The 140016-nt window shown below is 58.0% G+C and overlaps 1 protein-coding gene across 1 annotated transcript; it reads right to left on the bottom strand.

The window, feature by feature from the left end:
• Nucleotides 1–63263: 63263 nt before the first annotated feature.
• MYO18B (myosin XVIIIB) lies at nt 63264–139625 on the bottom strand. Its single transcript, XM_059827839.1, has 44 exons — nt 139589–139625; nt 138627–138784; nt 137219–137959; nt 136902–136968; nt 136574–136686; nt 136182–136379; nt 133987–134185; nt 133011–133153; nt 131768–131868; nt 131157–131220; nt 129012–129156; nt 121063–121233; nt 120163–120253; nt 117687–117879; nt 116181–116261; nt 115553–115700; nt 115262–115421; nt 113843–114026; nt 112899–113073; nt 112166–112275; nt 109372–109437; nt 107476–107604; nt 107035–107178; nt 105768–105857; nt 103845–103964; nt 103612–103720; nt 102860–102984; nt 101677–101831; nt 100412–100535; nt 99486–99686; nt 99267–99377; nt 96981–97085; nt 93808–93954; nt 90401–90514; nt 89890–90006; nt 89075–89158; nt 87787–87924; nt 86828–87013; nt 76152–76285; nt 74912–74953; nt 74007–74168; nt 66123–66296; nt 64999–66014; nt 63264–64071 (listed from the first exon to the last, which is right to left on the bottom strand). The coding sequence occupies exons 1-43, from the start codon at nt 139623–139625 to the stop codon at nt 65000–65002; spliced, it is 7071 nt and encodes a 2356-aa protein (XP_059683822.1). The 3' UTR covers nt 63264–64071; nt 64999.
• Between the last annotated feature and the right edge of the window lie 391 nt (nt 139626–140016).

Raw genomic sequence — 140016 nt, 5'->3', positions numbered from 1 at the left:
CTCCGCAGGCGTTTCAAAACTGGAAAGGCTTCTCTAAATCCACGAAAGCCTCCGCAAGCGGTCCCTGCAGCCCCTGCCCCTGGGCACGGCGCGGCACCCGCGGCACTGCACTCTGCACAGCGGCGCTGGCACGGGCGGCTGCTCCTGCAAGATGGGACAAAAACGTCGGGGACAGTTTGGAGCACGAGTGACCTTAACGCAAAACGACAGCTCATCTTCAGGTCTATTCTGGGATCTGCCTAGATACCAGCGCGTAAACACCGAGGAAGGAAGCTTGGCTGCGGGGAGGACGTCTCCAACCAGCTTTCACTCCCCCACGATTTATACTTAGCCGCTCTCGGAAGCGCTTGCTCCTCTGCAGGGCACGGGTGCCGCAGCGCACGGTGCTGCGCGTGGGAGCGTGCGGGCTGTGCGCCGGCCAGGGCTGGCAGCGGGGACACAGCCCCAGTCCCCGGGGCTGGGGTGATGGCACAGGGTGCTCAAAAGGCAGCAGGGCAGGGCAGGGGCTGCCAAAGCGGATCCCCTCGCCCAGACCCAGAACTGACCTGGGTGCTTACAGGGCACCAGCCACCCACCTGCCTGAGCAGCACTGTCAGCTGCTCACAGAGGGTCCTTGGCACCAAATGCATCCTTAAATAGACATAAATGAGTACAAATGCCTCTCTGAAACTTGTTATCGGAGCCAGAAAAATTAACGAGCTCAAAGACCAACATGTCTGGTGTCTGTGCTCTGTTACCCATGCAATCCTTCCGTCCATACGAAGAGCAACTAATTGCTCTGACAATAGTTTTTCAGGTGCAAACAGCCTATTTTTTGCTGTTTAGGATAGTTTTCTCTCGCTCTTTTGAAGAATTTTGTTTTCCCGCTACTCAGAAATAAATCTGCTTATTGCCCACGACCTGCGTGCACACAGCAACAGGTTTTGGGTTGTGGCCTGGAATCTGCTGTGACAGCCCAGGCACATTTACTGAGCGAAATGTAATGTATTAAGCAAAAGAGTGAATGAGATTGCAAAGCCAGGCGAACGAAAGAAAACTCAATAAATGTGAGCTCAAGGTCTCCCCTTTGCCACAATTTCAGCTCTTGTTCTCCATGAAAGCAAAACAGGCTTTTCAGTGTTCCCCCTCAAAAAGCAGCTTGGCTGTGTTTTGCACAGGATGGACACGGCGTGTTCAGGCAGTTTCCCACTGCCCAGTGGCCGCAGTGCCAGCGTCCCCACCTCCCCACCGAGGGGGGCCCAGCTGCGCCCCTGGGCACGGGGCACCCCCAGACTCTGCCTTTCACCCAGCGTGGCACGGCGGGGAGATGAAGGTTTCAGCTTCTGGACCTTTTCCAGACAAAACCCGCACTGAAACCCCCGGTGCCATCAGACCTTCCCCGCCGGCAGCAGCCACGGCGCACCGGTGCCTGTGCTGGCCCCCTGCAGCAGGGAGCCCCCGGCAATCGAGGGGCTTTCAACTAAGGACACAGCAAAGAGCTTGTTCCAGCCCCGAAAGCCTTTGCAGAGCAGCAGGGGATGGGAAGCGCAGTGTTCAAAGCACTGGGAGAAGCTGGCAGCAAAGCGCCTTGCCCACACCACCACGGTCCCTGCCCATGCTCGAGGTCCCGGGGTGGCCCCAGGGACCCCCAGTGTCCCCCAGGATGGGCCAGCTGGTGACTCCCCGCAGGGCTGTGCTGTGTCGGCAGGGCTGGCACCGGCACGGTGCCGCACTGGGGTCCGGGTGGGACCGTGGCTGCGGGATACCTGCAGCCCGAAGAGACGCGCTCAGCATCACGGCAGAAGCCACTGCCCATTAGTTCAGCTCTGGGGGACAGTGCCTGGGGCAGCAACCGCCGCCTCAGAAACAGCCCCAGCGACTGATGTCTGCAATGTCAGCCCCAGCATGTAGGAAAACCAGCGGCTTTCATCACAGCCACCCTGTCGGCAGAGCGGAGCGTGTCCTGGCAGCCCCTGGAGCACGCCGAGTCCCCACGTCCTTTCCCTGGGTCACGCTGCACAGCCACGTCGTTCCCATGGGAGGCTCAGTCCCAGGACCCCACGGTGCAGGGACCCACCTGCCGTGGCCTCCCCAGCCCCGAAGCTTCGTCCCCGTGAGAGAGGGTCCCCAGGACCCCCGCAGCCCCCACAGGACTGTGTCCCGTGGCCGGCGATGACAGACGCTTGTGTGTTGCTTCAGAGGTGCCGTGGCTGGAGAGAGCCGGGCAAATCTGATTCCTGCCGATATCTCAGCCAGAGGGGCTTAGAGGAATTAGGGAACTGCAAATGCTTGATAAAAGGATGCTGAAATAATCATAAAGCACTCATTTTGCTGCTGTGCTCCTGAAAGAGCTAAACCATGAGTAGCTGTATCGCCGGGTTCCCATTACTAATGCCGATGCTATCGCTGCCTCACTGCAAGCACACGTTCCCAGGCTGCTGGAGGACAGTGGCTTGACTGCTGAAGTTCAGTAGTTACCGTCCTGAAGGTTTTAGTGATCTGCTTATACCAGAAACCCTGAGAAGCTTATACGGATGCTATTAATGGCGGCGTTCAGCCCCCATGCTCTGCCTGTGTGACGGGCTTAGGCGGATTGACAGTGTGCTGGGACTGGCTAATCCTGCCCGCAGCTGCTTCTGCTGCAGACGTCTCGTCCGAGCCCTCCCTGAGAGCCGGGACTGATCCTGCACCCCCTGGTGCCCCAGCCTCTGCACGCCCCAGCCCCATGCCAGCTCGGGGGATGTCCTGCTCTGGGGGTGCCCTGCTCGGGGGGGTGCCCTGCTTTCTGGAACAAGCCCCCTTTAAGGGTCCGTGGGAGCAGCTGCCCCACCCTGCAATAAAGCCAGGCTCAGGTGGATAGGCTTGGCTTGGCTATAGGGCTTCCCAGGGGCAGGGCTGCTGGCTCAGCCTGCTCTGCAGGGAGCTGTGAGGATTTCTCTAAGTCGGGGGATGCTGCTGAGGAGATCTGCCAGTCTGTGCTGTGCCATGCCACGCCATGCCATGTCACACCGCTCTGGGGTGGGCTGCCTGCGGCACAGCATCCCTTCGCCACGCCTGGGCACTGCTGGTGGGACATGCTGGCTGTCCGGGAGCAGGGAGGTGTTGCGGAGCCTGCTGCAGGGGTGACCGTGAAGACCACGAGCCTTTTTGTGTCTGTGAGGTCAGGTGAGAGGGGTTGCTGACCGTGGCTGGGGACGGGGCTCTCTGTGGGGTGGGTGCCTGGGAATGGCACATGGCACTGCCCTGGTACGGAGAACCCATGCTCAGGGATGCTCTGTGCCGGCTCTGTACTCCCCCAAACCAGCTGGGGACATGCAATAAGCTTTCCTTTAAAAAGATGCTGCCTTGATTTATTTGCAGAGCATAGTTCAATTTTTTACTGTGTTCCCTGCCTTGAATGAGGTCCTCTGAAGTGTGAGATGGATGGCACAGTGGGGACCGAGGCGGCGAGGAGAGGGGACTGAGCAGAGCAAAGAAGCCCAGCAGATGGTTCATCTCAGCCTTGTCGCAGGCTCCATCGGCAGGTGAAATGGGGCAGTCAATATCCGTAATGAGCATAACTGCCTCTGCGCGCTGGCCGGCACTGCTCGTGCAATGTGAAGGATGTGCTCTGGAGAAGAGGCTCCCTCCGCTCCCGGGGTCGGCTGAGCAAAATGCTGAGGCCGGGTGTCTCAGGCAGGTGTCCCGGAGCCGTGCCCTCCCTTGGCACCGAGCTGGGCGAGCCCTGGGATGCTCCGGGGGGCTCTTGCCTCCCCCCTGCTCTGGGGCTCTTTGCGTTGCAGCCACCTGCCAAAGCTGCTCATGCAGCCGCGCCGATTCTGCTGTTAACAAAGGAGCCCAGCAGCCTCTGCTGCAGCCCAGGCTGTCGGGATGCTGCAGCCACTTCGATTAGGCCAAATCTGTCTTCCCAAAGATAGAGGCTCCTTCCCTTATCTCCTCGAAGCCTGTGGTGCATGCAGGCAGAGAGGTAATCTAAAGCCCATGACGGTGTGCGAGCAGAAGAACGAGCAGGCTGAACCCCCAGAATTCGCGATTACCGCCAGGACGATGAAGGAGGGTCGGCAGGCGCTGCTGTTTCCCGCGATGGGGGAAACTGGATCACACGTGCACAGGGAGATGTGAACGCTTGCACGGGGCTACTGCGCCTGCTGCAGCATGAGTGCCCGTAGGCAGCAGCGCTTGGCCAGGAGAGCCTGACTTCTGCCTGCAGGCAGAGGCAGGGGTGTGCGGGGCTGAGTCCGGCAGGAAAGGCGGTGCTGCCCGCGCTGCTGCCCTCGCTGCCCGGCTGGTGGGCATGCATGCGGAGCTCCTGCCCCGGCTCTCCCGCTGCCCTCCAGCCTGGCCCTCTGCACGCCACGGAAGATCAGGAAGGCGTGCATTATAATTAAATCCAAAACTTCCTTCTGTGGGTTCGTACAGGGCTGATCCAGATCTCAGATAAAAGAGGGGTGTCGAGGCTGGTCTCTGATGCAACCCCACGTTGACGGAGGGCTGCGTGGGTGGGAAGGGGTGGCGGGGGCCCCATGCATGTCATGCTCTCCCGGGACCTCCAGCGCACGCTGGTCTCCAGCACACGCCGGCTGGTACAGATTTCACCGTCAGGGAGAAAAAAGATAGAGGGTTTGGGTGTGAACCAAGGATCTGAAAAAAAGCGGGTTGCATTCGTCAAAACGCTCCAGTGTGATGGATTGGAAATGCTTTGGTTTGGTTTCAGATTTCAAAAGACTTTTGCCTTAAATCTTGAAGAGCAGAAAAACCTGAATCTAAATAGTCTTTCATTTTCAAAATGTCAAAACAGACCGACAGAGCCTCGATGGCCACTTGTCTCCAAACAGGAGATTTGAAACCTGCTCTTTTCTGCGGTTACAATTTCAGCAAATTAAGTTTTTCTAATGGAAAAAAAGTTTTCCTCAGGAGCATCCTGACAGTTCAACCTATAAGCAAATAAAATAGTAGCAATCTGATCATCAGTGAGTCATCCATGTGGGAGCACAGATAAAAGCAGCCAGAGCAGTATCTGCCCGTTGCATCGGGTGTTCCTGAGCCGCTCTCCTGTGTAACGGCGACTTTGTGCCACCTGCAGCCGGCGAGGCAGGAGCAGGAAGGCTGGTGGATGGTTTTCATCCAAACGTTCGTATTGCAGTCGGAGAAAATAGAAAATAATTCTCCTACGGTTTGGTGCCCAGTGTGGCACAAGGGATTGCAGGAGCAGTGCCTGGGTCCTTCTGCTCCATGGGGATGACAGCCCAGGGGTGTGGGGAGCCCCAAGACTCCAGTGCTTGGTGCCGCTCGCCGGGAAGACGTGGACTTTGCGCGTAAGCGTGTTCTGTGGCAATTCCCAGTGCTTGCACAAAGCGGGTGGCTCTTAAAAATAAGCGCTGGGGTGCAGTGGGGTGTGTGGGGCTCCACAGCTGGCTGCTGCGGATGGAGCCAGCCAGCCTGTCTTCACTGTAGCTGTCCCAAAGAGCAATTAATAGGCAGATAATTCAGAAGAAGAGCGATGCTCAGGCTTTGCTTGGGAGGAGGCTGCAGCAGAGGTCAAGGAGCTTCAGGACCCATCTGTGTCCTGGTCCTGCGAGTGTCCGGACATTGTCCCATGCAGTCCCCGAGTGCCGCATCTTCTGCAGCCCGGGTTGTAGTTAGCACCTTTCCTTGCTGATTTGATCCTGCCCTGGAGCTCGGGGCCACGCTGGGCTCTGTGCAGGCTCAGGCCAGGGACCCGGCTGGGTGCTGGATCTCCCGGGGCGGGATGGGGTCAGGGCGCTTTTCCTTCCGCTTTCGTGAATTTCCTAATGCCACAGAGACTCCCGGGGCCCTGGGGAGTTTCCGAACTGCTTTAAAATGCTGTTAAATTGGCCATGTGCAGGGGTTTATTTATGCTCATAGGACTGTGGTCTGAATATTTCATTTTAAAATTTACATCTGTGTCACTAGCAACGCTCACATAAGGTTGCCATGGAAACCTCTCATTACCAGGCAAGGATGCTGGCAGCGGTGCCCAGCCTGAGGAGCCGTGGCCAGGAAGGACCGGGCTCTCCTCCCCGCTGCCCGCCCGGCCATGGCTCCTGCGCCCAGCGGCAAACCTGCCTTTGTGGGTAAAGGCAAACAAGAGGAAAGGCGTTTCACCGGCGCCTGCTGCCCGTGGTCAGAGTGGGCCTTGGCGAGATGCTCGGGGACCTGCTGCATCGGCAGAGGACGCAGGGCTGGGACGTGGTCCTGGGTGGCGGCAGACACCCGTGCCCACGCTCGGCCCCAGCTCCGGGGCAGGCAGAAAAGCCCTGTGAACTGGCCCTGGGCAAGGGGGTTTCTGGTCATGGGTGGGAGCGGCGGGTTCGAGCTCCGCGGCAGGGAAGTCTAGCAGGCAGGGGTAATAGTCCGACAATGAAATGCTCTTTTAAAACTCGGTTCAGTGGTGAATCCATACTGCTTGTGCCTGACTTGCTTTGCTCGGGAGCAAGGACACCACCAGGAATACAGGAATTAAACTTTCAAACCTCTGCCCCCCCGTGCTCTGGAGAAGCTTGTAACTGCTCTAACGATCTGCAGCGGCCTGACAGATGCCTGGAAATTACACACTTCTCCAAGCTACCAGGAAAATGGATTTTCCTCCCCAGTGCTGCTTTGCGGAGCTGGAATCAATGAGACTTTGACTCTCAGGCATTTGTTTTGGCCACGCCAGCTTGGCGCGGGCACCTGCAGCTCCCACCTTTGGGGGCACCTGCCGATGCTCCCCCTCGCTCTGGGAGCCACTGCCTGTGGGTCCCCGCGTCCCCATGATGCCCCAGCCCCGCTGTGCCTCGAGCGCCAGCACCCTGGCACCCCTCACCCCCCAGCATCACCCCCGGCACGGAGCAGCCCTGGCAGAGCCCCCTGTCCCCAGGTCCCCGGGGACAAACCCAGCCCATGCTGGGCAATGCCCAGCTCCTTCCCAAAGGGATGCAAGCGCCCATGAGCTGGGTTGCTGCTCCGCTGCAGGAGGAGCAGCAGCTAGTGAGGAAGAGGAATTAAAGAAGAGACTTACGCAGTTACGGAGGAATCAAGAGATTTACAGTGTGGAAATGATATGACCTGTCGTGTGCTGACTTGTCCCAGCTCGGTACCGCAGCCGCTGCCTCCCCAGCTGATGGGTGTGATTAATTATCCTGATGTTTCAGCAGAGATACACGGGCTGGTGGGGACCGTGGAGCAGGGGAGCAAAACCATTAGAGACAGCGGCACTTTCATGCAGATGTTAATTTGAGTTCACTGCAGTATTTTATAATTTCAAATGTAAGAAAGAAATGGTCTCTGCCTTGTTACGGGCAGATAGGCCTGTCTGAAATGAATTAGCTGGGTGGTTTCAAGGAGTAATTCATTTTTTTTGAAAGCTGAGCCTCAGTAGGTGCAAATAGAAAGTTTTCCATAGAGTTTTCTAGTCTTCCTGGTAAATCCCTGGTGCCAAACCTCCGACCTTGGCCGGATCACCCCAGGCTGGCCCCAGCCAGCGCAAACACAGACACCCCAGGGTGGGGGAGACCTGCTGTGCCCCTGCTCCCTCCCGTCCTCTGCTGCCGCGTCCCCCCGGCTGTCCCTGCTCTGGAAGGGGCTCATCACGAGGACGGAGGAGCAAAGGCAAATGGATCCTGTGGCTCTCCTGGGCTCCGCGACCAGGATGCTCGTTTCTCAGGGCCTGCCCAGGGAGAGGAAATTGAGTATTTTGGCAGCTTTTCAGGATACAAATTGAACTGGGGGAAGAGAAGCTCCTTCTTTCTCAACCAATCATCCAGCCTAGTCGTCTATATCAGGGTGTAAAATTAAATGGGTTCCTAAAGAGAGAGTATATTTAGATACAAAAAGCCCATTCTAGTCAGCTATCTGAGACTAAAATAATTAATCTCCCATCACTGTTAAGATGCAGCAGAGCAGATCTTGAGAAGTGAGTGCTGCGATTAACTCTTTGGGAGCAGGTCAGCCCTGTGAAACGCAGCTCGTGCCCTGTGCTGTGCCCAGGGGCTCCTGCCAGCTCCTACCCCAGACGGGCTGTGCTCGGCTTCGCCCCTGCCAAGCCACGGCAGTGCCTCTCCATGCTTGTGCTGCACGAGCCAATGCGTTGGCAGGGCTGCTCTGCCCCGTCGCTGGCTCTTGGGTGATGGAGGGGACTCAGGAGCCCCGGCTGGGATGTAGCAGCCCTGGCAGGGATGCAGCAGCACCAGCAGGGATGAAGCAGCCCCGGCAGGGATGCAGCAGCCCCGGCAGGGATGTAGCAGACCCGGCAGGGATGCAGCAGCCCTGGCAGGGATGCAGCCCGGGTTTCAGCAGCTCTGCTATAGGCAGGACATTGCTCAGAGGGAGCAAGCCAGGAGCCCTCTGTGCCTGCAGCCCCAACCACAGTGCCGTGGCGATCCCTGCCACCTGGGACCCCGCTGCGCTGCCGGCAGGCTGCGGAGGTCAGTATGCCATGGCCAGAAGGGCTTTGCCCCTGAGAGCTCCTCTCCCTGATGCACCGATGTCCCCAGGCACCGGGAGCAGCCCTTGCCGCCCCAACCAGGGGCTCTGCAGGAGCTCCGAATTGCGTCCCTTGGTCCTGAGCACCTGTGCTGCTGGGCTGCAACCCCGCGGGGCACCGCGCTTGTGTCCCTGCTGTCCCTATCTTGGCCAAGACACACGCCAGGCTGTGGGGACAGCCTGGGCATCCCACTGGGCACACCAGAACCACACAAGCTGTCATCCACTGGGTTTAGCTAAAACTCACTGTGTCTGGGAATGGCTGGGAAACAATTACAGCATACACAGCCGTAAAATGTCTGGAGAGACAAAGTTTAGTCTAATTATAATAGATGACTATTTCTCTGCCTGGCTATAAATCATTCATGCTCTCACTTCCAAGCAGTCACATCCATGGACTATCTCACTATTCAAAACCTCCTTCTGTTGTTCTACCTGTCTGGAGTGTGTTCATGGCTTGGTTTGATTTGATTTCCACTCCAGAATTGGAAATATGAGATGACAATGTAATGTTAGAGATCCAGGTGACCAGAACAGCCCCGTGCTCGCACTGCAGCATCACTGCCCTGCGCTCCTGGGGCTGGACGAGCCGGAGGATTCGGTTTCTGCCCGAGCTAACGGCACAGCTTCTGCAATGACTGCAAGGCATGGGGTAGAGCTGAGCTGCCTTTTGCCAAATCTGTTTGGCAATGCTTTATATTTCTTTCACAAGATATAACTGGAATCACAGCGTGGCTCTAGTCCAAGCTCCTGAGAGAAGAACAGGCACAGGCAGCCTCGTTGGGGTCAGATCGTTGCCTCCCCCCAAGGCAGCAGGGGAGGATGCAACTGGCACCGCTGCTGCCCGTGGCTGCCGTCCTCCCGCGGGTTTCTCCAGGGGTACCCCAAAAACATGTATTTTTTTTGGAGTACCCCAAAAGATGCATTGGGGCATCTCAGGGCGGGATTCGAAGCCCACCAGCTCCTGGCCATCTCCCCGGGGCGCAGAGGTGCTTCAGAGCGATGAGAGTGGCGCAGGCGAAGCCCGGCACAGTGGTACATGATATTTTCTGCTCTCCCCACCCAATGAACTGGGCTTTTCCCACCGTGGGGATGCAGCACCCGGCGATCGCACCATGCGCTGGGGAGAGGCGGGCAGAGCCAGCAGAGCTGGAGATGCTCAGGGTGAGGGAAGGGGGACAGGGCTGGGGCTTCCTTGTACCCCAGGCTGTCCCTTCAGCCCCCGCACCGCCCGGCCCCTGTGCATGGCCCATTTCTCCCTCCCCAGGGACAAAGCGGGGTTTCAGCTCTGCCTGCTCGGTGGGTTTGTCGGGCCGGACATGGGGGTCAGTATGTCCCACAGATGGTTGCGGCCCCCATCTCCCCAGAGGAGCTGCCCTGGGGGAAGAAACTTTTTTCCAAGCAATGCTTTTCTTTGCCTTTTCTCCCCTCGTGGAGGCCGTGCAGAAACCAGCCTGCCACTGCCTGCCGCTGCGTAGTGCCCTTGAAAAGACCCCTGTGGTACTCCTCTGAAATTATGTAGCTCTGGCGTCTAATGATTCCTGACAGATTGCGAACAGTCCCGCTGCTAGCAATCAGGAAGGCAGGAAAAGCGTTGGGTTACTGATGTTTGTGGTTATTACAGTTATTGGACTCCATCGATTATGGGGACGGTCTGTGCCGCGGAGGCTGTTAGGAACTAGGGCGAAGCCCGGCGTTCCCCGTTCCTGCGCCGGCTGCCGGCCCGGCACACCCCGATGAAGCGGAGTGATCACAGCTCGAAACCGCACGTGGCCGAGGGACAGGACACACTCTGCTCCCAAACGCCGTTTAACAGCCCAGAACACCGCCGGGCAGACGTGATGCAGTTTGTCAGACAGTCACCTCCTCCATTACTTAGTATCTAATCTAAAAAAAGTAATAAACTGCACTTCAGCTGCCGGACCCTCATTATGTCAAAACAATTTGAGGTTTGGCAGCACAGCCGGCACAGCCTGCCGCTCAGCTCCGTACAGAAGCCGCAGCGCCCAGCAGGTCACTGCGCATCCTGCCTTGCCGTGCCGCGCGATGCACCGGTGCACTGGCTTATTTTTCAGAAATGAGCCTGTTTTCAGACAAGATTTGGCTGAAGAAATATAAAATTCAATTTTAAAATTTTTTTAAAATTTTTTTCTCGATAAAAAAGGAGTCGCTCTGCTGGGGGCAGAGCAGCAGCTCGGGGCTGGCACAGGCTTTGCCACCCTGCTCTGCCCTAGACCCTGGGACGGGCGCCCAGCCCACCCCGGGTCCATCATTGCAGGGCAGCTGGGCTGCTGCTGGTGCTCCTCTCAGCCCTGGCTTCCTTTTCAGCGACACTGTTTTTTCTATAATTAATTGTCAGCTGTATCAGTCATCAGTGATTTGTGTTTTAAAGATGGCCTGGCAGAACTAATTCCATTTCTGCACTATGTCGTGCTGGATGATGATAACCTATGTACAGCTTCTCCCACAGAGCCTAACGACGAGCCGCTGCACTTTATTTTAATTACTACAGATAGAAAATATATTTTCATTAGCCATCAGGATGTCAGGACAGAAGCACGGTCCTCCTGCATGGTGAGCAGCAGCGGTGCCTTCACTCCCAGGGCAGGGTGCATCCCCGGGTCCCTGCCTGGCTCCAGCCACCTCCGCACCCCTCCGCACCCCTCCGCGCCCATACAGCACCGGCTGGGCGGGCACAAGGCAGAGAGTTTCCTACCAGGCTGGTGTTGGTGGCGTGACCCATCAGACCCTGAAAAAAGCTAATTTAACTGCGCTGCTCCATGGCAGCAGCTCCCAGGGCTGGGGGGTGCAGTGCCTGTGGGGCAAGAGCTCTCTGCGGGGCCAGGCAGCGCGTGTGCTCCGAGACAAAGCCTTTCTCGGGGTCCCTCCTCCCTCCGGTGCGGGAGGACATGCAATTATAAGGCATATTCGTAATTTCCGAAATTTAGAACAATTAAGCTGGCTCCCTGGTATTTCTGACGAAAGCAGCCCCTTGTTCCCCGAGGAAGTAACAGCCTTCCTTGACCTCTCCTCTATCATTCCATTTGATTGATCTTAATTATATCAGAAAGGATAATGACAGTCTTTGTGGGGGCGCAAGTACATTGGGAACAAGGATGACAGGCTCTTTGTTGAGAGCGCACGAGGGCTGTTCGGGTGGCGATGGCGGGCACGGCCGCTGCACCCAGCTAACGAGCCTGACGAGGTGCGGGGCTCCCAGTCCTCTGCTCCCAGTGCCACTGCCCGGGCACCACCAACGTGGTCCTCGGGCTGGACCGTGGCAAGCAGCAGAGACCGTGTCTCTGCCTCTCCCGCCGTGCCTCGCAGCAGATGCTGTCGGTGACTCCTCGCTGCTCTCCTGTGCCACCCACATCAGAGTGTCCTGCCCTGCGTGGAGAGACCTTGCTTTCCCCTGCACCCACACAGGCTCTGGTCGGCTCCCACCATGCTCAGGGTGCTCCCACCTTTCCCTCCCCACGGCGGGTGAAGTATGCCATGTCCCCCCCCGGGGCTTCACTGCCCCTCTACCGGGAGCAGGTACGGGATGCTGACGAGGGGCATGGAACGCATCTCCCTTTCAAGGGACTTGGCAACATCTCCTTCTCCCTCCCCCAAGAATTCCTTAAATCAGAAAACAAATTTGTAAAGGATTGCCTGTTTTGTTCATTAATCACAGCTGGATTGAGTTAAATGAGAAAGCCCTTAAATGCCGGTCCTTGAGGCTCATCCACCACAAGCCCTATCTCAGGGTGGGTGCCTTGGGAAGCAGGGTGCTGGTGGTGCGGGGCTGGACCTGGCTGTGCTGCGGGAGCATCGGGCTCTCCTCGGGGGCAGCTCCTCAGTTTGCAGCTTTTCTGCTCCCATCACAGCAGCGTTGGCAGTGAGTGACGCCGCCATGCCTCTCCGGCTCGGGGAGGAGCGGCACTCAACAAGCCTCTCCAGAAAGCTTTGATATTTGAACCAGCGTGCGGAGAGGGGGCTTTGTCAGATGTTCCTCATATATTCTTGTAAAACACGCGTGTCATATTGCTGGCGCCTGTGCGTGTTTCCTGGTGATATTATTATTTTTGACACACCCTGCTGATCGGGAAATGCGGTGAGAAAGTACCTGACTCTGTTCTTCCCAGCAGGTAACGAATCAGCAAATTATAAAAACCAGTGTGTCGTCCGGCTTGGATAAGTTTTTTTCTATTGCTGCTATTGTTTATGTTCTTACAGGGTAATCGTAATTTTAATGTACTTTTGATAGCAGTGTAGTATGATTAAAATAGGCACATCTGAGAAATAAATCTGGTTTTAAGGATTGCCTTTTTAACATGGAATATTAAATGCTCAGGGAAGGAGCAGCTGCTGTTGAAGGGGACCTGGGCTCTCCCTGCGTGGGGACGGTCCCCTCAGGTCCCGCTGTGAGCTGGCAGGGAGGGAGGGCAGTGGCTGCAGGGCTGCCAAGGCTCAGACCCCACCGCCTACCCCTTTTGCAAACCGCCCCATGGCTCAGCATCTCCCTGGGCGTCGTTTCCCCAAAATGATGGTCGCATCCTGCGCATGTCGCTGCGGGTGCTCAGCAGGAACCCGCGAGGTGCGGCGTAGCCTGTAGCAGTGTTTCTGGAGCAGCAGCCGGGGTCAGGAGGCCGTGGGTTAGGGCTGTTTGCTCATGAGAAACACAGCAGCCGATTTCATGGGAGCAGGAAGAGCAGCAGTGGGTTCAGCATAAACTTGTAATGTGTATTTTCCATCAGAGAATGCTCTGGCCTGTAGCCGGGAATGGTGCTGGGTGGACTTAGGAGGGAGTTTTTCAGAGCTGAATGTCTTTTTCAGAGTTGACTCTTAACTCTGGGCTCGTAGTCCTGAATGGAAGCAGAATGTTGCCTTTGCTATTCATTCAGGCTTCTTGTTTTGATCAAAGAAGCAATGCTATAGAATTTAAGAAAGACTTTGCTTGTGAAGCCAGTTTGGTGGATGTGGAGTGGAAATGTGGAAAAATACAGCCCTCGCCCATGGAAGCCCGCTTGGATAATCTGAGTCACTCGAGGAGACGTTATTTGCCATGACTCAATTCAATTTGTGCGGTTGGGTGACACTGTACCAATGAGCAGTAATGAGTTGCAATCGCCCTGCGCTGCATCCCACTGGCAGAGCCAGGCTGTTTGCACCACGGAGCATCTCCCCAGCATGTTTCACCGTCAGCTGCTTCCCCGGCAGTGTCCAACTGACCGGAGCTGCCCGCAGCCCAGCATCGCCCTCTTCTCATCGGCACGCCTCTGTTTCTGCTACGTTTGTTTTTATCTCTTTGGTTCGCAAGAGCTGGCTCCACATGGCACAGATAGCCAACGTGGCAATGCTGGGGCTGCAAACAGGCAATCTTGCTGATTCCTGAGGCTGGCACATCTTTCCCAGATCCAGGCGTAATGCTGAGGCACGCACAGTGTCTGAGCCTGCAGGAAACGTGGGACCTCCGCTGGGTTGCCGGTGAGCAGAGTGAGCTGTTGGTTGTGCTGCAGCTTGGCTCCCAGACCCTCGCTGCCGCTGAGAGCAATGGAGCAGCAGCGATGCCGCTGTGGGAGCAGCCAGGGTGCCTGCACGCCTCCGCCAGCGGTGCTGAGCCTGGGCCCTGCGCCCCCCGGCCCCTCGCCAGGCTGGCAACGCCCCGAAATGGCTCTGCCCTTGCTCTGCCCGTGGTGCAGGCTGGTGGGCATGTGGAGCCTCGAAACCTCTGCTCCGTGCAGGTTTTGGGCATATACAAGAGCAGCAAAAGCCTGCAGAAGATGGGTGCAGATGCTGACATCTGGCAGAGCCGTTCAGGCTATGTCAGATGGGTCCTAGTGAGGAGACGTGGTGTCTTCTGCCTGGGGCTGCGGCTGCAGCGATGCTGGAGAGCAAGCTGCTGAAATACCAGTGGTACAGCTGGCCTTTCGCTGCAGAGACTCTCGATAAGCCCCAACTAGAGGAATGGAAAATGCTTTCGAATTTAGATGTTGCAAAAAGCGTTTTGCAGTGGAAAAGCCAAAAAGATTTGCCTCTGGGGGAGCAGGGTGATCCTCCCCTGCGTGGCTGTCAGGAGAGCGCTAGGCTGCAGCTGGAAGGGCTCTTGTTTTGCTGCACCCTTCCCTCCCTACCTTTCCTAATGAATTCCGAGAAAGCCTCCACGCATTCCTAAATGGGAACACAGCTTGTGTCCTTCACAGTCATCTACACAATAAAGACAGCCATTTCACCACTGGCAGGCATGGGCTCCTCTGTGTACTGGAAACAAAAGCTGAAAAGAAGCCTTTATATTTTTTGATTTGATAGCTTGAAAAGTTTGCTTTTAATTGAAATTGCCTCCCTGATTTCATCTGTCAGCTCTGAACCCCTTACGGGAGAGCAGCCCCAGCTCCTCACAGAGGGAAGGGCTGCACGGATCCTGCGCCGCCTCTCGCTGGAGCTGCCGATGGAAGGGCCCGGGAGAAGCCGGAACCTTTGTGCCTTTAGGATGCTGTGCTGGATTGGGAGACCAAAAGCGGTTTTCTCTCCTCCTGCAAGGAGCAGTGCCATTGCACAGCTCCCCTGAGGAGAGCCGTGCTGCTGCCGGCCTGGGACCAAGGCAGGGACCGTGGACCATGGAGCATCCCACCCAGCGCCAGGAAACCCCGACCCCTGCACGTGTCAGTGCAGGAATGGCCCCAGCCAGTGCCAGGCATTGTCCCAAAGCCACAGCCATCCAGGACACCATCCCGCCCCGGGGGCACTGACACGCTGGCTCCGGCCCCGCTCCCAGCAGCGGGTGTGTGTGCGGAGAAACTAAATATAGGGTTTTTTAAAAGAATGAATGAGGAAGAAAGATTATTGGGGAAATTGTCTTTTGGGGAAATTCTGGCACAAAGACAAATTGAAATATTTCAACGCAGGCTGGGTACTGAGTCTTGGATAAAAATAAAGCGGGAGGCGGCAGCACCTTCCCAATGACATTAGCTCCATTCATCTCCCCAACGACGCTGCAGCCGTTTCACTGGCAGCGTACAAAGGCATTAGAAGTTATATTTTCCTTCACTATTTCTCAAATATATTTATGCTGGGAAGTGTTTGTGGAGGTACATTGTGTGCCTCGGGCAGAGGATTAATTCCAAACTGTCACCTCGCTCTTTGATGGGTTTGTAAATTCTGCTCTGTTGATTTGTACTCTCAGTAAATTGATGAAATCCTCTTTCCAAAACCTAATACACCATTTAGAGCTCACCAAGGTTTTAGACCTCATTGGCTCACATATTTATGTAAATATAGTGTCCAACAGCAATTTAAAAACTGCTGCACGAATAATCTGGATGGATGATAAGGGGTGAAGGGAACCGAGTTGTCTGACAGGGGCTGTGTGCTCTGGAAAGCAGGTATTCCGCGTCTCGGGGTGCCGGGTTTTGGGGCGGCTTTGCAGGTGGGTGGCTGCTTTGGGCAGTGTTGCCCCAGGATCCGTCCCCTCTGCTCTGGAGCTGACTAACCCTGATGGTGTTGGGAACAGTCCGATGTCTCTAAGGATGCTCCCGGGGCTGGAGCGTGGCGTTTCATCCCGCCCCAGGCCAGCCCGGGTACCGGGTGGACAGAGCTGTGCACCCGCTGGCCCTGCTGATAGCGAAGCAATGCTTGGATCATGTTTTTAATGTTTTTAGCACCATCTACCTTTCTTATTTTAAATCATTCCCTCGTTTGTATCCTGTGCAACAGGGGAAATGATGGCTGATGTGTCCAGGCAGACATCTGCTAAGCTGTATTGGCAGAGCTCCTCGCTGCAGGCGGGGATGCTGCTGGTGTGCTGGGAGTGCTGGGCGAGAGTACTCCTGCAATCTGGGACTTGGTATCTTTGCAAATGGAAGTTTAGGACTGTCAGGAATAGCCTGATTTTTTACTGAAATAGGATTTAAGTCACGGTCGGAAGATGCAAGCCCAGTTCCTGCCTATCGGCATGCAGCCCCATCGGCGGCGGAAGAGCTGCGGGAAGATGGTGGAGGGGATATCAGAAGTAATGTCCTCCGTATTGTCCCCCGGACGCCGATCTACCCGAGATGAAGGATCTCATCCACAAAATGTTGACATGCTCCATTAATCCACCCTAAAAAGTCAGATGGAGACTCTCTCTTGAATTTTAAATATTTTCAGCCGTTCTGACTAGCTCTGAAATCACCCCAAATTGAATGGTTTCCAGACCGTTCCCTCACTCCCCCCGCATTATTCCTGTTTTGTTAGTGTCTGGATGCTTGGGCTAATTTAATGTCTTCATCAGTTTATTGTGTTGCTCACAGAACCGCACTGAGCCCAAAAGCAACTGCCGCAAGACCTCGCTGGAGACCCCTCCAGCCGGCTCCGCCATCCCCTCTCCTTCCCCGTCCGGAGGGGACCGGCAGCAGAACCGCTCCCACCGGCGCCTGCCCGCCCGCGCCTGCCCGCTCTGCCCCAGCTCCCCACGGCAGTGCTGGTTCCCCGCAGTAGTTCCCTTGTTGTTGGGCTGACGCGCATCACCAAAACTCCCCCGGCAGCCCCCGGGAGCACGTTCACTGGCCCTTCCCTGGGGCCGCCCCTGCAGAGCCGCCTGTCCCCAGCACAGCTCCTGGTGCCGTGGGTCCTCACTTTGGCACGTAACGCACAAGTGTGCGAGACAGTGGGAAGGACAGAGACGTGAAAATCCTTTTTGCTGAGCAGATTACACTGCTCTGGGATCAGTCCCACAGATATTCCTTCTGCCGCACTTGAATTTTTGGATGCCTTTGCATTTGGCACCAAATTTCCTTTCCAGACTAAAGCTTTGCATTTGGAATCGCACCTCCATTGCTGGGTTTAGTGGCCAGGCTGCTCCTACGTTCCCTCCCCGCTGCTGCCAGGAGCTTGGCTTTCGGTTGCATAAAGTTTCCTCGTACCTTCCTGCTGCAGCCATCTGTCCCGGGGTGCTAATGCCCTTTTCCTTTCTGCACCCCTCACCCCTGCCAGAGGGGACGCAGAGCCAAGCCCCTGGCCCTGCCCTTGGGGAGTCGCTTGGGCTCCCCAGGGGTTGAACACCTTCTACTGCAGGCGACGGGATCCTGGGGTCGGGAAAAGGGAGAAAGGCTTGGACAAATCTGTTCTTGTCCCAGCACAACGCAGACCTGGGGAATCTAGGCAGAGCCTCTTCGCTTTGCATCAGGAGAGCTCTGGGTTTGGCCAGCACTCGGGTCCCTTTTGGTCGGCTGCTTTTCTGGCCTCTCCCCAGGGAATGAAAAAGGAGGAAAAAAAGGAAAAAAAAAAAGATGGCTAAGTTGGGGCTGTGCTCTCTGCCGGCACTGTGAGCATGTCAGCCTCGGCTGCACCACAGCCATGAATTTTAGCAAGCAAAAGAAGGACCGGAGGGGAAAGCAGCTTCTCAGCACCCCGGGAACACAGTCCCTGCAGCAAGGGGAGGTCCCCCGGTCGGGGATGGCAGCACCTCTGTGTGCCCACAGCCCTGAGCCCCCAGGCAGAGCGCTGCAGCGGAGGGTCCCCCGTGCCACAGGGCTGTCACCCCCCTCTGCACCCTTGCATCTGGCCAGCCTGGGATGACGGCACACACAGGGGGACCGCGGGGCCGCATTCAGGCTCCCCGTTCGCCCCCACGCAGGCTCTGGCTGCAGACAAGGACTGGGCCGCTCAGCTGGATCCCCGCGTTTACAAATCAGTGCGACTCCAGCAGTTTAACGGCGTGATGCTAACTCACAGCAACACGCTTCAAAGGGTTTGTTATTCCACATCCATGTCATCTAAGAACGACGCTGGGCCAGAAATAGTGTCATCTCGAAAGCGCAGGAGGAGCGCTGCCTGTCTGCACCAGCTGCAGCCCCCCGGCAGTTCCTTGCCTATCACCCGCACCCCCGTTTTTCGGGGGTCCCGGGGCTGCCAGGGCACACCGAGCTGTGTCAGGACACAGGCACCAGCCACGACTGCTCAAGCATCCCCCCAACCACAGGGACCACGGCTACAGATTCAAGTTGACCATAAGCAACGCTTGCACTTGCTTATCAAGCCTAAGCCATAGGTTCTGCTAGAAACCCACAACGCTTCGCTCTCTGCTATGAAAAATGAGTCTCCCTTCCTCCAGCTGTTTCCCGGCTCTGCCTCTTCCACCCCAGGCTCCGGTCGGCTCCTCCGGCTGCCCAGCTCCGTGGATCTCCTCTGATTTCTGAAATCCTTACGGATGAAGCCTGAGAGATAACAGAGCTGAGTGACAAGGGGGTCGCTGCAAGTATCAGAAGTTCATTTATTCCTTTTCTTCATCTTCCCAGTGGGGCAGTTGCTGCAGCAATCGCTCAGGGGATGGCAGCGGGCGAGCAGCCTGTCCTGCCTGAGCCGCTCTGCTTTCTTCGGGAGAGCGGCTGAAAGGCCTGGGCTCAGGGCTGGGGTGCAGCAGCTCCCCGAGCGAGTGTCCGTCTGTCCTGGGCTCTCCTCTCCTGCCGGGGCATGGCTGCAGCAGGCAGATCGTCACGGAGCAGGATGCAGATCAGAGCAGACCGGCCCCACGGGGCTGTGCAAGAACATCCTTAACCACTTGTCCTTAACAAGCTGTGAAACGAGACAGACAGACAGGCAGCTGGCAGCCTGTCCTTTGAAACAAAGGACACCTTCCCTTAGCACCTCAGCAGAAAAGGGCTGCTGTCTGCAGAGCGCTTCTCCTTCACTTCATCCAGGCTCATGCAGACTTAGTTACCCGGACGCAGAGTTGGACTCGGGGCTGCAGCGAGAGCAGCCGAGGCACCTGTATCACGCAGATCTCCTCCGTGCATCCGATCTAGGCATGGCTCACATGCACATCAGCATGAAAAACGATCTTGTGAAGCAGGTCCTTTTGGGAAGGGCTCTGGAAAGCCATGGAAGACAATTACAAGCAGCAGCTGAACCACAGGAACATGAGTCAGTGACGCCAAAGCCTCCCTTGCCCCACTGCAGCCTCCCCAGAGCCTTCCTGACACCATGTTTCGCTCTCCATCTCGGCAGGGCAGCAGCGTGTGGCACAGACCTGTGCCCAGGGCCCCGCAGCATTGCTGCACGGCCCGGCCGGAGACGTCCCAGGCTTCGGCTGGGATCACGGAGCTCCAGCTCCGTGGGGTCCAGTGCTTTTACCTTAGGGCCTGTTGAAGATCGTTCAGTCTCTCTTTGAATCACATCATTTGCCGAGCACCTCTTCCCCGTGAGTTGGCAGAGGGAACAACGAGCCCCCGGCACGGTGGGTGCTGCTGGGGCGGGCGGGGGGGCTCCCTGCCCTTCTGCGCCTCTTCAGCAGCGGTCTGGTGGCATTTTCTTGTGGCTGTTTGGCCGTGTGCGTGTGTCCTCCCTCTGAAAGCAGCAGTGGAAAAGCAGCTTCACTGGGCTCTGCCTGCGCCCTCCCCGAGGGATGCCCAGCACGGCCAACACAAGGACTTTGAAGAGCTTTTTTGCTCTCAGCCCTGTCTGCTCTGCCGCACCTGGCAGACCCAAACCCCCCTTGGGACACACACTCCTCGCTGTCGTTGCCCCGAGGCCATGGCTGGAGGGACGGCAGGTCCTTATCCCCACAGTCATGGGTGCTGGCACCGGCTGCACCCTGGGGTTTCTGCTCCCGGGCCGCAGTCTGCTGGAAACATCGCCTTTGGCCCCGTACGCCGCTCTGCTAATGAAGGGGAAAGGGCAGGCAGCGCCCAGGACCCCCAGGCTTGCCCCGTGCGCCGTGTTCAATACCAGTGCGGCTCATCCCGGTGCTCGCTCTGCTGAAGCCCTGAAGGGGGGCAGGGGGCCAGGCGCTTGTTGGGGTGCCCAGGCGGGCAGGGTGATCCCCCCGCAGACCTGCTGGGTCCCTCAGACCGAAGCGGGGACGCGCCCGTGGCTTACCGAGCACCCTGAGTCCGGCAAGTCAAGTGGTTAAAGACAGAGAGCTATCTCAGCATTGAATTCAGCAATTTCATACCCCTGACAAGAGTGTAAATCCATCCTGATGGACTGGAAAATTGGAAAGCCAGTGCTCATGCTGTATTTTCTATAGAAATCTATCTGAACTCCCGAAAGATACATTTATTGGCAGGCTCCAGTTCCAGCCATGTAACTGCACGTTATGCTAATTAAAATATAGCCTCTGTTTTGTAACAGGATTTCCTTGGAGCGTATTTTACTGTTCAGTAACCACTTTCAAATATTTGAAAAATAAAATCGCATCAAGTAAATAACTTTTGGATTGCTCACAGAAGGTTAGTCTTCTTTTTCCCCCAAAGCCCACTGGAACTGGCTGTACTCATTGCAATGACAGAGGATGTCAAATACACGGATTTCTGAGGCTGCTTCTAGTCTAGACCAAAAGCGGCATGTTATTAATCGCACAGAGCCCATTTCATTTAAAAAACCCTGTTGGTACAAAAAGGGATAACCAAGCGCCACAGCCCTGACCCTGAATACCCGCAGGAGCCACCCTGCCCTCCGGCACAACCTGCCGCTCTCACAGCAGCCGGCTTTGACGCCCGCGTTACCCACCCAGCGCTGCCCTGCCACACCGCTGTGCCTCCTGCCCCATCTGTGACTTGCCATCTATTCATTTCTGAACCCAGCAGATGCTGACGTACAGCTACAAGGGATGGATTACACCCCGGTATGTTCTGCACTCCCCTTCTTACATGGTTTGCTATTGCAAGACCTCTGTGTGGCATTCTGTATGCCAAGTAAGCACGTTTAGCTTAATTGGTCCACGGCCTGCCTCTTCAGCCCCGAATACTTGTATCAAATTCCTCACTGACGGAGAAGTGAAAAACGTATAAAAGGAAACACTCGTGACGCTGTAACATCCACAAAACACACACTTTAAATAACATCTTTATATATTCATAACGGCAAAAATGCAGGAGAAGTAGAGGGCTAAGAGAAACTAATTTCATTTTATTGCTACTGATCCAGACTTTCCTCCTTCTTTCTGCTAAGGAAAAGAGGAGGAAGAGGAGACATTTATTATGGCCTCTGATAGCTCCCATCAGACAGATTCCATTCCCCGTTCCCTCCGGCCGCACAGCCCACTGGCAGCCTGGCTGTGGGCTGTTATCTCACTGCTGGAGGTGATGCTGCTCGGGGTGCTGCGGGCCGCGGCGAGAGCGCGAGCGCGCCGCTCACTTGTTGCAGCCCTGCCTGAGTTCACGCTCCGTTGTCCTTCCTGCTGGACACACCTGATCTGCTGGAAAAAGCCTGCTGGGGTGCTGCGCTCACCACAAAGCCAGGTGAATCTCTGTGGCTTGCTGTTCCGCTGTGGCAGCGAGCCCGGAGGGGCCCAGACGCCTCGAAGAAAAGAAGGGGGAGCGCAGATGATGGGGCTATGGAGGAGCCCCATGCTCAGCACCCCCCGGGTTGCATTTCTGCTCCCAGCACTGCAGCCTCAGGCAGGATTCGCTGGTCTCATCACAACCTCTAGCGGACACCGCTCTGCATCATCACCGCCACACCACCGGGATATATATGGAAACCCTGGACCTCCCGGGGGGGCCGGCTGCACCCCGCCACCCCCAGTGACTGGGCTTTGCCCGGCACCGGTCCCAGCCCGAGCCCACCCAGGCAGCACGGGCAGCGCCGCCCCCCTCCTCTGCCTGCAGCTGCCAGACTGGACGCGGCCTGCCTGCACGCACGCCCCGTGTTTGCACGTTGCATTCACAGGGGGCTAAATAAATATCTGTGCCGACGACCGCGCTCCTTGCACGCTGCTGCCCGGAGCCTCCTGGCACGAGTCCTTGCGAAGGGACGTGCCTCTGCTGCCCGTTCTGCTGCCGTGCTCCGTGCTGGTGGGTGGGTGTCAGCGGGTGCCGAGAGGAGAGGCTTTCACACCTCCTCTCTCTTGATCTAAACGGCTCCACAAGTGCAAAGCACCAAAAAGCCACCAGCCGAGCAAGCGATCAGCGCGAGTCATGTGAAATTAGTTGTTTCTCGAAAGAATGAACCGAAAGAGCAGGCAGATGGAGCACAACAAACGATCTCTCTGCAGGGTCTGATCCTGCTCCCCCGCACAGTTTGAGAACAGCAGGGCTTGCCAACCCAGGCCCTGGCTGTGACCTCCTGCAAACAGAGCGGCAAGCCTCCCCCGGGGCACGGCGAGAGCTGCCACGTTGCCGCCGGCTCCCGGGCTGCATGTGCAAGAGTTCGGGATTTTACAGCAATAATTCACCGAACCTTGTAAAGGGTCAACTATTTATCAGGTCCCTCTCTGCCAAGGAAAGAGGAGTTCAGTACACTGTGTTCTCCTACCCTGAGATTTATGACAGATCGTGCTTGCCACAAGGGCCAAATCCTGTTCCCGAGGAGCTGGGCTGCCTGCTGGTGCTCCCAACGGGTGCTTGGGACTGGGACAGCCCTCCTGCCTCTGGGGCACGAGGTAGCAGCGGAGCTGTGAGCCCCGTACTGGTCCCTGCACTCGCTCGGTTTGTTTGCCAGCTCCCCCAGAACCCCCGCGGCGGCACGGGGACTGGCGCTGTACGCACACATCTCCCGCAGCAGCTCACCAGCGGCCTGGGCAGGAGCGTTTGTGTAACACGATGAAGGAAAGGGTCTTTCTGTTTGTTCTGATGCTGAAACAGGATACCAGCAATTGCGGATAGAGACTTCAGATCCGATCCCTTCATATGTACGTGCACATCCGTACACAGAACACAAACCCATGCAGGTGAGAGGAAAATGCCATAATCTACACCCATTTCTGGTTTGTTGCCCAGAAAGAAGGATAGACTCGGTAACATAATCTCCATATGGAGAGCTGGGTTTAAGATCAAAAAGTCAAAGTCTTTTAATGCAATCTGAACATGAGACCAGAAACAGAAGCCGGGCAGGCAGCACTGCACGGCACTCCTGACACCAGGAGCTGTTAATCTTTGCTAAAACCACACCACCGGCCCTGGAGGTCAGCCTCCCAGGCCCTGCACAAACACTGCAGCACAGGCAGACGCTGGCCTCTCCCGTCCTCCCTCTGACCAATCCGCGCTGGTAACCACAGCCAGCAGCTCACCAGAACCCGGCTGCCGCGTCCCCGCAGCCTTCCAGCTGGAGAGGCCGGGAGCAGCACCCGTTCAGCGGCCGTTGAGCACCACGCTAGTTGGCAGTGACTTTGTGAAGTCACCCGCAACCGGGACCCGAAGCCCGTTCTTCGGTCTGTCATCACGGCAGTGGGAAGGGGAGAGGGAGCGCATTCTCGTGGAAAGGTGGAGCACGTGGAACAGACATGCAGCCCCCGGGAAAACACTCGCCACCCCACGGGCATCCCCTGCCTGCCCAAGCCGGTGGGACGGGAACGCCGGCGGGGACCTGGCACCGGGGTTGGGGACACCGGGGGCTGGGGACACCGCGGGCTGGGGACACCGGGCAGCTCTCCCTGCGGGAGGGAGGCGGAGGGTCCGGCACGGCTCCCCGGGAAGACGCGGCCCCGTTCGCACACGGTTCCCCGTTAGGAGGCGGCTCCGCGGGGCGGCCCCGGCGGGCCCCGGCCCCGGCGGCGGGAGCTGTCCGCGCCGCGGTGCTGAGCCGCCGCTGTCCCGCCGGGCCCCGCTGCCGCTGCCGCTGCCGCTGCCGGTGCCGGTGCCGGTGCCGCTGCCGGTGCCGGTGCCGGTGCCGGTGCCGGTGCCGCTGCCGGCGCGGTGCGCTCCCAGCAATGCCTGAAGTTTCAGCCGGCCCGGGGAGCAGCAGAAGCGGGGGGGTCCACGGACGGGGGTGGCACGGCCGGTTCCAGCAGCCCCTCCCGCGCCGGCTGCCCCCTCCGCGGGCCGACTCCCCCCTCCCCGGTCACGGCTGCACCCCCCCCGCCCCCGGCCCCGGCCGGTGCCCGCTCCCCGGCAGCGCCTGCACCCCCGGCCGGGAGGCGCCGGGCCCCGGTGGCGGCGGCGGCGGCCGTGCCCGGGGAGCCCCGCTCCGCTCCGCTCCGCGCCGCAGCCCCGGCCCGCTCCGCCCCGCTCCGCCCCGCTTACCTGGGCGCGGGGCCGCGGGGCTGCCCAGCAGCAGGGCGAGCAGGCAGAGCCCGCGGGGCCCCGGCATGGTGCGGCGGCGGCGGGCGCGGCGGAGCCTCCGCGCTGCTGCGAGCCGAGCCGAGCCGAGCCGAGCCGAGCCGAGCCGAGCGGGGCCGGGCCGGGGGCGGGGGCTGCCGCCGGAGCCGGAGCCGGCGCGGGGGAGCGGGCGCGGCGGAGGGCGGAGAGGCGCGGAGAGGCGCGGCGCGGCGCGGAGAGGAGAGGAGAGGAGAGGAGCGGCGGGGGAGGGCGCCGGCGGCCGCCCCGGCCCCCGCGCAGCGCCCTGCGCTCCCGCCCCGCCCGCGGCTCCCCCGGCCCCCCCGGCGGCTCCCCCGGCCCCTCCGGCTCGCCCCAGCCCCACCGACCCGCTGCTCTTCCCCGGCCCGGGGCTGCCCCGGCTCCCCGCAGCCCGCTACGGCCTCCCTCAGCCTCCCCGGTCCCACCGTTCCCGGAGGCTTCCTCCCTTCCCCCGGCTCCCCCGCCGCTCCCCCCGGCTCCAGGAGCCCCAGTGCCCCCCAGCCTGGGCAGTGCTCCCCACTGCAGGCCCCCGCCCAGCCTGTGCCCAGGCTTGTATCATCTCACTGCCCCTTGTAACCAAGCCCCCCGGAACACCCCAAGCCCCTCTCAGCACCCTAAGACCCCCTCAGCACCCCAAGCCCCTCTCAGCACCCTAAGCCCCCCTCAGCACCTCAAGCCCCTCTCAGCACCTCAAGCCCCCTCAGCACCTCAAGCCCCTCTCAGCACCCTAAGCCCCCCTCAGCACCCCAAGCCCCTCTCAGCACCCCAAGCCCCTCTCAGCACCTCAAGCCCCTCTCAGCACCCCAAGCCCCTCTCGCCTCCCCGCTCAAGCCCAGACTTACTCCCCTTCCCTCCCCTTGGGCTTCCCAAAAGCAGGCTGTGAATAGGGCAGCGGTGCTGGGGGGGCTGATACAGGCCCCATGCCCCCCTTGGGATCATGGGTGCACCAGGGTCTGGTCCTGCTGCTGGAGCCAGCGAAGCCAGGCTGGGAGGGAGCTGCACACTGCGACCTGACCAGCCACGGTGGGGTGACGGGCTCCGGGCACTTGAGAGCTCATAGTTTGTGGAAGCTGTGCAGGGGCCCCCCCATAATGTGGGGCTGACACCTTGGCCATGGGGCAGCACTGGAGTCTCCGCAGCCCTGCAGCAAAAAAAGCAACGCACAGGCAGGCCCCGCTCAGCACCCCAGCCCCGGGCTCCACAGCCTTCTTGCCTACGGGCAGGACCGTGGGTCTGACGGCTCCCAGGAACTCCCTGCCCAGTCTGGTGCTGGCTGTCCCCGCTGCCGGGGCCACCGGCAGCTGCAGCAAGCCGAGAGCTTCCAGCAGGCCTCTCCTGAGCCCGTCAGAGCACATGGTGTAATTACACTGACTTTGATAAAAACGGGAACGGAGGCTTCGTTCTCTTGAAATCCCAAATCCTACCCTGAGATGTTTACTGTAAATCAGCTCCCAGTGAGAGCTGCCTGGTCCTCCCGGCCTGTCAAGTCAAATAGCCAGAACAATGTCACAAAGCATGACACGAGTGTCAAACACAACAAGGTCGAAGCCAGCCTTTCCCCCAAATAGCCAGTTTGTTGACGCTGCCATCTGAGAAGTCCCTGCTACCTTTGAGAGAGCAATCACACTGATTTGGTTACCTCAGCAACAATAATCACATACTGGTATCACTACAAATGCCACCAGGCGGAACACATCGAGTCAAGAAACTGTCCAAACACAGGGACTGATCCTGCTGCCTTTTCCCTGCCGGGCTCTGCAGAGTTCCTCCACCCGACGCCGGTGCAAGCGGGAGAAGCAGCAGCCGGGGGATTTTGAGGAGCGTGAAGCAGGCTGTGCAGGCGGCAGGGTCATTTGCATTCCCTGTGTCACTCCTAGCTGCTGCCAGCTGGGAGCAGTTGGGCAGCAGGCGAGAGAAGGACAAAATAAGAAAGGGAGAGAAATCACCGAGAGGTGCAGTATATTATTTAACACTGTCATTTTCATATACAAAGTGGGATTCGCTTGCTCAGAGGTTTAATTTGGTCTAACAAAGCTATCTGCAGCAGAGCAAGCGCAGCCTGCTCTGGTCCCCCCTCTGCTCCATCCCCGGCTTCCCTCCCGACTTGCCGTTATTAAAGATAAAAGTTGTCTCTCATTTAGCAGTTTTCCTTGAGTGATTTTTGTTGTGTTCATCTGCATTGTAGTAAAATCCTAAGATAGCCAGATAATAACACCAGTGCCATGGTAACAGGCAGGAAAAAAAAAGAACAAATGCTGTATTTGTAATGCAGAAATGCCCGGTAAGTGGCAAAAGTTGTTAGTGGTGGAGAGGGAACGGTTAAGCTCAAGCTTCGGCTCATCAGCCGGGATTAGGGGGTGCGGTGGGCCCAGGTCCCCACCGGTGCAGCACCCCACGAGCCCAGGGCATCGCGCCTGGCACCAGCCGGGGTTTGCTGCTGCTCTGCCGAGGGCCGGTGGGACTCTTGGGGTGCTTTTCCTGACTCCCCGCAGAGCCCTGTCTGGGGGGTCAGCGGCTGCTGGGGCTGGTGCGGCTCAGCGAGCCCGGGGGTCTCGCAGCAGTGCTGGGGTCCCCCTGCCCCTCCAGCGGCTTCGCTGGGGACTCGGGCGAGCTGGGAGGCAGTGGAGAGGAGAGAGCGCAGGCGGGGGGACGGGGTGGGAAGTGCGTCGGGACGCGCTCCCCATAGCTGGTGTGTAACAGGGTGATTCAAATAATTTTCCTCCCGCAGCCTCCCCGCGCAGCCAGCGTTGAGGCCTAATGGCCTGTGAAATTTCAGCCTGAGAAACAAGGGCGATGCGCATGGCAGGAGGGCCAGCGGCCTCAGCGCTCCCCGGGTCACCGCAGTCCTGCTGCCGCCGCCGAAACACCGGGACCCTCCTGCCTGCGGCTGGGACCCGCCGCCCCGAAGCCTCCTCCAGCCGGACCGGCTCCCTCAGTACCGTGCATCACCACGCATCGTCATGCATCGCCGTGCCATCACCGTGCATCGCTGTGCATCACCGTGTGCGCAGCCCGCTGTGTCCAGGGCGCACTGCCGACAGGAGCGGGCGAGACGGTGGCTCCGGGAGCAGGCAGGGCAGGCAGCCGCAGGGGTGTGCGTAAGACAAGGAGAAATTGTTATTGCTCCTTCAGCTGCGCTTGGGGCTGGAGATGTTTGCGTGGTCAGAAAGCCGTGGTATTCGAAAGGAAATAAAGAGAAGCATCTCCTGAGGCCACTTTAGTGGGCATTGCTCTAATTAGCCCCGTGTTCATCGGCAGTTACCTCAGACCTTTGATTAACAGTGAAGAAAATCAATAAGCACACTAAAAATTCAGATAAGTTTCACAGCTAATTTTAATTTCACATTTTAATCTTGTATTAATGTCAATCTTAATTACCATAATTAAGTCAGATGTGACTTAGCAAGAGGAGCTTGAAGATAAGACGTTACAAGAAAGACGGTGCCTTTCTGGTGAGCAGATGAGTGCCGCTCACCATGGTTTGGGATGCGGCTGATGCCGGTGAGCTGGGGGCTCCCGCGGGGGGGGACGGGGCGCCGCGCTTCCCCATCCCTCCTGTTGTCCCCAGCCTTGCCTGGCTCCCTGCCTGGGGTCTGTCCCCTGCAATGCCAGCGAGAGCCTGAAGCCCCTCAGACCTGCTTCGCCCCCCTTTCAGGGTGCCCGAGGCTCCAGCCGCCTCACAGCTGCCTCTCCTTGGTGCCCAGGAGCGCAGGGAGGTGTCAGCCCCGCCGTACTGGCCATGCCTGCGCTCCGCTCGTCACAGCTGGTGAGATCCATGAGATCCACGCCGCCCGGAAAATCAATCTCTCATTTATTTTGATGGTGGTGATGCAGCAGCCCAGTGCTGCAGCATTTGCTCTGCGGTTACACCTATCGATCGCCGTCCGCTCTCAGCTCCCTGCATCTTGCGGGGCAGCAGCAGTGCTAGCCAGGGGCTGCGTGGAGCCTGTGCATCGCCTAAGGAGCCCTCGAACACATCCACCTTGCAGGAAGCATCCCACAGCCCGGCAGCATCTGCCCCGCAGCGGGGTGGGACCAACCCTGCGGCCATCGGAGCACCCCAGCCCCTCCCAGGTGGCTGCTGCCACGTCGGTGGGCAGAGACCGGGCTGGCCCGTGGCACAGCACGGGCACACGCGCCAAGCGCGTTGTCTGCTGGGCTGCAACCTGCAAGTGCAGGAGCAGGGAGGACGCAGAGACATGGTCTGTGTGTCTGCGCGCCCTGGGGCTGGCCATCCCGGTCCGGGCAGGGGGGCTGCAGGGGTGTCACCCGTGGTGCTTGCTGTGCTGACAGCAAGGGAGCCAGCACCCTTGCAGGCTTTGCTCTTCCCCAACCACGACATGGACCTCGCCGAGTGCCCAGCCTGCAGAAGCACTAACAAGCTGACTCCCTGGGTTTGGAGCTCTCTAGCTCAGCTGAGAGGCTGGGAACCCTTGGCCGCCCCTGGTGATTTTATGGATGGTGACACATCCCTGGGCCCTCGTTCCCAGCCCTGAGGGTGTCCTCTGCAAGGACAGCCAGGGCCTCCCCGAGCTCAGGCCAGAGCATCACTGCTGGCTGCCGGTCAGCGGTGCTGGGCGGGCGGGGATGCACCAGCTGCAGTCAAGCGGGGATGCAGAGCAAACCCGCATCAGCTGCGCTCCAGCAGCACGTGCCAGGAGCAGGCGGCCAGGGTGGCAGCTCCTGTGCTGCGGGAAGGAGCTTTCCCAGTCTGGGCACAGCGGTTTCTCCTGATGAGCTGCGACCTCCACGCTGAGCTACCAGAAACCTCCTTGAAGAGCATCTCATGGCTTAAATGCGAGTCGGGCGCAGGTCCCTTTCCCCAGTGCCATTGTAGAGAGGGCAGGGGCTCAGAGCAGAGATGCTGGCGGTCAGCAGCAAGGTGGGTTTTCCCTGGTGCTTGTGGGGCACTGAGGCCCCAGTGCTGTGGGGTGCAGGGCAGCCCCAGGTGGGAGAGGGGGACGGAGGTGCTGGGAGGACAGACCCCAACCAGGGTACATCTGGGGCTCCAGCCCCATGCTGAGGTGCCCCAAAGCTCTCCGGGGAGCCTGTTTAGGACCCCAGGCTGGTACAGCTGCTCTGTGGCGAGAAGGGGGGCTCCTGCCAGGGCACACAGGGGCAGGCACGGGGTGCCAGGCTCCTGCCCCCCCAAGCCCTTGGTGCACATACGGGGCCAGCCTCCTCCCTGCAGCTTTCTTGGGAAGCTTTCATTCCCGCCTCCGCAGTGCCTGGAGGGGCTTCAGTGGCGGGAGGAAGCGGAAAAACAACCTCGGCTTCAGACTTGGAAGCTGAGGTCTCCCGTAGCGAAGCTGAATGGCGGCTCTGAGGAGCGGTCTCCAGGCTCCGCCGGTTGGGGGGCATCGCTGGTGAGTGGCAATATTGTCCCAGGGCAGAAAAGGCCTTTGTCCCTCCGAGATGGCAGAGCCACTCCAGCCTTTGGCTTTCGGAGCGGGCTGCGTCCCTGCTCTGCCTTACAAACGCCAGCACTGAATGAAGGGTTTGAGTCCGAGGCCAGGCTTGGTTCCAGCCCCTTTGAGCGAGTGCCTGCGGGCGCAGCTGGGCGCCCTTTCAGGAGGGAAGTCCTTGTTCCTTGTCAACAGAAGAAGACTTTGCACAGCTCAAAAATAGGCTTTCTATTGCCCATCGGGGTTTGGAGGGGGCTGAGAGAAACAAACCCGCTGCGGGGATGGCGGGCAGCAGCGTCCCTGCAGAGCGGGAGGGAAGGGACCCCGCAGGCAGCCTGCCCAGGGTGCTGGGTGGCCCGGCCCCGGGGCGGCTCCACAGCTGAGCACCCGGCCAGGGCTGGGGTGCCGTGACCCACAGCATCACCTGTGCACCCCACCTCGGCATCCCTCAGCGATGCAATGCCCTTGCGTGGGCAGTCGGTCACAGCACGGCTTTGCAGAGCCGGAGTCCCCGTGGCACATCCCAGGGAGCCGTCCCATCGTCGGAGCAAAGGTTTTCATCGTGCAGCAGGGATGACGCCTGGGAACACTTGCCTGAGCCCGTGGCACCTTAACTCCCCAGCCATAAAACAGGACACTGTTTTATCTTCTATGCATAATTCATAGCTTAATGACCTAAAGCTCCTCGTGGCAGCACTCAGAGAGGCTCCCACCAGCTTCAGGCACTGCAGCTCTTCCAACCCTCTCCGATCCATGGTTAACAGGCTCTTTATCAAGGCAATAGTGCTCTTCTAGTTGCCATATCCATAACTCACTGCTGCACTGTGCTGTCCAACAGTTTTTAAAGACTTTTTAGCTGTGATTTTCAGTTTTTTGTTCTGGCAGGATGTGCATGGAGCAAAGCCAGCAGGAGCAGTCGGCATCTGAACTCCATATCTGAGCTCTTCGCTGCCCATCTTCAAAGATCGCTCTATGCTTTTGCACCAATATTGTGCATTCATTTTAGAGGCAGCTTTCTCCAAGTCCCCCACCCCTTCCCTCTCCAGCAAGACAAACCTCTCACCACCCAGCAAGGCTTCCAGGTGCTTTACTCGAGGAGTCGCAGGGCTGGACCTTTGCAGGGACAGGCAGCGTTGCTGTATTTCTCTCCCTGGCGAAGCCTTGCCAGCCCAAGCGCATGGATAAAAATGCCTTCTACATATTGCCAGCTGCCAAAAAATACCTGCTCTGTTGAGGCTTTCCTGCCTGGGCCTCCATTTTCTGTATTCATTTCAAAATTGGTATTCATGCCAGGACACTGCTGGTATTTACTCATCGCATCCCATATAAATTGCAAGATAAGTTACTCTGTACCAGATACTGCTACTGACACGGAAAACTGAATTTGTAAATTCACGAGTGCACAGAATTATGTTGTCCTATCTAGCAATTTTTCCTTGAAGAATAAAAAGAAGTTTTGTTAGAAGTTTTAAAGGGAGGCGAAGTGCAGCACGTCTTTGGCACGACCCTCCCAGCCTCTAGAAGTGGTGATTTCTTTGCCTCTGCATGATTGTACACTTACTGTACTCTATTAATTGTCTCCAGGAAGATGTCCTGGCTTTCTCACTCACACCAGCATCCCCCCATGCTTCTCGGGGTCCCCTGCCCCCGGGCAGCAGGGCACAGCATCAGTGCTCAGCACCTCGAGGCGGGCAGGAACGCCCCGGGGAGGGCTCGAGGTGTCTGCGGGACGGGCTGGGTGCAGCCTGCAGACTTTGGCCCTGAGCACTGACCACAGGTAAATAAATACTTTTAATCCAGCTGGCCCAAATAATATCCCCACAGGAATCTTTAAAAGCACTCTCTGAGGGGCTGATGCAATCAGCGTCTCTCGGTGATGCTGATTGTGAATAACCCCTGAGATGCTGGAGAGACTGGGGAGAGCCGGCGAGCGCTGCCTGCACCGATGCCCGGGCAGGCGAGCCCAGCCGCTGGGCAGCACAGGCGGGCGGTGGGTAAACGAAAAGAAACAGCGGAATAAGGGAAGTGGGAAAAAGAAGCAAAGAACAGATTACAATTAGATCAGTAAGCGTGGCATTATGGAAACCAGATTTTGTCAGACAGCTGATTGTAATCTTTGAAGAGATTATACGTTTGATGGAGGAAGGTATCCGAATCGCTGTTATGGGTTGTTGTAATGTATTTGATGTGGTATCAAGCGGTATTCTCATGAAAAGCAGCATGATGCAGTATCAGTGCGGTGCATCTTAAGTGGGTTAAGAACCAGCTCATTGACAGATCTCAGAGAACAGCAATGAGGAATCATCTTCAAATGGAGGAATTATTAATGAGCCCGTTAAGAACTGGTGCTCAGCTCTGTCGCTGCTTCACATTCTCACTTATGATCTGCAGGTAAATATAAAAGCACTAGTGATTAGATTTACAAGCAGGAGATTAGCAGGCTGGTTAAGTTGCGTGGAGACATGCAGTCATACGGTGCAACCTGGCTCACAGCGCAGGATGAATTATTAAACTAGATATAGTCTAGCCAGTCAAATGCTAATTTCCGTGTCCTGAAACAGAGAGCTGGGACGGGAGAGCTGTGCTCTGGGCAGCAGTGGAAGGGACTCGGAGGTCCGACAGACTGGAGGGTGCCTCTGCATTGGCAAAAGCAGTCGGCATCACCCAGGTCAGAGAAGATCCCATACTGGCGGCAGCTCCTGCAGCTGGAGTGAGGAGCGGTGCTTTACTTAACCGTGGCATCGCGGAGAGGCAGTGGCAGCCCTCACGCACAGCAAATTCCTGACGGGTTCTGTGCCCCAGGAGCAGCAAAGCCGTGGGCTAGCAGGGACATACCTGCATCTCCCATGCTCTGGGCATCACCCGGGGAGCCAGCACCTGTGACACAGGGAGCAGGACAGTGGCACTAATGGGCAGTGGGTGGCCGTGCCTCGCCGGGGAGGCAGCAGTCCCCTCCCAGCCCACCCGTGGGCACTCCCCGGTGCCCTGGGGCTGGTTTCCTTTGCAGGGGCTGGTTGCTCTCTTTGTGGGGGAAAAGGGGATTTGTTCTAAAGCTCTTTTCATGAAAAAAAAAATAATCCTTACTGTGCTGCTTTGCTCTGACCCGTCTTCCAAGCTGTGATGCTTTAATTGATTAGCTTGTAAGAACTTGGCAGCAGAGCCTGTGCTTTGTTGGTAGCGTTTCCGCAGCTCCCGCAGGTGGAAAGCCATTAACTGCCTCCAGCCTCGTCCCTCCGCCTGCAAGGAGCCTTTGGGCGGATACTTTTCAGTTGTTTTCAGCGAAAAGCCCCTAAAACACGCATTCCCTGCAACAGTGGCTGGGTCAGCCCTCCCGCTCTGCCTCAAGCGCAGAGGTGTGGGTGCATCCCGTGCACATCGCCATGCCACCCGCCGTGCAGATACGCTGCCTGTCCTGCAGCACTGTGAGGTTACATGGGTACAGGCCTATTTATTGCCAGAGATCTTAGCGAAATAATAACATTTCGCTTGTGCAGAGCTATTATCAAGGCTTGCTCTAACTTCACGCTGTTGAGTGTGTCAGTATGACAAGGGGTTGGTAATAAACCTACCAGCAGTCAGTAAGTGCTGCCATATAAATGCCTCCTCTGAAACAGCAGTACTTTGGCTCCCAGCACCTGCTCAGAGTCCTGTGAACAGGGATTTGTCGAGGCTGGAAGGTCCAGTGTTGGTTCCCGGTATTTCGTGCAGCTGGTTATGGGCTCCAGCAGCCCTTCCCGGAGGGGCTTGTCCCTTGGTGCCAGCCCCGTGGCTCTGTGCTTGAGGCAGGATCTGGGCACAGCTCCACGCAGGGGTTTTGCTCTGAGCAATTCGGAAGGGTGGGTGCCAAGCCCGGCTTGGCCACCGCGGTGGCTCCGGCACCCTGCATGGGGGCCCCAGCCCCGTGGTTCTTCCCTGTTTGCGGAGGCATCAGTGCCTGGGGGACTCCGTGGGGATGCAGGCGCGACTCGGAAAGGCAGGCGGGAGGTTGGGGAGGAGGGAGGAGCAGGCAGACTGGAAACAACATGTGTGGGGCCCTGGCAGGGCTTCAGCATCGCAGTGTGTGTGCGTGTGCATTCGCACGGTGGGAGATGTAGCGCAAGCTGAAATGAGATTAGCTAATGTACTGCAAACACAAACCATCTAGTAAGGAAGTCTCTCTCGCCAACAAATGCAAATCTTTCTGCCTAGTTTACTGGGTAACGTTGCCCATTAACCCCTGCGCCCTGCCTGCTGGCGGGAGGGGGGGCAGGCAGGGGCGTCTTCGTAAGTGTTTGTGCCGGGAACGGTCCCTCGGCTGAAAGCACCCAGCCTTGTTTCCTGCAGCTCTGGCACGTTGCAAGCAGCGCCTGCGCCCGTGCGAAAGGACCTGCCTCTCGCTGCCTCCTCATGGCACGCGCTTCACAGGTTCAAAGAGCTGCCAGCCGTGGCCCTGCCCGCGTCCTGCCTGCAGCAGGCACCCACGGGCAGGAGCTCGTGCTTGCAGCCTGCGCCTGTGGACAGGAGCACGCACCGTGTCTGCAGGCACGTCTCAGGTGCAGCAAGGCTGCAGTGCCTCGCAGGACGGCAGCCGGCCGCCTGGCACGCAGAGCCGAAGGACCCCCGGGCCGGTGTGCAGCCGCTGATAACCAGTTGCGTCCCCCGGTTCCTCCATTACAATTAGCGCGAAGCCACGTGTTTTCAGATGACGTTCCTGGCCAGGCTCTGAGACGTTTGGCAGAGAGAAGCAGTTGTCATGGAAGGGGCTTTCGTGGGCTGCAGGCTTGCTTTTAACCCTCGGTACGTACAAGCCCCAGAGCAGAAAGGTCTCTTCAGACACGTAGCTGCACTTGTAACGTTGATGATGGTGACAACTGCAGCAGCAGAGATTATTTTTCCTTCTCTCCCTTATATGCACGTGTCCCACAAGAGGCCAAGCTCTTTGTAGAGAGCAAGGGCTCCCTGCCAATGTTAAGCTCCTCTGTGCCTACATCGCTCCGCGTGGGAAGAGAGCAGTCGTTGCCCTGAGGCTGCATACGTGTGGGAGCAATTGGATTCACCCTGGTTTAACTTCAGGGCTCCCTGCTTGGCCCACCCTGTGGCCAAGCCTCTCCAGCCAGCCCAGAGAAACCATGTGCAGGGTTTCTGTGCACACCCTTGCTGCTGACAGCCCGCTCCCGGGCCCGCCACTGCTGCCTGGGGCACCCGGCGATCGATACTGCTTCCACTGCCCGTCATGCTCAGACCTCCTAAAACCTCATTTAGCTGCAGGAGGAAACCGCTCCCACCCTCGGAAGCAGTGCCGGCTGAGGGCTGCCCGAAACCCGGCGCTGCCCTCGCCGGCTGCTGCATCACACCTGGCAAGGGCTTGGGGGTCTCCAGGCGGGTCTGCAGCAGCACCGCTAATAAAACCCTGCAGCTCTACCCATGTGCGGCTTTATTATAGACATATTTCAAGGCAAGGGGTGGAGGATTGTTGCAGAAGAAGGATGCTAGCTGGTGTTGGCATGGGCACACGTCCACTGCCCACTCGCTGTGAGTCACCTGGTCCCATCAGGCATGGACCGAGGCACTTCCCCGGGGTGGCTCCGGCCGGAGTTTCCAATCAGGCGACGCCAGCCCTGGTACCGCAGCCTGCTGCAAGGGCTGGGAATCCCAAAGCCCCCAAGTGAGCGAGAGGTTGGAGCAGTTGGGGGTACGGGCAGGCCCTGCAAAGGGACAGTCCCCAGCTGTGGCATCCCTCCACGCTGAGGAAGACAAGCACAGTGATGCAGCAGGGATCACAGCTCCGGCCGCTTGCCAGCCCAGCGGGTTTTGTTGCCCGTCAGGGAAACACAACTGCATTAAGGGACATTTGCAATTTGTTCTGTGGTGCTTTGCCCAAAGAGCTCGGCACCTCCACGCCGCTCCTACCCGACCGCCAGCGCTGCGGAAGCAGTTTCCAGTTGCAGCTAATTACTGTGCAAAGCAACGAGCTGCTGCAATTGTCAGCTGAATGACACGAGTGTGCTCAATGTCAGCTCAGCTCTTTTTGGCCCCTGGGGAGTCCCTTGCCCTGAGATTGCACCAAAGCACGGAGCTGCTCGGGCTGCGGCTCAGGCAGGGCTGGGAGATGGGCTCTGCGCTGGTGAGTGGCTGGGAGAGCAGGGAAGGAGCGGTGTCTGCGGGTTAAAGGGAGGTCATGTTATTGCAGACATGACTGCTGAGCTCCCTGGAGCAGCCACAGGGTTAATAGAATAAACCAGTGAAATTTGTAAAACTTTCCCGAGCACCCAGGAGATCAGTTTTTGCTTTGTGTTTGGCAGTAGAAGCAAAAACTGTTCCGCTTTCCCTTGACCTGGCCATTAGGATGACTTAGTGAGGACTATTTTTGACTCCCAAGAGGTCGGGGCAAAGCTCTGTGGGGTAAGGCACGCTGCACGTAGCCCGGGCTCCCCATGTGCTTGCTGGGTCCCGAGCCCTGTGTGTCCTGGTGTTGACAATGTCCCTTCATACAAAATACCCATGGGGTTTGTTCTGCACTTTTATATCGTTGCCAGCTGGGACTGAAGAGGTGAAGCGGTGGGGATACATCTCTGGAAACCTTAATGTCATCCTACATGGACCCGTCTTTTGCCAGATCCTCACACAGGAACTGGGTGAAGTGGAGTTAGGGGGGAACAACTGGCTGCAGCACCTTCAGCTGCAAAGAGATCATCCCCGGGCTGCATCTGACCTCGGGCTTCAGCCGCTCTTGGGGCAGATGCCCTTGAAGTGGGGAATGGTGATGCTCTTACCGGTGCTGCTGCTTGGTGCGTGGCATTCTCCCCGGCACTGGGGTGTCCCCAGCTGCTCTTCTTCCCTGTGATTTGGGGAGCAATGCCCACTGACCATGCAGAATCAGCTCTGCGCTGGGGCAGCTCAGCAGTGGATGTCCAGCTCAAATACCTCCAGGAATAACGGCGTCCTGCTGATACCCATGCGGCACCACCACCTCTCCTCCCAAGCACAGCCCTCGTTTTCAGGAAATCACACCTGAGCTTTCCCTCTCCCTGCAGGTCTGTTTATCCACCCGTAAGCCCAGCGTGGTGGCAAGGGGACAAGGCTCCAGGCCCTCATGCCTCGTGGAGGGCAGAGCACAGGGGCACGGCGGCCTGTCTCGCCCGCGGGCTGGAGGGACGTGGTCCCCGCAGCCCGGCTGAGTGCAATGAGTTAACAACATTGGAGGGGATTTAAAATGTAAGAAGCCTCCTGACAGCCCACATGTAGGTCTAATAATTTACTATAACTGCTTTTATGGCAGACCGTAAAAATCTAAAATAAGGCTGGGAATTGTCAGAGAAACCCACATGGAGCTGAATTTCTGCATAACCACAGTTTTTTTAGGCTCCAGTGCCTTCCTTTGGAAAGCCTCGGTCCCCGGGTCCCTGGGCGTGCTGGGGACCAGCCCTGCCGAGGGCTTCCCCGTGGGAGAGTCCGTTTGCTTGCACAAGCACAGTTTCGCATCAGCGCTGCTGCCCAAACCCCGAGATGTTCAACGGGCTTCCGCGGAACTGGTGATGGGTGGTTGATTGATGGGGTTGCTGGTGGGGCTGGACCAGGAGATCTCAAGTGGTCCAGTCCAACCTGAACGATTCTGTGATTCGAAAGGTCCCTGCTCCAAGTCGGGAGGCTGAAGAGTAGCTCCTCAACTTGCCCCCTCCGGGCCACCCTCCCGCTGTCCCCAGCCTCCCCCCGAGGACCAGCATCCCAGGGGATGCAGAAAGGGATTTTGTTTCCCAGGCCCAAGCTCTCCAGTCCCTTCTCCATGGCACAGGGAGAATGTCGTCTGTCCCCAGAGGGTGACATTAAACACCAAGGTAATTCTGCCTCTGAGAGCTAACCCCAAGCAGTAGTTACTGCAATTACTCTGAGTGCCACCGGATGATACTTGGTAATTACGTGGCTCTTTCATCTGGGGATCTCTGAGCACTCACTGATCAATTAATTAAACTTTGCAGCAGGCTTTCGCCACAGTGCAGGATGCCGGCGGATCAATAATCCCTCTCCTGAGATGCGGCCGGCTCCGAACGGCGCGGCCATGCCAGCGCAAGGCTCGACCCTAGAGCCGGAGGGCAGGAGAGGGATGGGGGTCCGGGGGGCTGGGGTGCCTGGGCTCCCTGGGGAAGGTGGAGGATGAGGTCATGAAAAGCTCATGGGTGACAAGTACCAGAGAGCAGTTTGAGTCCCTGGCTTTTCTCCCAGGAAGGAAGGGAAAAGTTGGGAATTTTGTTGGCTCTTTTGTTTGTTTGCTTGGGCTGCGGCTGCAAACATCCCCCTGAGCCTGAGCCTGATCTCAGTCCCGATCCCACAGCTCCGAGCAGCTCCGCCACCACCGATTCCTTTCTGAACACCTTGCTGCCTGCAGTCAGCGGGTGCAGTCCCTGCAGCTCGGGAGGGTCCCCTGAGCCGCTGCCAGCTCCTCCCCACCCTTCAAAGGCTTCGGTCACCTGCTGCCGGGGACGGCTAGGAGAGGGGAAGCGCCGACCGACTCCTCATCATCCTCGCAGCCCCAAGATGAGCTGTTTACTTTGAAAGCTTTGGGCACAGCATGAATTGCCGCCGTTCGAAGGAGTCCTGGCAGGAGCCTCGCTATTAGCACAGATTGTAAATCTCCTCCTAATGAGGAGCCTGGTTGGGCCCAAATCTGGATTTATAAAAACGAGTAAGATGAAAAGCAGCAATTCCCCTTGGGGCACACAGGAATGGAAACTGCATGTTCTCCTGCCCGAAAACGCACCTTTGCACCGTGCAGGGGCTGAGCCCAGGTGGATGCAGGGGTTTCTGGGGTGTTGGGAGCCAGCAAAGGGCCAGCCATGCTAACGAGTCTTTTCCTCCCAGAGTTGTCCTGTGTTAAGCTAAATGACAGGACTAGGGAGTTATCGCTCTTTAAAAAGATTTTCCATTGCATTGCTGCAATACAAACTCTTCAGAAACGCAAGAGTGAAAACCAAGGTGAAACGGGTGCGGGGGCTGTCCTCCATCAGGTCATCAAAGCTATTTGACAACTTGGAACTAAATTCAAGCATTTGCAGCCTGATCCTGCTGGAAGAGCTGCAGGTGGGACCATCCCTATCCCAACTCATTGCTGAAAATCGCCAGTTGCAGACAGAGAAACGTGCTCCCCCCAGGAGCCCCCATGGCTCAGCCGAGCTGCTCTTCTTCCCCTCCTGCTATGGCCAAAGGAGATGCATCACTTCTCAGGTTGTCATCCTTTTCCTGGCTGCCCTCAGCGGACGCGTCCTCTCCCCTGCGATACCTGGCTAGCAGAGCCATGGTGCCTTCCCGCTGAGCCCGTGGCTCCCAGCCCCTCTTCCCAGCACCGGTGGGGGACGGTGGCACACGATGCGGAGGGATGGGAAGCAGAGACGTGTCGGGGGGGCCGGGCTGGAAGCGGGACAGGTTTCGCTCGCCCTGGTACAGTGCCCTGCGCACTTGGCTGTCCTTCCTTCCAGGCAACCTTTCAGCCCAGATGGAGAGCACCATAAGGAGTTTTGTTTCCTTCCCAAAACACACGACACATTCTCTGCCTGTCTAACAAGGTGTCTGCGCAGGGCTGCGCTACGTGGTGCGAGGCACAATTGGCTCTGCAGGAATCATTCATGCTCCTTCCCTCAGACTCTGCAGTGGGGAGCGATGCGGAGCTCTCTGCCCCCGCACGCCTCGTGTTCAGCTGGAGCAAAGCCGCACGCCACGTCTTGCGCTCAGGACATTTTGTGGGTGCATGGCATGCTGTGCCTAGAAGGCACCGTGCATCTGCCCCGCAGCAGACGCAGTGCCGTCCTGTGCAGAGCATGCAGGGGTAACTCAGCTACACCAGCGTTAGCCCCAGTGCTGATGCGGACGTGCACGGCGAAGGGCTGTGGGGAAACGGCAGCGGGGCCGGGCTGTGACTGCCTGAGCTCCCCTGCGGGGTAGCCGCCTCTTGACCCCCCTCTCCTTGGCACCCAGCAGCAGGGAGGAGATTTTGGAGCTGAGGGGCAGGTCCGGGATGCAGCCCAGCTGGGGAAGCTCCCCTCCACCTGGGGCTCCTTAGCGGGAGCCATGAAAAAGGGCCGGGGCTGCCCCTCCCGGGAGGCTGCTGGTGTGGAGGGGGCTGTGTCTGGGGGGGCGGCTGGGCTGACACTGCGCAAACGGTGCGTAGCTCTGTGCTTGCGAGAGGGTTTCTCGACAGCCCAGCGCAGGGGTTGGTGTCCTGCACGTGTCCTGGTGTTGGGTGCCACAGCCCAGCTCTCTGCAGCCGGCTGGGGGTGAAGGAGAGCTTTGTCAGCAGGGCCGGGCTTCTCACCCCGCTTTGCAGCAATACCCTCGTGTGCTCGTTGGAGTCTCTGCTCCCTCGGCGGGTGGGTGAGGGAGGGAGTGCGGCACGCCGGGCTCCCCAGGGACAGCGTGGCAGGGTGGGAGCCCTGGCTGCCTCCCCCTTGTGCTGTCCGTGAGGGGGCTGAGCAAAGAGCCCTGGAGCAAAGTCAGGGTGCCCCGGGGCTGGCTGCTCTCCGGCAGCACCCGGGGCAGTGCGGGACCATCCCCAGCAAGTGCTTGGCTTCCCACGGGGTCACGGTGGGCTTATGCCAGGCTGGGATCTGTGCAGGGTGCTCTCCTGCCCAGCCCTGAGAAGTGGGGTTTCAGCTTGGCATTGTCTCCCTGGGGCGATCCCTCCACATAGGCAAGTCTACAAATGGCTTGTTATAAAACACAGCTGCAAATGTCTTAAACCTCGGTTTTATTTCTAAAAATAGCCCTGCTTGGCCCTTGGGAGGTTCAGCATTCATGGCTCCCTTCTTTTCCCTGCAGTGAATGCGACAGGAGCTGGAGGATCACTCGCCGCCTGCCCGTGTCCCAGCTGGTCCCCACTGCTCTCACCAGCCCAGGGAAGACAAAGCAGCATCTTTACCAGGTCAGATTCATCCCAAGGGAGAAGTGCTTTTTTTGAGGGGAGGGTGGTTTCTGATCCTAATGACCTGCCCATTGCATCCTGTGCAAAAGGACTGATGTGAGACACAGTAAAAGGCTAGTGAAGGCTCAGGAGAGAAGCAGCACTGGGCTGTTTCAGCCCCCTGCCATAAAAGCAAAGTTTTGCACTGACATCTTCAATACATTTGTTCCTCTTGCTGTGCCAGAGCCCATGTGCTGCCCTGGGCTTGGTCGGGGCTCAGCGATGATCGCACATGTTGTCTGTGGTGAATGCAAAGCACGTGAGTGTGTGTGTGGCTCCGGCACTGCCCGGAGTCATTTGTCTTTTCTGCTGTGTGCTAAGGCCGCCCCTGAGCACATCTCTGCATGCCCTGGTGGCTGCAAGCTGCTGTCTCGGCCAAAGCCTGAGGGATTGGGACAAGGAAGAGGGTCTGAGCGCAGCGGGAGCAGGCGTGGGGAGGGGGTGGCTGCGGGGATGCCCGGGCACCGAGGTGAGCTGGTGCCGGCGGAGGGACAGAGGAAGGAGCTGCCAGCTGGGATTTCTCCGGTGCTTAAAAGCCGACTTCACATCCTCTGCTATGAAACACGGCCATGATATTTGCTTTACAAGTGTGATTGCTTATAACAGCATGAAATTACAGCCAGAACTGATCAGCCTGGCAGCAGATAAGGGAAGCTGTCAAGTGTGGCAGTGTGTTATTACACAGGGGGATCGGAAGGAGGGAGACTGGCAGCCCCCAGACCAGCCGGCTCCAGGACCAGCCGCCTCTCCAGGCTATCTCGGAGGGATGGTGGTGGCGCTCCCAGGAGCGATGGCTCTGCTTGCTGCTGCAGGATTAGACCTGGCAGTGATGGAGATGGAGGGGTGGGCAGAGAGGATTAGGCAAGCTGTGCATTCAGAGAGGCTCCAATTTGGAATAAACGTGTTGCCTGCCCAGTTCAAAGCATGCTTGGTGTCTCGTTTGGGGGACTCCAGCTCTGCTTGCTGTAGCTGTAATGATTTTGTGCTAATTACATTGTCCCCTCGGCAGTGCTGGTGCATGCCCTTGTCCCAGGTTGAAAGATGCTTCCATGCAAGCTCCTCTCAGGCTCTTATTTTAAGCAAGTAATGAATTACCGCTCAGCAACTCAGGCCCTCAGATGAGCCATACCGCTGCTGCGGGCTTTGCATGGGGGTGTGAGGGGGACAGTCAGAGAAGCCGCTGCTAGCCCCACGGTGTGGGACCCTCCCCTCTGACTCTGGCTATGGCCCATAGCCAGGGAGAGGCACAAATTGATCTGGCTTCTGCTGACATCAACCAGGAAAACTGTGGGTCTGGGGATGAAGTCATTGCTGTTTCAAGAGAAGTGCTAATTTTGCAAGAGTTAGATATAGTCACCATTTCCATAATTACCTGGGGAGGGGGAGCTGTAAGCCTGCACCATAAAGCTATGCATAGAGGCACGATCAGATGCACGCGAACCCAGAAGAACAGAGCTTGAACACGCGCGTGTATGGATGTATGTATACTGTGTGTGAGAGCACAGACACCCGCAAGTGTCCCCATCACGTATGAACTTCCGTGATGTGTCCTGCCTGCTCGCAGGGCCTGGCCCTGGCAGGTCGCATGTTGGGCTGCGTGCACATGAGTGTGATGGGGCCATCACCGGGCATGATGACACACAGCCCTGAGTCATGGGGACCTTCCCCAGCCGCATGCGTGGCTTCCTGGGTCTGAGGAAGATGAGGGGATGAGCTGTATAAGCCTTCATGTCTGGAGCCAAGGGCTTGAGCGTGTAACACCAATAATGTAACATCTATAACTACGGGCAGGGATTTTTCTCTTACGGTCCTCCAAAAATTCAGACTTTTTGTAAAGCCTTTGTATTTGCTTCCTTTTCTGTACATGTGGTGGCAGATTTGTGCAGTGTTCATGCCCCCACTTAGTGCCGTCTCTGTTCCGTGCCTGCGAAGCCCTCCATGATCCTCGGAAGCTTCCCTGTGCGTGAGAGCCCATGTACGATGCTCTCCAACATCCTTGAAGAGCCTTTCTGCCCAAGGCAGGGACTTCCTCTCAGATTAGCTCCAGGGTCCTGTTCCACTTCTTCCCGGAGCTGATAAAAACCCTGATGGCAGGAGAGGGCTGAAGGGGAGGGCAGTGCGCGGGGGGTCACTGCCCTGAACACCTTCAGCTCTGGGCAGGCACGGAGAGGGCTGCACACCTCTGCCTCCGCTGCCAGCTCCTGGTGGGCTCCTCTCATGCAAAGGCTGCCGCGTGCCCCAGCGCCTTGAGAAACATCTCGGTGGCCGTTGCAAAGCCTGACTGTCGGCAAAAGGGGCTGCACAGGACCCCTGAACCTCGAGGAATGTGCTGGCTCGATGTGGTCCATCGCTCTGCCCTGCAGCTGGTGGGGACGGGCGTTTCGCTGCAGCAGGGCTGTTCGGGCTAGCCCTGCCATCGCCTGTTGGACTGGGACGTGCCCAGGGCTTGTGCTCCAGCCCTGCCGCGCCAGTGCGAGTGCTGGTGAGCTGAGCCAGGATCTGCTCCCTGTGGGCTGGGGCCCGAGGAGGTCAGGACTGCGGTTCCTCGTGCAATGCCAGCCATGCTGCACAACTGCTTAATGGGCTTTTACGAGCAAAGGCTGGCACCGGGGTGGGCAGGAGCTCCCTGTGCCCTAGCCAAGGCTGTTCCTGCACTCTGCAAAACGCAGCGCTCCTTGAACAAATCTCTTTAGGGATTGCTGAGCCTGTACTTCAGGGATGTTATGGAGCGATGCTTGTGTGCTGTCACAAATTGCTGTTTACACATGAACTTGCAATGGTGTGTGGTCTCTGTGGCTGTTGTCTTCACGGTGCAGTGCCAGGCTCCACACCGGAGAACCGTGTTGCTACCAATGCTGCTCTGTGCAAGCTTCCTCCTGGCGCACAGACGTGTCCCACACCTCCTTAAAAACCAGTCATTCCTGGCATTTTCTCACTTCCATAAGCTCTTTTCCACTCCGTAAAAAAGGTCTCAATTTACTCATCACTGCTCTAATTCCATTTTCAAACTGTGGGTGTTGATCCGAGGTGGGTTAGCGAGACCCAGGAAGGATTCCTGCTGGAACGAACGCTGGTTCCCAGCAGAAATGCCTGTGTGAGCTGGGTGGGATTGATTTCATGGTGCAGAAGCCACCTGTCAGGCAGGCCCTGCCTGTCCTCCTGTGGCGCGCAGCACTGTGGAAAATGCACTTATTCACATATTAGACCGATTCTCTTCAGTTCAAGCCTTCCAGGTATTTCTGGTCCCTCCCCATCTCGCCATCTGCTTTCATCCCTTTCATCCCACTGCCCTTGCGCCTTCCCATTTCCGAGCTGCTCTGCTTCCCTTCCCACGGTGTTTTTCAAGAGAGAAAATAAACAAGCCAAGGGATGGCACGGGGCTGGTACCACTGCGGGGCTGGGGGATCATCTACCGAGAGGCTGCACTGTGTCAGCCTGACCTTTTCAGTATGCAGCCTTGAACGGCCCTGGCAGAAGCAGCTCTTTGCTGCACACAGCTTTCCCCGCGCCGCAGCGCTGGCACTGCCGGAAAGGTGGCACAGCCGGAACAGGGGCTCATCCCGGGGTCTGGATTAATGGTGTCTGCTCAGAAAGCCTTGAGCACCGTGGCAGAGCAGCAGGAGCCTTTCTGGCACCGGCCATGCTGTTGGTGGGACGAGGCACCGTGCTGCGCCCCAGATCGCAGAGGTGAGGGGCGTGGGGGGCTCAGTGCAGCGCTGCTCTGGGCCCTGGGAAGCAGTCGGTGCCTCTGCCTTTGCCTTCAGACACTGATGGATCCCCGTGACTGATGGCTGAGTCTTTCACCCTGAACCATGCTGATAGCTTAAAAAAGCCCCAGTGATGGATAGTCTCATTAAACAGGGGTGCACTGCAAGGGAGAGGAGCAGATGACTTACTGCCTTTGCTATAGGCTTTGCTGGCTGCGCGAGGCACGGTTCGTTCCTTCTTCCCCAAAGCCAGGGGAAACAGCAGGCGCGTTCCACGCCTGCAACACGGCTTGCCGGCACCGCTGGCCTCGGCACACGTGGGGTGACCGGGGCACCGGGAGGAGATGCCAGGCAGGGGCTGGGGTGCAGCGCAGGGCTCGGAGGTGCCTGTTGCAGGCAGGTCGCTGTCTCGCTGCAGCTGAGAGCAGGGCTTCATTTCCAGCTCCGATGCCCAGCGGGAACTGGTGAGATGATCCAAAGCAGGACGGTCCCAGCTGATCCATGACCGTGCTCACAAGGCAAGTGAAAGGACTTGACTAGAGCAGTGGCAAGTCAGAAACACAAGCCGGTGCTGTCCTCCCAGCCTCCTGCGATGCAAAACGGCTTGGGTGCACACCGGTGGCATCGGCGCTGGGCTTGGTGGCTGTATATCCACTCCCCAGCTGGCCATGCAACGCATGCTGGACACGGCTGCTGCTGCAGACCCACCCGCCGCAGGGGTCTGGGCTGCACGGGGGCTGTCGTGGGGCTGAAATCGTGCCTGCAGTCAGGGATGTCACGGGCTTGGTAGCGTGCCTGCAGCCAGGGATGACACCTCGTGCTGGAGAGCCATCTCCACACTCAAACACTCATGGTTATTTCATACCCATGTGCTCACAGCATGGGTGTCTGACAAGGTGATGATCCAATACATGAGTGGGAGGTATTTTGATTTTTCTTTCTGGGATCATGTTTATTTTCTTGGCACGCTTCAAGAATTTCCTCTTGTAGGGTTGTAGAGGATGAGCAGGCTGTCCCCAGGGGTGCCTGGATGCAGGTTTCGGTGGGGGGTCAGGGCTACAGAGGCTCGGTGTGAGCAGCCCCTGAGCGGACTCTGCCCTTCGTCACTGCTGGGCTTCTGCCAGCCTGTCTGGGATGCTCTGGGGCTCGTGGTCTTGGTGGACCAGAGACACCATTTTGATTTACTCCTGTCTGCTTGGTATCGAAACAAAAACTTACAGGGAAAGCGAGAGCTTGAGCAGGGAAATGTTCTCGGCTGTATTGGAAGGAAGATTTTCAGTCTCCAGCTGGCTGTGGGGTCGAGGACTGCATTAGTATTGACCTCAGGTATGGTGAGCAGCAGAAATTTCCTAACTCAGCACAAGGCCATGCTCGACTCTAAACCTTGCCTAACACTGTGTGCATCGATAGCACCTGCCGTGCAAGAGTGTTTAGGGGCTTGATTAATCAGTGTCTGCAAAAATGCATTCGTACCCAGAGATGAACGATGCTCCATCGGTATGAAGCGCTATTACGGCTGTTAATTGTGCATCATGCACAAACGTGGCAACTGTAATCATCTTATGCAAAACAGATGTTCTGCCGCGCAGGATCCCAGCTCCTCAGCTCTGGTCTCGGGGAGGGAGCGAGAGGGTCTGCCTCTGAGCTGGGCTGGGGAAAATAAAGCTCCCCTGGCCCCTCTGCCCGGGCAGCGGGCTTTGTGCAGGGGGGAAAGCGGCAGCGAGGGAGCACCAGTGCTTCCCTGGGAGGGGTTATTGCAGCAGCGTGGCAGGAGCGCTGTGCAGGGCAGGAGAAGGGCTGGCGTGCACCGGCCGCGGTGCGGAGCAGCCCTGACCGGCTCATCGCTGCGTTTCCCCGTTCTCCGCAGCTGCGAGGTCCTTATGCTGCAGCTCTGCCCCAGCACAGCATCTCGGCCCTGTGTTGGCCTTACGTCAGAAAGAACAGGAGCCGGTTGCAAAGTCTTGTGCTACTTGCAGGAATGAATTATCCAGGAGAAATGCAGGCTCTTCCCCTCCCTGGGCTCCCGAACTGCTTCGGCTTTGATATGCCTTTTCCGCAAGTGAGCAGAGCCAAAGTGAACATGAAATCAGCACCATCTTCCCCCAGTTCTTTCTCTTTAGGCTTCGCTTGGTGTTATAATGATCCAATCAATCTCAGGAGGCTCCAAATACTTATTAATTAATGCAATGATTGGGTTATTTGGCCATCATTGCAGCTGTCTTTCACAGGGAGAAAGAAAAGCGTATTCCTTTCTTATTTTTTCTAATGCCTGGCTTTCTGTTGGCGTGCTGCCCCTCCACCGCAGAACACAATGTAAAAGCAGGGTGACTCACAGTCAAGGATTTGTATTCAATATCAGTTCAGATTACATTAGCTTTGCCTAATGCCTTAGTGATAAAGTGTCGCTTCATTGTATAGCTGCAATTTATTTCAGCTCCTGGGTTGGTACGGAACAAACATCCGTCAGGCTGCAACACGCGTGCCCTGCGACGGGAGCAAGCGGTGGATGTTTGCTGGTCTCGGAGGCGGTGGAGGACGCACCCTGCGCGCTGGCTGCCGCGCTGCCTCGCCTCCCGCTCCCAGCAGGAGCTCTGCCCGGCAGCTGCTGCTGCCCAGCGCACGCTGATGGCAGATGGGCTCTTTAACAAGGGCAGTTTTTAAAGCCGTCGCTTGGAAGCCAGGACAGAGATGTCTGTGGAGGAGACTGGCCAGGCAGAGGCACGCTGGGGATGCGCTGGTGGCAGGACCCCGTTATCCATTTGTACAGCCGTAAAACCTGCCCGGGGCTGCAGGCTGGCCTGCTGTTTCAAAGAGGAGCCCAGCTGGAAGCGGTGGCCCGTTCCGCAGGCAGGATGTGTTACTCCAGCTCAGCCCCGGCGCTGGGTGCTTCACTCCAGGAGCAGTTTCTTTAATCCCCTTGTAACAGGCTGCAGGTCCTGGAGCAGGATTTCAGCCCCTCGCTTCCCCGGGGCCATGCTCCCTGCAGCGCACAGGCTGCGAGCGCTGCCTCGCAGCAGTGAACAAGGGCTTTTGCTGGGGTTTGAAGCCATCTGAGTCCCCAGAGCCCTGTTCTCCCGCCAGCCCGGCTCAGCTGCGTGCGCTGTGCAGGAGAGCGGCAGGTCCCCGAGCCGAAGGCATTCAGGTCACTTCCCGGCTGAAAACACTCTTCTCCCCTCGGGCCAGCCTCAGCTCGGCGTGCCTTTCCCGCTAGTGCCTCTCCCCCGTGTGCAAGTGCTTTTGCAGAATAAAAGACAGGCAGAAAAAAGCAGCAAAGACTGCTGAAAGCACAGTTAATTCTGTGTTTCTGCACTGGCTGCAGATGCTTGGCGAAGATTTCTTGTGCTGGGGTTTTGGCAGCTCAGCACCGCTGGCAGAGCCAAGAGCAAGGGCGAGGGGACAGACAGGATTTCTTTTTTTAGTGGGGATGCAAAGGTCTAGGAAAATGGAGCGTTTTCCTTTAATGCCCTTGTGGGACCCAACGATGATTCACACGGGCAGCAGTGAGTAAGAGTCTTATCTTTATTTACCTGATGACTTCTTGATGACGCTGTGGAATACCTCCGAGGAGAAGGAGCAGGTCCACAAAGACCCTCCTGGAGCACTTCCACAAGGACCTGGCTCTGGTGAGAGGAGGGCTGAGCAAGTCATCGACAATTTATGAACCTGCCCTGTGCAAGGCAGAGGTCCCCAGCCTGCTTCATGCAGAGGCACCGGTCTCGTCGAAGGAGGAAACGGGCCTCTGTCTCGCTCAAAGAAACTGCCAGAGATCTTCCTTATTGCTGAAGAAACAGCCCTCCATGTCCTCCTGTGTTGTGGTAGGTGTTGCGTGGTCTCGTCTTGTTTGTTTGTCACCCAGCCAGGAAGCAGGAGTGCTGCCGCGTCTGTACACAGCCATTTGCACAAGGCAAGTAGCAAGCCATGAACAATCCCAGCCGAACCCTCTGCGGGCGTCCCCTGACCTGGAAATCACCCACGGAGGCCGTCTGGTGAACACCCCCACATGTCAAAGCCGCCCACCCGAACGGGGAGTCGAATCTGAGCGGTTCAGCAGGTGGTGACACAAAATCCCACACAATATGGGGAGAGCATGACTCCAGGGCTGGCCTGGGACGGCCGGCCCTGGGATGGGGTCGTTAAGGCCAGCACTAGACGAGTGACACTGTCTCTATTAATTAGCCTATGCAGTACTAACAGCGCGGTGCTCCTGCTAACCGTGTGCCTGGGGGCTGGGTCCCCGGACAGACCGCTGGTGTCAGCAGGCAGGGAACAGAGCTGTCCTGCTCGCACACCGCGCTGAGCTGGGGATGATGCTGCAGTTGGCTGGAGACATCATTAGGGGTGACGTATAATTGCTGAGAACACCTCAGGCTTGCAACCCTGTCATTGCAAGCAAGGCTGGATTAGTGCCAGCGCCAGGCGCTGCAGCGGCAGCCGGCCCATGCCCGGCCCGGGATAGGGGTGCTCCTCACCGGTCTGCTCTGCTTGCCCAGGCAGAGCCCTGCGGGATGCGCTCTCGCCCTCCACGCATCTCTGCCCTCCCTCGGAGGGTGTCTCGGCCACCCCTCACATGCCGGTGTGTGCCGGTGGGGCAGCCATGCCAGCAGCCGCGGGGAGAGCCGCAAGGACCAAGCAGGGCAGGGAGTTTCCCCGGTGCTTCCCGGGCTGCCTTTGCTGACGGGGCCGGAGCGGGGATCCCTGAGCAGGAGTGCTGCCCTGATCTCCCTGCAAACGCAGCATTACTCCCGCTAAGGAGCTTAAGCCGTGGTGCCCGATGCTAACCCTATTAGCGCTGGCAGCAGCGCCCGGGAGCCGAGCGGCTTGCTGCCGAAGGTGCCGGTGCCGAGGGCGCTTCTGCGGGATTAAGAAATGGCTCAAGCTCTCGGACACGGTTGCCTTTGTGCAAGGTTTGGGTACTGCTGGAGAACAGCTCAAGAGCCGCGTTTGCTGGGACTGCTGGTGAGCCAGTGTCCCGCGGGAGCAGGGGGATCTGGGTTACTTGGCAAATGAACTGCCATCCAAGAAAAATTTTAATACAATTCAAGGCGATGTTGCAATCTAGAGACAGAAAATATAGGCCATGCTCACAAACTGGGAGGCTGTGTCCCAGAAAACATCAAATGTGAAAATAATTTAGAGGCTGGAGGAAAAAAGCAACTCAACAGGCACTCTTAGGGCTGCACTTAGTGATACACTTCTAATGCTCGCTCGGTGCTGGAGCAAACAGCCCCGGCGCGGCGGCGGCGTGCGGCCAGGGGTGGGTTTGCCACGGTCCTGCTGAGCTTGCAGAACCAAGGGGAATATCCCAGGCAGGTCTGGGAGCTGTGGTTAATAAAAGAGGGGTTTGGGCAAACAGGAGACGGTGAATAAAAGAGGTAGGGAAATTCTTTGAGGTCTGGAGAAACGCCTCTGAGAGGTGAGGGGGGAGCGCAGTCCGTGTGGTTTAGCAAAAAGAGGGTCCAGAGGCGCCTTGAATCCGCTGTGCAAAACCCTTCCCCGGGATAAAGCGGGCTCTGAAAGGGCCCTTTAATCTAACAGGGAAAGCATAACAAGAACTAATGACTGGAAGCCGGAGCCAGACACATTTAAATTAGAACAAAGGACACATTTCTAATAGTGAAGGTAATTAACCACTGGAACAAATTATCAAGGGGAAGTGGTGCTTTCTCCATCTCTTGAAGTTTTCAAATTAAGATAGGATGTTTTTTCCGAGGAGAAGCTTTGCTCCAACACAAATGACGGGGCTCTGTCCAGCAGCCACTGGAGGAATTGAATTGCCGGTGCTCAAAGGTCAGCCCAGACCCTGCAGAATCCCTCTGGCCTTAAAATCAGCGTAACCACGTTTGGATGAGACTGGTGGAAGCCTTAAGGCAAAACAAGGTTCAAGTCACCGCCGTGGGCTGGGGGAGAGGAGGCATTTCGCAGCGCTGTCCCCGTCCCCAGCAAAGCCGGGGCTGCTGGTCCTCCTGGGGTCCCTGTTTTTACTTGCCACCCAGGGGCATTTCCTTTGCCTTTTCTAAAATGGTGCCCTGCACAAAATTTGAAATTAGAGAGCGGTCTGGATGCGGCTGCAGGGTATCTGCTCTGTGCGATGGGGCTGCAGCTCTCTGGTGTAAAACCATGCTGGAAGTGGAGCCCTGTCCAAGCTGGGGCTCTCCTTGCAGGACTCCGTACATATGCATACGTATATATGTGCAACCTGATGCGGGGCGGCTCCTCGGCCACGCTGACAGTCCTCCAGCGGTGCTGGCAGCTGGGGGGGTGCAGGAGGGGCTGGCAGTGTGTGGCAGCCTGGGTGGGTTGTGGGATGCTTTGGGCAGGGGCTGCTGCAGCACAGTCGCAGAGGCTGTTCCCGATGCAAAGTCATCCCTGCGTGTGTTCGGTGTCAAACAGCTTGGCCCTTCCCGTGAGCAGGGGCTGATCTGGGCAGGGAAGTCAATCAGACTTCAGTCAATCAGACAATCCACTCCGTAGAGCTGTGGTCCTGTAATTACTCTGTGATTAAATAAAAACATAATTCCTTCAACACCTCCGCACTCCTGCTTTATTGCAGGAGAGCCCACACAAGGAATTAATGTTTAAATAATGGCTTTCCTCACCAGGAGCAGACTCCAAAATAAGCAGGAATATGTTAATGCTCTGTCCTGCGAATGGGAACGAGCAGCCCCTTGCTGTGGGGCTGCGCTGGGATGCCGGGGGCTGCGGTGCAGCATTCACCGGGAGTTTCCCGGTGATCTGCATCTCCGTGCCTTCCGCCCTCTCTGGACGCGGCCGAGGGGTCCCCGCAGGCAGAGCACAGGGGTGTAGCCGTCCAAACTGGCGCCCAGGCTCCTCTGCTCCGGGCTGTCAGCCGGTGCAAGGTGCCTTCCTCGGCAGGACGCCAGCTCACACCAGCTTGGAAACTGCCCGGTAAGTTCTGCAATTCAGATGTAAGTTTTATGACTAGAGGAATGCAGAGAATTTCAGCCGCTAGCTGCACTGATTTTCGAAGTTGTCCATCTTTTTATATGAGCAGATACCAGCTGAGCGTACCTTGTGAAGAATAGTCTCTCCCTGCAAAGGGCTACGCCATTTCCAACCTCTTTATTAAACTGAGCACAATTCTGTGCAATAGCGGAGATGAAGAGAAGGCCCCGACAAGCGGGACTAGCCGTTGCCCCGTGTTTCCAATCTCCTTGGTTACAGTAACTCCACGCAACACGCGATACCAATGCAGTTTCGGAGACCAGGCTGTTAGCAGCAGCTCCTCAGATAGAGAGTTTGAATCCCAGATTTGAGAGATTCCCCATCTCGCTATCTCTCGCTGCCTCGTACCAGCACGCAGGGACCCCGGGGGACTGGTGATGGTGCTGGGAGGATGCTCTGCAGAGGAGGGTATCGTGCCAGTGCTCACGCCTGTTTTGCAGAGGTGGCTGAGCACTGCAGTTGGAACAGAGCCGATGGACTCCGTGCAATCCCAGTTACCACCAGCTGCCATTGCAGGTGCTGCGTGGGGTCGGTTTTTGGTCGACCTCGGCCATGTCAGGGAAGAGGATCGCTTTGGACAAAAGCGTCTCTCTGCACGTCTCTGCAGAGTCTGTTCTTCTACAGCCACAGCAGGAAAGCTGTAATGTGCTGCGGGCTCAGCTCTTCCCACAGGGCTGAGAGCTTCATTTTCCGCTAGTGCGGGGCCGGAGCTGCACATCTGGCGACAGCACCGTGTCCGTGTGGCACCACTGCAGACACTCCCGCAGAGCCCCTGCACCCAAATGTGCGGATTTGGTTTGAACTGATCTCGTCCACTGCTCCTGAAGCCAGACCAGGCTTTGCCCAGAGACCACCGGTCTCCAGTGCCGCTCCGGCTGCATCCCTGTGCCACGCGCAGGCTGCAGGCAGTACTCACAGCAAGGCAAGATTTAGGAATCTGTTAAGATTTCACAGAATTTTTATGTTTAATGCCTCTTAAAAGTGACCTTGTTTATTTTTACCATTGGAGTTATCGACAGCAGACCCCAGCCTAAAGCCGATGCCAGGAGACAGTGTGGGAGAGGGGTCGGATGAGTGTTTGAAGCCAGAGCTGCTGGGAGGGGCAGTGACTGGTGCAGGACTCAGCTGCCTCCCCGGAAAGGAGGGGATGTTACCCCCAGCAAAACCTGCTCTGATTTCCAGGAGCCACACACAGAGCCTTTATCCCTGGGCTGGGGCAGGGAGAGGAGCTGCAGCCTCCGCCTCGGCACACACCGGGAGGGATTTCAGCGCAGAAGCCCAAAGCCGGCGGCTCCTTCCCCGCAGCTTTACTGCTGGGCAGGGATTTAGGCTAAGCCCAGCAGCAGAAGGAGCCAAAAGCTCTCCTGTAACAAGTTTACTGAGGCCTTGAAAGCAGCAGGAGGCCCTGGACCTGCAAAGTCAAAGTGGTCACCCCTGCCCAGCTGCTGCTAATGCTCCTAATCTGCCTGAAATCCCCAGGGATTTGCTCACTGGGCCGAGGGGAACAGCCTGTGTCGTGCCCTGTGCGGGTGGGGGTACCAGCACCCCTGCAAGCAGCGGGTGGGGGAGCCCGGCCGGAGGGCTGCCGGGTCCCCCAGCAATCGCTCAGCATGACAGCGCCGAGGCAGCGCGGAGCTGTCACGCTGCACCGAGGGCAGGAGGCCACGGCTGCCGGGGATTGCTCTGCATGTTCCTCGGTTAATCTCTATAAAAGCGAAAGCCAGAACTTCTCCCCTCCCGCCCGCGCGCTCTCTTGCTACAGTAATTTAGCAGTATTAGCATCCGTTAGGAAATTGGCTCCGGGATGTGGAAGCGCAGCCCGAGCAGCTCCCACGGCACCTGCGTGGGGATCCCTCCGGAGCCGGGATCTCTCGGCTGTGCCCCCTGGGACCATCCCCATAACCGTACCCGTCCCGCAGCCCTGCCCTGGCACGGACAAACCCCGATCTGGGAGGCTCAGCACAGCCCGAGGAGTAGGATGTGGCATTTTCCAGGTAGGAGCATTGGAGCAGGCGGCAAAGTCCTGTGCAGGGTGTCCAGGGCTTCTGCTATCAGATGGCTGAAGGAAGAAGAGGAGGTTTCTGGCAGGAATCCCCCCCTGGTAGCATCACTGCAGGGCCAGGCAGACAGGGCTCCTCCAGCGCTCATGGCCTCATCCTTGACGTGGAGCCGGGTGCTATTAATAGGCAGCAGCGTGCACCGTGGATGCAGCAGCCTGGGCTGGAGTGGAGCACGCTGGCTCCATCCTCCCGGAGAACATCCCCTCCGTGCCCCACATTTCCACTTGCCACACTAATTATAATCACCACATAATTCCTGAGCAACCTCCCCGCTGTGCTGTATTATTCATCGGGAAGCAGACAGGCTCACGCAGCCCAGACAAGCTGCTCCGAGGTATGATTAACAAGACAAAGGATTAATTGGGTGTTGGGAGCTGCTGAACAGAGGATACGCTGCACGTTATACCTGGTGTGGAACTACGTGGAGCAGCACAGGGGTCAGCTGGCCCAGCACCTCCCGTGAAGCGCAGGAAGGTGCTGCTCCGAGCCCGGTGTGCCGGGGAGGTGTAGGTGTAGTGCTGCTATCGAGGAGACGCAGCTCCAGGACCGCATTGTGCTGATGCCCTACAAGCAAATGCTTTCTCGGGTCCTGCGTTCCCCCGAGGCTGTGCAGGGCCAGGCATGGCCTCGCTGCAGCATCCTCGGTGCCCGAACCAGCAGCTTCTTGTCCCTTTCCACGTTTCCTTGGGGCAGCCACGGCAGCACCTTCCAGCTGGGAAATGAGTGCAGGTCCCGTGGCTTCCCAGCTCCTTCCTAAAAACAGTCCTTACGAGAGGGGAGCAGGCTGGGCTGGTGCAAAATGTGAAATAAAAGGTGCTCAGCAGCCTTTCTCACCCTCCAACCCAGTGGTGGGTGCAGGGTCTGTCCCGGGACTGCCCTGGATCTGCAGGGTGCTCACAGGACCAGGGGACGGTGGCAGGTGACTGGCAGCCCCCTTCGTTAGCCGGGTTCGTCACATAGCTGCCATCCTCTATGATCTGAGTGACTTAAACACAAGCAGGGGCTATTATTTTCCATGCTGACCCTGCATCCACAACGTGCCCCCGGTGCCTCGTGCAGCTGACGCTGGCTCGGCGGTGTCGCGCAGGGCATGGCAGCCCCGCGTGCGTGCGAGGGATTACTGTCACGCCGACACACGCGCAGCCAAACTGTGACAGCCATTAGTAATGCGATCCACTAGCTGGTCAAAGTCTTCTGTAGCTATGGTAATGAACTAACATAATTCACAATTATAATGTCAAATTTAAACCTAGGGCTTGTGCAAAAAGATAAAAATATCTCTTTGCTCTTGGGATCTCAGTATTATTTGCTTAGCTATATTGGAAGCTAAATGCTCTCACTAACATCAAGCGATCGTTCTGAGATTAAACACTTTTCTTCCATTTATGCACGTTTCACCCTTTTATAGTTTTATTAAAATGCTGGCTGCACTTTCAATTAAGTGAATCCCTTTTGCAATTGTAAGCACATTTCATATGAATAAATAATTTAATTTGCGGGGTGTTTTGGGCTCAGAACCGCAATTGGTGACGTCGATGCAAAGATGCTTGAAGGGTGCAGAGCTGGCAGCCCCCCCCACGCCTCCCATGGCAGGGGGGAGCCGGGCATTGCTGCTGGTGGGGCTGCCGGCTGCTGGCTTGCCGCGCTCGGGGAAAGCGACCGCCGGCTCGCCGCCCGGCTGCTCCATCAGCGGGCAGGAACCTCGGGGGGAAGCCCTCGAGGTCTGTACTGGTTGCACATCTTCAGGCATCTGGTCTGCACCACCGGCTCGGCCAGCCGCCCTCCAGAGCGGGGACCCCCCGGGGCGGGGGGGAGGCTCGTCAGCGCAGCCTGCAGCTCCCCTTCCCGCGCACCTTCATCCCTCTGCTTTGTCATCGGCCATCTATCAGGGTGGTAATTCTTGACACCTTTCAGCTGAGGATCCCAAAGCCCTCTGCAAATATTAATTAATTATCAAAGCTGCACAGCTTGCGCTCTGTGAAACTCGCAGTCATCATTTCACTGAATTTCACATGAAAAAATCTGTCTGTTTTCTGCCATTTCTTAACCTCCAAATGTTACTTTCTTGGCACTTTCTGTAAAGCACATGTTCACGCTTTCAGGGTGGAGCCCTGTTTCCCTGGATCCCTGCCTGTGCTCCCCAGGTCCCCCTGCCTGGATGAGCCGACACGCTCCCGATGCTGGTGGGCAGCCGTGAGCCCCTGCCCGGGGCACCCCGACCTGCCCCAGCAGCCGTGGGAGCAAACCCCGCTCCCCCTCGCCGGCTCCTCTTCTCGGCGGCAGGAGCCCTGGGTCACCGGAGGGGCTGTCGGTCTCTCCTGCACCCTGCTTTTTTGTACAGCGCTGTGCCCGCAAGTTCCCAGTGAAATCCCGCTTTTTCTGGGAAACTTTGGCAAAGCAGAACGGTTTTATCCTGTAGGATGGCAGCTGACAAAGGCTATGCTGTTGGAAAGCAATTAAAATGGCCAGATACCAAACTCTGTGACCTTTGTCTTAAAAAAAAAGAAGACTTCGAGCTATTTTTAACACGCCAGCAAAAAAATGGCAGAAGTGTGATTGTCTCCTCTCACACCACCATGGTTATAGCCACCTCCGAGGGGCCCGTTTCCCAAGACACAGTCGTTGTGCCTTGGCCCCTCTGACCAGCAGATGAGAATATTAATATTAATTTCAAAAAGCATTTGCAGCATGAACAGTTTGCCCCAGTTTTGGATTTTGCAGTTGTTCCTGCAAGCGATGTCTAGGTGGGTTGGGTTTGTATTGCCAATGCTGCAGCTCTGCGCTGGGAATGCCAATGAACCTCAGACTAGGGATTTTCCTCTGCCGTGGGGTTTTTTTCCCTTTAAAAACCTCCCTCTACCCCAGGTCCCCTGATGCCAGCGCGTTACTCAGGAAAGGTTCCTATTGTAGAAACTTTTCTCCCCAGCTCGTTTGCAATTTGCTGCATGAGCACGAGGACCTTTTACTGTAATTAAGCTCTCGCTGTTCTTTCAGAACTTCCATTCAAAGAAATTCATCACTTCCAACTCAGACGAGCAGCTCGACTGCGAGTCACGGGCAAACAGCACTTTTCCCCAAGAGCCGTGGCCAGTGCGTTGGGTCAGCGGCCCCCGGCCCCCCGGGGCAGCCCCGGCGGGACCACCAGCCCCTCCTGCCCGCACCCCTCCGCTGCCTCGGTCCCGGGGCCCCGGCTTGTGTTGTGGCGGGCAGCATGAGGGCCCCCCCCAGCAAGGCGCTCGGTGTCCCTCGCCTCCTCCCGGCCCACGGTCCCAGTGATGTCCCTGCTCCCTCTCCATCACCCGGGCGAGCGGAGGAGGGACCGTCTCCTGCTCTCAGTCCTCACACGATATAAATTATTTAGCACAATAGAAATTATTGGAAATGATCACTTGCTGTCCAGCAAAATGTAATCGTATTGGGTTTATCTTGCAGCAATTTTGCTTAACCAGCAAGGGTGGACACTAGTGGGTGTATGGTAAAAATTATCCCTCTGTATACAGGTGGGAAAGTCCTGCACTCGAAAAAAAAAGAAAACAAAAATTAAGTATAACAATTATAACAGTTCAAGCAAAAGTCCCTTTAGTGAGAACTGGAAAATAGAATGAGGATAATTATACTGTTTTTTCCCAATGCATCAGTCATTTGGTGATATACCAAACTCCTCTGCAATCTAAATGTATATATAAAATATATAATGCATATAATAATACACATTCTGGACCTTTCAAATTGAGACAGAGAGCGGGAGCCACGCAGAGAGACATGAGTGTCCAGAGCGGAGACAGCCCTGCCCCTGCTGATGCCCCGGAGCCTCCTGGGCAGAGCCCACGGAGGGGAGGTTGTCCAAACGCTCCTTTGGCTCTTAATTGGTACTCTGCAGTCCTGTCACAGCCTCTGCTAATTTGCTATTCAGAGCTCAGCTTTAAAGCCAGGAGCTCCCGCAGAGGCTGCGCAGGAGATGGAGGGGCTGTGGGGAGGAGTGCCAGCCTGAGCTGAGCCCCAGCCCGAGCTGAGCCCCAGCCCAAAGGCACCGGCTCTTCCTCCGGCTCCTTGGCCCGACTTTAGGGAATCGCCCCCCCTCAGCAAGCATGAAGGGATGGCATGTGCATGCGAGGTGTGGTTAAATATTCACCAGATTAGCCAGGGTGCTCTTGGCTCTGCCGGGATTGCCGGGAGCCTTGCCGGAGCACGGCACGCAACTGTCACTGGTGCGCCAGGAGGGCTGGCTTGTGCCGATGTAGGAAACCTAGCGGGACTTCAATAGGGATAAAATTCAGCCTGATAAAACAAACCCCCATGTCTGACAGATGGCCTTGAATCTGCAGTCGCTCAGCCCTGAGCTGGGGAGAAAGGCAGCAGTGGGGAGCCGGGCAGGGAGCACAAATCCTGCCGCCGTCCCGGCAGGGATCATCGCCGAGGAGAGCGGGCATGCGGGCAGCCTTCCTCGCCGCCGGTCCCCTTGCTGGGTGGGCACTGGGCACTGGGAGGACACTCCGGGCAGGGGTAGGGAGTGGCATTGCTGGTCCCAATCCTGGCAGGGACCCGGGGCTGGGGTCACCCTTAGTGGGTCCCACACAGCACGGGGTCACCCTTATTGGGTCCCACACAGCACGGGGGCACCGTCCCTGCTCTCCATCCATGCAGGGAGGAGGGAGGTTGGTCAAGGCTGCACTGCTTTGGCAAGTCCGGGCTATTTTCATTTCCCGTCCAGCTCTGCCGTGCTGACAAAGACCAGGCTCATCCCATTGCAGAGCAAATTCCCCAGCCCAAGCCTGTTTGAAGGTCACCAGTAAATTGCTGTAATGGAGGTGGGCTTGGCTGCTGCCAGAGCTGCTGGGGTGCAAGACCAGCCACAATGGCAAACGTTGAGGAGAGCAAGAGGAGGCTCCCACGCCTGTTGAACCGCCTGCAGGAAGAATAATTTCAATTATATCTCCCTTTTGGAAGGGACACATTTAAGTGGCAGAGAGGCTCCATGCATGGCAGCAAGCGGGTATTAACTCCCTGCATCCAACAGGCGTGAAATCGAATCCTGTCACGTGCAGGGTGGGAGCCGAACGCTGCCCGGCCCTGCCTGCGCGGGCAGAGGGGAGGGTCCCCGCTCCCCTCCTGGCCGCCCGAGCTGCCAGCCCGCAGGAGAAGCCCCGGCTGCTCTGCCAGGTCCCATCCCCAGGAGGGCCGTGGTGAGGATGTGCACTGGCGCGTGCTTGCCGTCCCACTGAGCAGAGTTACGAATCAAAGCGGAGTGTTTCCAGATGCAGGCATCAGGAAAAACACCTTACTTGTTTGAAAAGAGGCTTACATACCCGGCTAATAGACTTGCAAGTATAATAAATGGAGTTCCCTGACGCCCCTGAGAGCATTGGAGGGGACCACAGAGCAGCTCCCCGACACCCAGCTCCTGCAAAGGCATCGTGGTTCAGGGGGATGATGGGGAGCCTGGGGGTCACCAGCCCCGGTACCCCCCCGCAGCAGGGACTGTGGATTCCCTGGCCTGGTGACGTGCACAGGGCAGCACATGAGCCCACCCGGCTCGCCCGCTCCGGCATTCGGTTCTCCATCAGTTATGGATGTGAGGTGCCAAAGAAAGCGTCTGCCAGCAGAACAGCCGGGCCTGGGCTCCGTGAACGCGGCAGTCAGCGGCAGGACAGCTTTGGACACGCGCAATCCTGAATGATGAGCATCTTGCAAACGAAGGAGCTTTTTACAGAGATCGTTTCTCTGATGAAGGCTCTCCGAAGGCACATCCATCGGAAAAAAAGAGCATGCTTTAATTATGCTAATTAGAAACTTGGCAGCCTCCGTTGCTTGGTGCTTCTCTGTCTGATGAGGAGACACTTCCCCTTCCCAGTGTCTGCCTTCCTCGGAGAGGGATGGAGGCAGCCAGCTGCCGCGGGCGTACGGGTGCAGGGGTGCTGGGGGGTTACCCTCACAGCACTGGCCTGATCCAGGCTCTGAGGCGAAGGACGCCCACCGTCCGCAGGGCTCTGGGCTGGCAGCACCCTCCCTTCTCCGAGGGCGACATGGACATCCCTGGGGGATGCCCTCTGCAAGGCACAGAGCACGCGGCAGCCCCGAGCTGGGCTGGCAATGTTTGCAGCTCGGCAGCAAAACTCAACCCACAGGCACAGCACCCTTCCCAAAGCCGCGCTTTCCTCCCTGCAGTGCCATCCCTCACAGCAGCAAATGGCAAAGCTCTTGTGCTGAAAGTGGGTAAATGTGGCTAAAATACAGGGGCGAATAACTCTTGTCCTCCTGCTCCAGGCTATAAACTGCCGCGGTCCTAAACTTGACTGACCTGGCCATCGGTTACTTGTCTCCTGTGCATTCGGGAGCGGGCAGGCAACAGGCATTTTCACACCCTGCGCCGTACACGCGCAGTATTTATTGCCGGCCAGCGCTGACGGATGGCTTTTTCTTGCCGCCCATGAGCATTGCTCTCCTCCTGCTCTGGCTGCTTCAAGGGCAAACAATTCTCTGGACTCAGCCTGAAAAGCTCCGATCCATGCATCATTTTTCCCTGGCTTGTTGTTAAAGGATGTGCAAAGCCATTTCAAGTGACAAAGCAATTTCCTTCGTGTCCTGCAAAGCAAAAGGAAAAAAAAGAAGTCAGTATATTACACACAAATCTGCTTTTCTTTTGCAAGTTTAAATAGTAACAGCTTAATGTTCAGCAAACCCACCGCTGTAGTAATTCCAAATCAAAGGCTCAGTGTCAAAGGAATCATTTTGCTACAGCCACCAAATAATGAGCAATTTATGTAGCGTTTTGAGATTAGATTAGAAATGAACCACAAACTGACACCTCATCCAGCCAGCGTTTGTAGGGCAGACTTCAGAGGCCGAAGGTAGTGACAATGCTAAGCAGGGCTGGACTCCTGGCACGGGTGCTGGGTGCCCCTCGGGGTGTCCCTCCCTCCAAGCACAGCCGGTGTCCCTCCCCACCAGTGCCACCAGCTGGCTCTGCGCTGGGCGAGCCGGGGTCCCCTTACCTGCAGACCCCACACCCTCACGGGCGCTGGCACGTCCCCCAGCGCCGTGTGCCGCAGGGAAGGAGCAGAGAGGTGACCGAGCTGTGATGCTGCGGGAGGAAGCCGTGCTGCAATGCTCTTCCTGCTCGTCCGTCTGCCTTCACCCCCCGATCCGTGGCCTGCTTGGCATCACACCGCCCTGTACCCCACATTTCCCCTCCCTCCCACGTCCTGGAGCCACTCTGCCTCTCCTGCCACCCGTGCGAGGGAGCAGCCTGCCCAGGGCCGTGGGATCCTGGTGCTCCCACCGCATCAGTGCTGCTGCCGCGCTGAAGTTTAATCAGATTATATCGGCTTGCCCAGCTCATTCGGGCAATTAACTCAATGAGTCCTACCAATGGCACGCACATATAGAAACTCCTCGTGGTGAGCAGCTCTGTGGCTGCTGCTCTCCCCCACCCTGTGTGCTGGCCCCCGTGTGCCACGTCCCCCCACCGCAGCCCCTGCCCTGGTCACCCCCACACCCACCGTGGCCTCGGCTGGGGGCCCCCAGCCTTCACCCCCACCCGTGAGTGTCCGGCGCTGCCGGCGGGGCTGCAGGCAGCTCCGGCTCGCCGCCCCGGAGCAGACTGGCAGTGATTTGTTTGCACTTGCACTGCATCTTTTTTTTCAGCTGTTTTATTTCTCCGGGGGCTCGGAAAGCGTCGCCCGACTCCGGAGCCACTGGTCCCAGTTTCACTTACGAAGCAATTGCCGGCAGGGCAGCACTCAGGATCGGATTCAATATGCCATCAGTGCTGGATGTAATTGCACACAAGAGCTCGTTAGAGCTGCAGCAGCGTCCAGGTGATCCCGGGGGTTTCCTCCTCGCCCGGTGTCTGAAGCTGGGTCTGGCGGATGGCTCCCAGGGCAGTCAGCACCAATCCTGCTCCCATCGGCTTCGCACACCAAGGCAGGAGGCAGGCAGAACCTCCTGCCCAAGCAGCCAGCCTCCCTCCGCAGCCCCTCCCGCCGTGCCTGCCCCGAGCAGGGCGGTTTGGGGGGGCGAGGACAGGTTCAGCATCATTCAGGCCAGGAAGAGGAAAAAAGTTCCCGTTCCTGCCAGCTCGGCCGGTGCCGCATTGTAAGATTTTTTCCCTGAATTGTTTGTTCCAATATATTATTAAAAAATTCTAGACAAGTTGGAAGGGCAGACCATGAAGATATCTCTTCCAAATGACACAATCTGTGATTTTTCTTTTTTCATCTGAAAGCACAGAAGGGAGTACAGGATTTTGGGGGTTTTTGTATTTTTTTTCTTTGCGTTGCATACTTTATGCAGAGAGAACGGGGGAGAAGATGCCTTTCACTTAATTTGTGAAATTGCAGGGACTGCAATGACGGCAGAGCGCACTGCAGTTTGCCAGTTTCAAGGGAAAGAAAAGATTTAAAAAACGTACACATGCTTTCTTACCGGGGTTGCACTGAGCCATCTGAACGGGCTCACAGAAACCGCCGCTAACAGCCAGCTCTGCAGGGACCCTGCAAACGCGCTGCAGTGGCGAAAGCTGGCCCCTCGCTTCCCGAAGCGAAGTGCGTGTCCGGATAAACATCTGAAATAAACCATCTTCACCGCACATGCAACGACACCCGCCTCCGACCGGTCAGGGAAGGCGGGGAAGGTTTGGGTGAAGCACAGTCCCCATGGCTGGGGCTCGGTGTGGCGTGTTTTCCTTGCTGTTGAGGTCCGAATCCGACCCTGGGAGATGCCAACCCCTGCTCAAGGGAGCATGAAATCCATCCGAGGAGCAAGACTCGCTGAAAAGAGCAAAGCACGGGGTGTCCCGGCCCCGCAGCGATGCACAGCCCGGGGCCACCCACCCAGCCCCGTCCTCAAGCGCCACGTTACCTCCCCGGCACCAGCACCACGGGGGCTGCGGGCAGGGCCGGCAGCCCGGGGCACCGAACGGCAGCTTTGCCAGCCAGGAAGGGGCAGGATCCCACCACCCCCCCAAACACACGCACCCAGCTGTGGTGCACGGCCGGGCGTGTGCCAGGGTGGTGGTGCTGAGACATGCAAGAACTACAAAATGCATTGATTTTTTGTTTCCAGGATTAACAGAATCATTAGAAAGGCCGATTTTAAACTAATTAGAGGTAATTTCTTCATTTGCTGTCTTCTTGCATGAGTCGCATCTAGCAAAAGAGAGACCTGGAAGCGCGGGGAATGTCGCCTCGTGCAGAGCCATCTCCTGCCTGCCAGGCTGCCGGCAGCGCGGAGCTGGCCGGGAGCGAGGAATTGCTGGGAATTGCTGACAGCCTACGGGCGGCCGAGCAAACTGCTGATGTGAACCCACATCCCGAGGTTTTGCATTCATCTGTGACAAGGAAAATGCCTCTTGCTGCAAGGCTTTGGTTTAAATTAGAAATGAATGTGAAGAATCCAAAAGGCAAAACAAAATGCTGAAAACCGCCCAATTTGCCTTTTCAAGCCGCCACTGCCCTGCGGCCGCCCCGGAGGGTCCAGCGAGAGTGTGCAAATCAGTGCAAATGTCCCAGTTGAGCAAATTACTTAGAAGTCACTGATGGAAAGGAGAGATTTGTTCATGTACCTGTATAATTCTGCCACAAACCTCTGATAAATGAGTAAGTTTCCTTTTCTAGGCAAGAGGGTTGAGGCTGAAAAAAGAGCTTTTTGTGAGGGCAGGGAGATGGGGAGGCTGGCAGGGTCTGGGGCGAGAAGCCCCCAGCACTGTGCCGCTTCCACCGACCTGCTCTCACTGCAGGGAAAGGAAAGACAAGAGGTGGCTCATGTCAAAGAAGCAAATATTTTATTGTGTAAAAACCAAGCAGTCGTCCGAACACAGCCTCCCATTGCCACACGCACCGCAGCGCTGCCCTGCATGCCAGTGGGATGTGCCCAGATATCCCAAACAGGCAGGAGCTGTGAAAGCACGTACGGATCTGTCTTCAAGTATCTACAGAATTATAAAAGCTTCAGAGAAAGTCTCAGCCTCTGGAAACTAAAAAAATAAAAGAAAAGCATATAAAGAGAGCTGTACTGCAATGTGCAGCTCGGTTTGACCGACCGTCCGGCTCCGCTGTTGCTGGGTGTCACACCGAGACCCAAAAGCATCCCTCGGCCGTTCGGCTGATTTTTGAGCAGCGCTACATGGGATGAGACATCTGGGCTTCACCTTCTGGGTTAAAAAGGAGGGGGTTCGGTGTTCCTCCAGCTCTTTACAGCGTGGCCTTCCCCCAGCCAGCACGGCATGTTATCAGGCATCTATGGCAGCCACAGGGTTTTAATTACAGCACCAACTCCCGGAGTCAAACGACTGCAGGAGAACACGAGAGTCCCTCGTCCCCGTGGCTGGCCCTGAGCAAAGCTGCGGTGATGGAAACAGGGCATAAAGAAACCACGGTATGTTTAAAAACAAAAAAAAGTCTCATCATCTGTAAAACCATCCCATGACTTTTGGGAAGCCACTTTCAGTCTCTGTTTAAATTAGGCGTTTCCTATCAGGTGCTCTTCCAAAGGAGCGGGGGAGCGGTTCACCCGTCGCGGCTCCTCACTCCGTGCAGCGCCGAGGCCAGTTGCTGCAGTTTATTGAAACAAAGCCTGGAGAAAGTGGGACATTTCATTATGCAAATTGTGCTTCTTGGAAAGAAATGTTTTATTAACACGCGCTCCCTTCTTGTGTTGGCTTAGTCAATTTGGTCACAGCTTGACATCCAATAAGTTAGTCTAAAGGCAATGGTTTTACAAAATGTTTTTCTAATCCATTTTAAACACTTAATTACAGTTGTGGTGCATTCATTAGGGACTTTGCTTTCAAACCTGGATTGCAGTAATAAATCCTAATTCTCGAAGTGTCAGTTGCAATACAGAAATTGGATCCAAGTGGCTGTCAGAGGCAGTTGCTAACTGGGAGAAGCATGCCTGATCCAGGCGGGACCCCCTCCTCCGGAGCGGGTGACCTCCAGCGTCCAGCCAAAGCCAAATGAAAATCAACCGGACAAGCACGGGCACCGGGATGAGCGCTCCGAAGGGCTCGGGAGGATGTGTCTGCTGGGTGGCGTGGTAGGAGCTGGGGGACACTGTCTTTGGGAAACCAGGAGGCCAGGGGACCCCAGTGGGCCCAGTGGTGTTGTGGCCAGCTTTGGGGCTGTCCCTGGCACCAGCAGTGTCCCCATTGCCCACCCCCCTGCAGCTCCCAAGGGGGCAAGGAGAGGGCAAGGCGGGTGCCGGTCCCCAGTGCCACACGCCCTGTGGGGCATCCCTGGCACCGTCCCGGCTGCTGCAGAGCGGGGAGCAAGCCGGGCATCAGGGCTGAAGCCGGGCCAGTGCCTCCCCTGCCCTGGGCTGCTCCGGCGTGCCGGGGGGGAGCATGGGGACACCTGCTCTCTCGGGGCACCCTGTCCCCACGCACCACCCGGCATCGGCATAGGCACCACGTGGGCTGGAGGGGCAGCGGCTCGGGGCCAGCACTGCAAACCTGCCACCACTGCTCTGAGCTAGTGCCGGTCAGCGGCTCAGCACAGTTACCTTAGTCTTTTCCCAGATACTTCCTCATGATGCTGTTGACATCATCTTCCTTCCCTTCTGCCTCCGCCCGGCGGCTTGCCCCGCTGCTCTGCGTGCTGGCTTTGCCGCTGCATCCCTCCCCGTCCCCTCTCTGGGGCTGCGGCCGGCGCTTGATGCTGTCGGTGCTCCGGGAAGAGAGGATGGAGCCAGAGGATGAGGAGGAGTCGGAAAGGTCCCCGGGGTCCTCCCAGGGGGACAGGCTGCGCTTGGCCGTGCCCTTCGTCTCGGAGGACACTGAGCTGCCCGCTATGGCCTCATCCTGGAAGCGGACGGTGAGGGGCCGGTGGCCGTCCTTTCTGTCCCTCCCAGGCTTGGCCAGGCTGCTGGTGGAGCGGGATTTGCGAATGGCCGGGAGGAAGTCGTCGAAGTCGACGTTGGTTCTCCTCTCGTAGTTAAGGGTGGGTATTCTCCAGCTGAAGGGGTCGCTCCCCTTCCCCTCGCCCGGCCCGTCGCTGGATGGCGAGCTCAGGAGCCCCCCAGAGCCCCTTCCCACCTCCACATCTTCCACCGACGGCTCCAGGCAGCTTCTCCAGCTTGGCCGCAGCGTGCCCAGCACCTCCATCCCCGCAGCCGGAGAGCTTGGCCGGCGGCTGGAGCCGTCGAGAGTTTGCAGGAGGGAGTCGTAGGAGCCGAACTTTGATGCTCTTTTCAGCGCCGGCGAGCGTGCCGGCTCGGCCGGCTCCGAGGCCATGCTCCGCAGACTGGAGGAGCGCACGAGGCCGGTGCCTGCTCCTTCACCTTCCCCCGGCTGATTCCCATCAAGCTTCCCCAGGGAATCCTCTGCTGCTGGGAAAGCCCTGCAGCGCCGAAGGGCTGCGGCACCGGTGGTGCGGTAGATGGGGAGGGGAGAGGCGTCGCCCAGCGCCGGGCGCCCTTGCTCCCACTCCGCTCCCCGCTGCCGCCGCAGCTCCTCCACGTACTCGGAGAGAGCAGCCGACGAGCTGGGCGCCGACCCTGCCGCCGGAGAGAGCACTCTCCTCCTCGGCACTGTTGGAGACAGCGGGCTGGGGAACCTCCTGTCCGGGGCGGGGGAGCCCCCCCGCCGCAGGACCGATGGGGACGTCTCTCCTATCCTATCTGCAGGCTTTTTCGGGCTCTCCAGCTCCTCTTCGTCTGCCAGAGGTTTTCCGTATTCCCGCCTTCTAGCACCGAGCAAGGGACTTGCCATCCTCCCCAGATCTGCAGCATCAACAGACCTGGCAGTGCTCAGGGAAGAAGCTGGCCGGCTCGATGCTGGTTCCTTGGTGTCTCTGCTCAGCCTAAACAACAGATATTGGCATTAGTTTAAGCTGTGTGATTCCCAGTGACGTTAACGTCGTTCAGCAAGGACAAGGCTGAGCAGCAAAAAGACGGTATTGTTATGGTGGCCTCGGAATAAACTCCCGCTGCTGCATTGAGCAGTTGGGCAATGCCCAAAGATTTTATCCTAAATAATTCTAAGTCAGCCAACCTGGCTAAATCCACGGCGTAGGGTGTGTGGTGTGACCACCTTTAGCTCTGCCAAACCAACACATACCTCCAAATGTCCTTTTTTCTTGACAGGTTATAGCAATACGTAGGATTTATTTTATTTTTGTCAGCCAAAGATTATTTACTAAAATTTTATGAAACCAGCTTGCAGAGCGCCCTGAATGCATCTTAACGTTATTGCGGGGCACGTTTCACCGAGGGTCCTGCTGGGGAGGGAAAACGATTGTGAACTGCAAGAGCCAAATGACGCCTGGCCAGGGGCTGCTCGCTGCAGAGCGACTGACAGAAGTGATGTGTGGCGATGGGACCTCACCCTGCAAACGGGGCCTGATGCGGACGGCAGGAACTGTGTGGGCTCCACCTCCGCTCGCCAAAGAGGAGCCACACCAGTCACCATCACAGCAGGACACCATCCCAGAACACGCAGCCCTCAACCAGCAGCCTGACGGACACTGTAAGGTTGGTTTAGCCAGAACACGGTGCCAAGTCAGGGGTGGCAGAGGCTCAGCACAGGTTGCTCTTGCTACCAGGATTGTAGCTTGTGCAGAGTGCATATGTGGAGCAGCAGAAAGGGCAATAATAAGAATAAGAATAAGAATATGTCATGCTTCTCTGTGCTGAGAGCAGCGCAGCACACAGCAGGTCTGTGGCTGGCACCGGCACACGGTGCCAGCCCAACGGGAGACGATGCCCAGGAGGAGCCTTGCCGGCCAGCTGGTTTCCCTGCTTTAGCTCCTGCTTCTCACCACGGTGCTGCAAAGAGCTGCTTTGGGACCGCTGCGGTGACACCGTTCCCACCCCTGCACCGGCCGCTTGCTGAGCAGGACAGGGATGGGGTGGCAGCGTCGCAGGAGCAGGGGATGGTCTTGTCTTCCCCCAAATCCTGCCTGTCCCTCCCCAAAGTGTTCGATGGCACTAAGCACCCGCTCTGCCAGGACAGGAGCTTGGGAGCATCTCCTTGGGCACCGCAGGATGCCAATGTGGCACCTCTTCAGCTGCCGAAGCCCCTCCCAAGCGGCCAGATCCTGGCACATGCGGGCTGCGGAAAGGGCTTCTCTGCACCATGCCTGTCCCCTTCCTTGCGCAGCTGATGCACAGAGATGGGGAGGGGGCTGCAGTCACCGGCGGGCTCGGTGTCAGTGCTGACACTAAGCTTCCCAACGTGACACTTTACATGCCCCCCCCCCAAGCACCTACATTGGCTTGAAGGGCTGAAAAACTGGATTTTCCATGTGTCCCACTGTAGGAAAGGCAAAGGACCTCTTTGCCAGGACATGACTGAAAAAACAAAGCAGGCGCTCTGCAGAGCCGCACCGCGCTTCTCCTCCGTACATCGCTTTAGATCCATGATAGCCAGTTACTATCTATAGGCTGCTCCCGCGCAGCCGCTTGCCGGTGAGATGGGGAGCGTAGGCGCCTGCGAGCAAAGTGCTTTGACAAAGGCTGCACCCAGTGCTAGCAGCTGCCGGCAGCGCCGGCGGATTATCCCCACTCACAGACACCCCCAGCATCGCTCAGCCAAGGGGGACCTGGAATTGGCCTTAACGCGAAGGCTGCCGGGATGTGAATTTGTCTGAGAAAGAAAGGAGGAGGGGAAAAGAGAGCGAAGGGTAGAGCAATGCAGCAGAACCTAAATATAAATACATCTCTGGGAGGCCAGCAGGCTTCGAGGTGCGGGAGCAGTGGTCAAGTTTTACATCACCGGTAATGAAGCATCCTGCCCCGGGAATGCTGGGGTTGCCATGGGAACGGGGTGAGAACGGATAATCCAGCCACTGCGCTGGACCTGTTTGGACCAGGCTCCGCTGACCCGTGAAATAATTTACATGCCAAGACGGGCTGAAGACAAACTCCACAGCTGGGAAACGCGAGTGATTGCAGAAGCGATGGGGTAATGGAGCAGCTTCAGGTCCCTGGCACCCGCTGGCACAGCCTGGGGCACGGAGATGCCTGCCCGGCGCCGGCTCTCACCGCCACGCCGTGTGCCTGCAGCTCATTAAATGGGCCCAAACCATTCGATTATCCAATGCAAAATGAATTAACCGGAGATTTAATCTCCCTGGAACGCAGCAACCTCCAGGGCTACCCCGTGCCGCTGCACCCGATGTTGCTGAAGCCTTGCAGCTGATTAATAGTTTGAGACATTTCGATAATGCTGGTTTTTAGGAGCCTAATTGCATCTTACCTAAATAGCTGTTGTAATCCTTCCATGAGAATTTGTGTGGCAATTGCTCCAATCACTCTCTACGTTTCCAAATTATATTGTAAACTGACTGCTGCACGACTGGCTTTCATAAATTAAACAGCCAGCTTCAATATTTGTCTTTGGTTTTTAAGACTGAGATAAAAGTGAGCTGGAGAGGTAAGAAACACTAATAGACTGTGAACACGGACGGTTTACATGCCACTATCTATTGTCCTGTTCAGCATGATAGACAGTTACTATTTTTATGAAAATCTTTAGAGCCTGAAATGGAGTGAGAGCTGCAATCACAGGATTGTTCCTCCAGCTCCCATGGCTAGTATGAGTCCGGCCGCCGAGGCCCCGCAGCCCCCGGGGTCCCAGCAGGGACCTGTGTGTAATGGAGCATCTCCTGCCCATGCTCTCCGTGCCCTGGTTTTCAGCAGAAGAGCTGAAGCCCAAGACCGCCCCATCCATCCTTGTCGCTCCCAACGGTTCCTACTATCTGCCTCCCTCACGCAAAGCCCAGCCACCCACGGCAGGGAGAGGGCTGGTTTCCCCAGGGAAGCCGCATCTCTCCGGCCATGGCTTCACAGCCCGTGGTCAGCGCGTGCGGTGCCGGCGCCGGCAGGTCGGTGCCAGGCTCATGGTGTGTTATCTCCGAGCAGCATCAGCTGCCTGGCGAGCGCACATGGGGCCTGACTGGGCTTTAAATGAAAATGCAAATACTTCTCAGGGTTTACACTAGCGGCAAAAAGGCACCACACGGTGGGGAAACACTGCAGGGATTTCTCCGCTTTTGATGCTTTTCCTCTTGCTTTCCAGCATCTAAAATGCTCAGGGCCTTCCAGCAAAGCCCGTTATCGCTTCCCCTCCCAGGCAGCCAAAACCTGCTTCGCCCACCTCCAGAGACCCTCCTACAGCGGCTCCGAGCTGCCGCCCACCCCGGCACCAGCCGCCACCGCATGCCCTGGTGCGTGCGAGGGCGGCAGCCCCTGCTCCCGTGCCACGGCACTGTAATTACACCTCTGTTTCAATTACTTTCTGCAAAAGGAGTCTGAGGACCACAAGGTAATATCTCCCATGCATCACGTTTCTGACGGAACAAGCCAGTGCTGGTGCTGCCGCATCCCGCCAGGCTGCCGCAGCCGGGGAGTCAGGAGTGCCGTCCCATGTCACCAGTCAAGCTGTGCCACCGCAGCTGCACCCCACACCACCGTACCAGCACCCCGTCCTCATCGCTTGTTACTTTAACCGTACCCTGATGGCTACCAAAAAACCCCACCCCAAAATCACGGCTAATCTTCTCTTGGCTGTACTCAAGCCTCCTCACAAGGCAGGGCACAAGTGCGAGCCGATCCCGTCCCACCCTGCAGCATCCTCTGCTCATCCATAAATCCCAGGCTAAGGGCTGACGTGCCGGCAATAACTCCCAGGGCTTGGAATAACCCCGGGAGCCCCGGGCAGCCCCGGTGGTGGGTGGTGCTGCAGGAGGCAGGACCACGAACACGCTACAGCTGCGGAGCAAACCGCCGCTCCTTGCCTCAGCGTCAGAGGCGATTTTCCCCAGCCAAAGGCAAATCAGGGCCCGATGCAGAACTTGGAAGGCATAGAATCAAAGAATCGTTTAGGTTGGAAAAGACTTTTAAGATCATCGAGTCCAACTGTAAACCCAGCACTGCCAAGTCCACCGCTAAACCACGTCCCTACGCGCCACGTCCACTCGTCTTCTAAATACCTCCGGGATGGTGACTCCCCCACCTCCCGGGGCAGCCTGTTCCAGCGCTTGCATCTGGAAGCCAAACGGAGTTCTGCAATATGCCATTCACACCAAAGCAAATGACATACAACAATAATTAGTGAAGATTGCATAGCAATTAACATGATTACAATTATGCTAGTTGAAATAATTCATACAATAAAAATCCACACATGCGTTGCAACACATGACCAGGGAGGAAAGTGTGGCTCGGATGCTTTTCCTGGTAGCTGACAAATAAAACCAAGACAACTCCATTTCAGGGAGAGAAAAGAGACTGGCCTAATTTCTGTCAGAAGAGGCTTTTCTTGTCACACCATCATCTACAGAAGAGCTCCCAGTTTCCCATATAATGATTTGCTTTTGACACAGTAATGTTTAAAAATAAACGTGTCGGATCCCCATCAGCCTTGGGACCCGGGCTCCCGCTTTCCTGTACCGAAGCAGAAAGGGAAAGGATGCCGGGGTGATGCCGGAGCTGCGGATGCCGCGGTGCCGCAGGGTGCAGGAATGGAGAGGCAGGGCCCTGTGCCGCACCTCAGGAGCAGCCCCTCTATCGCCATGCAACCTCAACCTGCCTGGCGAGGGGCAGAATAAATGCATAAAGTTTTGAATTGGCTTCCTAAGGAAAAACCTTAGTTTATTCCAACTCTGCAATGTGCTGTATTTATTGAGGCTTAGCCCTGCTGGCCAACATTTTGTACAAGCACTTAAATAGCAGAGAATTAAAGAAAACGTTAATCAAATCTCTCATTCCTGTACACCACACTGACGATAACAGCCTTCTATGCTTTCCTCTGGCTTTTGGCAGCTGTTTGTTCAGGAAATATCCCATATGTAGTGCTGAGAAGCGAGTGCTAGGAAGATTCATTTTTCATTACTGGGTGCTTGTGTAAGACAAAGGAATCTTAATAAGGAAGAGCTCGTTTCGCTGATCTTGGTTTTATTACCTTACCAGCCTCATTGTCTGTTTGTTTGCATTTCATACAGCCTCCTCTCTAATATTTCCCATCTTAGATGAGCTGAAGCCAAACACAGCCACAACACCAGGATTTGCACTTCACCTCTTCACGACCCCCAGGAGGGAGGCAGACCGTCACATTATCTCCAGGTCTAGGTACAAATTGCCTCTCACAATGGCCACGGTCAGCCCGGTAAGTTATTTTTATTAATCCCCAAGCCTACACACCTGCCCTTTTATTATAAATCCAGTGTATTTCAGCTCAGAAATATGATATTAGCCATACCTTCTGATTTGTTGCCATTCATTTATGATCAGAGCTGGGTTATTTGGACCACAGCCCTGTAAGCAGTACTGAGGAATTACTTTTCTGATGGGTGCTCTGGTGGGGCACAGGGTCTCAAGCGAGCTCGGCCAGCCGCTCTCAGGGGTCCCACACATCACCTCCCCCCAGGTCCCAGCCCTGCTCGACCAGCCTTAAATTCTGCCTTGTATCAGCAATGGACCACTTCAAACCGCTCCAGCACGCTCGAGGTGTCCGCTGCCAGGGGACTTGCTCTTCCGAATATTAATTCTGGCAATAGCTATTTTACTGTACAAAGCAGGTGAATGCAGGGGGGAGGGGGCTCGCCAGAATCGGAGCGGGGAAGCTTCATACTAATGGCTGCAATGAAACGGCAGCCTGCAAACCCTGTTGAACCCTACCCGCTCAGAGCACCTATCTACGGACCCGCACATGAACAGGGAGCAGGCGGGTGCCCCTGCCCCGGTTCTGGGGGAAACGGGGGGAAAAGCCGGGAAAATAGTGTTGCCCATCCCGATACACCATCCCCGGGAAAGCAGTGCGGCGGGGAGGCCCCGAGCCAGGGGTGCAGGCAGGGGTACCGCCAGCCCTGCCCACCCTGAATTCGGCTGGTAGGTCTTTCCACCCGCGGGCACTGCCAGCTGCCACCTCACCGCACGGCAATCAGTGCTACAGGTCATGCAGAATGAAAAAAAGTGTGCTTTTTTTTTGTTACAAAGCTGTCGCTTTGCAGATCTTTGCATGCAAAGTAGAGAAACCACCTTCCCTAGGTGGGGATGATGCTCTCTGGAGCAGCTTCGCCCGGCGCTGCTCCGGCCCCAGGGCTCAAAGCTGCATCTCTGCTCACCTACCGCTCTCCCAAGCCTCCGAGGAGACCCGACACCCTCCTCTGTCCCCACCGCCTCCCTCCTGCGACGCAGCCACCCGGCCCTGATTTACAGGGCTTTTCAGAACTCAACCCATGCAATCGCTTCACAAGTGAAACACAAAGAACCGGTTTGTCTGTGACCCTGCGGTGCCGGGGAAGGCTGTAAAACCGTGGGTTTGTCTCTGGGCTGGAGCGTCCCTCCGATGGGCACCTGGGTGAGGCGGCCCCGATTCGGGCTGGGTGCCTGGGCACCTGCCGAGCCCTGGGCAGCCCTGCGGCCGAGCGCCCCAGGGCAGCAGCAGGAGCCGAGCCGAGGCAGTTTGGCCATGCGAGTGCTTGGGCCGCTCTCCAACTCCCTCACAGCCCATTAGCATTACCATCAAAAATTAACATATTTTATATTAGAACTGTATAAATGCATACTGTTTCCTCAGCAGCAAAAGGCGAGCATATGGCATACAATCCTCAAATAGGCTGCATCGCCTCTTTAAATTATCTCTAGAGAATACATCAAGGGATATTATACTGCTTGAAGCATGTTTTTGATGTAGCGACTTTCATCTAGTGTTTCACTGATCCTGGCATGGCAGCGACTACCTTCCTTGATTTGATGCTTTGACCTTAAATACCACAGGTCCCCTCGACCGCCTTTCTGCACGTCCTGAAAGGAGCACAGCCGAAGCAGCCGCCGTCCCGGGGCCGGCATCTGCAGCACCCCCTGATACGCCGCAGGGGCTTCCCTGTCCCCAAGCAGCTGCGGGCGTTGCAGCGGTGGCACCGTGGTGCTCCTCGCTGCACCGTGGGATCTGTCACCCATAAAGGGTGACTTTATTTTTTCCACCGGAAAAGAAAAGCCAGAGAGAGCACATGGGAGCCCCTGAGGATACACAGCGGTTTGGGATGCTCGGCTCTGCTGAGGGAGTTACGGGCTGCACCCACTGCCTGTGTCCCCCCATTCGAGGGGCCGCGAGCAGCCCCAGCCCCCGGCAGGCAGGAGCTAGGAGGGCAGGCAGCACCTGCCCGCCCGGCTGCAGCCTCAGGCCACGCAGACACTGGTGACGGGAGAGCAGCAGCCGGGGCTGACGGCTCTGCCTGCTGCCCTTGCCACCCCGGCGGGGCAGGATGCCCGCGGCCACTCTCTGCGCCTGAATGCTGGGAAATCAGCGCTGCCTGCAGCCTACTCCTGCCTCTCGCACCTTTGTTTTTTAACTAAAAATATGGGAGGGTTTAAAATACCTTTGTGATAGCTTGCTCCCGCAATATATTTTTCTACCCTCTGTGCAGCTGCAAGATGCTGGAGCTGGCACCAAGCGCCTGCGGTTTCCCCGGGGGAAAGCTGCGGTGGGTGCCCCGTGCAGGGGGAGCAGCCATGTGTCTGTCACCGCCAGAGGTGGCCGTGCCTGGGACGGGCTGGGGGTCCCTTACCTTGGGCCCTGGGTGCTGCGGCTGCCGACGAACTGCGCCGAGAGGCTCCCGGCCACGCTGGCACCCGCTGGGGAAGACCAGCCTGCGGACGACCCCGGCCAGGACTTGATGCTCTCTGCAGGCTCCAGACTGAGCGTGGAGCCGACGCTAGAGCAGGCATCCCTGCGGGGAGAGATGAGACCCCATTAGCTCCGCAAGCGCAGGCAGGAGGGCCAGCGGCACCGGGAAGGGGTCCTGGAGCATGTGTAAGGGTGAGGCTGGGCACAGACCGAGGGCTCCTTCACAGCTCCAGCAACAGCAGCTCCAGCTGGTGGGCTCTGCTCTGGCTGTTTTGTGGCACCGGCACAGATCAAATAAAACAAACCTTTCCAGGCAACCTGGTCCTTGTGCCATAGCTGCTGCCATTAACTATTTATTTCCCTCATGCTTTTGTAAGTCAGTGCCCTGTAGCCTGTAGGCAGTGGGTGGGAAAACCCCGCTGCTGCCTGCAGTGCCCTGGGACCAGAGCTGCAGTGGCAGAGCCATTGTCACCCCAGGCACCCCACTGTGCCCTAGGCACCCCTGGGCTCCCTGGGACCAGAGCTACCCCTGCCCACCCACCAGCAGCCCCCAGACCAGCTGCAGTGGATGAAATCCTTTAGGATCTCAGTTTTCCTTCAAAGCCACAGCTCAGCTTCATATTCCTAAAGTACAACCCGGAGAGAGCATCCTGCCCGGTTTAACAGAGGGAGCTCCCGGGAAAGTGAGTGGATCGATGGGCATGGGGGCACACAAAGCCAGCGCATCCGAAAGCCCATCTGCACCCTGCCCTGGGCAGGCAGCAGGCAGCTGGTGGTCCATAACCCATCGCACGACCCGGTGCAGGCTCCAAGCCTCCAGCCAGCAGCTCCCCAGGGCTCACTCACGTCTCCCTCCTGGAGCAGAGCGATTCCCGCGCCGTCTGCACGCTGCAACCAAGGAACAAAAGAGAGAGAGTCAGCCGCGGTGCTGCCGATGGCTCGCACGGCCTCCCCGAAGCCACCGCACAAGGCTGACGAGACAAAAAACTTCCCAGACCAACTGTACCAAAGCTTGCGGCTCTGGCTGGCTGCCGGTACGATCGGAGCAGGGTTTTGCCTGAGCTGGGCAACGTACCCCGCGACAGCCCAAGCAGAGCTGCAGCGGGGACGGGGCCGTTCCCAGCACGCTGCACGGCTGAAGACCTCCTCACCTGCTCCCTGCGCTGGTCAGGCCCTGGGCTGCAAAGGGGACCCCGGTGCATGCACCCCCACGGCAGAGACAGGTGCTGCCGCAGCGTACGTTGCGTTCGCACTCACAGAACACCTCCGCTGTGCTGCGCTGGCGAAGGGCAGGGAGCAAATACACGGCTTTTCCTGCACACGGCAGCTGCCGACGTCCCCGCCGGGAAGCACTTCTCACCTCCCGCTAATGTGCCAATTGCATTGGAAATCACTTTTGTTTTACGAAGGAGTGAATTTCTGAGCTCACGGTTTCTATCTCACCCTTCCCTGGTTTAATCACTACATAAAGAAAACCTCATCTCACAGCATGGTGACAAGCACATCTTTGGTTTGCTTTTTTTCCTTTTAAAATGCATTTATTTATTTTGTCTCCATTTGTCACGATGCCCCTTTAGCCATGAAGCAGAGGGGAAAAATAGAGGGCTGTAGAAATAACAACTGAAAAATTCACTGGCATTTGTTTCCCATTTTTCCCTAGTAAAATCTTCCACCCGATCCGCCCAGCTTCACTGGTTCCTCCAGCCCCCAGCTCCTGTGGCTGAACAAAGCGCAGGATTTTCAATCCATAAATCCAGCGCTGGGGCACCCACTGATGCGCGGCAGCATGCCACGCTGCTAGGGAGGGGAGTTCGCTCTGCAAATGGGGCTATTTCCATCCTTTTTGCTTACTTTTGGGCCACACAGCGTGATTTTTAAAGGTGACGCTTTTTCATGAAACCTTTCATTAACATGAAGTTCCTTGTTCATAAACACGTGCCGCTGCAGCGAAAAACATGCGAGGGTGCAGACATGCAGCTACAGCCACCGTGGCATTGCCCGTGCATGCTGCAGCATCCTCCCCCACCACAAAGCAGCTGAACCTGCCCCTCTGCAGCCCCCCAGCCCCCCGCACTCTTTGCCTCACCTCTCGGCATCGCTCTCGTCGCTGGACCGCAGCTCCTCCAGGGCCACCTGCAGATCGGCGATGCGCCGGATGGAGGTCCCCAGGTCAGCCTGCAGGACCTGCCGCACCGCCGCCAGCTCCGCCAGCTGCTGCTCCTGCACCCACGGCACCGGGTTAGCGCCTGCACCCCGATGCGGCACCCCGAACCGCGGAGCCCCCCCCACCCCAGTGCTCTCTGTGCCCTGCCAGGGCTTGCTACCTGCCCTGCGCCCTGCCGCGCATGCAACAGCTTGTAAAATGCAAACTTCACCTTACAGGAGAAGAGGAGCAAATGAAGCTGAGCCCCTCCGTGACCGACCAATGCCCCCCACAACGGAAAAAGGCTCAGAGGAGATGAGTCAAAAATCCCGAGTGCTGGGCAGAAGGTAAGGAGCCAGCAGCGATTACCGTGTGGAAACTGAACTTAAGCGCGGGGAGGGGAGGGTGACCTTGGGTTTCAGCACACGGCTGCACCAGGGCATCATCAGGTTGTACAGAGAGCCTTCCCAGAGACAGTCAGAAGGGAGCAATGTCTTCCTGAGCCATCCAGACCAGCATGGGGGAAGCGTAGATGTGGCTCAGCCCACCACGGAGTACAAAACCCAGACAAGTAATAAACTTTGAGGAGAGCAATGGGCTTGAGCTGGCTTCAACCCACACATCCCTCCCTGGCAGCTGGGGCTGCCCAGCGCCATGGCGGTGAGTGTATAGAGACCGGGGACGGGCATCACGGCTGTGTAGGGACTCGGGTGTATGTTGCAACTGCTGTATTGTGCCCGTGCTGTGATTTCAGCACAGTGCTGTACCGCTCTGCTAAATCAAAACGTAACGCCAATATACCAAATGAGTATATCTGATATCAAACATTAACCCCCCCGCCCCGTGTGGAACATGTAAAAGCACCCAGTGTGAGAGCACCATGTCCCTGCTGGGGACAGAGTGGGGCACAGACCGCGGGGATGCTCCCGGATGTTTCGGGGCTGCTCCTCCACTCACACACACCTTTTTGGAAACAAAGCCCTTTCTAGAAACACTGGAGTTGATAAGAAAACCCAGAAACTCAATTCATAATTTAAACTACAAGGACAAAAAGCCAGATGAGCGGCACAACCTGGATGGCTCCGTGGATCCAGCACCGAGGATGCTGATCCCATACTGCCCGCCCGCTGTGGCTGAGCACCGCCTTCAGCTGGGAGGAAATCTTCGTGCCGCTTTCTAAAGCATCACACGGCAGAGAGAGAAGGAGAGCGAGCGTGAGCTGCAAATTCACTGTGATTGAAGCTGCCAGCTGTAAAATTGCCATCTCGGTGGTGACAAGGTGAGAGATGATTTGCAGCGCGGGCTGCGACAGGCCGCAGCGCAGGAGCCGGCAGACTGTCAGAGTAAATAATGAAAGCCCTGGGATCACTGGGCACGCAGGCTCGAGGGGAAGAGCATTTCAGTTCATAAAAACATGCAAAGAAATATCCCAGTTCAGGTTGCACAGCACCACAGTTGCTTTTGGAAACGCACCGGTATTGGTAAAAACCTGAACGCTGCCAAGAAGCTTTCTGAAACTCAGCGCTTCCGAGCCCTTTGCTTCCCTCCCGGCTCGGACAAATGCAGAGGGTGGAAAGGACCCATATTTGTCATGGAAACTGCTCCAAGTCGCGTGGGGATGGCCCACTGCCCGGGCAGCGGAGGTGCTCCCCACGCCGGGGTTGTTCCCGCAAGCGGCTGGGGGCTCGGGAGGGGGCACAGAGTGGAACGCTGATCCCCGAGAGAAGAAAAGCCCAAGGGGAGAGAGCCCCAAGCCTTGGCTGGCTGCGTGCCTGTACTCAGCTATTTGCGACTGCGAGACCAGGCAGTAAAACAACTGCTAGATAAAAAGCTCAACTCTTCAAACGGGCTGATAAGAGTCTCTACTGAACTAGTTCCTCAGCTCCAGGATACGGCGCAAATTAAATGTAGTTCGGTGGCTGCATATAATTCCTTTCCTCCGTTCTGCTATTATTAACCTGACAGTGACGGGCGGGGAGGCAGCCGGGCACACAGCAGTGCGCACCCCCCCGGGCACCCCAGCCCCGCTTCCTCTGGCAAACAAAACCCCCCGGGTACAGCTGCAGGAGCGGCAAACAGCGTGTCCCGGCGGCTGGTGGGGTCCCCCTGGCCCCGCTGCCTTCCGCCGTGGGAGCGCCACAAGAAAAGGGACCACCGTGGGGCTGATGCCACCGAACCGGGTCTCCAGCCCAGCTCCCTTCAGGGATACCCCAGTCCCTGGGCACCCAGGGTCCGTGGCACCCACGCCGCACACGGGAGGAGCCTTGGGAGGGGGCTGGCAGGGCACCGGGGGCACTTTAGGGACTGCACGGCCGTGGGCACTGCGCACCGTGGGTAACCTTGGGGTCCCTTGCCCACATGCCACCCGAGCAGCAATTTGAATGTAAGCCTGAAAATACCCGTTTCTTAATGAGAGCTGACACTGCTCAAGCACAGATGTTGCTAAACCAGACTCCTTCATGCGGAGGGACTACCACCACCGCCATCGCCCCAGGTACCCGGGCTGATGAGGTGCAGAGGAAAGTGCCAGTCGCAGTCAGGGAACAATCTGGGGCTGCTCCACGCTCCCTCTCTGCCGAGGGACTTGCACAAGCCTACGCCCAAAGTGAATTTTAGCTGTCGGGGCTCAGGCATTACTGTAAAGTGAATTCTGGCGATAGCAATCTGCAGCAAGAAGATGTAGGGAAGAGAAACGGTACCACTCGGTTCCTGTGCCCTGCCTTTCTGCTTGGGCTCCGCACATCCGCAGCTCCCGACGATGCTGCAGCCAGTGAGGAGGAGGAGGAGGACAGCAGAGCTGCGACCGGGCTATAGCGAGGGGAAATGCCCTGAGTAAACACACTGCTCAGCGTATTGGGCTCAAATCAGTACAAAATAGAAAGGATTGTGCTTACAGTCACAGGGCAGCTACGTCGATCAGCTCTGTGAGCATAACGACAGCGCTGCGGTGGGGAGGAGGCTGCGAACCCCACGGCCCACCCGTCCCAGCACTCGATCCCAGACCTTGTGCATGGAGGCACTTCACGCTTTACTCAAACATAAAGTATCTGCACCATACCATTGTCTCAAGGAAGGGACTAATTATGTCACTATAATTAAATGTGAAATGCAAAGAAGTTATTTTTTTGCTGTACCCCACCAGCACCCTGACCCTCGGCAGAGCCCCACCTTGCCCATGCACAAAGGGACCTGCTCGCGCCCTTCCCGGGTTCCCCGCACGTTTGGACTCGGTGGCACAGCCGGAGCCAGCCGACCACTGCCCTTCACCACATGCAAGAAACCAGGCGTGACACCGAACGAGAAGCTGCTGGGACTGGAGTGATGCACCGTGCTGTGGCTGGGCCTGGGGGGATGAAAGGTGACCAGCACATCATTTTGCCTACGTTATTCAACCTTAACGGCCCGTTATCGGAGCCCCCGTGCTCCAGCTAGTGCTGCTGATGACGGGAATCCCGGATGGCTGCTGGGGGGGGCTGCAATCAGAGGAGCCACGCTGATGAACGGGGCTTATAAAGCAAGGGCTACCAGGGGAATCAGTCCTTTCTACCTAATTAGGGAGGGGGGTGAAGGCTGGAGCAGCTGCCCTCACGCTGCACAATGCCTGGGGGGTGAGGCAGCAATTTTCCAACTATTTATGAGATTTCATCTGCTACTCTTTAGCCTCCACAGGGATCTAATAAGCATTGCACGGCGAACTGATCCATGGGGGGATTTCATCCCTGACCACACACATACACCTTAGCCGGGCTGCTCTTGCCAGCCCGCAGCCCCCCAGCAGCAGTGCCGGGGCTGCCCCACGGGAGCCCAGCACCTCCCCAAAAGGTGTCCCGCAGACGGGGGTGCTGCTTGCTCAGGGCAGGAACCCCGCAGCCGCTGGGCCGGGGGCCGGTGCAGGAGCTGCTGACCGGGAAGGGTCTGGGTACAGGGCTGCACTGCCAAAGGGATCCCCATCAGCTGCTCACATCAGCCCTTGGAAGCACGCTCCCTCCTTCCCCCCCAGAAAAGTGAGAGTTATTGCCTTCTCCCTTGCAAAGCAGCAGATACCAGACTTGCAAAAAGATCCAGTGCTCCTGAAAGGAGCTACAGCTACTGCCACAAACCAGAGATGGTGAAGCAGAACCAACAGTCCTTTGCTTCATGTGTATGTTGGTCTTTTCATTGAAAAGCTCCACTAATTTCTCTCCTGCCTTGCAGCAGTTTGGACAGACCCTATGCATCCCCCCGGCCAGCAAGGAGCCTGCCCGTGCACCCGGCTGTGGCACGGGGAGAGATGGGGATGTGGCTCCAGCTGTGAGCCCAGGGAAAGGTGCTCCAGCTTCCCAAATGGGGATCCCACAGTGCTTCTGCTCCACGGGCTCGGGAGCATCCTCTGCAGTTAAACCCTGGTTGGCACCAGCAGATCTGGCTCCTTCCACCAAAGCAGTCAGTCATGTGCAGCAGAAACCAGCCTGACCAGCCCAGAAACCCCGGCTGATGTATATTTTATAAACAATAAATAAAATATACGTTCTGCCTGGTTTTGCGTACATTTCCAAATTAGATACTTCCATTCACGGCGTATCGGCGGACAGATCACCCCCGAGCACAGCACTCCCAAAACCCGATGGCACTGGTCTGCTGGCAGGTCGAAAGCATTTACTTTGGAAAGCTGAGGTTAATTTCTGCTGACAAGGAGCCTGAATTAAAGGCTCTTTCAGGACAAGGGGGACGGGAGCTTGCTTGGCGATGGTCAGCACAGAGCAAACCCACACCAAGACACTGGTGCTCACAGCCTGGACTCCAGCCCTCCCCCGGGGGGGCTCGCAGGAGGATGCTGCTGCGCATCCACACTGGAAAGACCCTGACAACATGAGTTACACTGCAAAAAAATTAATTCCTACTGCGAGCGTCACAGCTGAGTGCTCAGCAGTGGGTCTGACCTGCCGATCGCCTTTCCCTGCACTTCATATGGCCCCCCCTGCACCCATCCTCTCCAAAGCCCCTGCAGCCCCCGGACCACCCGCCCTCTCACGCACCACCCGCGCTCACTGCAAGGACAGGTTGGAAAGGAAGAGATTTGCTGCAGAAGGGAAATATCGCCACCACTTCGTTGGCACCCAGACAAGAGAAAGCCGAGGCGGGCGGGTGAGGGCCCAGTCCGCACAGCACCCCACCGCCGGCACGGCACGGCAGCAGGGCTGTCACCCAGCAGGCAGCCAGCGCCGCAGTGGAAGAGGTCAAGACAAGCGCGGACTCTGCACCAGGCAAGGACAGGCGGCAAGGACAGGAGGAGACGTGGGCTGGCAGCTCCCGGGGGGGGGGGGTGTCCCCGCTCCTGGGGGTGCCCCACTCTGCCCCGGTGCAGGCAAGACCCCGCCGCCCACCGTCTCCCCGAGCATCGCTGGGGATTCCGCCTGCGGTTCACCAGCGGTCTTTTCCAACAGCCAAAGATGCTCGGTGCACCCCTGCTCCAGCCCTCGGCAGCCAGTGCAGCGCGGGGGGCACCAGCAGGCAGCCGGAGGCATCGGAGCCCCCGGCCAGAGCCCACCTGGAGACAGGGGGAGAGGGGACATCTCAGCCAGCAGGTCCCTACATCCTACCCCTGTCCCGTCCCCCCCCATCCTGGCTTTGCTTTCATTGCTTCTCTGGAAGAGAACCTCTTTTTCTTAAGAATTTCTTTTTCATCTAATTTTGTCTCGGAAGCATTTGAAGATATGTTAAAAAGAGCTAAGCAAAACCAGTAGTGAAATAATTTATGGGACTATAAAGGACGCCGAGGCAGGCACTGCAGAGCATCCAGCACCACTTCCTCGTCACTGTCTTTTATTTTTGTTTGTGGTTCTGCTGTCACAACATAACCTTTGCAAGCTCCCATCCACCTGAAGTGAAGTATAATCCAATTAGTCCAATTTGGATTGCTTCTATTTGAATAATTTAGCGTACACCTGCAGTATTCATCAATCATTATTATTTTCAATTAAGTAATTAACTCGCATGTTTTCAGAAAGTTTGAAGTGACAGAATTTCCGCCATTGAAGTCTCAAGTGAGACGGGGCGAGCGGCTCTCTCTGTGCTCGCAAACACCGGCGTTACCGGTAATTGGTGTGAGCAGCCACAAGTGCTGATGATTTCCTGAAGAATTTACTTCTTTAATGGCAAACCAGAAATCACACGCCTGCTGTACAACAGGCCTAATTAGCGTGTATACGGTCGAGTTTTCACTCGCGGCTCCTCCACCACCCAAGTTCACCTCTAAGACTGGCTCCCTTTGATGAAAATTGTCGTTACACTCAGTCAAAGTCATTAGCTTTTAGAGAAAAGAGCAGCTCTGGAAGACCCAGGAGCAGGCGGCGCTGGGGCAAAGGGCTGCGGAGACATCAGAGGGTTCGGCTGGGACCCTGCTGGGAGCTGTAGGTTTGCCTGGGCGGGAGCGTGGCATTGCCGGCTGGAGGCACAAACAGCTCCTGCTTTGCTTCTCAAGTTCGCTGAAAGCCCCAAAAAATCTTCAATGCTTGCAAATGAAAAAAAAAAAAAAATCATAGACATCAGGCTGTAATCTGCTACAGCACGCTGGATTGCGTGGTGATAACAGGGCTGCATTACAAAGGAGATCTGCCATCATAAGAACCAGAAAAAAAAAGGTTATTTACACTGTGACTCTCACCTTTTTTAAAAAAGAAAAGTGTGAAGAATATCTTCGCACCTGTACTTCAGTTTTCAGTAAAAATAGTTAATTATTATGCTGATGAATTTCACAGCTTCATTAAAGAAACCTGATTTTAAGACAGTGCCCGCAAGGCCCCCATGGGGTGCCCCAGCAGCGGGGGCTCGGGGGGTTTAGCAGAGCTGTCTGTCGGTGCAGGGCAGCTGGAGGAGACGCAGCGAGCCCGGCCGGCTCCCCGGCACACGCCTCTGCCAGCTGGGGCTTCATCCCAGCAGGAGCAGCCCCTGCTTTTCCCTGGGCATCCCAGCAAGGTGCCCCGGCACAGCCCCCGCGGGCGGGAGGCTCCCGGCTCTCCAAGGCAGGAGGGACCCCGGGGCTCCCACCCGTGGCTGAGCTCCCACCCCAGAGCTCCCGCCCCAGACTCCGGCACCCGCTTGATGTCTCCCGTGAAATCCAAGCTGTACAGGCAGCTCAGTCGTCGGCAGCACAGCCGTAGGTACCCCCTTACAGAAACATGAGCTGCTTTAAGGTTTTTAGCTATTGCTTGGCACCTACTGGAGGAATTACTGTCTAAAAGGTGAATTAGTCCATCCTGGCTTGTTAGTAGCTCACGTCTCCCCCCTCTGCTGCAGCAAACCCACAGGTAAGGAGGGAGATGCTCAGCCAGAAGCTCTGTGAAAACAAACCCGGCAAGGCAAGGCGTGGGACAGGGTCCTCACACAGCATCCCTGCCCCTGCCCAGGGCCTTTAGTGATGGCCGCGCACACCCAAAGCAGCTGAGACGAGGCCTCTTGCAAACACACCCTTGTCTCCCCAATGCTTACGATGGACCATCATCTCCAGCATCACCTCCAGAGCACCGAAGCCAGGAGGCAAGCCCAGCACCCAGCACCATCCTGCCGTAACAGCAGCCTCAGGAGGGAAATCCCAGCCGGTGGCTGGTCCCAGCCGCAGCGACGGCAGCTCATCGCCCCACACACCCCTGCCCCACACTTGGTCCCAGCCCCTGCTCCGTCCTTCCCTGCACCGCACCATGCAGCTTCACCAGGGGACGCTTGTACTGGGACAAGCACGAGCGCGTGTGCATACACGACAAGCAAAGAGACCGGGGCTTGTTTCTGAGCTCCCCAGGATTGACTCTAAGTTGGAAATCCATCTCTCACTTCTCGCTATGACTCAGTTTCTGCTGTGGCCCGAGGAGACCAGGCGGCTGGGTCTAGCCTGTCAAGCTCTGGGTGTCAGCACAGCAGCTGAGAAACGAGGAGCTGTTGCAGGCTGGGATCCAGATTTTATCAGAAGAGGAGCTACAGCTCCACGGAGGAAATCCAGTACGTGCAACCGGAGCAAAGACAGAGACAACCAGGGCCAAGTACTACCCCCGCCATTAGAAAACATGCCTCCCTCGCTGCGATGGCACCGGGCTTGGAAAGCGTTCAAAACCCCTTCTTCTTACAAAATTCATAAGGCAGAGCCATCTGCCTGGCAGCCAGCTCTCCAGCTCCCACCCCTGCTTCCTGCTGGATTTTCCCTGCTGCCTGTGAACGGCATGAGTCTGCCTCCCAACTGCCCAAAGCTGGGCCGAAAATGAGGGAGGGATGAAAATAGCTGTCCTGAGCCTGGCTGAAGGGACGGGGACGGTGGGACAGGATTTCCAAGTGCCTCCACCACTGATAAATACGAGCTGTGAGAATAAAATACCTTATATACAGGCACCAGCTCTTAGGACCCCAGGAAACAAGATGGGATTTCTAACCCAATCTGTACAATGAATTTGTCCCTTCAACGCATCGCTTAAACCCTGACAGTGTGTGGCAAGTCCACAACCTTGCGACTGTTTATTTAAATAAGTTAAAAAAAAATTGTTAGGTGCAGACCATGACTTAAGTAATGTTAAGTGAATAATTCATGCGGTATTTATAATTGATGGGGGATTTAACAGGAGCAGAGCCATAAGTGGCTTTCTATTAACTATTGATGCTCTCCGCCAGCCGCCCGACAAGCGCGGCTGGGCTCTGCGATCACAGCTCTCCCGCGATGTTTTATTTAAGCGCTGTTAAGAGTACACACAGTCTGGGGGAACGCCTCTGCTCCTGGGGAACACCACAGCAGCCCCTGGCTCCCGACACGGCCATGCTGCCATGGGCTCACGGAGCCCCGGTTCCCGCGGAGCAATCGCCCCGACCAGCCGCCACGTGCCGGTGGGAGAAACCCGGGGCTGGTGTGACGTGTCTGGGGGAGGTCACCTGCTGCAGGGCTTGCCTGGCTCCTTCCTCCTGCCCCCGCTGCAGCAGACACCAGATAACCCCAAATTTCTGGGTGTCCGGATAAACCCAGACCCCTCAGTATTGGCTTATGAGTTTGTCTGTTTATGGGGTTTTGTGTCTTATTCCAGGGAGATGCCTCTAAAATCCCTTTCAGACTTCTTTGCAAACTTCATTTGTGAGAACAGAAGCGTGCTAAGAAGACCAAGTGTCTTGCTACACCCATCGTTCCCATCCCCATATGAAACATTCAAAAAGCTTCTAAAAATATATGCACAAATACAAAAATACAGTTAAAAGAACCCACCCATATCCTAATAGACAGCGCATCTGTGTTCCACAACATTGCGTTTCTAACAAAGCTGCAATAAACACACACTTATCATAGCAACTGAAGCTGTGTCTTGCTCAGCGCCCGCAGGGAAAGCAGCAGGATCCGGCCCCGGTGTGGGTTGCTGCAAGCCCGGCGGGCAGCCCCGCAGCCCAGGGAGCCGCCCGGCATGCCCGGGGCCGACAGCACACGGGGCGCACCCAGCAAAGCCTCTGGTTTTAAAACCTCATGGCTCCGAAGAGCATCGATGGCTGCATGACTCCGACCGAGAGGGGAGACTCGTTTCATTCCCGGGGGAGGGAGTCCCGGCAGCCAGAGCTGCACGGGAGCACGTAGGATTCAGGCTGGCAGAGCAAGGACAAAGCCTATTCACGGCACAGGCAGGGGTTGTGGAATAATTCACACTAAAACACCGTTCCCTTCAGAAAGGCTGGCAGCCTCAGGGCGAAATAAATGCTGAAATCTCCTTGATTGTTAAATAAAAGATTATTGATAAAATAACTGCTTCTAATGTCGCTGTGCTGCCAGCAGAAATGCAATATCTTTCAATTACTGCTTGGAAGCAAGGCTTTCCTTTTGTTTACTGGAAAAAAACCAACATGAAAAGAGATGCTCGTAGAGGACTGTAAAATGAAGGTGAATCTATTTTTGCCCTACTCCAAATCCAGCTGGGGCTTTGTGTGCGCAGAGCAGGTTAGTTGCTTGTAGGCACTGACACGCCGCCGTGCCACAGGGGAGTTATCTGGCCGGGGCCGGGAGCACGACAAGGAGCTGGTGCTTGGGCTGAGCCCCGGCACGCCGAGCCACGCGGCCGGCTTTCGGCGCATGGGGGGCTGGCAGGAGGACGGGGCATTTCCCCTGCGCCGGGGGAGCACTTGGCCCTGCTGCGGTTCTGCCCAACACGAGGAAAACCAGCACAAGGACGTGCAGGAATGACCTGAGCAACTTCTCAGCATTTCTTAGAGCTGAGCAGGCAAAGCGATCTCCTTGGGACAAAACACGAAGCAGAGGGACTGCCCAGGCTGCCAGCCCAGCTACGGAGAAATGAAACGCGAAGTGCCTCAATAACAGCTTCGGTGCAATGGTTTGGGGCTGCGGAGGGATGCGAAGCAATTGACTGCTCCTCCGAGTGCTCCCCGGCTCCCCTGGCCAAACCCGAGCCTGACACCCCGACATTAGCAAGACCCAGGGCAGGCGTGGGGGAACAGCCCGGGTAACACGGCTTACCTGCACGGGGGCCAGCTAGCAGCAAAGTGGCCAGCTCCATCTCCAAACACAGAGTGCACACGGCACCACGCAGAAAATTACTTTTCCAGGATCCTTGGGCCAATCTGCAGCAACCCCCCCCATGGCCCTGGGACCCGCGGGAGCAGCACCCCCTTACCAGCTCCACGCGCTGGCGGCTGGACTCCATCTCCCTCTGCACCAGCTCATCCATGTCAGCTTTCATCTCCTCCATCCTCCTCTGGTAGTACCGGGTGCTCTCCTTCTCCCGCGCCTCCGACTCCACCGCCTTCTCCAGCTCCTCACCCATCTTTATGATGCTGTCTCGCAAGCGCAGCACTAGCACCTGGGGAGGAAGGTGCAAGGTGAAGCAAGGGAGATGGAGGTGAGGAGTTATGAAGCTCTCCATGAGCACCAGGTGATGTGGAGAGCGCTTCCCCCCCAGCCCGCGCTGCAGGGCCAGTCGCTATTATTATCATTACCAAGCATCGCCCTGAAACCTTGCAAGTGGCAGCAGCTGCCTGCAGCGGGTGCGGACCCCAGCCCGTCCCTGTGCCCAGCTCTGCACCCACCACAGCACCCACGCCATCCCCCACAGCCACACCGTGTCCCCCGGGGCTGGGCTCGTTCAGGCAGCGCGGCTCAGGGAAAAGTGACAGTAAAAACATATCCCGGGGTGCCAGCAGACGTGCTGATTAATGGGGACAGTGAAATATTGCGATCGAGCCTGATGTCCTGGCTCTGGATGATGCCAGAGCAGAGGGATGCCCGTTGGCGAGGTGCTGTGATGGATGTGCTGAGCAGTCAGCACACACCGCACTCCGTGTCCGGAGGCAGAGACCGTATATTCCTCCAGGTGTTTATAGCACTGGGCCCGCTGTTGGCTTTCAGTAAACACCACAGTGAAGGATGTATAGGTAATGGCAGTGGGATGAGCTATATGGACTGTCCGCAAGCACAGGAGAGCTGGCCGAAGACCTCACCTGTCCCTCCCCACCCCTTCCCGGGTGCTGCTTCCCCCAAAGCCGAGGCGGTGGCATCGCTGCACCCGTCTTTTGCAAGCAAGCAGCATCTCCCCAGGGCTCGGCATCCCCTCTGCGAGCAGCGAAGAGGCGGTACCTCAAAGCGCTTCATCTGCACGGCCTGGAAGTCCAGCTGGCTCTCCAGGTCGCGGATGCGGGCTTCCTGCCGGCTGACGATGGAGCGCTCGGCCGGGCACTGCTCCAGGCGCACCGCTCTTGCCTGCGCTGCCTGCAGCTGGGCGAGGACGGGCTGCGTTAGCACCTCCCCAGCCCCTGACCCCCACAGACACCTCCCGGTCCCTTTCCCAGATCCCCCACCGGTCCCTCTCCTTGGCGTGACACGCACCAAGGACCTCTCAGGGCTTCTGAGACAAAGTGAACGTGCAGGACCTGGCTTAGGCTGCCAGGCACTGTGGAAAAGCGTTGCCTTTGGATTCCTGAAGGACTCCCTGCTGTTAATACCACACAATAAATGCATGACAGTAACATGTATTTCTGAATGAAAAATATGCCAGCAAGATGACACGTGTCTGAGTGTCTTTTGCTTTTCCCTTCTCAGCAAACTCTTTGAGGACAGCAGGTGTAAAGATTCACGATTTACCCCTGAGTGGAAAGCTGCCTGCACCAAGTCGTTTCTTCAGCCATCACACCAAGCTCTCCAAAGCAAACTGCCCTTTTAGTGATCCCGGTACAAGTTCGGTTCAGATTTTGTATTTGATCTAGAAGTACGGGAATTTGTCTTCTTTTATCTGGCCTATCACTAAAGCACCACACGCTCCGCCTTGGAGGGAGCGAGTCCTGCTTCTGATTCCTGGGCAGCTTAGCTACGCTCCAATAAAGCACTTAAGTTAATGGGATTACTCATGTGTTTAAAATTAAATCAATGCAGTCCAGGAGGGTCGGTGCAGCCGCAGAGGCGAGACAGCGCAGCACCCGCCGGCGCCCACCCCTGGGTCAGCCCCATCCCAGCCACGGCACCAGTAGCTCGGGAAGGGAGGAGGAAGATGTGGGGCTCTCCATCCCGAGAGCCTTGCCAGGGAAAGCTTTCTCCAGCCCAAGGCCATTGCTGGCAGAGCTCCGCAGCCCGTCCTGGCCCCGTCCTGCCCGCAGGGTCAGGGCTGCGGGCATGCCGCAGGCAAACAGCGGCTTCTGTGCCGTGCTGCCCTTGGGGGCACGCACAGCATGTTAGGAAGAGGAGAGGAACCTGACCGTATTACAAAGGAGAAATGGCTTTGTACCACTGGGGTAGAGACTTCATCTGATTTCAGACAAGAACACGGCACCCGCGACTGGCACTGGTGATGCGCAGGGCACAGAGACGTCAGAGGACGGCCGGATGGCTCTCGCTCCTCAGCTCTGGGTGCTACGGGCTGCGGGGGAATTACCTTCTCCTGAAGGCTCTGCTTTTCTTTCTTCACATCCTCCACCTGCGTCTGCAGCTCCTGGATCTGAGCGATATCCATTGCCGACTGCGGAAAGAGAAAGCCCAGCAGTGGGAGCAGACGCGAGGGTTCGGAGCAGAGGGCACACGCTGCGAGGAGCGCAGTGCCGAAAGCTGACTAGTGCCTGCACCTCCTACCACCGAAACAGCAAGACTGAAGAAGCTTAATTCTCCTGACTCAATGCAACTTCCCTAATTTTTGAAACAAGTATTTGTAGATCAGGACAGAAACCATGTTGTCAAGGGCACTTCTGTCCTCAGGGTCCTTGCAGATACGGACTCCCGGCTCTGTAACACCACTGCAAGAGGCACCAGACTGTGAATTGTCAGTCTCGCCAGCCTACGCCTGCTCCACCGGGAGCCTTGGGGTCCCTCAGCTCCAGGTACAATCCTTTGGGAGAGCCTGCCTAAGCCTGGATATTGTGCAGAAAGCCCCAGAGCTGTCTGTCAGCACTTTTTAAGCTCTGCGTGAGAAAACAGTGGAAGAATACAAAAGGATCCAGAGAGGGATGCTATAGGATTTCCCAACTATTGAAACTAAAGCCAAGACACCTCTTGAAAGAAGACTCAGAACTACGTGCGAGAGGAGATGGAGCCATGAGCCATCCCTTTCTCTCATCACAGCATCTGCTTCCTGGGGTCCTCAAGCTGCCGTGCACTGATGGGGACTGCCGCTTGCTCTCAACCAGGCTGCAGGGTTTTCCAAGCGCCCTCCCAGGGATGGGGATGCTGCCCAGCCTCCACTGCCCCGGCTCCTACCTGGGCGATCAGAGCCTTGTGCTTTGCCATGAGCTCGTTCAGGTCCTCCTGGTCCTCGTCGATGCGTTTCAGGAGGTCGGCTCGCTCGTGCTGCAGCTGGTACAGCTGCTCGTCCACCTGCGGGAGAAGCCACGGGGCCGCTGGCTCGCGCATCGCATGGGGACCCACCGCACAGCACCGCCCGGACCGCGGCGTCCTCGGGGACACACTGCCGCCAGCCTCCGACCCCGTGCTTGCACCGGGAGAGGCAAAGGGAGCTCCTGCGCGTCTGCAGAGGGGGACTACGGGATGCTGCACCCTTGTTGAAATTTTATCCATCCATTAAGCCCCCCAGGGGCTGTTGTTCCCAAAGAGGCTGGGGGATTTAGTAAACATGCTGGGTGATTTAGTAAATACGCTCACTATTGCTGATTTAGTAAAAAAGCTGATAATTGCTATCAAAGACGAGGAGGTAGGACTGCGGCACTGCCCTCACACCTCCCCAGCCCCGGCTGCGTCTCCACGCACGCACCAGGGTCTTGTTTCTGCTGAGGGTCTCCAGCTCCGTGTGCAAGTTCTCCAGCTCCAGGGCGACCGTCTGCTGGGACCTCTGGGCCTCTGCACACTTTGCTTCGCTCTCTTCCAACTGGGAAAAATTGAGGGAGATTATAATTAAAGGAGCGCTCCGTGTCTGCAGAAGGCACGTGCTGATTATGCTGTTCCCCTTGCCGCACAGTCACATCTATTTACACTTCACTCCCAGAGCATTTTCCCCTGCTAACGCACACAGAAACTCGACCTTTTAAAATCTGTGCTGTTCTTCAGCCTGTCTGCTCCTGATTTACAGTGGAAAGGCCTTCCTTGGCCGCTGCCGGCACACCTAACCGTGGATCCTAACACCACTGACCGTCCTGCTGAGCGCTGAAGTAAGCGCCTCGATCTGCACATCCACCCTCTGCCTCGGCACTGCCGTGGTGAGGTAGAGCTGGGATCATTAATTTGCAAAATTATCTGAATTACGTGTAACTCCTGATTAGAGCAATTCATGATTCGGAGTTTGCAAATGGGCTTTTCATGTGGCATAAATTGCATTTGCAAATACACATGAAATATCACATTTATAAATGCTAATTTGCTCTCGGTTTTTATAACTCAGCCATTAAGACTACAATGATCTTAAATGGGCTGCAAACATCTGGAAGATGCAGCGTCATCCCAAAAATTCACACCGCCAGGACGGAGGAGTTTACATAGGCTGTACCTGAACATCCAGTTCCTTCCTTTGCTTGGGTTTCTTTCTTTTCTTTATGAAAAAGAAAACCAACTCCCTCCGCCTGCTGCTCATTTCCCACGCCTGGTCATGCAGGGAGGGTGACCAAACACTGCCACCGCAGCCAGCAGCAATGGAAACCTTTTCCCCTCCATGCCAGGGCCAGAGCAATGGCCTGTCTGGTGCACATGGAAACGTCGGAGGGTTGTGATCGCCAGCCTCCACCTTCCTTCCCAAATTGCATCCCCGTCTCGCTATTTTTAACTCCTTTGGTGAGAAAACCTCTGCCTCCTGGGACCACCATTTCCATCTCTGAGCCCTTCTGTCACCCCTGCACGAACCGAGGAACGGACAGGAAGAAATAACCCCGAACATCTTTGGGTCTCCAGCTACAGTGCCCACCAGGAGCTGCTCACCGTGGGAAATGCAAAGCTCTGGCGGGGAGACATTTAGCAGTTGGAACCCTGTAAAACCGTTATTTAACATGATGTTCCTGTGTCCAAACTCAGCCCATGTTGATGGATTGTCTAGTCAATCTATTCATACATCTGCAGAGCCACTCTCACAGCGACGCGCACCGTGTTCCTCTTCCTTCCACCAGCTGAAAAATAGCCTTTGTGTTTGGCATAAAGCTCGGGCAGCCGTTACCGACATGTCCTGAGCGATAGCTGCTGGGAGACGTTAAAGATGCCAATCGGACTGACTGCTGGGTTTACGGCCAAGGGCTTTTCCACCTGCCCAGCTTCAGGCTCCTCCAGAAGCAACCTCGTCCACGACCAGCCCCCGGGACTGGCCTTTCCCCTGCCACGATTACGCTAGCACTCCAGATAGTTTAATCAGAGAGAAACGCATCTCCAGGACCTCTCATTAAATACCAGCTTCCATTTCACTTCGTGTAATGGAATTTTCCCACTTGGGAAGAATAACTTGAAAAAACACCCCAAAAATGCATAATGTATGAACTTCTGAACAACGTTAGTTTGCCGTGCTACACCATCTGTTAAATACCTGCGTAAAATGGATGCTTCAGCTTTATTAAGACACAATGCTATATTTCTACCCATATGGATTTTGATTAATGGAAATGCAGCATTTTAGCAAAGTTTTTATTCTTGTGGAGGTTTGTGGGCTGGTGGTAGGATGCATTGGCTTTTGAGAAAGCCGTCATGAATGCCATTAGAAATCATTTAAATTTAAAGGATGGCGTAATCATGAGGCATTTTTAACACGTGCAGAGTCTCAGTGTTGGCGGCACAGCAAAAACTCAATATCCCCAATATTAAGGCTTTTGCTCTCCTCCGAAGTGCGAGGCAGTCAGGCGGAGGCCACTCGCTGAGGGAGCCGGGGACAGACCGTATGGCACCATGGCCACAGGCAAGAGAAAGCAACCTCCGTCACCAGCCTGCCTCGCTGCGGGGACCGGGCTGCTCAGGGAACAAGGCGTTATTCCCCTAGCCAGATGGGGCTGGACACCACAGGCAGAGTGAGCATCCCGGCATCGCCACTTGGTCCCTCGGATCAGCACGTGGAAGGGGTCCCTCAGCATCAGCTCAGCAGCGAGCTCCGGTGCTGAGCGTAGGGCCCAGCCCCATAAGAGCACCGGGGGCTGGGACAGAGCAAGGCAGGGGCTGTGCATCATCTCCAGCCCCAAAGCGGGATTCGGGAAGTACTGAGGGATTAATTGTTAGGTGTAGCATTACTGCATTAGCTCAATAATGTTTAAGAACGAACTCATGAGCGCCAAAAATGGCCATTCCCGCTGCCTGCCCCGGCTGTGGCCACCCCCTGCCCTGGCCGTCCAGGTCAGTGGCACGGGCACAGACATGGGCACGGGCACTCCTCCGGCCACGTCAGGCCGAGCTCACCTTCCCCTTCTCCCTCAGCACAGGTGGGAACAGCTGCTGCTCACAGATGTTATTTATGCAGAACTATTATCTCAATTATATATGTATGTTGTTGCAATCACTCATGCCTCCCGATTAGTTTGTTTCCAGGGGAAATGTACAGTACAGATTAATTACTGAGCGGCTTTGGAGGACCGGCATCGTTAGCTCAGCCCCGGTGCTCGGCATTGCGGGATGCACATGCACGGCCAGCCTGGGGATGGACAGCCCCGTGCCACCCCTGTCCCATGGCAGGGCACCCCGTGAGACCCCAAGCTCACCCTGGGGCTGAGGCCATCCCCGGCCCGGTGGGCACAAGCGTGGCACACGCCCGCAGCCGCTCGCTGCGTCGCTCAGTGCCGGCCGTGAACCCGGGGTGTCTGCGCTTAAACTACGGCAAATCCACTGCGCTCCCTGCGCCTGCCTTACAGCATCCCTATGGCAACGCCTCCCGAACCCAGCGCTGCTGGAGATCCTTATTAGATAGAAAACGCACTGAACAGAAGGTAATTAACAGGGCTGCGGGAAAAACAAAGGAAAAAATACTTAAGCACTGTTGGCTGAACTACAGAGAAGTGCTCCTGACAAGGAGACCCTCGTCAGCGCAAAAGGCACCTCTCGCCCTGGCCTGGGCAGCCGACACTCGCGCAGCACGGGCTCACCGCTCGCCCCACACACAAATAAAACCGGGAGGTCTGCAAGTATTTCCTGCAGCTTCCCCTCGGCCAAGGTAACGGGTGATGCCCCAAGGGGCAGGGAGATGCCCGCTCGCCCGAAGGCACCTACCTGCTTGCGCAGCTGCTCCAGCTCCTGGGCACCAGCACCGGGCTCCCTGGGCACCGCCAGCAGCAGCTGCACGTCGGCGAGCAGGGCGCGCGTCCGCCGCAGGTCCCGCCGCAGCCGCTTCTCCACGTCGAAGTCGCGGTGGCCGATCTGGGGAGGGGAGAGGGGGTGTCCTGAGCCCTGCCGGCCCGCAAAACCTCTGTCAGACCTTTCCGTCCCACCCCCAGGCATTCCCCACAGAAATAAAGCTCTAAAACCCACCAATTTGGAAACATTTTGGTAATGATGAAGTCATGATGCAAGAAGATATTAAATATCTATGGATAGATATTGCGATTTTCCCTCTTTATCAAATAAAAGTGATTTAACAGTTAAATAGAAGGGAGAAAACAAATTACATAAACATCAAAACTGGCAGATTCCACCAAAACGCCACATTTTTTCCCCACCAGAAAGCTGTTCCTCTGAAGACATTAGCCCACCGCTGCTCTCCATCAGCGGCATGCCTGCCCAGCGACCACCCCTGTGGCCAGAGGGACAGCCCGGCCGCACGACCAGGGGGACGGGCGGGCACTGTGGGTCCCCAGAGCCATAGCACCCTGTCCTCGCGGCCACCGGGCACCGTCACCCCCTGGGAAACCACCCTGGCCGAGGGTCAGAGAGGGGCAGACCCAGATGGTGTGTGTCCAGCGCCTGTGCCGAGAGCTGGCACAGAAAATGCAAAAGTCATTGCGTGAAAGAAAAAAAGCCAGGCAAAAACCTCCGCCCCTTTGGGGAAAAGAGTGACGAAGGCAGGAGAAAGCCCAAAGGGGAAAGAGAGGAAAACCCTGTGAAACGCTGATGAGGAAAGCTTCGTTAGGAGTTATTTACACATCTCTAATGCAAAGCATCTGGAGTCCCCGTCAGCCACGGAGGGACGTAACCGGTGCTGCCGCCTTCGGTGCGGGAGGCGGCAATCTCTCGTGCGAGAATCCCCAGCAGCGCTGGCGGAAGATAACTGCTGGGTGATTTTGGAGGCTCGTCCCCTGGCAGTGTGGTGTCACCACATTACTCTGAAGCCTTTTAAAGAAGGGAAGTAGGAAGCACCTTAAAAAAAACCACTCCACCCTCCCCTCTCAAGCTGAGAGCAACCATGGTTACGAGGATAAAAGAATTAGAAAAACACCAAATAAACAGGGACATGGTTTCAGTGCTTGATTTCAGACTAATTGAAGTATAAGAGCATTTCCCATTTAGTCTGTTTTCCATGGCTCTTCTTGTTTCAAACCCGTTCTCCCATTTTCTGTTCACTGGCTAAAATTAATTGTGCGGATTTGACCTTGTCACCTGGTTTAGAGCTGGCTGGCATTTGCTGGAACCAGAAATCATTGGCATCTCCATTTCCTTAATTAGTTTTCTGGGTTGGCTTTTTTTCTTCATTTTTAATAAACTGCTCTGAAGCACACTGCCCACTGTAAATCAGACAGCATTTATAACAACACTGCAGTGGAGCAGATTTGCTGTTATCCCTGCCATCCCTACAGACTGCATCTTGGACGCTGTTCAGCATCATTTTCCCGTAGCTCAGGGTCTGTCCACCGCCACAGACGATGGGTTTTGTACTGTAACTGGAAGCAGCAGGTACAGCAGCTGCCGCTGCCTCCCACCATTGCAGCCCGGTGCTTTTCAAGTTACAAAGCCGGGATTTCATTTAATAGCTGCTTTCAAGGCTCCGGTTGTATTTCGTATGCACTACAGCGATACCCAGATACACTGTGCCATCTTCCCTTCCCCTCTTGGCGGGGGCTGGGGGCTGCCCGGCAGCGCCTGGGGACAGTCCTGGGAAGGAGAAGGTGCCTTTCCTCAAGAGCCCCCCGGCTTTGCTCCGTGCAGCTCCTGCTGCCTCCTCATCCATCTCAGTTCTCCTCCACCGAACAAGCGAGACGTGTTGGACTGAGAGGCTGTTATAATAATACCCTGCTTTTATACAGCAAGATTTATTCTGACAGTTCCCAAAACATTTTATAAGCCGGGAGGACGTTATGGATAAGCCTCGTCAGACCATTTTGGGTCTTCTTGAAATATGCCCACCATTTCAGAATTGCAAAGCTCCCAGATTCGTCCCGTGTAATGAACACATGCAATCGCCACGCCCGGTGAAATGGCGAAATCCAGCCAGCTTGTGCTAACGGCCGGAGGATGCGCTGCTTAATTACCCCAACTCCGGATAATCAGTTCCTCCCCTCCTGCGCGTGCAGGGTGAGTCGCGACGCGACGGGGGCTGTGCCAGGGCGGTTGGGAGGCACCAGCACAAACCCATCCTCGCTCAGCTCCGGGGAGCCCCGAGGTGCAGCAGCACCCAGACGACAACTCTGAATGCGCCGGGCCGATACCGTCCTCAGCCCTGGCAGCCCCGTGGCCCCAGGGAAGGGCCAGGCGGGACCTGGCTTGGTCACCGGAGCTCCTTCAGCAGGAGCTGGTGCACGAGACGGCCTCTGGGCCTGGCTGCTCGTGATGCCCAAGACAATAAATGCCATTCAATGAGGCTGCGTACAGCCCCTCACCTTCTAATTTAACAGGGAGCAGCTGTGTGTGCTTTTCCCATTATGTGCACTTCAATCACTGCCACAGACACATTAGAGAGTGAAAAAGGATTTGTTCAACAAATGTGTCTGGGACAGAATTCCTCTGCAAAGAGCAGAATCTGATAAACTGCTTTTCTGGGCAGTTGGAGCTGCTCCAGCGTTAGTCCTGGTTAGTCTGACTCTCATGAAAATACCAGCAAAAAGCAGATGCCTCCCCCCGCTTAGATAATTCTCCTGCAGCAAAGTGAACAGTTGCCCTCCATGGGTCCTTAGTGGGACCGGCTGTCTCCTATACGACACCCATAGTCCCGAAGCCCTCCTGGCACCCCGTGCCTGCTGCGGCACATGCTGCTGCTCTGATGGGGGGTCTTTGGAAGAGGTGAGGGATAGAGGGCATCGCAGCCGGCTGCACGTGCGTGAACAACCAAGCTGTCGCCCCATCTGCACTCACGCATGCATTCACACCCCCTTTTTACGGGCAGCGTTTTGAGCCGGGGCACAGCCAGCGAAGCGGCTTGGCTGGCCGGGAGGTAGCAGCAGGGAGAGCGGAGCACGCTTCTCCCCGCCGGCAGCCCCGCCAGGCTGGCCCCGGGGCAGGCACCGTCCGCTTACCTGCTCGCAGAGGGTGCCGATGAGCCCTTCCAGGTCCTGCTTCTCATGCAGCACCATCTGCTTCTCCTCGTACTCCTGTTCTAGCTGCATCTCCAGCTGCCGGAGCTGTGTGCGGGAGACAACCCCAACCACGCTCAGAGCCCGGCTTCCCCCTGCCAAAGCCCCGCACGCCGGCAGGTCACAGCCACCGCCACGGCGGGGACCCGGCTGCCCAGGCAGCCCCCGGGAGAGGGTGCGCACCGAAGCCTCCCATCACCGCAGCTGGTGCTGGGGACCGGGACCGGGCCACGTCCCCTGGAGCACTCACTGCTCCCTGCGCAACACAACTGCTCCTGGCCAGGAGGAGCAAGGGGAAGCAGTCCAGGAGCCTGCAGGACTTTTGGGGATACCGTGGGCTGTTTGTGCCACCCCGCCCGCGAGGCACGCTCAGAGGTCCCCCCAGGGGCTGTCCCCGCAGTTCTGGAGCAGTAACACAGGGCCTTCAGCTGAGATAGAATAGGGATGGGTTTAATCCCTCCAGGTTTCCTCATTCATCCCGTGACCACGAGCCAGGCAGGCTGTGCGCTTCTCGCTCCGGCTCTCCACCAGCAAGGAGGTGGCAGTGGCCTCACGGGGCAGAGCGTGCCGTAAAGGCAGGATTTGTGCTGCTCCTGGGAGCAAAGGGAGCCTCAGAGCCAGCACTGAGCGCAGGAGCCTGCGTCCCTCTGCCTTTGCCTCTGCTCAGGCATCGCCGTCCCACAGCACTGCAGCAACAGCAAGTGCTTTGCCGGAGGGAACCGGACGCGGGGCGGCATCGCAGAGCTCTGCCATGCGGCTGTGAGAGGTCCAGCAAGTCCCGCTGGGCGGGGTGGGGGGAAAGGTGTGAGCAAAGCAAGCCAGCCATTTCACAGCCCACTCCTCCCCTCGCGAGCAGCTGCGCTGGTTTAAAAAGGGAACGGGAGCAGGCTGCTAAACATCGATTGCTCTCCGGAGTGTCTCTGCCATTTACTCATTTGGAAAATAATACTCAGGCCACACAGGGTGAGGGAGAGAAAGGATGAACGACACCGCGTCAGCCGAGAGCAGCCACAAGGCACTGCATCTTCTTTAGTGATGCTGGCAATACTTTGCTCTCTGCGCAGGGCAATTGAACAGACAGGGAGGTGCAGAAGGGCAGGGAGGACCCCGGGAGGAGCCCTGAGCAGCGTGTCCTCGCCACCAACCCACAGTTTCGGCAAAACCCAGCCAGTGGAGACGGGGAGAGAGCAGCGCTGAGCTGTTGCTGCACCATCCAGCAGAAGGGCAGCACTGCGGGAAGGCAGCGCGGTGGGAAACGGCAGCGCGGTGGGAAATGGCAGCACGGTGGGAAACGGCAGCACCTGCACCCGGTGGCAGACCCCCAGCCCTCAGAGCCTTACGGCTTAGGGCATGACTGCGTGCTGACAGGAGCAGGAGGAGCAGAGATTGCCTTGTTTGCCTTCCCACTTGTCCTGCCTTCCTAAAATAGCACATGCAAAGCCCCACCAACCGCTTCTTTAAGCCTCAGCGATGTTAATTCACTATCGACAGCCAGGTGTGCCCCAGGCCTAATGGGAAGTGGCTCCTACCGTGCAGCCCTGCAGCCCCACATCAAACACCCCGGGGATTTCGGAGAAACTGGGATTTGTGGTTGCAAGCCACTGACCTCGCAGCCACCTCAAAGCCTTGTCAAAGGGGTGTTTTCTGTTCGCTATCACCAAACACGAAGCCCTGGCTGTCTGGAGTTGGTGCCCTTGGCATGACGCTGGTGTTACTGGGAGCACCATGCCCTCGTGCTGCATCGCACGTGGCTCTCACACACCGTCCCCCACAGCCCCTCCAGTGCAGCAGGGACTCACGCCTGACCCAGACTCTGATTTTGCACCCCGGGGCTGTGACCGGGGCTCATGCCGGGCTGGTGGTGGGAAAGCAGCATTCGCCCCCACCACTGCTTCCTGGGGAGGAAGGACTGGATATTAGGAAAAATTTCTTTACTGAGGGAGTGGTGAAGCACTGGCAGAGGCTGCCCAGGGAGGTGGTGGAGTCACCATCCCTGGAGGTGTTCAAGGACCGTGTGGACGTGGCACTGTGGGACATGGTTTAGTGGGCATGGTGGGGTTGGGGTGATGGTTGGACTTGATGGTCTGACAGAGCTTTTCCAACCTTAGTGATTCTGTGATTCCGATTCTGTGATTCTGTGACCCCTGGGAACGGCTCCTCCTCTGCACTGCGGACAGGGGGGGCCCGGGGGAGCACCCAGCATTGTCCCCCCACCCAGCGCCGACCTACCCTCCTCTGGCAGGACTGCCGCACATCCTCCAGCTCCTCGTCCTTGTCCTCCAGCTCCTTCTGGTGGATCTGCTTCATCCGCTCTATCTCCAGCTCCAGCCTCTGGTGGAGCTGAAATATGAATGCATGGCGGTTGCACGCAACCCCGGCGGGACAAGGAGGGTGCAGAATGAACATCCCCGGCACACCCAGCCCCAGCCCGGGTGGGGGCCACACTACCTGCTCCAGGTGATCGACGGCGGCCGTTTGCCGCTCCAGCTGTTTCCGCTGCTCAGCAGCGCTGGCCTCCAGGTCCCAGAGCTGCTTCCTGAGCGCGGGCACGGCACGGGCATCCAGGGCGCTGGGGGTGCTGAGCTCCTGCACCCGGCCGGCCAGCACGGTCACCCGCTGCGCCAGGCTGGCCGCCTCCGCCTCCTTCTGCTGCTCGGCAGGGGCAGAGCGGCGGGTCAGCAGCCGAGGCCCCAACACAGGAGAAGGGCCGTGCATGCGCACCTTGCTCTTAAAACCCGGACCGTTCCCAACAGCATCATCAGAAACACCCCGGAGCAGCCGCAGGCGGTGGTCAGCCCCGCCCCTGCACCAGCAGCCCCGTCCCCACCACGAGCCCCGAGCAATCCTTTTCCTCCTGGTTTTGCTCACTTGCTCCAGACCTCGCCTTCCTCCCCCCACGGGCTGTCCCCCATGGGGGTTCCCCCTGGCCCCCGCTGCCTGGGGTGGCTGGCAGCCACCCTGCCGCTTCCCCCCCCGCCCCAGCACCCCGTGCCCCTGCCGCTGCGGGGGGCTCAGCGGGCGCCCGGTGCAGCACCGTCCCACCGGGGCACAGCCCTGCGTCTTCTTGCGGGTGAGATTGCGGGTAGAGGCGTGAAAAAGAGCACGAGTGACTTCAGTGAACACAAGGGTGGGCCTAATTAGCTAAACCATGGGATGGGTAGCACTTGTAAAAAGTGATAACCTTTCTTCTGGCAGAGGATAACGTCATTTAAATACATCAGGCACAGCCTAGAACCACACTAAAAGAAATTGGAATCAAGTTGTGGGGTTTGTGCCTGATTGCCTCTGCTATAATTGCAAAGATAATGGCTTTGCTCTGAGATCTGCTCCTCAAACAGGATATAATGCAGCGAAGTGGGATATTTTCCTCTTACTTCTAAGCTCTGCTGAAGTTTGCCCATCTCCCATCGGATGCTGGTGTTCTCCTGTGACACTTTTTCACGGAGGCTCTTCTCAAAGGCAGACTCTCCCAGGGCCTGGGCTAACTGCAGGTCAAACCTGGAGGGGGAAACACACGTTACCTCTCCCGAGCGGGTCTGCGACGGCAGCACGGCTGCCTCCTGGTCGGGGGGGCTGCGCTGAGGCAGGCAGGGAGACAGCCTCAGCCGGCGGCAAGCCGCTTCTCCTGGCACTGGACTTTCCGAGTGCTTTTGAGAGGACCAAAAAAAAAAAAGCCTATTGTCTGCAAAGTGCTGACATCATTTTGTGAATCCCTAATTATTCCACACAAGTGCTAGCTGCAGAAGCGGATGGCATGAAGCAGCAGCGATGTGCGCACAGGCGGCCGCCAAGAGCAGAGTGCAAAAAACTGCTGAGACCGGCTGCTACAGACCCAAAATAGCCCAAAATGTGTCTGTGCGCTGGCAGCAGCCCTCTGCTCCCTGCCACCATGGGCAGCTCCGTCCCCAGGGCCAGACGGGACCCTGCCGCACCAAGAGTTTGATTTCAGCTCAGGAAGTGTTGCCGCTTCGGAGCAATAATCCTTGGAGCTTCTCAGCACCTTCATATCTCTGGATCAGATCAAGCCCCAGCCCACAGTCAGTGTCTCAGCACGGGCAAGCAGGGAATACCAGCAATAAAGTGTAAATTAAAAGAAATTATAAAGAAGGCAATTGGTGATTTCCCATGTTTTCTGTGCCTGCTTGGTCTTTGCATCCTATTTTTGGGCAGAAAACCTATTTCCTTCATGCGTACCAAACAGCAGCATTAAAACACTGGGGATCATTTCTCAGCTATAGGGCTCCTCTCCTCCACACCAGGTGCCCGTTTGCCAGCAGCGCTCCCGGCGTGGGCACGTCTGCGCCGAGGGCACACCGAAGCCTGGGAGACTGTGGCATGAGGGTGCCCCTGCACCCAGCGACACGGGAGCCAGCATGCCCTCCGAGCCCCAGGCAGCCCTCCGCACGGTGCCGTCGAGCGTCGCATTGGGAGTGATTTCTGTTACGGAAGCGGGTGACAGTCACGCAGCAACGGGATGTAAAAATAACCTCCTGGCTTGGTGCAACCTCCAAGCAGTCGAAGTAGACAAAAATAGCAGCCCTTCCAGGAACTCCTCACCCGAAGCCACCCTAAGCATCCCCATCCCCTGCCCTCCCGCTCCAGCAGCCCCAGCCCCGCCAGGCGCTCCCGCCAGCCTTACTTCTTCTGCCTCTTCTCCAGCTCGTGGCTGCGGCTCTGCTGGCTCTCGGCGAGCATCCGCGCATCCTCCAGCTCGCAGGCCAGCCGCCTGCACCGCCGCCGCAGCTGCTGGGACACCTTCTTCGCTGCCTCACATGCTGCCTGCACCTCGCCGAGCTGCGGGCAGAGGCTGCGGTGAGCGGCGGAGGGACCCTGCGGCACATGCAGCCCGCAGCCGCTCCCTGCCCGGGGCTCAGCCCTGCTCCGGCGCCAGGGGATGGTTCACCCAGAGATCTTTTGCCAAACAAGGACAAATTTAGGTGCCCTGACTCCCCACACTTCCAGGAACCCTCCTGTGTGCCCGCAGCATCCCAGCCCTCCTGCTGAGTCAGCAAATCTGCCCCAGTTTCCCTGCGTTTCTCTGCGAAAGGCAGTGCCTGGACCGAACAAGCTGGGTTCTCCCAAGGATTCGCATTGTGTTTGGGGCAGAAAGACAAACAGATCTCTCTCCAGCCAGGGAATGGAGTCATTAAGCAATGACTTTAAATACACAAAATCTTGCATTAATGAAGCCTGTAATTCCAAACTAACTATCTGAACACAAATGGGCTGTTTTGCTTTACCGAAGCTCCTAAAACTGGGCTGCTTTTCTTATTACTTTTTAATGTACCATGAATAATATTCATGTCTTTATTTTATCCTTATGGGAAGTGACCTGACTCCCAGGCACTGCTCAGAGAAGCACACTGGCTTTTTCCCTCCTCATGGCAAAGCCTGGGAGCTGCCAGCTCTTCACATTAGCAGCTCTTCACGTGACAGGTGGAGCGAGCACAGCCCAGTCCAGGATCCAAAAGCCAGACCAGCACCAAGACCCACCGCTGAGCCCCTCTCCACCCCACAGCTTTCCATTCTGCGCTCACGCTTGACCAAGGTTGAATTTTGCCACGTCCTGGTGCAAAAGTAACTTTCTAAGCTTGAAGGAAGCTTTAGGGTATTTATTCTCAAACCAGCAGAAAACAGCCTGTTTCCCCTGGTCAGTGAGAGCATCAGCAGCAAACGGCTGCGTTTCCAAGCCCCAGCCCTGCGAAGCTTTGCCTGCCCCGGGAGCGAGGAGAGGACAACGGTCTCTAGCAGCAGCCCCTCTCCTCGGCGTGACCCTGGGGAGCCCCTGTTCCCTCCCGCATCCCGGCACCGGCAGCACTTGCCTTTTGCTCGAGCCCCGTCCGGGCGCCCAGCTCGGACTCCAGCCGCTCCTCCAGCTGTGCCAGCCGCTTCCGCAGGAAGGCAATCTCCGTCTGGGCGCAGTCGAAGCGCACTTGCCACTCATCCTCTGCAAACAAAGAGACCCCCAGGAGCTGGGTGGATGCTCAGGCCTGACCAGCCCGAGCGGCCATGCCAGGGTTGGATGGGCGAATGCACAACGGCACCGCAGCTCCTGTATGGCACAAACACCAGCACCGAGCTCGTAGGGTACAGCTCTGCTTTGTGCACCCAGGGCTGCTCTGGCTCGCATAGCACATGTACCCCTGCCCTAGGCAAAGCATGCATGCTTATCCCATCCCATCCCACTTGTGTCTTAGCAGCCTCCTCATCACTCCAAAACATGTTTCAAACACACTTTGAGCTGCCAGGAGTGCCGGGCAGTGCCAGCGAGCACCAGCAGTGCCCTTAGGCAGAATCCCTGCCTGCATCCCCAGCCCAGTGCAACAGCCAGAGCTGTGTGCGACCGAGCCTTCGCTGCCAGCCCCCGCCGGACGAGCAAGGCAGAGCAAGGCAGAATGACAGGGTGCCAAAAGCACACTGGGGTGGCCAGGGGCTGGAGGAGCAGAGCTGCCTGGGGAGGGCAAGCCTCTGCCCATTGCAAGAGGCTTTGCTGCCCCGCTGGCGTGGCCGTGCTGGCCCCACAGGTCAGGCTGGATGCCCAGAGCATGCATTGCCCCCGAAGGGATGCCCCTACCTCCTCCAGAGCCACTTATCTTCATCTCACGCAACTGAACCAGCTGCTGGGCCTCTTCTAGCTGCTTTTCCACCGACTCCAGTTTCTTCTGCACTTGGTCGTGTTTGCTCTGGGGAAACCCGGGGAAGGAAGGGAGCAGCTTTCACTGACTCCAGGGCACTCGGGTCCAGCAAGGTGATGCTGAGAGTGCAGCATCGCCACTGGCATAGCCCGATGGCTCAGGGCTCTCCTACCTGCAGCTCCTGCAGCTCGCGGCCACCCCGCAGCCTCTCTGCCCGCTCCCCATCCAGGACCTGGCAGGCGACGTCACCCTTGTACCGCTCGTCCGACAGCTCCGTCGTCAGGTCGATGATCTGGGGGGGCAACATGGATTCAGGCTGAGCGTCGCTGTGCACATCGGCTCGGGGTGGGGCTGGCCAGCCCGCATCGACCAGAGTGTCCTGACTGCTCTCCTTTGGCACCTGCCTATGCTTAGGGGATGTGGTAAGTGCACACCGCCACCAACCAGTGTCACCGGTGGGAGCCCAGGCTGGCAGTGCCCAGCAAAGAGCAACTGTTGCTGGAGCCTGTGGCTGCACCCCTCGCATGGCTGCCTGTGGCAAGGCAGCTGCCCGCTACGGCCGCAGAGCCGGGAGCTGGCACCAGCAGCGCGCTGCCTGCACCGTGCTGCCTGCACCGTGCTGCCTGCAGTGCGCCGCAGGCAGGGCTCGTCAGATTTCTGCACCGCTCTAGCTGATGAGCATTAAGTTTCATTCGAAAGAACAAGCAGATGAATGAAGGGGGGGATTATTAGTCTGGAGAAGTAATTCCACTTTCTGCAAAGCAGAGGTGGACATGGCCTGTCCCGCTAATCCGGCCGAGCGAGGAGGGGCTGCAGAGGTGGCAGGGCCAGCAGGAACACGCAGGCTTCCAATGCTCCTTCTCCTCCGTCTGACAGCATTTTAAGGCGCTTCACATTTTGCAGGCACCCTACACAAGCTCTTCGGGGGTCCAACAAGTTAACTCGGTAAGTAAATTCAATAGGTTTTCTTTCCCTGGGGAGACACTATTTTTCTAGGTCTGCCCTGAGGCATTAGCCTCGCTCAGCAGTCCCAGCCTCGTGGGTGTGATTTCATTTTCAACACAGCGCTTAAGCTAAATCATTTTTAGCGGCTTCCCGTTGAGAAGGGGGTCCCTGCCCCTCAGGGTTGTTGGTACCATTAACCAGAGCTGCAGCGTTACACCTAGACCAGAGCTCGGCCGCCCCTCACGAGGGGTGAGTGCCGCAGCACGGCGAGCTGGGTAAACCCAGGGTATTTATAGCAAACTTGGGAGCTCCTGCTCCTCCTGGTGCTTAACAAAAGCCCAGCCGCAATCACGCAGGAGCCTGTGCATCTGAGGGGGGACCCCGCACAGGACCAGCAGCCGGATGGCGATGCACGTGGTCCTCAACACGCCTCCAAGTCCCTTCCAACATGCACAACGGGGCCGCCGCGCTGGCTGCCCTGGTAGCTGCCAACCCCCAAGCACCGCGCACAGCGGGGACAAGCTCAGAGCCAGGGGACAGGCAGGACCCTTCTACTGTGCACTGCCTCCTCGGTATTAGCATTCGTCCCATTAAACTAAGTCAATTCTGGTGTCTGCGGAGGTCGGCGAGCCTGCAGTCCTGAGAGCATAATGAGAACATGATACATCTGTATGTAATTTCCCATTCTAATTATACCCTTTTGTCAGCAGAAGGATGACATTCACACTGCCACTTTTCAGCCTTGTACACCGCGCCAGCGGCAGCGCGAGGTGACGTCTGTCCTTGCCGGAGTGGACACGAGGCTTTCCCCGGGGACACCCCGGGAATGGCCCATTCCCAGTGCATCTGGGCTGCTCTCCGGGCGCAGACCCTGGGGGGACCCGTTGCTCTGGCAGGCAGGACCCCACCCAGCAGGGACCCTGCAGCAATGCTGGCGCTGGCGCACCGCAGCCCGTCCGGGTCCTGCACGGAGAACCACCTCTGGCTGCGGTTACTCTGCCGGCAGTTCGGCAGCTGCCCCCTGCCCGACCCTCGGCTGATCATGGCTCCTCCTGCTGTGATGGAATTGGTGGTCATATTTATCCCAATATGGTTTAATTTACAACTTGACCAAGCAGGGCTGCGGCAGAGGCTTTTTTCCAGGCTCTACCTTGCTTTCCAGCTTCTCCGCGGTCTGCCTGAGCTCGCTGCACGCCTGCTCGGATTTTTCCAGCTTCCTTCTCAGCGCCACCAGCTCCTCCTAGGGAAGATTACAAAACAACACACATGGAGAGCTCCAGCATCCTCAGTTTATTTATGAAAATCTTGTTTTCTGTTAAAAATAAGTGGGAGAGACATAGCTGCCGTATTAATAAAATTTACTAGGCAACTTTGAAGGCTACTCACTGCAAATTGCTGGGACTACAGCTCCTGACATGAATTTCATTGGAGGGAATGTCAGCTTTGGTGCACGTACAGAGCACATTTTATGAGAAAGAAGCAAACCTCAAAAGCCTGGGATGAACAGCCAAACGCCTGAATTTTGCTCATGGCGCGTTCCTGGGGCCCTGGCAGGCTACCACATTGCTTTCTGTGATCCTTTTTCAGGCAGCCTGGCTGTAACCGCAGAAAGAGCTGCTCGGTGCAGCCTTGTCCTGCTTTGATGTCCAACACTGAGCAGAAGCACAACGTGCAGAGTTGTGATAAAACCAGAGGTTAACGGGTGATGGGGCCTGATGGATCCCAGGCGGGTTTGGAGAGAGAAACAGAGGCTTGGGCAGCTTTTATTTTGTCTGAACCAGCCTGAAAACATCTTGTTAAAACCTCACTAAGGCAAGAGGAGGAGCAGGATGCCAAGGAAGACAGACTAAGAATTTAGCACGGGCCTCAGACAGTGCAGAGGGGTGAAAGGTGCCTTTCCCGAGTCAGCAAATGCCCATTAACATCTCCCATCACCAGCAGCAGCTCAGGTGGAAGGCAGTACAGCTCTGGTGACAGTACAGAGTCCCCTGCGTCAAGGATGTGTTTGGCTGCTCATCATTCATCATCCCACAGACTGATGCGGGGCACCCGTCCCCAAGGGGCTTGGCTCAGCAGACCCAGCCCCAAGGTCGTGGGGGGCACAGGGAGGGCAGTGGGGCAGCCTCTGCCCTGGGACGGGGCTTCGGCTGCGGGGACTTGGTGCATTTGCTGCTGTCCCTTTAAGGAAGGAGAGTTATTTCTCCCTCCACGGCTCTGCAAAACACATTACTTGGGGGCAAAGACTGCAGTGCTAAGAACAGATGATGACTTCTGGATGGACAGCAAAACATCTCTGCCTGGGCAGAAGTGACTTCCAGTTTGACCGACCCAGCAGGCAGAGCCCCTAAAGCATCCCGTCCCATCCCATCCCATCCCGTCCCATCCCATCCTGTCCCCTCCCATCACTTGGTGCATACTTCTTTTGCGCGGAGCTGCTCCTCCGCGAGGTTGACGCTGAGCAAGGGCCGCACGCGGCTCAGCAGCTGCCACCAAGGCCAGTGCCTGACCGCCTGGAAGACCACCAGGTTCTTCTGGATGCAGTGGATGGCAAGGCGCTGGATCTGTGGGGAGATATGGCCGGCAGTGCCCCGAGCCCAGCCACGACTGAGCCCCCCGGGAAGAACCAGGCTGGGACACCGGGATGGAGAGGGATGAGGTGGTGGAGGAGCTCTGCACCGCAGGGGATGGCAGCGCAGCACCTTATTGCTGCCCACGGGGCAGGGCAGAGTGGGTACCCTTCAAAGGAGCAGCCTGCTCCGCTCAAAGAGCTGTTATTTGGATGCTCTGGGCTGTATCACAGCAGCACCGAGCCTGTGCTTTGGTGGGCACAGGGTATCCACGACCCGCGGGATGGATACCTTCAACCTCTTGAACTTCTGACGGCTGAGGAAGCCCTTGCAAGCAGCCTGGAGCAGGATCATCTTCTGGGCTATCAACTTGTCACGCTGCTTCTCCAGTCTGGAGATGACCCCCGGCTTCAGGAAAACCTGACAGCAAGCAACGGAGGTTACGCACCCCCAGGACAGGGTCCGAAACCTGCCCGCAGCCAACGGGACGTATTTCTGGCTAAGACCTGGCAGCCTCCCCCGAGACCTGCGGGAGACTGAAGGTCCGTGGACTGGCCGGGACCAGCAAGTGCAATCACTGCATCAGCCCGAAACGCTGGGCTGGAAGGAGACTCCAGCCCTACCTTGCCAAACCCACAACACGCCTGTCTGCCCCGTGCCACGAAGGCACCTGAGCTGGCCCTGGCACCCACCTCCCTGGGGACACTCATGGGACAGCAAGAGGGAGCTGTGTCCCGACTCCGTCCCATCCCCGAGCCTGGCAGTGGATGGCTGCACGTCCCAGAGAGCACCTTCCACCCGCCCCTCCATCTCCCGCCCCTGGGCATCGCCGAAACGGTGCGTTCGGGGCTGCCCAGCTCCCACTGACTCCCCGGGGACTGGGCTGCTGAGAGCCCTTCGGGATCCGGCCCTCGCACTGTGCGCACGCTGGCATTTGCTCTCTGTCCCTGCCTCTTCTCCCTCCTTTTTGACACAGGCATCAACCATCCCAAGAAGCTGCAAGTCCTGGAAGCTCTTCCCTCGGGCCACTGCCCATTTCCCACCCGCTGCCTGGACGGCAGGGCTACTGCTGCTGGCAACAGCACTGCTGACAGCGAACACAGATACACACAGGTAACAGCAAAGATGCTGGTTTACAATAGGAAAAACAGAATTAACCACATCATTTTCTTTAACTGAACTTGTCAGAAACACCTCATAAATGATACAGATTTGCTGATGCCATCGAATTTAGCCCCGTATCGATCTCTCAGAGTGCAAGACGTCTCTCGTCATTGCCTGGCAAAGCTCTCAGGATATGGGACCAATCACTCCTGAATATTGTGCACCATTTGCATAATACAGCTTTAATAAAAACTGAATTACACTTGTGAAGCCGGTGGCGTACTTAAAGAGCTGTGTTTTAAAGATGCCAAATTGAATCAAAGAACAATTCCAAGGAACCTCACTTTCTTGAGATAATGCTGTGATTGCTCCATCACCTATTTGATTGTCTCATTAATGTCTGTATTAACTTCACAAGCCAGCAAGTTTTAGAAGCTAGTACAAAATCAATGCTCAAAGCGATGGCAAAACTAACTCCTCTATAACAAGATGTGACTGGAGCTGCTATCGCGCTATTGATTAAGTACAAGGGTTTCATAGAAGAGATAATTGCAAACTGCACTGTGCGGGATAAAAGAAAGTTATTTTGCTCCACAGAACCATTTCATGAATTCTTTCTTTTATAGACTCCCAGAGCTGAAGGCAAGCACGCATGCAAAATTAATTTTTCTTTGAGATGATCCCATTTAAGTTCAAATGTTGTTGCCGCGACAACTCTTGCACCAGCAGCTGGCCAGCTCAGCGGTGTTAACCCCAGCCCACCAAAACCATGAGCGGTCCAAGCCCCATCTACTCCCATGAGACATCAAAGGTAATTAGGAACTTAAATGCCACCAGGGGCCAGATTTTGACAATTAGGTACACAGTTTACCCAGGGTAAGGCTTTCAAATGTGAATTAGGAGCCTTCCGCTTTGATTTTTGGCGAGGCTTGGCTTCCCAGCCCACCTGGGCACTGCGGGGAGCAGCGGAGAGGCTTTCTCTCCAGTTTGGGGAGCTTTGGGCAGCTGGCAGCACCCGGCGCGGGGCTGGCTGCGCCCGTCGCACCAAGAGCGATGGGGAAGCAGAGGCCGGAGCCGTCGTACCTGGCTGCGTCCTATGGCAACGCTCCTCTTCTCCAGATCCAGCGCCTGGAAGAGCTCCTCTATAGCCTGCGGAGAAGGAGCACATCACAGAGCTGCTCAGAAAACATTTACACCCTGGCACGAGCCTGCTGAAACGGGGCGCAGAGACTGCCGGTCCTTACGGGCACCCAGAAAGGGCGCATCCAGCTGTGCTCTCGTTTCCTCTGCCCCTCGCAAAAGCGCACCCGCCCAGCCCAAGAGCAGCCTCCAAAACGGCTGCCCAGCCCCGAGTCCGGGTGCGAGAAAGGCTTTCTGCCCTGCAGGTTGTCAGCAGGATGGGGAGCGCAGATCTGCAGCTGCATGTAAGACTTTCCCCCTTTTGCTGCCATCCCTGGTCTGGAAGGACCCCGATGCACGGGCGGCCACGGAAAGAGGCTGCTCCGGGGAAGGTGAGAGCCTGGCCCGGCACCATCCAGCCGGGTCCAACTGCGCTGCTCCGCTGCGAGCCCCCGGCGCTCCCCCCCGCCCGGCTCACCAGCAGCTCAGCCTGTGGAGCCGAAAGCAGGGGGGAACGCACCGAGTTCCCCCCCGAGCCCACCGGCGCAGAGCTGAGCCCCCGCGGGGAGGCAAGCAGGAGATTAGTCCCGAGCTGTAGGAGAAGCCTGAACTCAATTACTCTGAGCTTTGGACCGACATGCGAGTGTAACAGCCAGCAATACCACACATTTCCCCAGGGCAGCAAACACTATCTGGACAAATGGATGATCTGAAAACCCCAGAGCTACAGAAATCGTAACAAAAATCCTCCACTAATACTTCACTCCATACAACATCCTCCGGCGGCCTCGCTCATCTCCTCCACGACAGACAAACCCACGTGAGAGATATTTCGGCACAGCCCCGGGAGCACCTCGCTGCAGCAGAAGCGCAGCCCTAGCCCTCGCCAGCAGCCGTGCATGCACCGGGGCGAGGTGGGGACAGAGCATGCAAGTGCATGGGGTACAGACCACCACCACGCACAATGGCAGGGTCGGTTATTGCTGCACCGTCACACCCTCGCTACAGACAAGCATCTTTTGTGCTCCAGCAGCCGAGTTAATGCAGCTCACCGGGAAGCAGTCTCCAGCTAACAAAACCGCGTGGCAACAAGCTCCAGGGGAGATGGGATTTTTCAGATCCCCTCCTTACACGCTGCTGATGAGGCACCCTCTGCCTCCTTACAGCATTTAATAACAATATTGACCTTTTCCGACTGTCAAACTTGTCTTATTAAATCCCGAGGTCTTAACTGAATTTGCACACACTGGCTGGCAGTTTGCACAACAGAGCACGTGCCCATGTTTAATTCATCTCCCCTCGGCTCTTCCTGGCTCTCAGTGCTTCTCGGCTCGCTCATAGCCTGTTCCAGGGGCAGGGCCGGTTCTCCCCAGTTTTTTCTACAAATTTATTATGAAACAAATAAAACTGGCAAATCTCTGCCTTCATTCCTGAGCTCCTTTGGCTTTCGGGCTTTGTGGGAGGAGGCGAGGAGCCACCCTGGGCTGCTGCTTTACAGGTGCCTGAAGGCAGGTGATGCCTGGTCCCAAGGATCCTCCACGGTCCCTGCTCCACTGGGTCCCTGGGAATGCTGCCTGGCTTGTCCTCAGCCAGACGGTTTTTGAGGGAGGCAGGGCGAGGGATGGGTGCTGCTGCGCCGGGCCAGCGCGATGCATGGATCCTGCCCTCTGCACACACCTCCAGTCCCACAGTTTGTGCCCCGTCCTGCAAAACGAGACCTACCAGGCACGCAGCCAGAGCACCGGAGGACCGAGGCACAGCCCTCAGCAAGCAGGATTTCCTCTTGAGTATTAAAAAAAGCAGTAACAGGCTTCATTTCCAGGCTGATTTCTCCAAGTCCTCTCCACGGTGCAATAACGTTGGCAAATGCAGCCCACGCCAGGCATGTTTACTGCCTTTGCAAAAATAGTCCTCAGAGGGGAGAAACTCCGGGATGAAGAGCCGAGCTTGGCTGCTCTGCCAGGTTGCTGGAGGGTCCGCGTCCCTCTGCACTCAGGCACGCATGGGAAGGGTGAAGAGGAGCGGGATGCAAAGCCACCCCCTGCAACCCAGCGCTGCAGAGGGCTGCACCCGCGCAGGATGCAGCCCCACTGCGAGATCACTTCTGATCATTGCGAGAGAGCTCCGACCGCCCAGAGCCCGGACGTACGGGCTGACCCCACGGACTCCCAAACCCAATCGCCGTTTCCCAGCAGCACTGCGAATGCCTGTGAGCTACCCTGGGCCTTGCTGAACGTGGTTTTTCTCCTTCATTCCTAGTTCCTGAGGACAGCCTCACATTTAAGAAACCCCTGGACCTGCACTGACAACCCTGCTACTAAAGCTCTTCAACAGCTGTCCAGATGTGCGCTCCCACCCATGGCAGGTCCTGCAGCAACTCAGCAAAGGAGCATCACGCACAGCTTTCGGAAGACGCCGGAGCTCAGCAGCCCACAGACGTGCGGGTATTGACCCTACAGCAGCCAAAGGAATAATATCAGCCACACTGAATGCCTGAGTGAGGCAGGGACGGGGAAGCAGCTCCTCTCCCAGGGCAGGGAGATGCTGGCGTGACCCAGCCTGTTTGGAGAGAGGACAGCCGGGCTCACGCAGGGTACAGGCAATCCAGCGCGGGGGCTGCCTGCGGGGAGCTCCGGGAATTGCTCCTCATTGCAAAGAAAGCCCTGACCACGTTGGGGAGGGCTGGAAGAGCTCCGGCACTGGCAGAGCCCTACGTGGGGCTCTCAGTCCGCGTTCCCCGGGCCAGCACGGGACGCACCTTGCTCTCGTCGGGCACCTCGTAGGCAGATGTGTACTTCTTCATGACGTCCGGAGCCAGGACCTGGAAGCGCCGGCGGAACTGGGTGAGGAGCAGGCGATCCGCATACCCTGGGGGCAGAAAGATATTGCTGGGGGCCACTCCAGCCCAAGGGCACGTGGCTTGCACCGAAATGTTGGGGAAGGAACCGGTGGTGGGGGCTGCTGTGAAGGGTGGCACATCCTGCACAGAGCAAAAGTCATCACAGGTGGTGGGGACCAGGGGAGCTGCCCTTAGCAGAGAGAAACCCCTCCAGCGAGGGCAGGGCGGAGGGAGCAGAGAAGCAGTGGAGATGCGCTTGAGGTGGCCAGATGCCATCCCAGTGCCTCGTGTTTGGGCAAAAGGTTCCCCTGGGCCTCCTGCATGGGTCCTCCTCCCCCTGGCATGGACTGTGAGCGCGGTCAGTGAAGGTACAGCCTGATGCACGGATGCTCCAAGGGGAACACGGGGGAACCCCACCGGATCTGCAGCCACCATGCTCAGGCTGTGCCACCCTGCAGCACAGCAGGCTGTGGGCAGGAGAGGTGTGGGCAACCCCTGCAAAAAGCAGCAATAAAAACTCAGGGGCTTTCTAAAGTGGGGCTGGCAAGAGGCAGGTGATGAGCAAAGCGTGGAAGGGCTGAGCTGCCGGCAGGGCAGCACCAGCAGGTGGGACCGGCACGGCACACAGCAGCGGTGGAGGGCCGGGGCGTACCGATGCGGTGGAGGCGCAGGGCATCCAGGAGCTGGGACCCCTCCAGCTGGGCTCGCAGGGTCGGCACGTCCAGCCGCAGGGTTGCATCAGGGACCGACCCATCCGCCCCGACTCCCGGGAGGAGGCAGTGGATGAAGTGCAGCTGGGACCGTCGGAGAAGGTTTGTGAGCGCGTCCTGCCAGGCAAGCAGAGGTCAGCGGGGCTGGAAGGGGGCGAAGGGGCAGCATGTGGTGGGAAACGCTCCCCATGCACCCTCCGTCAGGTGTCTGAGCAGGTAAAGGAGCCACCCTCATAGCCCTCAAAGCTCAAGGGCATGTTAGGAACAACAGCTTCGGTCAGAGAGGGGAGCCCAAAGTGCAGGTCTCAGATGCTGAGAGGGACCCTTCCTCCTAATGTCCCACCTTTTTGGTTGATGGGCTACCAAAAGTTACCAGGGTTGAGGGTTGCTGAGTGGGGGTTTGCCAGGGATGGCCGGGACCACAAAGCAGGCTGGCCAGGGAGTCTACGGAGAATGAGCTTCATCTCCTCGAGAGACTTTAGGCACCTAATTATGGCTGAGATCAGCAGGAGCTTGGCACGTGCCCAGCACGGAGAGCTAGTCTATTCATCTGAGTGCTTAAGAGGATTAAGCAGCGGCACAGCAAGGTGCGTGTGTGATCTGCTTTATGATTTGTTTGCCTGGGATGCTTTCCCTGAGCGACAGCGGTGCTGGGGAGGCTTGCGGCCACCCGCAGCCAGAGTAGCATCCTGGACCAAGAGCCCTGCGGGACACAGAGCTGCAATGGTGACCCCCAGCCCCGCGGCGCAGGAGGTGCCTGCCGGGGGCTGCGGGGCTCCCGCTAAGGAGGACTGTGTCTAAGGCTGGGTCTCAGTGTGGGGTCGGGATACGCAGTGCTGCAAACACCCCAACCTGCAGCCGCGAGGCTCCCGGTGCCCGCACTCACCGCCTGCAGTTTGAGCTGAGCGCACACCGACCTCTTCTTCACGGCTGCGAAGCTGCTGGCGAAGGTCTTCCTCACGCAGCCGTTGCGGTGCAGGACCGCCTGGGAGTGTCCCTCCAGCCCCGCCACGGCGCGGCAGGCCAGCGGCGCCCGCGAGCGCGGCAACACCAGCTCCTTCACGGCGTCTCTGTCGGGGTGAGCAACGAGACGGGTCAGTGGGGCTGCAGCAGTGCCGGCACCAGGGATCCTCTGCTTCCCAGCCCCTTCAACAGGGATGCAATGCCCAGCACTCTGAATTCGGCATTGGTGCTGCCGCAGGGCACCCGACAAGGGAGTAGAGCAGGGGTGCCAGGACACCCCCCGCCCCCTCTGTTCCTCTCTGGTTCGGGCACCGAGCTGTTCACTGCTATTAAAACTTTCCTGAATTGAAGCCCGAAACAAAATGAGCTGGGAGTGTTTAAGCAGAAGGTTAAAATCATCCTCTGTGTGAAGACATCTGCAGCAGCTCGATTACATTTCAATTCCAACTTAGTTTACAAGGTTCCTCGAAGCGATGGGGAAAACCTGAGTGGTTGCTGCACGTGGAGCTGCAGACAGTGATGTCTTGTGGCGCCGACCCCCGCCGGACACCCAACCCCACGGCACTGTGGAGCCGAGGACATCATGGGGTTCCCCCATGTGCCCCACTCCCACACTGCCCACATCTGCAGGAGGAGACCCCCACTGAAACGTCAATGGCACAGATCTGCTGACTTGAAGAACCCAGACAACTTTGATGGAAAGCTGTTCACCGCAGCATCATTCACCAGCTCGCTCTGTAGCATCTACTGCAATCACAACGTGTACATCTGGCTGTCAGTCAGCCCGGAGGCTTGATGGCTGTAAGTCAAATCACTTGACATCTGCTCCCCCCACCTTAACTGAACTCTCAGGATTCCCACAAAGCTGGGTTGAAAGCTGTGGTTTTTTCCAGCTTCCTTGCAGTTTTTCCCCCCCCGGGTGGAGCTGGACTCCAGCAATGCAACGCTGGTGTGGGCAGGTGCCTCAGGCTGCCCCACAGACATCTGCTCGAGATCCCGTCCCCTCCTTGCCCACCCGAGGCCAGATCAGCTCCATCCCCTGGGCTGTGCACGGGGCAGGAGGTGGGGGGACAGGCAGGGACCCCTCGCAGCCAGTGCCAAGGCCATTGCCCACCCTGGCTGACCTCGGCCAGGCTATGGGTCCTCTCCTCCCCATTGGGGTGCCTCACAACCCTCCGCCTTCCCCACCACGAACCACCTCTCGGAGCTGGGGCAGGTTTCAATCTCCAGCCCCAGCTGGAGCAACACGGCTCATGGTGGGAGTCATCCCAAACCGCTCTCACACGCTCAGAGATGACCGCTGGTGCCATGGCAAACCACTGCGGCACCCCCTCGTACTTACACCTTGGACCGCTGCAGCACCTGGATGGCGTTTTGTGCCGAGAGATTGAGCTTGGCTTTGCTGACCCAGCCCGTGAGGTCGTAGCGCACGGGGTCCGTGCCCAGCTGGTGGGAGATCTCAAAGTGCAGTGCCTGCTCGCACCTGCGCATGTAGCCGTCCCCTGCAACAGCACCCCAGAATCGCCCGAGAGGAAAAGTCCAGTGAGATATTTATTTTATTGCATGGTTTCTTAAATTCCCAAAGCTAAATGGTGATGCCAAAGGATGGGCAGCTGAGCTGACCCAGACTTACCCTCCTGATCGGGTCCCTTCGAGGCGAAGTAGGAGCACAGGCGGTCGAAGGCAGCGCCGTCCCCGGAGCCTGGGATCAGCACCTCCTCGTCCAGGATCCACAGCAGCCCCCTGCGATCAGCCCCCGGGCTGCCGGGCAGCACCTGCGGCTGCCGAAGAGAGACGGCCCTTGGTGATGGGGAAGGGGCAGGAGCGCTGCGGGCAGCCGGCTCCAGCCACAGCCATGCCAGCCTGCTCCCACCCTGCTCCCCACCACCTCTGCTCAAACGTGTCCCCTGCCCCAGACCAGCGTCAGGAAACCCTCCTGGCCTGATCCAGCTCCAGACATCACCCTTGAGACCTCCACAGTCACACGGTGTCCCCAGAGGGGCCAGCCATCCCGGCTCTGCAGCCGGGCTGGGAGGGATGCTTGGAGCGCAGGGCTTGACCAGGAAGGGTGCTTGTATTTTAAAAAGCCGAAAAGAGCCTGGTTGATGCTGTGCCCTCCCCTGCAACACCCCAGGCTGCTCTGTGCAAAACACACTGTGACGTCCCACTCTGCCTCTGAAATCCTCACTCCTCTGAGCACAAGGATGCTTCAAGCACGGCCAGAGCAACCAACTCCCACCGTGGCCACCAGGACAGGTTACCTGTGAGGAGCTCAGGTCAATGATGGACAGCGTGGCCAGTGGCGAGCGCTCTGGAAGATCAAAAGACACCTCAACATTTTCCTGGAAAACATTATTTAAAAGCTTGCTTCAGTCATGGTCTGGCATCTGAAAGCCAAGAGGAGATCTGTTTGCACACAGGGGGAGGAGGATGGTGTGGGCTGTGCTCCTGCTCGGCTTTATGGGGATCCAGTGCTGGCGGAGCGGAGCAGCCACCGGAGACACCTCCACTGTGACACAGAGGCACGACCACATCTGCCCCCATGGGCAGGGCTGTCGGGACCACCGCACCCAACGGGCTTCTGCAGCACTTTGTGGATGTCAGACAAGCTGCATAAATCATGGATATGACAATAACTGAAGACTCAATGAGAAAGCACCAAGAAAGCAATCAATTATTTAATTTGCATCTTGCAGGCATTGTTTCCCTTTCTCAACCGAGGGCTTCAGGCTGCGAGCCCCCGGCTGCAGGGCTCACCCACCACCCACAGCTCCAGCACCCGCTCCCGACACCCCCCCGTGCCGTGCCCTGGAGCGTGGGGAGCCCCCCGGGAGGGACAGGGTAAGCACGGCTTGCTCTTGCTCACATGTGACCCGGGGATGTTCAGCAAGAGCTGTAGCTTTAATGTCTCTCCATGGTAACAGGGTGAGATTTTGCTCAGGGATTCAGGTTTGCAGCCTGAGCATGCAGGTGGAGCAGAAAGCAGCAGCCGAACCCGAGTTTCTTCCCGCCAAGAGCACGTGCCACCGTCACCCCCACGTGTGACCCAGCTCCGGGAGTATATGGGTCAGTGGGGCTCGGGCTCACAGTCGCAGTCCCGTGGCTAACAGATAAACGTCTTGCACCAGGGCAGCCATCCTTAGCCAGCAACAAAGCCAAGGCAAGGGGAGCCTGCTGAGCCCGCTGTCATTTCAAGCTCAGCCAGTAACTACATATTTATCACTAGTGAAGGGCACAAATATACTTGCTTGGCACAAGTGACATGTGAATATTAAGCCCTGCGAATTCAACAGTTTTCCCACGGCTAGAGGTATTAAAGTAACATCTGCAAGCCTAGTAAGTTCATCTCTGCTTGTAGATTTTTCAGCAGCTTCTTTCTGCAATAATTTATCAATTTCCTTTCTATTCTCTATTATTCAGCACCTGAGAAAAAACTCAGCTGCACCAACAGAAGGGTGCGAAGCCTCCTGAGCTGGAAGAAGCCTGCCCAAACTGATGCCCAGACAGCCTGGCATTTCTAGCACGTCAGAAATACCCAAGAGGATCCATGACTGGGGCAGCGGCGGGACAAGAGACCTGGCTCAAGGCTACCGCTCTGTACAGACCCCTCATTTCTGCAACACCCCTCCCGTTAACGCTGCTGAACTGTGTTATTCGGTCACAGCACAGCAGGGCACAGGGACCCGTTGGTTGGGTCAATGGCAGCCCCGTCCCCAGGTGCTGGGAAGCGGCTCCCTGGGACACCGCTCCCAGCCCTCGCTCCTCACCTCTCTGTACCTCTCCATTTCCGAAACAAAGGTTTTCTCGTAGAACAGGGCCTGCAGCCGCTCATGCACGTAGTTGTGGCAGAGCTCTTCAAAAGTCGCCGCTCGCTCGCCCCGCTGGTGCCGTGGGTTGTGAAAGCCAGGAGTGTCCACCACCGCGATGGAGGCCATGGAGAGGTGCTGGGAGGAGAAAGACCTGGGGAAAGAGCCGCACACACCACGGGGTTTTACCCACGGACGCGTCTGAGCTCTGCCTCCAGAGGTGCCACTGCCTCCTCCCGCCGACGTGCACGTCCCTGGGTGGGCACCATCCCACGCAGCAGCGACCAGCCCAGCGCTTCCCGTCTTCCCCTCTCCCAGTGTCTCCGGTCAGGGAGCACCCGCACCTCCTGGCACGGCCCGCTTGCTTCTCCCTTAGGCTTCACCCACCTCTTGGATCTACACAAGCCAGCGTCTCCTCCCAGCCCAGACGGAGACATGTGGCACGGGCTGCTCCTGACCTGGCCTAACGAACGCTTAACGGTGGGGCGGGGTGAGATGCCGCTCTTCCCACGCTTGGCCCCATCCTGGCCCTCTAGTTATTTAAAGCACCACATCTTCCTCCAAACGTGTTAAGTTTAATGGACCGGTTGATTCGAAAAGCAGCTAAACTGGCACGTGACGCCAACACTGAGGGCAGTGTAAGTGTCCGAAGCCCCAGCTGCCGCGCTGCGCCGTGCCATGCGGTGTTTCTACGAGGGAAGCTGCCGACGTTCAGCTCCTGAGGAAATCTCTGACGGGAAGCGCAGCCCGTAACAGGCACGATCTAAGAAGCAGACATCAAGGAGCCTCTTGGGAGCAACAGAGATGTTGTTTACTTCTTAAAATGTTGCTTGCAGCCATTTCGAGTATTTCAGATAAGGACAGCAGGGGAATCTGACCCTGAGAAACCTCTGAGATTGTTTTTAATGTATATTTCTGCAACAGCCACCGTGTTGTGTTGCTTTGCCGGCTGCAGTGCTGCCCCTTCCCCAGCAGCCCCGCCGGCAGGCAGCCCGCAGCAGCTTCGGCGAGAGTAAAGGAGATGCGTTTCTCCTCGATAGCAAGGCACCAAGGATGCCCGCACCTCCATGAAAGCACAGGGTTGAATGAAGAAACAAAAGTATATTTGTGGATTGCTTGCAGAATTTCATCGCAGAACCCTCCTGCAACCGGAGTTGAAAAGATTCACATTCACCATCAACTTGCTGAGAGCGTTTTCCTGATGCACTGAAACATGCTTCTTCACCTGGATCATTGTTGCAATGGTTTAATAGGCTTTGGTGGGCTGGTGTGGAAAATAAAGATGGGCAAAACAAATCTACCTTTAAAGGGAAGAGGGGACCTGGGACACATCCTGAGTTAATGCTGTTATTCGGGAGAATCAGCATCATTTTGCTCTTCTGTCAGCCCTTAGAGCACCGTCAGCAATTTCCCTTTGGAACGTGGTTGCTAGGAATTACAATAAAAATATTCAACTGCAGGTTAAAATAAACCTGCAGCAACAACACAGAGTATTTTTGGGCACCAGGTTTTACGTGGAGGCTGACTTCAACAAACTGAGCTGCTCATCAGAACTGAGAAAACAGAATGGTGTGGGGGCCTGATCCTTACCCCAGTGTTAAATTATTCCATTTATCCAAATAGACCATTTCGGATTTACGACACCTGAAGAAAGAGATACGTCAGGCCACAGAGGATGTCCTTCCCATCCTGGCTCTCCAGATGGAAATAAGCAGAGTGAGGACAAGCCCCTGGGGCAGAGGAAGGTGCCGTCTGCTCGGCTGCACCAGCACCTGGCAGCAGGACACGGACACAGCCTCCGAGGGCACCTCGGCAGCTACTCTGGTGCCGGACCCTCTCACTCTTGACACCTCGATCCTCTCTTGCCATCAAGCTTTTACCACAGAGCAACTCCTACCACGCATCTGTGGGGCTCGCTGCGGGATTCCCGGACTGGTTTATTGCTCTGCCCGTATCGGTAACCTTCGTTTCGGTCTGCAAAGTCACATCTATTATTAATAGGTAGCTGGGCTGCTCCTCGCAGTGCTGCGATGCCCTGCTCTCCGCCGCTTGGCGCGTCTGCTCGCGGTGCTGTGTCCTGGCAGGCAGCTGCAGCAGAAGCGGTGCCAGGTCTCCGTGCCAGGCTGCCGGTGCCGGCAGAAGGGACAGGACACGTGCTGCCCCGTGCAACACCCGAATGCACAGAGACTGCTGCTCCGTGGGGCTCTTTGTCCCCGGTGCCGGCTTGCGCGGGGCCGACAGCCCGCGGAAGGTCCCGAGTGCCAGCGTGCTCTCCCAGATGGAGATTTTCAGATAACTTCCTTTTTTCAGCAGGCAGCGGTTGCCTGCTCCGTGCCTCTCTCCAGAGAGCCCCCAGCAAAGGTTCCTCTTCAGCAGCCCCCGGAGAAGGAGCCGTCGCCCACAGACACCCCCAGCGCAGCGCCCGGCAGCCCCGTACCTGTTGATCAGCGAGACGACGGCAGCAAAGAGCTCTTCGTAGAGACCCGAAGCCATCCCCTCCACGCATTCCACACCCGTCATCTTTGGCCCTGGCACAGGCAGAGAGAAAAGCAGGCAAAGCCACATCATTTACTTCCAGCTGAGTGCAGCCCACGTGGAGCCGAGCGGGTACCCGGGGATTCCCTCGCTGCTGGGCAGGATAACCCGCACGGCTCCCAGCCTCTGCCTGCCAGGCACGGCATCGCTCCGGTTACACAAGCTGTGCGTATCCGCCCACCTGCCTTCAGCTCCTCCAGTGCCTCAAGCCTAATGTATATTTAAGAAATAAAACTATTGCCATGTTAAAGGCCAATTCTGCAAGTTCTTGCCTTTATCGGAATAACTTGCAGAGGCCCAGCCGTAATTCTGCCACCGAGGCTCCGTGACTTAGATCCATACATTAATTTGAGGTTTACAGTGGCTCAGCAGCAGCTTATCCGGCAGGAGCACAACCCCCCCGCCATGTCCAGGTCTCCTTGCAGCATGCGGCCGCATGCAGTACAATGCCAGCGCGGCTTCATCTATGGGTGCGGGGAAGGAAGGATGCCCACCCTGCTGCCCTCCTGGTTTGGGTCTTTTCCCCCTTTTTCTCTCACAGCATTTAAGCCACATCACTCATCTGCCAGTGGCACTAGCTGAATCCGCCTGATCTTCGGGTGTCCCTAAGGAGGGACAGGGACAGGCAGGGTCAGCTGAGAGCTGAGGGTAGCTACGTGACAGAGCACAGTTAATAATTTAATTAATATGAACATGCTTAAATGGACCTCACTGCCTGAAAAGAAAAATCCAGAGCAGCACAGAGCACCGCGTTTCCCTATCACCCATAAATAAAGGAAAAAGGGAGGCAGCACGCCGGTACCTGCCGGGCTCTCCTCCGCCGGGGGCAGCCGGCTGCCTCGTGCCGTGACCTGCGCCAGGATCTGCTTCAGGTGGTGTTTGAAGACGGCGGTGGTGAGCTCCTCCAGGTCGCAGCCCAGTGCCTCTGCGGCGTTGCTCGCACACTCGAACTTCATGAACTGCTTCCTGCCAACTGGGGAGGGGGACGCGGGGGGCACAAACGGGTCAGGCAGAGCCAGCCTGAGCCGAGCTGGGCACAGGCTCGGCGCCTCCGGCAAGCATCCCTGCCCACTTCCACGTGCAACCCCTCAAAATCAAAATCAAATGAAACAGAGAAGGTCTGCTGTTTGCAGTGTGGGATGGGGAGGTGGGAGGGGGTGCTCTACCACTGCACCCCACTTCCCTTTCATCGCCCAGGGCTGCTGGCTCAGCCCTTCCCTCGCATCCCCAAGGGGCAGTTTCAGACCAGGCACTGCCCTTGCCGAGTGGCTCAGAGCACTGACCCTGCAGACCACAGCCTGGAAATGCCCTTTGGGCCAAGGGCTAGCCTGGGCAAAGCAGGCAGGAGCTGTGCCGCTGGGCAGGGAGGGGCCTCTGCCCCCCAGCATCGCCCGGACGGTGGCTGAGACAGGGATGGGGAATGCCTCTACATCAAGCCACATCAAAAGACGGTTTCCACCTTGAAGGCACGGCTGCTGGGAAGAGTTCTAGCATTGCTCACTGCCCATCTGCATAACGTCACTAACTGAACTGAAAGCTTTTTCCTCCTTAAAGCCCATCTGCTTCCTCCCGCAATCCCTTCTCCGTCAGGGACAGCTCCGTACCTCTCCGTAGGCACCGGACCCCCTCTCGGTGGCCTGCCCGGCTCCCGCTCCCGCAGCGTGCAGTACGTGCGGCTGCCCTCCCTACACATCTGCTTCTGCTAACGGCAGCTGTGAGGATTTTCCCAGCTTTGCAAGACACTTATCATGTTAGAGGCTGTCTGACTCAAGAAAGGTTGACGGATTTGTCCCTTGGGCAATCACTTAGCAGAAGAGGACCTTTTCGTTTTGGTCAGAAGCTAGTTCAAAACTTTAAAGATCTCAAATCAATGCTTCTGAACTATTTTCCCCACTATAGTGCTCCCCAGATGCTCAGAGCATCCCACCTGCCCAGAGACCAGGCAGAGAAGAGACCCGCTCCGAGGAGATGTTCTGAGGCAATTCAGAGCGAGTCAGGGACCCGGTGGACCGCGCGGCCGGCCCAGGCTGCTGCTGCCAGCACGGCATCAGTAATGTTGTGCATTTCAAGAGCTTCAGTGGAGCAAACTAGCAGATGTGTCTATGGAAGCTGATGGGATTACGAACCAATCCCTCAAAATCCCAGATCACCTTCCCCAGCCCAACGTTTGCTGTGCCCGTCGGCCCGAGAGCAGCGTTCCTCCCAGCGCCGCCAGCAAACAGCTGGCACACATTATTTACATCCAGCAACGGCAATTCCAGCTTAATGATTAAAATCAATAGGGAAGCAATCAGCAGGATAAATCCTTTCACACATCCAGGAAGGAAAGGTGCGTCGGAGGCAGCCGGCCAGCGCACGCTCAGGAACACGGCGGGGATGAGCAGGAACAGGAGCAGACAAGCAAAGTCGCCCAGAGACCTGAGGGTAGTGCTTTTAGGTGGCGATGGTTGAGGAGCCAGCCCGGGGGCTCACGGCTAAGATGAGCCCTTCAAATACAGCAGGCGGCTGGTGGAAGGGAGAGGGTTTGGGACGGAGAGCGGGAGATGGCCGCATCCTGGCCAGCCCCATGGGGGACTGGGGTCCCCCGCTCCTGGCCAAGGTGATGCACAAAGCAGCAAAAGGCCACGTTCCCCGGGGCTGGGGGGCTGCTTCACAGCACACCCACGAGAGTCATCCCCCCCTTTCCCTTCCCCTTTGATCTTTCCCCATTATTTTTTATGCTTACTGAAGGACTCCAACATCAAGGGCTGTGCTGGAGCAGACAGAGGAATTGCCTCAGCAATCTGGGCTTTGATTTATTTTGTTTTCACTTGTTTTCATCTGAGCTGGCTGGACAGAGGCTGATCCTCATCAGACAGAAGATCCCCACATGCTGCTGCATGCTGGGGAGCAGAGGGGCTGCGGGGCCAGGGCTGCACAGACCTGCCATACCGGCCGGGCTTTTGCAGCCAGCATCCCACGCCAGCCGCTCCAGCACCCCACGCCAGCCGCTCCAGCACCCCACGCCAGCCGCTCCAGCAGCCCCAGGACAAGCGAGGGGCTCCGCTCAGCCCAGCCCGCTGCAGTGCAAACCCTTCCCAACAGAAGAATGGCGAGTGGGGAAACCAGTCGCCCCCGCCGTGCTGCTCCATGGCGTGGAAGCCGTCCTGCTGCTCCGGGCAGAGGGCTGCAGTGCCATGTTTCACACCTCCACAAAACCAAACAAGTGCTGTCGGACCGGCACGCGGTGTCGGAGGCTGGCGCAACGCTGCCCAACGTGCCGGTACGCGCCGGACACGCTCCTTCCCCCGTTGGGGGGTTGGCCCTTCAGTGCTCCCCGAAGTGCACCCTTGCTGTAAGCGGCTGCCATGCGCCGAGTCAGCAAGTCTGGGGGCACGGCCGCTCCTGCAAGCCCCGCTGTGCCCGCGGCTTGCCCAGCTGTGGATCTACCCACCCCGCAGCCGCCGGCCCCCCGGGAGAGGCTGGGTACCATTTCACACTTCATAAAATATAAACAGCAGCAGCAGCGGCGTGTAGCCCTCCAGGTGTAATGTGACCATTGTAAAACATGCCAGCTTTAACACCTAAAAGGTAATTACTTCAGCCCATTTAATATTTAAGAGAAGCAGTAGGAAAATACATGGTCAGCACCAGCTTCGCCTCGCTCTCATGCCCACGCATGCTGCCTGGGCGGCAGCCGGGTTTCTATTTCTGATTTCAATTTGGGAAGCATGGGGAGCAGCAGGGAAGCCCAGAGGGGCTGGGCCCCGTCCCCCCATCCCCATCCCCGCCACTGCCTGGGCTGGTACCTGCGAGCCGACGGTGGAGCTGCCTGGGAGCAGAGGGGAGCTGCACCACGGGCTCGCTGCCGGGACGGTGCAGCTCAGCCTTGCCGCGAGCCCCCTTCCCATGAACGCCAGCAGCCCCGTTCACCTGCCTTCCCGAGCCCCCTCGGCTGCTCGGGACGCGTGTTGTCAGCCTGTCCTTTTTCTTCCACTTATTTTGTCATTAAAACATTTGCAGCGCTAGTGGGACAAATTAAAAAGCCCATTTGTTCCTCTTTATTACCCTGGGAGGGGACAGGGAGAGAGAGGAGGCTCCTCCTGCCTTGCATGGTTAATTTATTCGTCCTGCACTCAATTCTCCAGTCTATTCTCTGTTGACCCCGTAGCCTGATGTATGACATATTAAAGCCTATATATAACAAAGGGAAGAGCTGTGTAATAGCATGATTAAAGAAATCTGCCATTCTGGCTGCATTTCCCCAACTGTTTGTAATAAAGATGTCAGAGCGCTGAACAGATAGTGCCGTAACTTGGCATGTGGGGAGACAGCCCGCCCGGACCAGGGGCCATGGTGGTGATCGTGAAAAACCTCCACGAAGGAGAAGCAATGTCAACAGATACGGGCCCCCTGAGCCAGCCCCCTGCCCCCCCGACAAGCCGACAGCAGCAGCCGGGCTCCAGCCAGGACTCCGGCTATTCCCGGCGTTTTCTGCTCCTGCTGCCCTGGCTCTGAACCCCGGATCACGGTCAGGACATAGAGGAAAACCAGCTCCCGCGCTGAGCAGGGCTGCGCCGGGGTGCAGACCCCCCGGCACCCCGCAGGGCTGGGTCTCCCTCCTGCTCCCTGCACGGGGCTTGGGCCGCCCAAAGCACCGTTTCCAGCAAACCTCCTCGTTTTGCAGAGCCGGGCAGCAGACCACGCAGCTCTGCCCAACTTGTGCTCCAAACCAGGGTCCCCCTGCCCCGGGGGAGACGCATCATTCTGCCTACATTCTCTTGCCTAGGAAAAAGAAATCCCACCGTCATCCTCCAGTGTAGAGAGGCTTGTGGCGGGAGGGTCACGGCTCCTAGATCCGGCCCCTGGAGACCATGTCACCTTGGTTTAGGTCTTTCCCATGAAGCCATCAGGCTTCATCCAGGCAAAACTGTTGCTCCTGAGGGTTGCAACTCAAGAAGCACAGAGAGCCACCATCCTACCAAAACCAAAACACACAAAATCAGCTGCGCTTCCCTCTACGGCAAAAAACCCCAGGTGCTGAAGAGCAAAAGGCTTTAACAGAGAGAGAAAAATTGGCAAGAGCGAGAGGCCAGCCCTAATGCAATCCTTTCCAAGAACCATTTTGATGAACGATGCAGGAAAGCAGAGGATCCCTTCCCGGCAGGAGCTGGGCAGCCTTTTGCTCACCCGCAGCACAGAGCTACGGCAAAGCTGGTGATTTAACTACACCCAGGGCCACCGTCGGGCACCAGCCCCGGGACAGCTGCTCCGCAAGGGAAAAGCAAAGCCCAAGCAGGGGCAGGGGCTCCCTGCGCCGGGTCCTGCTCTCTCCCCTTCACCTCCGACACCAGCACGGCCGTCACAGCTGGTGCTGGGGAACATGCAGGTGGCTCCGGGCACCACAAACACAAGTAAGGACGCCTGAGCCTTCCTTGCCAACTCATGTCCTCCGCACTTACAGGAATCCCAGGGAAAGGAGGGGCTGCAGCGGGCTCCCCCACATAGATACGTCTCCGAGCAACTACAAAGCAGGTATCTGAGAGCGCTGCAAGGTGGAGCTGCTGGGAGAGGGATGATCGGCACACGGCTTCGCGATGTTGCTTTATGCAATTTACTGCCCGGCCCACTGCGTGCTCCTCTCCCCATGGCAGCCCAGCCGGAGCACCGGGCTTGGGCTGCGCCGGCAGCGGTGCCACAGCTCCATGCCCCCCACAACGCTGCAGCCACCGGCACGTTTTCCCCTCTGCAACAGTGACCACCCCAGGGACAGATATATTTGTCACAGAAGGAAACTCCGGCCCAGCACTAATTACGGATATGCTGTTCCCTCCTCCTTATAGCAACAGGCAGCAATAAAAAATTAGGGTAAATCTGGGCATTGAGCTTGGGTGGAACTAAGAACAAAGTGCCATTTCCACGTCAGTTAAGGAAAGGTCACTACATCTCAGAGGCTGTAAAACAGCAGCAATAATGCAGGTTTAAGGCTTTTTTCTCAGCTCTGGTGACAAAGCAGTAAGTCACCCGAGTCCAGTCCAGATTGACATCTACGCTCAGGAAGCTGCATAATTAATGCCCGTCGGATCCTGCCAGGTGCTTTCCCTCATACATTTTGATGGACATCCCCATTACTGTACTTAGCTAAAAGGCTTCCAGCCCTTCTGGAAACTTTCCATCTCACAAGGCTAAAAGGGTGTTCAAGGGGGCTTTGTCCCTGCCGCTGCTCCCGCCCGCAGTCCCTGGAGAGACACGGCAGGGCACTGTGCACCAGCATGTGGGACCCCGGGCTCAGCCCCTCCGTCTGCTCCAGCCCCGGCACGACCCAGGCCCGCCTCACAAACCGCTCAATGCCTCGGTTTCCCCAAAATGCCCCCCGGCTGCCTGGGCGCGCCCATCCCTCTGCCGTCGGGGCTGCTGCGGGGAACCAGCCCCGTCCACGCAGCGATGCAGGAGGGCGGCGGATGCAGGATGCTGCCCTGGCTCTGCCGACCTCGGCAGGGTTTGGGGGGGCTCGGAGCCTCCCCCGCCTGAGCAGCGGCTCCAGCCCCCACTCCTGCACTTCTGCCCTTATGGTTTTCCTCCACCCAAGGGGTCCAGGCCGCTGGTTTTACAGCAGCCTTTGCCCGGTGCTCTGGGGGGGGTTGGGGGCTCCCAGCCACGGCGCACCGGGAGGACTTCGGTGACTTGCAGCCGCTGGAAACCCAGCCGCCCCCATTAAAGGCGCGCGGTGGAAGCCCGCAGAAAGCAGGGAGCTGCGAGGCTTTATTTTTATAACAGTCAGCAAAATGGGCAGCTCGAGAGCGAGCTGAATGCCGATCCCCAGCTGCGCCCGAAACCTCCTTCCCGGTTAAAAAGGCAATGAATAAATGAAAATATGTAATGTTCTGCAGCCCACAAAGGGGACTGGAAGCACGTAGGTGAATGGGTACCTAGGACGCCCCGCTGGCCCCTGGCTGTCAGGCTGCTTTCTCACAAAAAGAGCCGCTCTAACGCGTTTCAAAGGCAATGGGAAACGCTGACACCGGGACGGAGCAGGCTTTTGAAATTCAACCTTTTCTTCTCGGTGTTTTTCTAGCTGCAAAGGTATTTTCCACTCTCAACCAGAGACAGGTGGTGCTATTCCCTCCTGCTTTATTCCTGGGCAAATTGAATTTGTGACAAGGTGATAGCCATCAGCAGAAGGAAAAAAACCTGTGCGTTTAACCTGCGCTGGGGCCCGGCAGCTGGAGCACGGCACGTGCCGGGGCCGCTGCCGCGGGAACGGCTGTGACAGAGGCTGCGACAGCAGCCACAGCATCTGGCCGCGCTCTTGAATGCCCGTGAAAAACCAGCAATGAGGCTCCCTTTGGTGAGATTTCAAGGACAGGATTTTGAATATACAACTTCAAAGTGCATGAAAGGGGAAGGGAAGAGATGGCTATCAGGAGACAGGTTTAACCACATTAAAAGAGTCATCACCCCCGCTGAGACTTCTGCTCCATCCAGCTTTGATCCATTTTTTATCCTTATTTCCTTTCATTTCTCCCCTTTTGTTGACGCACAATGGGGGAATCAATACCAGAGCGAGCGATGCTGAGACATGCTCTGGTTGTTAATCCTGTACCCAAGTCCGCGCCGAAGCCACAAGCCCTGCCTGGGCCCGCTATTAACATTCCTATTCGTGCTGAAATAATTGCGACAAGATTTGTTGAATATAGCACTCGAATCACTTCTAGACTCCTTTGCAGGATGCTTGGGACAGAAAGTTCAGTCAGTTTGAGCAAACCAGCTCAGCTCAGCCAGCAAACCCTCCGTGGCCAACACAGGAGCCATCCCTTCATCTCCCTTTTTGCTGGTCACTCTTAAAATGAGGCACGTCTCCAAAACCTGCCCTCCTGAAAACTCTCAAGGCAGAAGGACTTCCTTTTTTTTTTTGCCAAGAGCCTTATCCCACACTTCTGCCTGAGACAGCAGGGTCATTTTTTTTTAAAGTTGGAAGGGCATTAGGGGAGATGGAGATGGGGAAAGAGAACACCAGAGAGAAGGAGAAAGAGAACTTGCTGTAAGTGACGACAGCATTCATCCTTTTAAAATAATTAATAAATGATTAATGGCATAAATTACCATAAGATGTGTTATGACATGTTGCAGAGACATTTATAAATGTCTACGGCTTAGTTTATAGCAGCCTTTATGCAGCCCTCATAAATTGAAGTGTGTAAATCAATGTGGCTGTCTCTAAAATGGGTTAGAGCACATCTTAAAATAATTTATAAGGGATAAGGCAATTTCTATATGCCTGTTTTAACAAAGTCTTTATAAACACAATCTTCATCCAGACTCATCCTATTATAATTCAGTTACTGTATTAGACACTCAAGAGACAATAAAATTATTGCTACCTGAAGCTGTCCCTCCACAGTGTCGTTGGGGACGATGTGCCAACAAACGAGTTACCTACCCCGGTCCTTCCCAAAGAGCAGGCACGCGGCGACGCCTTGCAGCCCCTGTCCTGTCCGCGCGCAGCCGGGGAACGGACCCGCTCCAGAAGCCCCCGCGGGGCAGGACGCCCGCACGCAGCATCGCCCAGCTCGAGGCAGCTCCTCCGCGGGCGCCGGAGAACTCGGAGCAACCGCCTGTGCAACCGCCTCCGGTCGAGCATCACTCCCGGACGCCTCCCCATGCGCAACGCGCCCAAGCACCGAACGCCGCTGGGACGTGCTTTCTCGCCCTCCTCTAGCCCCCGGCACCCAGACGAGGTATAAGGAAAGGAGAGGCAGGAGCCCCCCTTACCTTTACAGGCGCCGGCAGCTCCCAGGTGGTAGATGCCGGCTAAGATGCGCCAGACGGCCGCCTGCTCCTCCGCCGTGATGCCCAGCGTGCCCATGGCAGCCCGGAGCTGGGCGAACGCTGCCGAGGCTTTCTGCTTCTCCTCGGGCTGCAGGCAGAAAGAGACGGGAGGGGAAATGTCACTGCCTCTGCCAGAGCATCCCAGGCGCTGGGGACAGGGGGATACAGGGATACGCACAGGGGAATGCAAAAGGGCGTAAGAAAACCATACGGCCAGCGAGGAAAAGACAATAAGGGACTTCAGGAACAGTTTGGACAGCAGTGGCAGAAGCCCCTGGCAGGTTGCTTGAGAGCCTGGTGTTAGGAGCAAGCCTGGGTACGTCGTCTTGTACAACCCCACGTAATTCCCAGTTCAGGGGTGTCTACCAAGACGTTAAGCAGCAGCTGGAGACAGACGGTTTATATCTTCTGGTTCTCGCTAAATACCCCCCCCACAGCTGTGCTGGGGGCAGCTGAACAGCTTCCAGCCCGCAGCAGGACCTCGTCTGCCCACCTCCAACGCTGCGGCCCCATCCATGACTCCTGCCATTGGTTTTGCAGAGGCAGCCCCACTGCAAGATTATGGCTTTTTTTCTCCTGAACTGAGGATTTTCGATGCAGACACGTGCAGCCCCGGGGGCCGGACACCGCACGCGGGCTCCGGCGGGCAGCATCCCTGTCCTGGCAAGGACCAGCCTGCCCAGTCTAAAGGATTTCAGCTCCTGCAGAGGCCTATGGGGCAGCTGCTAATGAGAAAACACAGCTGAGCTCTGCGATTTCTCCAGACTCAAACAAATACCCCAAATACTTGTGACACCGGTGTCACAGCAGGGCTTATCCATCCCCACCGGCTGCGGGGACGAAGGCTGGGATGCCACCAATCAGATTTTCAGTCTCAGCATCCAGAGCACTATTCAGAAAGGAAAAAATCTGACAGATTTCCCCAAACTCCAGCTGAACCCAAACGCGGCACACCGCCACTCTGGCTTTCCTCCTGGGCTGGTTCCAGAGCAGGCGAATGAAGCGCTACCAACATCCCCGCTCAGCCAGGCCGGGCTGCGGTGCAGGATTTCAGCCCCCCGGGGAGCTTTTGGGCCGTTCATCCCTCCACGCCCCCATCCCCAGCATCCTGGGTGCTCCTCGGACAACCCCACCGTGCTGCGCTGAACCAAACAGCCGAGCCCGGCTTTCCAGGGACAGGTGTGTGCCATGGGGAACATCGTTGGGAAGGAGGAGAAGCGATGGCAGGGACAGTGCTTGTCCCTTTTGCAGAGCTCACGTGCCCTGGACCGAATAGGAGCTGCCTGGGGCTGGTGCTCCCAGCTCCTGCTGACCCTCTGCATCCCAGCGGGAAAACACTCTGTGCTGCGATGGGGAACCCACAGGAACCAAGGGCTGTGAAATGAGGGTAAAACCCCATCTCTGAACACAAATCTGCTGTTGCATCAGCAGGGCGAGGACCCGCGGTACCTCGCCATGCCCTCCACGAGAGCCGCTGCTCAAACAGCCGATTCCTTTGGCCGCCGGACCGGAGCAGGAGCTCCCGAATGAAGATCAAATATTGAATTCATAAATAGATGATGTAACTGCAAATTGCTGCGATTCATCACAGCGCTTTGGCTCGTAGGTGATCTGCCTGATCTTTGCAAACGGCTCAGACTAATAATGAGCCAGTGCTGGAAATCAACTGCAGTACTTTTAGCCCCTAAAAAATCACATTCTGGGCCCTCCAAAGCACGCGCTCTCCTCCCAGGAGCTGCTGCTGCAGGGGAACATCAGGGGTTGTTGGCCCTGGAGCAGCAGGATCTGTCCCCGGAGTGGACTGGACGTGTCCAAAACCTGAGCACAGACACCAGGCAGCGGTGGTCCCGGTCCCAACAGCTCCCCTGCTCCCGCGGGGCTGTCGGAGGGGTGCTGGAGGCTGCTTGGGCAGACCCTTCCTCACACCCCAACATTCGCTCCCTCCCTCCATGCGCCCGGTACGGCAGCACCACCCTGAGTCGCCCAGCAGCCGAGGACCCCAACACGTCCTCTAACCGGGGGTGACGAAGGACGTGCGCTGCAGCATCCCGCTGTGGGAGGCCACGCGGCTCCGGCATTTCTCCCTACCTTCGAGAACGGCTTGATCCCAAAGGAGTTGCTCTCAGCCGCCTGGTGCAAGTGCAGCATCGTCCTGGAAGCAGTTACAGAAAATGGGACTCACCTCCCTCCTGCCCCCAGCACTCCCCAAACCCCCCGCCCTCTCCTCGGGGAGCAGCTCCGACACCCGCAGAGCCCTTTTGCCTTTACAGCGATATCCGAGAGGCCTCACTGGGAAAGGCTCCTGTGGCTCTGCCCCGGGCAGGGGGACGGAGCCGGCACCAGATGCACCAGGACACTTCGCCAGCGGCAGCCCAGGGACACACAGCTTGTGGAGAAAGCCAGAAGCGAGCAGGGGAAGGGACCTCTATCTCCTTTGATCAGCCCAATTGCAGTTTTAGTTAAGGGGCAAAAAAAGCACCAGAAAACCTCTAATATATAAGAGTATAAAAATCCCTGCTGCATCAGTAATGTGATCACCCTCGCAATCTCTTTCTTATCAGAGGGGTCTCAAAAACCACATTGCTGGAGCGAACTGGGGTATAAACCCCAGGGGAGCCCCTCGGCGATGGGGGCACCCATCAGCTGAGCAGCCAGGCAAGGAGCGGAGCCGCCCGGTGCCGCGGGGGCCGCACACCCACCTGTGTGCCGCATCCAGCCCCGCCAGCATCAGGGGGAAGACGTTGAAGTTGCTCTCGCCGTGGGGCTGCTGGGCGACGCGGCCCCTCTCCAGCAGCATGGTCTGGGGAGGGAGCAGAGGCAGGCGTGAGCGGCAGCCCCCAGCCCCAGATCCCCCAGCACGCAGCCCCTGGGTGCGGGCAGGGTGGCCCATGTGCTGGGGCGTCCAGGCACGCAGGGAAGAGAGGGGACAGTGGCACCCGGAGACAGGGAGATGCTACTGGGAGCTGTCAAGCAGGGGCTGGATTTCTCCTTGCAGGGCCATGGGTGGCTTTGGAGGCTGCTCCTCCCGCCCAGCGCTGCGCAAGCAAGAGCCGAGTCGTGTCCCAGGCATACATCAAGGCACAACGTTTCAGCTTGTGGGTGCAACACCCCCAGTCCCTCCCCGCCTCCGGAGGTCCGGGCAATGCGATGGCCCTAGCAGAGATACTACAGTCTCTGTGTCCCAGCGATGGATAAGCCATTGCCCGGGACTAAGACAAGCCTAGATCAGCCTCCAGCCTTGTCACGGTTGTTCAATGCCAGCACCGACACCAGGAACGAGTCTCTGCAGAGCTGGGACCCCCGGTTGTCCCGTCCTGCCCACGAGCATCCCAGGATGGTACTGGTGGTCCAGAGAGCGAATACTCCCTGGGGCACAGTCCCCACTCCTGGCCATCGGCTCCCTGCCAGTGCCGGGGGCAGGGGAGGGACAGCAACAGGGCAGCAAAGGGAAGCCCTGGTGCTCCCCAGGAGCAGACACTGGCTCAAGGCCTCTCCTCCATCAAACGAGGCCCCGGGGGCATGGGCAGCCCTGATTAAAGTGCCTTTGCATCACAACCCTGATGGTGATAAAAGCTCCCAGATGCTTCTGCTCAAGGCTGATGTGTAAGGTACTGCTAATGAAACGCTGAATTATACATTTCCTCATAAACATTTCATTCCAGAGCTGTTCTGCGTTCCCTGCCAGGGGAGGGGGTGATGGGCTGCAGGGGGCCCCACCACACCGCTGACACAGCTCCTGCTCAGCTGTGATTTAGGGGACCTTTGGTCCAGGAGGAGAAGCAGAGTGGAGCATTGCTCCTCTGCACCTCCCCCCAGTGCCCTGCTGCTCTCGCCCCCAGACCAGCCGGGAAGCGGCCCAGGGGCTGTTCGCCCCCACCTCGAGGACCCCTGGTTTCAGCCACAGCCCCCCCATCCCACCAGGCGACAGGGCCCGTGGGGTACCTGGAGGTGAGCAGCGGTTATCCGGCCGGTGGCACTGAAATCCAACGACAGAACCATGGAGAAGCGTGTGGAGCTGCTGCTGTGGCCGGTGGTCACTGACCCAAAGGCTCCCAGGATTGTGAACATCGCCTGGATCTTCTCCACTGCAAAACCGGCACCCGCAGCCCCCTGAGCCGCCGTGCAATGGCTGCAGCCCTGCATTGCTCTGGTGCTCGCCGGGAGAGAGCCAGACTCTGCCGCCGCCGCACCAGCGCAGCCTCAGGGCTGCAAACAGGCACTGGAGGAGGCTTCTCCCGGCTGCACCTCCGCCTGCTCCTCCCGGGGGTCTGTCCCAGCACACGGGGACCCGGGGCACAGGCTGGGCGAGGGGTTAGCGTCCCGCACCATGAGAGCACACGTATGCTGGCAGGAGGGGAACGTGCCAGCCTGCCTGCACCTCCACCCTGCCCCAGGCCGTTCATCAGCCCTTTGCAAGAGCATGGCGTACCCAGAGCTCGCTCTGAAATCCAAACCTGCTCTCTAAAGCTACTGATTGCTTAACAACGCTTCCTCTCACGTCACCAGTAACTTGATCAGGTGAGAAAAGTGCTGTCCCAAGCACACAAGTAATTCCCTTCAGGTGCTTACTTGGGTGTTTATCAAAATAGCAAACCTGTTGGGTCTGGGACGGGTACGAGGCAGCAGCACTCGCAGCCCTGCCGCTCGCCTGCCTCCTGGGCTGCGGCCCTGCCAGCCCGGGCCGTGCTTGCACAGCCCCATGGAGCCACCCCAATGGGGCTCCAGACCGGGAATGGGTCAAACGGAGGCCGTTGGATGGAAACAGCATCACCTTCGCGTTTGCATGTGCCCCCCAGCCTGCACGGACGCTGTCTGTGCGCTGACTCTGCTCAGTGCCAAGCACTCCACAGCCCCACTGCCAGCGCTCCCTGCATTGCTGCCGGGGCTCCAAGCTCGCAGCGGCCGCCCAGCCCCGTACCTGAGACCGTGCCGTCCACGCTGCCCGCCGTGCCCACCAGGTACTCCAGGGCGCTCTGGCAGCACGTGGTCTTCCCAGCCCCGCTGCGCCCCAGGGGCACGATGGCCTGATCCTGCCGCTGCATCAGCAGGTTCCTGTAGGCTCTCTGTGCCACCGAGTAGATGTGCGGGGACATGCTGTCCCGCTTCCTCTTGAACACCTGCAGGCAGGGAAAGCGTCAGAGAGCACATCCCAAAACAGGCTCCTTGTAGAGAAAATCCTGAAGACATGTCACACTCAGGGCGATGGTTTCTCCCCAGGGTGCAGGACCCCCCCCGAGATTCCCAGGGGAAGGGGAAACACTGCCCGGCCCGGCCAGCCGAGCCTCGCTGCACCAGCGCCCGAGAGAGGGTCGGGGACTCACCCAGGGAACCCGCAGCAGGACCCGCTCCGGCTTCCCTGTGAGCACGGGCTCTGCCAAGCACCACCCCAGGCACTGCACCCCGGGCCCCTTCCCTCCCCAGCCCCGGCGCCCCCGGACCCCTGGGGGGTGCACTCACAGCACACAGTGGTTTTCTCCTGGAAACCATGAAAAATTCTGTGCTGGGAGCAGTGCCCAGCTGCCAGCATCCCTGGCCCTGAGTGTGCCCAGCCCCGAGCATCCCCCAGAGCATCCCCAGCCCCTATCCTTCCCAGTCCTGAGTGTCCTCAGAGCATCCCCCAGAGCACCCCCGGTCCCTTTCCTTCCCTGGCCCCTATCCTTCCTGGTCCCGGGTGTCCTCAGAGCATCCCCCAGAGCACCCCCAGTCCCTTTCCTTCCCCAGCCCCTATCCTTCCCGGTCCTGAGTGTCCTCAGAGCATCCCCCAGAGCACCCCCGGCCCCTCTCCTCCCCGGTCCCTCTCCTCCCCCGGCCCTTTCCTCCCCGGGCCCCTCTCCTCCCCCGGCCCTTTCCTCCCCGGCCCCTCTCCTCCCCGGCCCCTCTCCTCCCCCGGCCCTTTCCTCCCCGGTCCCTCTCCTCCCCCGGCCCCTCTCCTCCCCGGTCCCTCTCCTCCCCCGGTCCCTCTCCTCCCCCGGCCCTTTCCTCCCCGGGCCCCTCTCCTCCCCGGGCCCCTCTCCTCCCCGGGCCCCTCTCCTCCCCCGGCCCCTCTCCTCCCCCGGCCCTTTCCTCCCCCGGTCCCTCTCCTCCCCCGGCCCCTCTCCTCCCCCGGCCCCTCTCCTCCCCCGGCCCTTTCCTCCCCCGGTCCCTCTCCTCCCCCGGCCCCTCTCCTCCCCCGGCCCTTTCCTCCCCCGGCCCCTCTCCTCCCCGGCCCCTCTCCTCCCCCGGCCCCTCTCCTCCCCGGCCCCTCTCCTCCCCCGGCCCTTTCCTCCCCGGGCCCCTCTCCTCCCCCGGCCCTTTCCTCCCCGGCCCCTCTCCTCCCCGGTCCCTCTCCTCCCCCGGTCCCTCTCCTCCCCCGGCCCTTTCCTCCCCGGTCCCTCTCCTCCCCGGGTCCCTCTCCTCCCGGGTCCCTCTCCTCCCCGGCCCCTCTCCTCCCCCGGCCCCTCTCCTCCCCCGGCCCCTCTCCTCCCCGGCCCCTCTCCTCCCCGGCCCCTCTCCTCCCCCGGCCCCTCTCCTCCCCCGGCCCCTCTCCTCCCCGGCCCCTCTCCTCCCCGGTCCCTCTCCTCCCCCGGTCCCTCTCCTCCCCGGCCCCCTCTCCTCCCCGGCCCCTCTCCTCCCCCGGTCCCTTTCCTCCCCGGCCCCTCTCCTCCCCGGTCCCTCTCCTCCCCCGGCCCCTCTCCTCCCCGGTCCCTCTCCTCCCCCGGCCCCTCTCCTCCCCGGCCCCTCTCCTCCCCCGGCCCCTCTCCTCCCCCGGCCCCTCTCCTCCCCGGCCCCTCTCCTCCCCGGCCCCTCTCCTCCCCCGGCCCCTCTCCTCCCCCGGCCCCTCTCCTCCCCCGGTCCCTCTCCTCCCCGGTCCCTCTCCTCCCCGGCCCCCTCTCCTCCCCGGGCCCTCTCCTCCCCCGGCCCTTTCCTCCCCGGCCCCTCTCCTCCCCCGGTCCCTCTCCTCCCCGGCCCCTCTCCTCCCCGGCCCCACGTGCGCTCAGACCGCCCCCCCCGAGCACCCCCGGCACGTCCCGGCCGCGCTGTGGCGGTCCCACGGTGCCCCCTGGCGGCCCCGCAGCGCCCACCGCCGCTGTCCCCGCGGGGGCCGGTGACCGCTTCCCACGGTCCCCCCCTCACCTTCCCCGAGCTGCTGCTGGCAGCCGGGCCGGGCCCGGTGGCCAGCAGGCCGGGTCCGATGGCCACCAGGCCGGGCCCGGCGGAGGTGTAGGGGAGCCGGGCCCCGTAGCGCTGCTGCAGCGTGTTCATGGCGCTGCACTCGTTGAGGTTGACGAGCGCGGCCAGATCCTCGGCGTAGTCCAGGCTGGGGGGGTTGGTCTGCAGGAGGAGAGCCAGAGCCCCCCCTCGAGCTCTGCCGTCGTGGCACGGGCCGTGCCGGCACGCGCCGGCACCCCGGACCCGCCCAGCCTGGGGCGACGGCCCGAGCAATGGGGCTGCCCCAGGCCCGGTCCTGCCCGGGCGCTGCAGGCGGGGCTCCCCCCCGCACCGGCCAAGAGGAGGAGGGGGCTCACCCGCTGCACGCTGTCCTCGTCCACCTCGGTGACACTGCCGTCCGCCTCCCGGCGCACCCTCACCCTCCCCGCCGGCAGCTCGGGCGTCCCCACGTCCGGCTTCAGCTGTGTGGCTGGAAGGAGGCGGGTGAGCCCCCCAGCGCGGCGCGGCCCAGGCAGCTCGGGGCAGAGCGGGCTGCGGCGAGGGGCGCTGCCGAGGGGCCGCCTCCCGCCACAGCCCCGCTGGGGCACCGTGCCGGAGCGGCACCCGGCGCCCACCCTGCTCCCGGCCCCGGCCGGGCTGGAGACAGCTCTTATCTTCGGCGCTGGAAAGAGGAAGGCAAGTTACCCAGCGTGAACCCGTCCTGCTGGACAAGCCAGACCTTCTCCGCTTCGTACCAAACGTCCCTCGGAGCCTGCGGGGAGCAGAGAGGGAAACCGTGCAGGAACCGGCGGAAAACTGAGCTGGACAAACTGCACTTGCCCCATGGACAGCAACGCTTCCAGCCAGAACCCCGGCCCCTCCTCCGCCCGCCTGGCCGACCCCGGGAGCACCTTCCCCCAGCCGAGCCCATGCAAATGGGAAGAGCTGCATGAAACCAGAAAAATGGCATCAGTGCCCCCAAGACACGGGGTAACAGCCCGGCAGGTCTGCGGACACATTACCTGGTCCTTGGCTGTGCCCTCGCCCGTCTCCTCTTTGCTCTCTCCCGGTGCCTCTTTACCGTCTCCTGGCTCTTCCTTCGCTCTCCCCACCTCCTTTACCACATCTTCTGACTTTTCTTGGATCCCTCCCAGCTCCCCCTTGAGCTCCTCTGACTTGTTTGTAGTTTTTCCAGGCTTTTTGATTTCCCTTGGCTCCTTCTTGCCACCTCCGACATCTTTCTTCATCTTCTCCGGCTCTTTCCTGGCCGGCCCCGGCTCCCTCCTGGCTCTCGCCTTGGCTGCGTGCTGCTCGTGGCTTGGGGGTGCCCCCTTCTCCTTCTTGGTGCTCTCGGCGCCCGTCCCCTTGGGCGCGTCCCCCTCCTTTGCTGGGATTTTGCTGCAGCGCTGGGGGCCCTTGCTGGGTGTGGGGGCTGGAGCCGGGGGGCTGCCCCCCGGGAGGGGGTCCTTGGGGCTCTTCTCAGGGCACGGCGGCTTCGCTGCCTTGGGAGCCTCTGGGCGAGGGGTCTCTGCTGGTCTGGGGGCAGCCGCTGCCGGACCGGGCGTAGTGGACGCGGCTTTGCTGGGGATGGCCCCCAGCGCAGCCCCCCCGGGTGGCAGCTCCGTCCGTGGGGGGGCTGGGACGCCCTCGCCCCTCTGCCCCTCCACGTGCAGCCCGTTCTGCAGCGGCTGCCCCTCGCTGGTCACCTCTCCTCCGGCAGCTGGGGCGTCCCCGGCTCGGGCCTCGCCGTCCTCCCTCGTGGGCTGCCAAGCAAAGGAGGGGAGCCGGGTCCGACAGGGGCAGGGCGAAGGATGCGACCCCAGCCCCGGCCCCAGGAGCCACAGCCCGCTGCGGGATGCCCGTGCAGAGCATGGCCCGGCAGGACACGCAGCTCCAGCCCTGACCCGCTGCTCTGGGCACAGCTGATGGCTGCGGGTGCCTGCCCAGACCCGGCTGCAAGGTTGCAGTCGGTGGTGGCATCTTTCTCCTCCTCCTCGGCCACATCCCATCCCTCCACCCGCTGCGTCCTGGGTCACCCCTCGGTGCCATGCCTGGGGACGCCCCACGCACTCCCCTTCCTGCGCTCAGTGAGCTGAACTGAAGAGCCTCGTGCTCTGCTTAATTACTTGCCTTCCAATTAAGCAAGTCAGGAACAGCAAGTTGCATTAATGAAGTCTCCAGCACTAATTGCTCAAGGCTGGTCGCTGGCCGGGGCCGCAGCTTGCTGCTGCCGATGGCATGCTGCAAGCCCGGGCCTCACTGTCCAACCCAGTTCGTTCAAAAAACAAGCTGAGGCTCCCGGCTGGGGCCGGCGTCACGGGGCCCTGCAGCCCCCTCGCCCCCGAGGAACTGCTTTGGGCTGGGGACAGACAGGGACACCCAGCCGGCACCAAGGCAGGACGGTGCTGCAGGGGGTTCACCACTGCTCACCTCCTCTCTCACGCTCGCCTTGGTTTCCTTCTTCAGTTTCGCCGCCTTGGCCTCCTTCTCAGTCTCCCGCACGAGCTGCTTGATGAACCCCCCGGGGATGACCGACAGGAGCAGGGGGGGGGCGGAGGGGGGCGGCCCCCGGTCCTCGTCCCGTATCTGTTTGCAGGGGCAGAAGCTGGGTTACAGGACACGGTGCGGGGACGGGAGCCCCGGCAAAGCCAGCCCCGCGGGCACGTTAGCAGCACGAGCGTGCACGAGCGGTGGAGCTGAGCACCGGGGCCCGGCTCTGCCGGAGGGGCCAGCCGCGGTTGCAGGCATCTTGCAGGTTGCCGGCGAGGCAAGCGCCAGGCCGGTTCGGGGATGCTGTGGCGAGCAGGAGGAGAAGCACCAAGAAGAAAAGCCCCGCAGGGAAGCGCCGAGGTTTCCGCACACCGCCAAGGGCCAGGCGATGCGGGGAGCCCACCTGCGCTGCCAGCTCTGCCCAATGCCCAGCAGCTCCGGCACGGCCACGGGACCAACCCTCCAGGCTGCAGCGAGCCAAGAAGCTGTTCCTGGCATCACTGCGGCCGGGTGCAGACTTGCTGCATGCCGGGCCCCAACCCAAAACCCGTCCCCACTTCCCGCAGCTCCCACAGCAAAGGTCTTTCCAGCTGTGCCACCGCGCAGCAGCGCCAGCACCAAGCCCTGCGGACTCCCACAAGTCTTGGCCCTGCAGGGAACCATGTGCCCTGAAAGGTGGCAAAATCGCCTAAACCAGACCGTTCAGGCTGCAAAGGTGCCCGGAGCCGGCAGGGCTGGACGCAGCAAGAGCAACGTGCGCAGGGAGGCGAGGGGACGCCAACCCCGGAGGCATGCGGCAGGCTGGCTGCGGTGCGTCCCCCGCCCGGCACTGAGCCCCCGCACAGCCTGTGAGCATCCAGCCCCGGAACACCGCTGGTGCCACCCCGGACCGAGACTTCCCTTCTGCTCCCAGAGCGCGAGGCGCGAGGAGATGGCCATGCCGGCGGCGAGGCGGGACGGTGCTGTACGGAGAGCCATGGGGCCACACCGGGCGCACGAGGTGGAGAGAGAGGAGAGAGTTAGCCAGGGGCTGCTGCTGGCCCTGGGGCCGTGCCGGGGCCGGTAGCACCGTGACCTTGCCAGGCATTGCCCCAGTCGGAGCTCGCGGCACCAGCTGGAGCGCAGCAGCCCAGGCATGGAGGGGACATTTGGCAGTGCTGGGGAGGGCACGGCCATGAGCAGCCACATCCAGCCCCCGGCAGGACACAGCGAGGGGCCAGGAGGTGTGTGCAGGTGGTGGTGCAGGGTGTTGGTGGCACCGGCGTGGTGCTGGGACCCCCCTGCCCTGGCTGGGTGGCACAGGGTGGCTGCGGGAGCCTGCCCGTGCCCC

Source organism: Gavia stellata, chromosome 21 (assembly GCF_030936135.1).
Source record: "Gavia stellata isolate bGavSte3 chromosome 21, bGavSte3.hap2, whole genome shotgun sequence".
NCBI lineage: Eukaryota > Metazoa > Chordata > Aves > Gaviiformes > Gaviidae > Gavia > Gavia stellata.
The sequence above is the reverse complement of the archived record's forward strand: the minus strand, read 5'-3'. Positions and strand labels throughout refer to the sequence as shown.

What these genes read in the sequence shown, in the direction of transcription:
- MYO18B (XM_059827839.1), bottom strand. Translation starts at nt 139,625, where the DNA reads ATGGCCATCTCCTCGCGCCTCGCGCTCTGGGAGCAGA. An exon ending in CCAGCAGCAGCTCGGGGAAG is followed by an intron (nt 134,186 to 136,181) that starts GTGAGGGGGGGA and finishes CCCTGCCTGCAG; the next exon opens with GTGTTCAAGAGGAAGCGGGA. An exon ending in GAAGGGACCCGATCAGGAGG is followed by an intron (nt 115,422 to 115,552) that starts GTAAGTCTGGGT and finishes GTGCTGTTGCAG; the next exon opens with GGGACGGCTACATGCGCAGG.